The sequence below is a fragment of the Capsicum annuum genome, chromosome 8, assembly GCF_002878395.1.
Source record: "Capsicum annuum cultivar UCD-10X-F1 chromosome 8, UCD10Xv1.1, whole genome shotgun sequence".
Taxonomy (NCBI): domain Eukaryota; kingdom Viridiplantae; phylum Streptophyta; class Magnoliopsida; order Solanales; family Solanaceae; genus Capsicum; species Capsicum annuum.
Genome location: NC_061118.1, coordinates 162,036,566 through 162,172,456, shown reverse-complemented (window position 1 = coordinate 162,172,456; position 135,891 = coordinate 162,036,566). Strand labels below are relative to the sequence as shown.

Here is a 135,891-nt window from a genome sequence, read left to right as displayed (position 1 = left end):
TTACATACTTATTACGTACTTAAAACTTGTAAAAATCTGGTACTTTTTAAATTTTTTTATTCTAACAGTTTTGCATTTATTTTTAGATTTTTTAAATTTTCTTAAAATCAAATTTAGTTAATTTAGAATTTTTATACTAATGAAAAAAGTATTAATGTTCATTAATTTTGATGATTTCTAATAAGAAAAGGCTTTATCATAAATATATTTAATTAATTTTCAAATCTTAAATTAGAAAAAAATAGTGAAATTCTAATGATTTCTAATAAGGAAAGGTCTCACCATAAATATATTTAATTAATTTTTAACTCTTAAATATTAGGAAAATAGTGAAAAGACGATTTTGTCTAAAACAAACTTTTAATGAAGGGCAAAAAGTTCAAATAACATTTGTAAGGCCTTCACATTTTTAATATATTATATATAGAGAAAGACTATAGATTATTACCAATAGTTTTGTTGGATTGATATGAAATTTTTCGCCAAATAAAGTTGGTTAAAATTGAAGAAAGAAAAGAAATTAATTTAAACATAATTATTTATGTTACGCGTGGTTTGATAAATATTTGAAACTTATGGTAAGTAGTAACTTGAAAAATTAGTATAAATAATCATCAATGTACATAGCTTGAATTTTTATGGTAAATTATTTTACTTGGTAAAAATCTTACCGACCGAGAGCAATCAGTTACTTGCCATCTTTTTTTCAGACTACTATGCACATTCATTGTATAACCAACATTTATTGCACAAATTACTCCAAAAATATGTTGGCATTAATGAGAATATTCTCTCATAACTTATTGACAAGCTTGTTTTGGGGTTGCATCCAAACTTAGCGAAAGTTTAACAATAAGGCAAGGAAATTTTTTTTGTTTTTTAAATTTTTCATCCGGTGTCCGGTACCACGGTATCCACATTAGAGCACCCAGGGCTTCAACTCGAGGGTGAAGTAGTCTCACCACTACACCAAAACCATGTTGGTAAGAAAAAAACTTACTAGTAGTACTCTTTATTTGCACCAAACCAATTAATTCGAAACATGTGTCGTATGAACTTTAATTGCTTAACCATGGTTAGGCTAAGGGGAATGTGTTTTCATTTTAATTTGTTACTCATTAGGTTGAATTGATTGTTTCCATATAAACACAAAGGGCAAAAACAGACTTGTTATGAAGGGTTTTATTTTTATTTTGGCAGATGTGAATCCAACTCACAAGCTAATTTACCTAAGATTCTTAAATATTTATCAAGTTTCTTAATTAGAAATATGTTAATATGGATAATAATTGTGTGATTTGCGTTTAGTATAAATCTAGACGTGTTTGTTTAATCAGCAGTTCACTTTACGCAGTAATCCGGCATACTTTCACTAATGAAATCAACGCAAGAGAAAGAAAGAAAAAATCTATTATTTGTATTTGATAGAAATAGATGTTGAGACAAGTCATGGGAGAATGGCTCAAGGTTGAACAAGATAACATTGAACCCACTTATTAAACAAAGACATCTTGAACACCCTTGATCAAATTTCTGACTTTGCCTCCGCCACAGGAAACATTATGATGTTATGAAGAAATCTATATAGTAGTAGTAGTAGTAGTCTCCACATTTGGTTTGCCATTCGTTGTGGTGATGTTGGTTGTCGGGCGAATAAGGTTCAAGCCGTACATATGGCCCATTTTAGCGCGTTTTGTTTCCAGATATCTCTTGTTATCTTTCGTAATGGGAGTCAAAAGGGGGACTCTACCAGAAATGGCCAAACCATAACCCTTGAGCCCGCTGTACTTTGCAGGATTGTTTGTCATCAGCTTCATTGTTCGAACACCAAGATCCCTTAACATCTGCAGACGGATACAAATTCAGTTTTGCTTTAGCCTTTAAGACAACTAGATTTACACAAAAATCACAGCATGATATATGCAGTAGAATTTTTTGTACAAGACGTGAGTGGGTGTGAGTACCTGTGCACCAACCCCATACTCTCTTGAATCAATGGGCAAACCAAGCTCTTCATTGGCTTCAACAGTATCACGTCCAGCATCTTGTAAATTATAAGCACGAAGTTTGTGACCCAAACCAATTCCTCTACCCTCATGACCACGGAGGTAAACCAAAACCCCCTTGCCAGCAGCCTCAATCTGTTGCATTGCAAGTGCCAGCTGGCTTCCACAGTCGCATCTGGCTGAATGGAATATATCTCCTGTGAGGCATTCCGAGTGTACCCGGACAAGGATATCTTGTCCGTCCCCTATATCTCCCTGATCATTCAACAAACTCATTCCAAATCAGTACCAAATACGAAATGATTGCATTAATAAAATTCAATACAAGGATGCCAAACTTTCAAGTGATCTAAGATACTTAAGAAAACGATGGAACCTCGTGTTTCAAATAGATAATACATCTAGTTTTTGTGATAAGTGAAACACAACAAACTGAAACATAAGTACAACGTCAACTAGCAACGTGCTCAATTCCGCTGATGGAACGCATATGCAAGAATATCCACAAAATTTCTCACCTTAACATCACTGGTGAAGGTATGTATGCAAGAATATCCACAAAGTTTCTCACCTTAACCATAGCAATGTGCTCAATTCCATCTATAACTGACTTGAAGCAATGGGCAGTAAATGGGCCCCACATAGTAGGTATTCTTGCAGCAGAAGCATGCTCTACCAGCTGATCTCTTTTCCTCCTATATCTGTAAAAAGGAAGTTCTAGTCAGATGATGTACCTAAAGCTAATGTAGTAGAAATAAGTCGACTAGCGCTAAAAGAATGCACTTAGTTTCAAGAGACTGCTGCATCTCCAATCTCTGGTAGTTTGGTTGTTCAATAACTGAAAAGATTCGTATCACCATTGATTCCATGATGCCCAAAGACACAAGCTTAAGTCTATCTTCTTCCTTGGATATGGGAGCGAAGCTTATAGTTTTCTGGATGAGTAAGCTTACATAACATAAGGACACATTGACTTAAATGGGAACTGTCAGATGTATATTGGCGGGGAAAACCCATACTTAGAAGTGGTTTAGCCAAAAAGGGAATGTGGAAATCAGAACTAGGAAGCTATTACAGTTTGGTGCCCCTGACTATCAAATCAGTACTTTGACACATTTCTTGGTTTCTGTTGAGGGTTAAGGAGCATGGACTTTTCAACAATCTACCAAATTAACTGCCTAGTATGCAATAGAGATTTTTTTTTTTAAAAAGACGAAGCTAAAAAGAAAAACAGATCTGGAGAGAAAAGGAAGCCTCACTTTAGAACCATCAAAAGTATTTATCACCATGTTAAAAAATGACAAAACAATAAACCTCGAAAGAATTATTCAGCAACACCAACTCTTAAAGAAATCAGAAGCAGATCTATTAACCACCTGATTAAGTCAGCAACTGATATGATCTTCAAGTTATGTTCCTTTGCAAATTGACGAAGCCTAGGCAATCTAGCCATGGAACCATCCTCATCCACGACCTCACATATTACTCCAACAGGGTCTAAGCCAGCTAACACAGCAAGATCCACAGAAGCTTCAGTATGTCCAGCTCGTTTTAAAACCCCGCCTGGCCTGTATTTCAGAGGAAAAATATGTCCAGGTCGATTGAAATCCTCAGGCTTTGAATCTTTGGACGCAAGTGTCAATACTGTTGTTGCTCTATCATGAGCAGATACACCTGTAGTCGTTCCATGTTTTGCATCCTGCGCGATTATTTTACCATTAATGCTTCATAAGCATCCGACTAACAAGACACCAAACTAGGATGCTGAAAGGACAACTAGCAGCAGGAGGTATCACATAGGACAGATAAACTTCAAGAAGTCTTTTGGGACAGAAACCCAGTAAAAGATTAAATGTTAGAACGTCTTTCAACAACGAGCCTTAGGTATGTTCATTTATGTTTTCGCCCTTAACAAATGTAGAAGTAAAACACAGAAGATAAATGCAGTCGTATTCCATGCAATAGCAAGAATAGCATACACTAGATCCTTAAGACATTCCCTGGAGAACTCAGTTTTCCAGCATTGGCCGGGAGTAACCCTCCAATTGGGGGCGTGGTAAGGCAAGCAGCTGTGCTAGCATACACAAGTTAAGCATAATAACTATACACAAGTTAAATGTATCATGCAGATGTTAAATTCTCATATTCTAAAAGGAGAACTGGTTTGCCATTCCCCCCTACAAAAAGAGATGCAAAGGTGAGTAATCAAGTTAAACATACCACGGAGACTGTAAATGCTGTACAAAGTTTCTCCTCATTCTTTTTATCGTTTACCATCAATGGAAGCTGTAACCTCTCCAAGTCTTCCTCTACCATGCTCACGCAAACTATACCTGTTCCATGCTTCACGAAGAAAGCCATTGCTTCTGGTGTAGCTTTGGATGCAGCCATAACTAAATCCCCTTCATTTTCTCTGTCTTCATCATCTGTAACTAGCACCATCTGCAATAAGGATTGACTTAAAATATTTTTCCACAACATAAGAGATAAGAGAAACTCTTGTTGACTACCTACCTTTCCTTGGCGAATGTCTTCGATGGCCTCAGGAATAGATGAAAAACCTTCAGTGGGATGATCCAAATCGAATTCATCATCATCTAAAGGGAAGCCACTTGTTGTAGGAACAATGTCTGCTGCTAACGTTCCAAAGGATACAGCATCAGTTTGAGTCTCAGTTCCAGTAGAGAGGCTACTAAACAGAGAACTTTCTCCCCTGGATTGAGAGCGAACGTCTCCTTCACCAGATAAGAATGCAGAATTGATCTTAAAATCATTCTTGATGGCTAAGTGTGCTCTAGCATTATGCCGTATGAATGACTCTGAAGAGACCCCATTAGCAGTATATAGATCTCCGGAGTGCAATCCATTGAACAACTTGAAGTTCTTTAATGCTCTACAAGAAAAGTTAGCAGATCAGGGAGAACTCATAATACTACAAATATTTAGGAAATGAAAAGGTGAAAAATCAATATTTAGACAAAAGAATGTAGAATGTCCAATCACATTATAGATTTGAAGATTATAACTAAGCTGATGCTACTGACAGATCTTTGCAAGTTTTTACATGACTAAATATGCTACATGAATGAATTCACATATTCATTAACCTGCTCATTGCTCATTATCCTCTCTGTTCTATCCAAAATCCGTAATAAAGTCAGATCAGAATCAACAAACTCAACTAAAAACTAATTAATATGTATACACCACCTCCATATGTCTGTACAAAATTTCATAATACCAGTACGCGCTAAACCTCCCAAAATCTAACCATCATTGATACAAGTAGTATTTCCTGTATTACACCAAATATACAATGTATACAAGAGCGAAACTCCTAGCGCGCACAACCATGGACTCTTGCCACCTCATTCGCATACAACATACGACATAAAAACATAATAAACTCTTCTCTTGCAGGGAAAAAAAATATTAAAACTTGGTTCATGTACATGGAACTACTACAACTACTACCCCTCAATTCTAAATAATCCATCACCAGGGCACATAATGAGTTTTGAAAAGCAGTAAATTTGAAAAACTAAAGGGGACTCTTTAACAAGAACAACTCCAATAAACCATTTCCCACAAACATGATAACCTTGTACAAATCCAAGTTACATAAAGCTCTTCTTTTTTCAAGAAGTGCAAACACACCCATAAAACAGGACACTATAAAACCCATAAATCTAAACCCAAATTCCCAAAATCAATTCTTGAAAATTTTAAACAATTCAATTGCAAACAAGATTCTTGAAAAAATAAAAAGTAATAATAACTTACTGTGGTCGAGAAAGAGATGTTGAAGGGAAAGAAATGTTGATGGAAGCCATGAATGAATGTTGCAAAAAGAAAAAAGATTGTGTTTTTGAACGGTTAGTTGAAATCTGAAGGGAGATTAATGGAGGGGTTTGGTGTTTCTCTCCCCCTTTTATAGAAAGGGAGAAGAAAAAAGGGGAAATCCAACTTGTTATTTAAAGTAAAATATTGAATTGAATGAAAGATTAGAGAAAGGTCTAGGAAAATGGTAGGTTGGCGGAAATAAATGCTACGCTAACTTGAAGGTGACTTTTCCTATTTTCACTGACCAATAGGAATATATTGCTGCGTCCAACTGGAATACGTACGATGTACCCGTCCATCTCTATTCCTCCATGTTTAAAAAAAAAAATTGTCTGTATAGTAAATTAAGAAAAAAAAAAATTAGAACATAAATTGTAAGTTATTTTTCTAAAAGTACTCTTTTAAAAAAAGTGAAGGAATTAAAAAAGAAAAATATAAAGTACTTAAAAATCTCATTATATGAAAAGATAAAACTAAAAGAAATTTTCATCAAGTCTCTTAAAAAATGAATAATTTATTTATTTTCAGTATTTAAAATTAGTTCAACAATTTATTTATTTTGAAATAGAGGAAGTATTTATTTACATACATTTTATATTTGCTAGTATCAAATAGTAGTAAATTATTCATTGGTCAATACATTTCTCAAAATATTAAATTTAGAAAAAACAACAAAGCTAAGTTTGAAATAGTTACAACTTACAATTAGCAGATAATGTTTAAACTAATAGCAAATGTGTAAATAGTTTTGCCTAATGAATTTGTGGAGCCAAATATATTTGCTCCGTAAAATATATTTTGATGTCTTATGTTATATGTATTATACATTTCATATGTATTCAGTTATATAAATGCACTGTTTTTTCAGCTCTATTCAGCGGTCATATTTATATGTATTTGATGTCATGCGTATTTATATATGTATTTACAAGCTGCTTAAAATGTAGTTACACCTTGTAATTAGCCAAACATGAGCTATGGCGTATGATTTTTTGCCTAAAAGTTATTTGTTTCTGAAAAATTATCTTAAATTTATTATATTTAAAGGGTAATATAGTAAATTACATCTATTATTTTTGTTCTTAGAATGTATGTCAAGTAAATAATATAGAGGATAAATGAAGTACTATATATGTCCCCGTTGTTTAAAAATAAATTAATAAATAAACTATTTTTTTTTCACAACAAAAAATATATGTAAGAAACAAATGTTTATGTTGGTGAAAACTGAAAATTACAATTACAATTTTAAAAAATCAAGATGATGCGTGTATCTTTGATTTATCCCCTTCAAAATACAACAATAAACCTAATTAAGATGTACACCTCAATAAACTCTGAATGAAAATCGAGTTCAAAGTTCAAAAAAACACATTCCTTCAAATAAATAAAATTCTCGAGGAATGCATGCACATTGCCATTCCAACATGAGCCACTAACTAACGTTGGCTGATAAATGCTGCATGATGAGCAAGGTAAATGCAACATACTTGGCAACTATTATATCTTATATTAAAATGCTCTAAGAAAAAGACCAACAGTTAATATTATTAAAAGGAAAAACAGGGTGTCACGTTGATAACATAAGTAACATATCTGCTGTCATTAATTTAAAAGATATCTGAGATGCATATAGAGATGGTCCTTGGTTCATCCTGTTGTGTAATGATAATTATTTCAATAATATATACATATACACATTGATAGGTATGAATCATACCGTATGATTTTTTAACAAGATAAAGCATAGATCTCCATAATGTATCCAAATTAGGAATAACTATCAACAGTAGTTGTAATATACTACAACAATATAGCAATTTAATTTGCTATTTTTGTTGTATAGCTCATGAATGTAATTCGTTAGAATATATGGTTCTTTTACATTTATTGGGAAAATAATTAAAACAAGATAAAGTTTACTAAGTTACTCCTATTTAACAAAGGTAGATTAAATTTCTTTTTTAAAAAATAATTATCGTACATGCTTGGTTAATGTTAATAATAAATTTATAAATAAAGTATTAACTTTAATTTTAAATTCTTAAAGTGATAATTGTTATACAATAATTTTTTTTAAAATAAAACGATATTCCCTCTTGTCCATATTAAGTGAATTCTTGAAGCTTCTTTTATAATCATTCTAATAAGTGAAGCTTTTCAAAGTTCAAGAGAATTATTGAGATTTATTTTTATATTCATCCTTTCATTTAATGAGTCTTACGTATTTTATATTTTTTAGAAATAGTTTAGAAATAATTTAAAAGATAACAGTAAAAAGCTTAATTTATATTCTTAAATATTTTTCTTAAAATTTTATTATATAATAATAATTTACTTAATATCGATTAAGAGAGCAATTAAAATGGAATAGAGTGAAATAATATTTGGTTGGTTGGGGGGTGGGGGGTTTCTTTACAATATTTTGTGCAAAAGGACAGTAAAACCAAATGGAAGAAGTAAATAGAAGAAACTGAGTATCAACATAGATTGTGGTGCACCCTTAATCAGAGGTCTCGAATTTGAGTTTTGGACATGGAGAAAATTTTGTTGGGAATGTTGCTTTTTTAATGAGCCCTACAATGCGTGATTCAAATTAATCGAAGTTCTAAAGTAGATATTGGATACCGGATGAAAAAAAAAAAAAAAAAACTGAGTAAGAGTTATGGGAGAAGCTATGGTCCAATGATGTTTGTCTGTCATTAATTTTGTGTATGCAAACAACAATTTGTGGCTGTTATCAGAATGATATACCAAACGGTTGGGTGTGGCTGTTATGCTATGCTGGAGTGGACCAATCCAGATTGTGTTACATCACTCAACATGTTATCCCATTTTTTCACTTTTGACCAATTTCCAATATCCAATTTTGGCTGCTGCTGGTCAATTTCTGACCTGCTTGGCTGGTCTTCTCATCATTTTCATTTTGCGATTTGCTCCGTCCCCTTTTACTTTTTATTTTTTATAAATAAACTTCTTCGACTGTCCAGATTCACGGTCTATTTGAAAATAGTTATTTTATTTCGTTTAAAGTAATGGTATAAATTTTAAATAGTTTACTTTTTTAAGATTTTATTTTGTAAAAATACATTAAATATATTATTATTATAAACTTCTTTAATTCTATTCACGAATTGTTTGAGAATATGTTGAAATATATATATATATATATTATTAATATCTTATTTAATATACTTTTTAAATATATTCATTAATTTCACATTCTACTTCATATTATGATATGTGAACAACTAATACATGATAAATTAAAATATTAGTAATGAAAGAATTTTCTTCAGAGGTAGAGGTATGGACTGCGTACATCTTACCCCCCAGACCCCACTAGGTGGGAATACACTGGGTTTGTTGTTGTTGTTGTAATGAAAGAATTTATGAAGCGTTTCCTACAATCCTTTCCATCGTACTTCGTGGAAGATATTTTTATAGATAAGTATTTTATTTTGAAAATTATGTAATGCATTTTGTTTTTAATACATTAAATCAATCTCTTCTTTCGTTTTAATTATTATTTGTCATATTTTGACTTGACGCATCCATTAAGAAAAATAATTAATAACATTACTATTTTACCATAGTATCTTTATTAAATGATGTTTACATTGTGTCTTAAAATTAATTTAAAGAAGAAAAATACTAATGATAAGATAAAATAGAAAAAAAAGAAGTTATTTTCTCTTTATATGTCAGAAATGATAAGTAAAAATAGAAATTCAATTAGAAAATTAGTGGCAAGTAAAAGTGAATGAAAAAAGTAGTGCATAAAAATTACGCATCTCAGTGTATGCAATGTAGTATAATTAATACTTCTTCCATTTCATATTAGTTGACTCATATGAACTTGGCACACTCATTAAGAAAAAAATTATTAGGGATTCATTTTATCAAATTAGCTTTATTAATTATGATTTGAAAATATAAATCTATGTTTATACACTTTGTTTAGTCATTAGTGACAGGGGTAGTATTGTAAAAATATAATAATATTCTCTTGATTTTGTAAAAAGGACAATTAACTTGAAACAAACATTTATAAAAAGAAAATCAACTAAAATAAAACAGAGACAGTACTACCATTACTAATTAATGCCAACACAATTAATACACCTCATTCAATGCTATAACTCTTTCTAAAAAATAAAATTAGATCAGTTAATAATATATTTAAAATATTAATGAAAATATTTCTGACCATTTAAATAGTAATTAAGGCACGTAAAAGGCGGGAGTAATTGGTTTTGATAGCTATTCTTCTACGTTAACTATAAAATGTGTGTAATTGTGTTTGAGGGTAGTTGACCAGATTCATTATACGTTAACCAAATAAAAGTCGTGGACGCCTATTTTTTTTTTTTTCTCGTCCGGTGTTCGATACCCACATTAAAGTCAAATTAAATTGGATTCGTGCCAGATAGAGCCCCATTTGTGGTAGTGCTCCCAACAGAATTTTCTTTATGTTCAGGATCAAACCTCGGCCTCTGATTAAGGACGGAACAATCTCATCCTCTGCGCCACAACCCATTATGGTATGGACGCCTATTTCATAAAAGGACAGATGCGTGATCATCTTTACAACAGAAGAATAAAAGATTGAACTACCTCTAAAATGAAATTTCAATAGAGCATTCATTGGAGAATTAAACTCAAAACTTCCACAAACGGAGAAAAAGAAGAAGAAACTATATTCCCAAGAAAAAGAGAAGTACAACGTCAGACGAGTGAGAATGACGTTCTTCTGTCATTAGTACAAGTTGTTGTAGGGAAAAAAGTTACTAAAGTAAAGTAGTATATAATATTGATGTACAATTAAAATTAATACTCCCTCCGTTTCGAAATAAATAAATTATTGAGGTTTTTATTGGTGTTTCAAAATAAGTGAATCATTGAATTTTTTTTCAAATTTGCCCTTATGATTTGACAACCAATTAACTTTTGAAAAGGTATTACAAGGTCAACTTTTTTTTTTCGGGGTAAAAATGAAAAGTTGTGTTAAATTTATGTCTTTAATATTTTTTCCTTAATATGTATGTCAAAATCCAACAATTCATTTATTATCAAACAGATGGAGTATTAATCATAAATATTGTGCCAAAACAAGTCACTGTTTTGAAAGCTATTTCGGTCTGATTTCAATGTAAATTCTTTTAGTCGGTCATTTGTCAAGGTTCCATATCTACTTTTAAATACGTGCACACGTAGCTAAAAGTTTGAAGATTGCCCAAAAAAATAATTTAAGAGAAAGAAAAAGGAAAAATGTTTTTGTGGGCGATACAATTTTATTAAATTTAAATTCGTATAAAATTCAAATTATATTAAATTCAAAATATATTAGTCCCAAATAAATATTACGGATTAGTATAATTGAATTAATTATTTAAGTCTAAATAGGTATGCATTTAAATAAGGCCCAATATTTATTGGGTTAGTTCATTAATTTGGGTTACAAATGATGAGCCCACTTTAGTGAGCCCAAGATATTTTCATATTCTAGAGGCCCAAATAAGCATCACATGTCAAATGATATGGCATGCTAAGTCAAGTGAAGGAGCCAATAAGACCGTGCCACATATCAAACTAATGCAGTTGGCCCATGAAATAAAAGCCCATAAAAGGCGCTACATCACTTAAATCTGATTGGTCAAAGGAAATCCATATTCGTCATGACTCTCCCTTTCCGACAACTATAAATAGGGGCCTCATAATTCAGAAAAAGCCCTCCCCCCCGGATCTCTAACAAGTAGCAAGAGAAAATTCGTGGATCAAACGCTGCAATTTCTCTAAAAAGCTCAAGCATTTAAATCAAGTTCATCAAGATTCAAGATCCAATATTCAAGAACAAACTCAAAAGTTCTTGAATTCAGGCACAAGTCAAGATCAAATCCCTCAAATCAACAAATCAAGTTCAAATTCAAGATCGAGCTTCAAGCCCTTGAATTTATATTTGAAAAGGCGAATCAGATGATTCATAGTGATTGTAACACTCGCATTTGAATCAATAAATTGATTGTTGCAATATATTTTTTTCTTGTCTCGAATTATTTATTTTTTGGCCTCGAGAATTTTATTGTCCAACAAATTCTGGCACGTCCAGTGGGACAATCTTTACCTCTCATCTCAACTTTTTCAACTGCAAAGTCCAATAACACTGAAATGACTTCCAAAAAGGTCAACTCTCAATCAACTACTTCCAAGGCTGCTGACTCAAAGTTCTCTGCTGAAGTAGAAAGTATTCTTGGTGTTACTTTCGGGAGCTTAGGAGTTGTTACAAGGAGCAAGACTAGGACAATAAACACATCTAGTGTTGTCCGCACCAACTCCAATTGTTAGATCTTCAACCCCAAAAGGAACGAAGTCCAATACAAATACTTCGGGAGGAGGAAACAGTGCCGCAGAATCACTTAAGAAGACTCTAGCTCTACTTGAGCATTCCTGTTCCAAATACTCTAGTGCGAAGAGCGATGGTTGTTCAAACAACTCATCATCTCCGGCTACACCGCATAAGTTGAACACTGCAAAGATCAACTTATGCGATAATCCATGCTACTCTCCAACATCTCCAGTAATTATGTAAGAGATGGTAACTTATGCCTTGTCTATGGAGAAACAGCTTGCGAATCTGGCAAAGGCAATTGATGGCCTAACCAAATATATTCAGAATCAAGATGCTCGAATTGATAAGATAGTAGATAGGGTGGAAGTTCTGATAGACGGAGAGTCTAGCCATGCGCATGGAAAATCTCCAGAGGTTCATGAGACAGAAAATCCCGTGAGACAAACACCACCGATTAAAGAGGTGCAACTTTCTTCTGAGGGAATGATCCCAATTGGGCAATTGAGGGAATTTATTGAAGGGACCCTCAAAGACAAGTATGATGTTGTCTTCAAGTCTTTCCTTACATATGCAAAGCCCTACACTGCAAGGATAGATAGCCTCAAAATGCCTGCCAGCTATCAACCCCCCAAATTTCAACAATTTAAGGGCAAAGAAAACCCAAAATAGCATGTCGCACATTTTGTTGAGACATGTAACAATGCTGAAACTTACGGTAACTATCTTGTCAATCTGTTTATTCGTTCCCTAAAGGGAAATGCCTTTGACTGGTATACGGACCTTGAGCCTAATTCCATCGATAGTTGGGAGCAATTGAAGCACGAGTTCCTAAATCGCTTTCATAGTACAAGGCATACAGTGAGCATGGTAGAGCTCACAAATACTCAACAAAGAAAGGATGAACCAGTTATTGACTTCATCAATCGATGGAGAAATGCTAGCCTAAACTGCAAAGATAAGCTCAGCAAAGCTTCTGTAATAGAGATATGCGTCCAAGAAATGCACTAGGAACTTCTCTACATCTTCCAAGGCATTAAGCCTAAATCCTTTGAAGAGCTATCTACCCATGCTCACGATATGGAGTTGAGCATGTCTTCTGCTGGAAAGGGATTAGCGCTTATCCATGACCCTCGAAGGGGAAAGGATAAGAAGGAATCCAAAAGATGGGGTAAGTTTGTCCCCAAAAATGATAACAAGGAGTCCATGAATGTTGATGTGTCTCCTGTGAAGGTCACCACAAATGTGATCAAGAAGCAAAGCGTGAAGACGACTTCTAGAGCATGTCCAAATCAGAAAACTTTGAAGGAGATGCAAGAAAAAAATATCCCTTCCTCGATTCTGATGTTGCTGAGATTTTTGATAAACTCCTTTAGCATAAGCTCATTGAACTCCTAGAGATGAAGCGTCCCAACAAAGCTGGGAGGAACAATGACCTTAATTATTACAAATATCATAGGCTCATAAGCCACCCTCTGGAAAAGTGTTTTTTCTTTAAAGATAAAGTCATACAACTGGAAAAAAAGAAGAAGATCTTCTTCGACGATGAGATGACCAATTCTCATCAAATATCCATCACGTTTGGCTCGCTCGATCCAATCCAAATATGTGTCGAAGAGCATAATAAAAAAATATTAGAGCCTGACAGGTCTTCAGTTGACGAAGGTAATAATGAAGGTTAGACTCTGGTGACCAGGCGCAGACACAAAAAGATGAGTCTGGAAAAAGAGTCATCCAAGCAGCCAACTAAAAAGAGAATGGTGAAGAAACCAAGGAAACAAAAGCTGGTTAAACTTCTAAAAAGGACGACCGCCATAGAGCTTCACCCCCCAAACCTTCGGCATCCGGTGACTTTAGAGGAATTCTTATCGAGTTGGTTTCATGTAAAGACTGCCCCAAGTCAACCTTGAGGTATCTTGTTTTAATACCGCAAAAGAGGGGGCAAAGGGTGAGAATTTACCCATGGAGGTTCCTTCACCTTCCGAAAAGCTTGTTGAAACTCTTAGTGAAGAGGCACATATGTGTGATACAAAAATCACATTCACAAATAATAATTTTCTGCTTGGTGAAGCCCTACATAACCGTCCCTTATACATGGTGGGTCAAATTCTAGGAAAAAAGATCAATAGAATTTTGATAGATGAGGGATCTGGAGTCAACATCCTACCTATCCACACGATGAAGGAACTTGGCATCGCTACTAGCGAACTGGACGAAAGCCGTATGATGATCCAAGGCTTCAACCAAGGGGGACAGAGGTCCATAGGATGTATCAAGTTGGGGATTCATATGGATGATTTCAATCAAACCCATTGATGCATGTGACCGATGCCAAAACTTCATACAATATATTGCTTGGTAGGCCTTGGGTACATAGAAACAAAATTATCTCGTCCTCTTACTATCAATGCTTGAAGTACTTTGAAGGCGGAGTGGAAAGAAAGATAGTTGCCGATGATAAGCCATTCACTGAAGCTGAGTCATATTTTGTCGAGAAGCATGTTGTGGATGAGAAAAGGGTTGAAGATTTCACCAAGACCAAGTGTGATGATCTTGCATCTAAGAAGGTCACGGTGTCTGTCGAAAAAGTCACCACAAAGAAGCCTCTCTCCACTTCAAATAAAGAAAGTGTCGCTTCTACGGAAAAAAAGGCAACTCTCATTTTTCGCTATGTACCAAAGGTAAGGAAAGAGAAAGATCATCCATCGAATTCTCAAGATAATGTGCTAAAGGGGCTAAATTTACCTATCTATAAGATTAATGCAATAAATCCATCCTTAAGACTTCTTGAAGAGTCTATGGCTCAAAATCTGCCACAAGATATGACACTCCCTACGAAGCGTACGAGAAGGGTTTGACCCAAATGCATATAAGCTATTTGTAAAGGATGGATACAATCCTAATGGTCCATCAAGGTTAGGAAAACTTCCATCGGAGGGTACAACCAGGCAGGCACGTGAAGGGCTAGGATACACGCAGCCACCTCTAATTCGCATCTCCATAAGAAGGGTAGTCAGTAATTATATCACCGTGGAAGAAGAATCCACTGCTGCTAATAAAAAACCCTCTGTATTTGACCAAATTTGAGGGTCAACTACAAGAACTTCTGTGTTTGAAAGGTTGGGAGCTCTAAATAAGAAGAAAAGCAACAAGCGTAAGAGGAGTTGTCAAAGCACGATGATGCACTCTTCACTTAAAATATATAAGGATTTCCAAAGTTTGATTCCTTCTAGAATGAAGTGACAGACGGAACTGGTAGTTTCATACAATGAGGTGCTAAAATCAAAGGCGCATACTGTGGTTCACATCAAGCAACGCAAAGAAGATAAAGAAAGTGTTGGCTCCTCATATTATGTTATGATCCAGAATGAGAAAGATATCTCATCTCAAATTAAGGTTGATGAAGAGATAGAAGATGACTTTTGGTGTTGTCTTATATCTATCAACGATGATGATCCTTAAGAGGAGGAAGATTATGGAGATGCTCCATCGCAACTTGAAGAAAAAGTAAAGGCCACAATAGATCCCTTGAAGAAAGTTAATCTTGGAACCAATGAAGACCCAAGACCAACTTACCTGAGTGCGTTTCTAGAAGTAAAAGAGGAAATTGCTTATATGGACATACTCAAAGAATATATGGATGTCTTCTCCTGGAGCTATAAGGAAATGTTTGGCTTAGATCCAAAAGTAGTAATCCATCAGTTGGCGGTCAAGAATGGTGCCCGTCCTGTTAAGCAAGCCCAAAGACATTTTAGGCTGAAGTTGGTTCCTCTTATTGAAAATGAAGTTAACAAACTCATTGAAGCGGGCTTTATTCATGAAGTCAAATATCCCACATGGATTTCAAGTATTGTTCCAGTACGAAAGAAAAATGGTCAAATTCAAGTTTGTGTCGACTTTCGGGATCTAAAAAAATGCCTGACCTAAGGATGACTTTCCAATCCCCATACCAGAGTTAATGATTGATGCCACCACTGGTTATGAGGAAATGTACTTTATGGATGGTTCATCCGGCTACAATCAAATCCGTATGGCGCCAAAGGATGAAGAACTCACTGTATTTCGTACGCCCAAAGATATTTATTGCTACAAGGTGATGCCTTTTGATTTGAAGAACACTGGTGCCACTTGTCAAAGGGCTATGTAGAACATCTTTAACGGTCTGCTTCATAAAAATATTGAATATTATGTGATGATCTAGTGGTGAAGTCAAGAATGAGAGGCGACCATTTAAAAGACCTAAGAATGGTATTCGAGTTACTTCGAAGATATCAACTTAAGATGAATCCCATAAAGTTTATAATGTCAAAACCAGTCGTTAGTGGCCGACTTGCAAAACGGTACCTTCAATTTCAACAGTTTAAGATTGTGGACGTTCCCAAAAGGCCGGAAAGGGACAAACATTGGTTGACTTCTTGGCAGACCACCCAATACCTTATGATTGGGAATTAAGTGATGAGCTTCCTGATGAAAAGACAATGGTTATTGAAGCCAAACCCCCAGGAAAATATACTTTGATGGGGCCGCACATCAAGATAGAGTTGGTGCCGGGGTGGTGTTCATCACTTCGCAAGAAGAGGTCATCCGATACTCATTTACCCTAACAAACCGTTGCTTTAATAATGTTGCTAAATATCAAACATTAATACTTGGACTTGAGATGACAGTTGACATGAAACAACTGCAATTACAAGTGTTTGGTGGCTCCCAATTAGTGATCAAGCAACTTTTAGAAAGCTATGAAGTCAGAAAGCTTGAGCTACGACCATATTATGATTATGCAAAGAAGATAATAGGGTGGATTGGAGAAGTAACCCTCCAACATGTGCAAAGGAGAGAAAATAAGCAAGTTGATGCCATAGCTTCTTTGGCCTCAACCTTGACTCTTCCAAATCAGATACAAGTTACTATCCGCCAAGAATGGGTAGTACCGCCATCAACCGAGGATGAAGAAAGTAAAGTCGAATACCTCAATGCCATATCTGAAGCTATAAAAGAAGATTGACGACAACCAATTATTGATTACTTATGTTATGGGATACTTCCAAAGGATCCAAGGAGAAGGACTAACATTAGTTGTCGTGCACCTCACTTCCTTTACTACAAAGACACACTATACCAAAGATCATTTAAAGGAGTGATCCTACGGTGTTTAGGAGAGGAAGAAGCAATTCAAGCTTTGCAAGAAGCACACTCGGGAGTTTGTGGATCACATCAGTCTGGACTGAAGCTCCATTTTTACATTAAAAAGATAGGATATTATTGGCCAACGATGGTGAAAGATTGCTTGGACTATGCTATAAGATGAAAAGCTTGCCAATTCCATGCAAATTTCATACATCAACCTCCAGAGTTACTACATCCAACTGTAGCATCTTGTCCATTCAATGCTTGGGGAATGGATGTTGTTGGTCCACTACCAAAGTCTTTTGGTGGACACTTATACATCTTGGCCGCGACAGATTACTTCTTAAAGTGGGTCGAAGCTGTTGATCTTAAGGAAGTAAAGAAAGAAAATATTGCAAACTTCATTCGAGTGAATATCGTCTACCTCTTTGGAATCCCTCAATATATAATAACTGACAATGAAAATTCGTTCGATAATAAACTGATAAATAAGATTTGTGATCTCTTTGACTTCAAGCAGCGCAAGTCTTCTATGTATCATGTTGCCGTCTATGGTCTAGCCGAAACATTCAATAAGACTTTATGCAACTTGTTGAAGAAAGTCATCTCCAAATCCAAATAAGACTGGCATGAGCGAATGAAAGAAGCTTTATGGGCGTATAAGACAACTTACCGTACACCAATGCAATCAACTCTATACTCGTTTGCTGATACGAGAATAATCACGAATATGGACTTAGGAGAGTGCGTGTTGGACTCGAGCCTTGTCATGTGCAATTGAAGTGTAAAAGAGGCCCAAAATGCACCCAAATCAACCCATAAATTACACTAGATGGGTGCCCACTCTTTGAAGGGCCTTTTGGTCATTTTAACTTATATTTTGTAATAGCTATAAAAGGAAAATTGTAGGGTTTTAGACTTAGTTTATGAATGAAATTGTAAATCTTACAAAACAAAGAAACATAAGTCCTCTTTCCTTGAGGCACCCAAAACCGAAATTAGTGCTTAGACAAGTGTAGAATCACTTGTGTTTGCATTTGCTTGAAAACATTGATGCTTGATAGATGGATTCCGATCTTGTGTCTTTATAAGAGATAGGTTTATTATTGTGTGTGGTGTTAAGGGTCCAAAAGTTACCATTATTGGGTTCTTAACTTTATACCTTCATGTGTTCTATCTATCTATCCTTTTTCTTTTATAATCTTGTATCTATTTTGTATCTTGTATTGTGAAGCCATTTTTGTTGTTGTTGTTGTTGTTGTTGTTCTCATTGTTGTTTCATCTTGTGTTGTTAACTTAGTTTGTTTTTGGCTGCAAAAGGTGTCAAACACCTAGTTATATTGTCCTTCTTGTATTTCATTCTTGAATTCGAGAGTGTTCTTCAAGAGGGTCCTCGATTCTTTGAGTTAATGGACTATTTTTGGAGTGTGTTTGGACTGTTTTAAACCAATTCCATGTGTTCCTTGGTTTTCTTGTATCATTTGGTATCAGCGCATGGTTTGATCTTGTTCCTACAAGATCAATCTTGGGCTTGCTTGTTAGAAAATTAGAAAAAAAATTATTGAAAAACTGAAAATTTCAGAAAAATTGCAATCTGTCCATTGTTGTTGTCTTGGCCGAAATTGTGTTCTTGTGGTGTTCTTGGCCGAGATTTGTTCTTGAACCTAGGTCTAGGAGTATTTTACTTGTCTTGTGTGTTTGTAGTGTTAGTTTTGTTCCTCACTAACACTTTGAGTCGATCCAAACTTGAGCTTGAATTGTTAATATTGTTGTTGTGAACAAAGTGTGGCCGATTGGATGTTGTTGTTGTTCTAGCCTTAACCGAGTTGAAGGCCTTGTGTTGTGAAGGTGTTGTAGATCTTGAAAAGTTGTTGTTGTATTCTTGTTGTTCATCACACCCTTCACCTTTTGTAAAATCAAAAACACAACATAGTGGGGACTTAGTCGATTGTTGTTGCTATCCTTGTGGTCTTAGCCGTGAGATTTTTGACCTTATTTTGGTGGACTTGTTATTCTTGGGAGATTGTTGTTGGTTGTTCTTGTTGTGGTTGTTGTGTTCTTGAAGTTCTTCACCATATTCATCACCTTGTTAATATCAAAGTGAACTTAGATCTTAAAAAGGTGAAAGACAAGGTGTAGTACTTGTTAAGTCTTGGAAGACCCCCAACCACCAAAAGACTTTACATTACATCTCCACTACTTTTCCATAAAACAAGGGTCCATGTTTTAAGGAAAAGTACAAGTCTAGTCAAAGACTTTTGATACTTGAAATTTGAATTGCAAAGACTAGTTTGTATTTCCCTTCATTGAACAATTTTCACCAAAGTAAAAAATTATAGAATTGATCAAGACTTCCAAATTTGGAAAATAAAATTGTTGAGAACCGAGGCCAATCATGGACTGCCACATCACCAATTACTATTCACCGATAAATTTTAAGCTCAAATTTTGATCTTTTAGTTTCATTTTGTGTCTTTAGTTTTGTTTGTTGATTCCTGTACTAACTTACAAGCTAGTGACCAATTACTAGATTGTGAGTTAGTTCGAAACCGTATTTTTTTCATGTGTGTGCTTACGTTCCTTTGTGTGTTTCATTCTTTTGAGTCATTGTACACACTTGATTCACCTCTCAACAACTCTCGGAGTACAAGCAAGTTTACAATACTTGTGAGATTGAGTGTGAGGGATCCAAGAGACAAGAAATAAAAGAGAGAGTGAGGATGTTTATGTACAACTAATGTGTTTTCTATTTTGTAGGTAACTTTTTTGCCATAATGGACACCATTTTAGCCTACATTGATGCTATTGCCCAAGAAATAGCTAAGGCGAATGCGGGTCTTGAAAAATTAGGCTCGGATATGTCTACTATACATGAGAGGTTGGATCGAGTAGAGTTCCAAGGAACTCTCATGTTTCTACTCCCAAAGATTTACCTCAAACGATCAACCCTCCAAGACCATCACTAAATGACATAGACATAAGCCAACCCAACAAATATCCTTAAACCCGAGACCTAAATGAGTCACTTCCCCCTTAATTCGATCAAGTCCAACAAGAGGAACTTAGAAGCTAATTTCCTCCCAGCCAAGCTCCACAACCGAAACCCCCCTTACCAAATCATTCCTTACAATTGAAACTCTACTTTACCAAAACCGATATATCCATATAGAGGAGTATGGTAGAAAGGAACATGAAGGATATGGAGACTACTACAATACTTGTATGATGGTAGGAGACTTATTTTGGATGAGATTGAAGACAAGACTCAAGATGGAGAGGAAGCCGAGGTTCAAAATGAAGATGTTGGCCAAGACTTGTTGTTATTGAGCCCTCGGATTCTTCATGATTTTGTGGACTGTTTTGACTTATTTTTGTGAGTTGTTTGCGGATTGTTTTGAGTAGGTTTCCTTTGAAGTGACCAATCGAACGAGGTGAAGTCATCAATTTATGGACAAATTCCTCTCAAGATGGAGAGGATGATACGGGAATAGTCACAAATATGGACTTAGGAGAGTGCGTGTTAGACCTGAGCCTTGGCATGTGCAATTGAGGTGTAAAATAGGCCCAAAATGCACCCAAATCAACCCATAAATTACACTAGATGGGTTCCACTCTTTGAAGGGTCTTTTGGTTATTTTAACTCATATTTTGTAATAGCTATAAAAGGAAAATTGTAGGGTTTTAGACTTAGTTTATGAATGAAATTGTAAGTCTTACAAGACAAAGAAACACAAGTCCTCTTTCCTTGAGGCACCCAAAACCAAAATTAGTGCTTAGACAAGTGTAGAATCATTTGTGTTTGCATTTGCTTGGAAACATTGATGCTTGAGAGGTGGATTCCGATCTTGTCTCTTTGTAAGAGATAGGTTTATTGTTGTGTGTAGTGTTAAGGGTCCAAGAGTTACCATTATTGGGTTCTTAACATTATACCTTCATGTGTTCTATCTATCTATCCTTTTTTTTTTGTAATCTTGTATCCGTTTTGTATCTTGTATTGTGAAGCCATTTTTGTTGTTGTTTTTGTTCTTCTCATTGTTGTTTCATCTTGTGTTGTTAACTTAGTTTGTTTTTGGCTGCAAAAGGTGTCAAACACCTAGTTATATTGTCCTTCTTGTATTTCATTCTTGAATCCGAGAGTGGTCTTCAAAAGGGTCCTCGATTCTTTGAATTAGTGGACTATTTTTGGAGTGTGTTTGGACTATTTTGAGCTAATTCCATGTGTTCCTTGATTTTCTTGTATCACTTTCTTTTGGAGTTAAAGCAGTCCTGCCACTTGAGCGTCAAATACCTTCTTTAAGACTGGCTATTCTAGAAGGGTTCACAGATGAAGAAAATGCTAAGTTGCATCTTACGGAGTTAGAAGCTCTTGATGAGAAGAGAATAGAGGTTCAACAAAATCTTGAATGTTACCAAGCCCGTCTATCTCATTCCTTCAACAAAAGAGTTCGCGTGAGGTGCTTCCAAGTTGGAGATCAAGTTCTTGAGTAAGAAGACCCATTATCACTTCTCATAAGTCTGGGGGCAAATTCACCCCAAAGTGGGGTGGACCATATATCGTACAAGAGGCATATTCAAACGGTGCTTACAAGCTTGTCGATGCAGATGGCGTGAGGGTTGGCCCCATCAACGCCAAGTTCTTGAAGAAGTACTATCCCTGAAGGAAGATGACAATCCTTAAGACACGAGTATAAACTGCATGTACACGCCTTAAGGCACGAGTATAAAATGCATGTACACTCCTTAAGGCACGAGTATAAACTGCATGTATACTCCTTAAGGCATGAGTATAAACTGCATGTACACTCCTTAACGCACGAGTATAAATTGTATGTCTACTCCTGGCCCGCAAGAGTATAAACTATGAATGGTTCAAAAAAAATCAAACAAATGTCCGCTAGGTTGAAAACCTCGAAAGAGGCGGACTAGGAAAAACTTAGGACACAAAAAAAACACTCACCCAGAACTACATTGCGTCTTGATCCTCTTTATTGAGATACGTAGGCGCTTGGAATCTCATTCCGAGTTCAGTTGCATGAATGTCCAAAAAATATATGTTCCTACAGTGTCTTTCATATTTATGCCAAGTATGAAACTATTCTAATCAAATTTTGGACTTACTCCAAATATTTGTGACTCAATAGGGGCAACCCATCAAAAAGAAAAAGAGTTCCTTCAATGGAATTTGGAATGCTAAAGTTCTCCAAGCCTATAACTAAGAGGATACTGAAATTTCCATGCCTTAAGGTGGATAAAAGTTGTCCCTTTGCACCTTAAGCTAGCCTCTAACGGATTTATCATTAAAAGGATATCGAAATTTCCATGCCTTAAGGTGGACAAAATTTGTCCCTTTGCACCTTAAGCTGGCATCTCACGTTTTTATCCTTAAAGGATATCGAAATTTACATGCCTTAAGGTGGACAAAATTTGTCCCTTTGCACCTTAATTTGACCTCTAACGGGTTTATCCTTAAAAGAATCTCAAAATTTCCATACCTTAAGGTGGACAAAATTTGTCTCTTTGCACCTTAAGCTGGGCTCTAACAGATTTATCCTTAAAAGGATATCAAAATTTTCATGCCTTAAGGTGGACAAAATTTGTCCCTTTGCACCTTAAGCCGGCCTCTCGCAGATTTATCCTTAAAAGGATATCAAAATTTTCATGCCTTAAGGTGGACAAGATTTGTCCCTTTGAACCTTAAGTTGAACATTGAAAAGGGTCCATACTTAAAAAAAATCACTGCACCATCTTCAAGTAAAATTGGTCGGACTTAAGGTGACGGAGGCGAAGTTAAACTCTCGCACCTCAAGCCGATGTCCATCGTCTTCAAGTAAAATTGGTCGAACTTAAGGTGACGGAGCCGAAGTTAAACTCTCACACCTTAAGTCGATGTCCACCGTCTTCAAGTAAAATTGGTCGGACTTAAGGTGAGGGAGGCTAAGTTAAACTCTCACACCTTAAGCCGATGTCCACCATCTTCAAGTAAAATTGGTCGACTTAAGGTTACGGAGGTGAAGTTAAACTCTCGCACCTTAAGCCAATGCCCACCGTCTTCAAGTAAAATTGGTCGGACTTAAAGTGACGGAGGCGAAGTTAAACTCTCGCACCTTAAGCCGATGTCCACTATCTTCAAGTAAAATTGATCGGACTTAAAGTGACGGAGGCGAAGTTAAACTCTCGCACCTTAAGCCGATGTCCACCGTCTTCAAGTAAAATTAGTCGGACTTAAGGTGATGGAGGCGAAGTTAAACTCTCGCACCCTAAGCCTATTGTTGCATATTGCTATCTGTTTCAATTCTCCAAAAACAAAAAAAAAATAAGAAAGAAAGCAAAAACACAAATAGAAAGGATGTTACCTATCAAAGCGTTGTGATCTTAAAAGTTGTATATCACCAACTTGGATTGAGACAAGATGCCTTAATGAGAATAAAACTCTCAAAATCTAGTTTGAGGCAATCAAAATGCCCTTTGGTGGTGATGGTCCCACATCAAGAAATTAATTATTTGGTGAGGCAATGCAAATCTGGAATCCTCTGTCAGACAACATATAAGATCGACTTCAAAAAATCATCTAGAACAATAAAAAAAGTATTAAAATTCAAATTTTGGATATGTTATACATGAATGTTTCCAACATCTATAGGATCAAGCGTATCATAATTTTGATACTGTCACATTGAGATATAATTTTTTTTGGTGATGTCGCGTAAATCTGAAATTGTTGATGCATCAAAACTCAATGTTGATTTCAGGATAACACCTGAAAATATTTCGATTGTATTAAATTATAAATTTTGGATATGTTATAGATTGTCTAGTTTCACAAGAATCAAGCGGCTTGTGATTTCATCCTTCCTACTTCAAGATATGAAAGTTTTAGTAAAGACGCGTAGATCTGAAATTTTCAGCATGATAAAATTCAGGGCTAACTTCAAAAAATTATCGAGAATTATATTGAAGGAATTTAAATCTAAATTTTGGAGATGTTATAGATCTCGAAGTCTAATTTCTGGAATATTAAACGGTTCATATGAATTTTCTACCACTAACATATTGTGCTGAAAAAAAGTGACGAAAATAAGAGAAAATTAGGAGGGAAAGAAATTACCTCAATATTGTTGATGACTTGAAAACCCCAAAATTGCTATTTAAAAAGTGGGGAAACTACCTCCTTTTATAAAGTTGTAGGATGAATGTTTTCTTCTCCAATATAAATTCAGATTGGAATAACTTTTATCTCCAAATTCAAATTGGAGATTGTTTCTTTCTCCAATATAAATTCAGATTGGGATAGCTTCTATCTCCAAATTCAAATTAGAGATTGTTTCCTTTTCCCATACAAAATCAAATTGGAGGTTATTTTCTTCTCCCATACAAATTCAAATTGGAGGTTGATTTCCTTCTTCCATACAAATTCAAATTAGAGGTTGTTTCCTTTTCCCATACAAAGTCAAATTGGAGGTTGTTTCCTTCTCCAATCTAAGTTTAAATCGGAAAAGTTTTATTCCTGGTTAAGTAAGACAATGAAAAAGTCTTTCAAAACTGTTTGAAATTGGATATCATGCCTCACCAACGGGTCTTAAGTATAGAGATTCGTGAAAAAAATAAGAGAACTTTGAGAGACAATGTCAATATGGTCAGGCTTTAAAGTTTTTGAATGAGCTGTTCTTATGTATGAAAAATCGTTGAAGCATGAAGGAAACATGTTTAAATAATCATACTTCAAGGCTAGTCTCTAAAATATTAAATGTCTCGACAAGTCTTGAAGTAGGGGGCATTTGTGGGCAATGCAATTTTATTAAATTTAAATCTGTACAAAATTTGGATTATATTAAATTCAAACTACATTAATCCCAAATAAATATTGCGGATTAATATAATTGAATTAATTATTTAAGTCCAAATAGGTATGAATTTAAATAAAACCCAATATTTATTGGGTTAGTCCATTAATTTGGGCTACAAATGATGAGTCCACTTTACTAAGCCTAAGATATTGTCATATTCTAGAAGTCCAAATAAGCATCACGTATTAAATGACGTGGCTTGCCAAGTCAAGTGAAGGAGTCAATAAGACCATGCCACATGTCAAACTGATGCAGCAAACCCATGAAATAAAAGTCCATAAAAGGCGTCATATCACTTAAATTTGATTGGTCAAAGGAAATCCATATTCATCATGACTCTCCTTTTCCTACAACTATAAATAGGACCCTCATAATTCAGAAAAAGGACCCCCAGATCTCTAACAAGTAGCAAGAGAAAACTAGTGGATCAAACGCTGCAATTTCTCTAAAAAGCTCAAGCATTCAAGTTCATCAAGGTTCAAGATCAAGACCTCAATATTTAAGAATAAGCCCAAAAACCCATGAATTCATGCACAAGTCAAGATCAAATACCTCAAATCAACTAATCAAGTTCAAATTCAAGATCGAGCTTTAAGCCCTTGAATTTATATTTGAAAAGGCGAATCAGAGGATTCATAGAGATTGTAACACTCGCATTTGAATCAATAAATTGATTATGGCAATATATTTTTTTCTTGTCTCGAATTATTTATTTTTCGACCTTGAGAATTTTACTATCCAACAATTTTCTTTTCTTTTTCTGGTGTAGTATTTCTTCTTTTTGATGTGTCTTGTGTTCACCAAAGACATAATTTATATATGGATGCAAAAAGTTGTTGCAAGAATATAGTTAATGGTATTAAAGTATCATTAAATCAAATGTTACATGTACTTGATTTTTCACTTGAAATGGATATATAGTTCATCTTATTTGAAACATATTTTTTTATTTTTTCTTCATACATTGCATTACATAAAATGCTTTGAAGAAGAATTAACTCCATAGTAGTGTTGTTTGAATCGTCGAATTAAATAATTTTAAGATTATAATATTTAGATTAATTTATTCCATCTGAGATGTGGAATAAAATACTCTCCAGTTTGATGGGATAAGATGTGATATTCCATGATTAAAGTTAGGATAAAATTTATATTGTATTTGAAATAGAATATAAAATTATTCTGTTAACCAATCACATTGTCAACCAAACTTTTCTAAGATATCTCATTTTATTCCTGGCACAAAACAGCTTCTTACTCCCTAATCCCTATATTCCCGAGAAAGAACGATTAGGGGACAAAGGACAAGATTTTAAACTATAAGTGTTAAAAATCTTGATGTCGTATGAACATTTGAAGCAGATTATAAAGTACTATAATGAAGTTGTTTACTAAAAATCTTACAGTACAAATGGTATGAGATCTTTTGTATCATATACTGTATTCCTTAAGAAGTTTTTATATTTTTCTTAAATTTCACACCCATTCAAATCATACCATTTAAATTAAAATAAAGGAGATTTATACATTGTTCTCAATTAATACCTTACTTTTGGGGTCTACTGGAAATAATATTCCCTTCGTTTTATTTTATTTGTCATAATTTGATTTGATATATTGATTAAGAAAAATAATTAATAACATGACTACTTTATCTTAGTACCCCTATTAAATGATGTTTACATTTTAATTTGAAAAAAAAAAATTAATACTAAGAATTAAAAAAAAAAATTATTTTTTCTTGATATGTCAAAAATGATAAGTAAAAGTAGAAATAAAATTAGAAAATTTGTGACAAGTATAAAATGAAACTAAGGAAGTAGTAATTTGGTTCAACTCATGGGTCCTAAACATTGGCAACCATATACACATCCTTGCGTAAAGAGGTTGAAAGGCCAAAAATAGTTGGTGGCCTACTTTCCTCTTTGGCATTTGGGCAAATGAAAGGTCAACAATACTCACTTCACATGACACAAATTTCTCCATTGTTTGATTCATCTTGCACAATTCTAGAATTGTTGGTGAAGTTTATTTTATGAAGCCTATCCATATGATGTTCATAAATTTGGAGTATCTATGTTTTGTGGTTAAATTTCACAAATGTTCACATAATTATTATTTGTTAACTGAAGTCGTATAATTATGTTTGTTTTTTAACAGAAAAATTACTAAACCTTCACCCTACCAGTTCACACAAATGTCACAATTGTGGAAAAATACCACCTTCTTATGAGCGATAATTTCTTACTCTACATTTAAATATTTTCAAAAAAATATTTTAGAATTTTTTTTTTAAAAAAAAATTAGTTGTATAAATAAAGACTGAATTACCCAAATATTGAAGAGTATAATCAATATATATTAAAAAGCATTACATTTTGTAGGATAGACGCAAATATCGAATTGATATCAAATTATCTAAGTAACCAAAGTAAAACATACATAATGGAAAGTGTAAATAGTAGTATTTCTCTTTTACTTTGTGTACATAAGCATGGCTATTTATAGCCAATAACAATGAGTGAAATTTATCCACCTCAAAGAGGTGGAAGATTAGTGGGCAACAAGCCAAATTAAAGGCTTGTCACTTGGCATCTACTTTTTACAACACTCTCCCTTGGATGTCATGTGAAAAAAAAATTATTGAATACGCATTTGAGTGCTGTCTTATTAAAAATTTTACCGGAAAATCCTATGGGATAAAAACTTTGGTTAAGGAAAAAAGAGTACAACGCGTATTCTTACTCCCCTAACGAAGAACCCAATTTAACTGGTTCAATCTTCTCATTCCAATCTTGTATACCATCTTTTCAAAAGTTGAAGTTGGTAAAGCTTTGATGAACAAATCTGCTGGATTGTCACTGGAACGTATTTGTTGTACATCAATATCATCATTTTTCTGGAGATCATGTTTGAAGAAGAACTTTGGCGAGATGTTCTTCATTCTATCTCCCTTTATAAAGCCTCCTTTTAATTGAGCTATGCATGCTGCATTATCTTCAAATATGATCATGGGTACCTTGATATCGAGCTTTAGGCAACATCTTTCTTTGATGGAATGTATCACTGATCTCAGCCATATGCATTCTCTACTTGCCTCTGTTTCAATGTCTACATGAAAGAAAAGTATACCTGGTTAGCAAATTAACAGAATGGGCTATATGAAGCCTTGCTCTATTAGCAAAATACATAAGTGTACTAATAGCATTGAGATATAGTACTTCAGGACCAAAAATTTTTTCACCCTCTTCTGGAGGTCGGAATGAATATTTACTCACTTCAAGTGATCGAACAATCATTAGATTATTTAATGAATGTGCTTTGTTCGTGTAAAATTATTTCAAGACATTCTCAGTATAGGCAGATTGGTGGATAAAGATCCCGTCTGCTAAATGTTCAATCTGCAGACCAAGACAAAATTTTGTCTTTCCAAGATCTTTCATTTCGAATTCTTTTTTTAGATATTCAATTGCCTTTTGTACCTCTTCTGGAGTTCCAATGAGATTTATGTCATCCACATAAATAACGAGTATAACAAACTCTGATGCCGTTTTCTTAATGAAAATATAAGGACAAATGACATCATTTATGTAATCCTCATTTATTAAGTACTCACTAAGGTGATTATACTGTAGACGCCCTGATTGTTTTAGATCATATAACGATCTTTATAATCTGATTGAAAATAATTTTCGAGGCTTTGAACTCTATGCTTCAGGCATCTTTAATCCTTCTGGGATTCTCATCTAAATGTCATTATCAAGTGAACTATTCAATATTAAATACATAACATCTTCTAGTGTCAGGACTGCAGCCACAATAAAGCTTATGCTTACCAAGAAGCATATTCCACTTGATAATTATTTTTACGTCAGTATGTTAAAATAAACGTAGAATTTAGATCCTCATAATATTATATAATATTGCGCGTTATTGTACTAAAGATATCATCGACTAGATATCATTTGTATCGATTCACATTATGACATAATTTATTGAAATCTCATTATATTATTATTTTCAGGTACCTGAACCTCTTCTTGAGGTTTCACGAAGCGTTATGTCGTCACTTTTCAAGATCATATTGCCTTTTTATTATGATCATTTGCTTCATTTTCTTTTCAAGAATTACTTTATTTTGAATCGATTGATCTACCATACTTCATGCATGCTATGGACTATATCCTTCAGGGACATATAGTAGGAGCATCTGTAGCTAAATATAAAATCAATTTTGAATTAGCAAATACTTCTGGCATTTGACTAGAATTACCTTTTAAATGAAGATTGTACTAACAATAATTCACAACATATTTCTTAGCTGCTTATTATCTCCCCCTTATGTTAGGAAAACTAACATTAACTCCAATCTACTTTGGAGAATTCATCTTTGTGAATTATGGTATATCTATTAATTACATGCCGCACGTCAAAAAGCTATTAGATGAAAAACATATGGTTCTTGACCCTGAACAAATTAAGAGGAAAAAATTGATCATAATTTATTGGTCTAATGCACACAAGTGCTATTGTATGCAATATATATTTCAGACCAATACTTTTTATCTTTGTTCTCATAAGCTATGATTTAGCTATTTATATGAGGCATTCAATGCTAAACCAACATGACTATAACCAGCAATATCAAGATCGATTGTCTTGACTACGTTATCTGAATATTATGCTCTTAACTCAATTTAATTGAGAAGACAATTTTATGAATCTCAAACTGCAGGTTGACAATAAACGTACATGTGACCATCTTATGGATGCATCATATTAAATGACGGGTGAATGGACCTTTATTCACCTTTTACGTTTTTTTAGAATTTAGAGAATTCAATCCCAACATTAGTAGACTTATCATGAGAACAAGTAATAGTTCTTGAAGAATCTTCTAGTTCTTTATTATATGTCTAAAACTCAATATGCTCATCTTCAGGATGATAAAATCATTCATGTAATAAATAAATTTATTTAAACTAGTAAACTCCAAATTTGTTATGGCATGAGTTTTTTAACTACTTCGATAATACTTTGCAAGATATTACTATTGCAGAATCTTACTACTTCGAGAGTAAATATCAGGTTTACTACTTCAGGAGTAAATATCATATTTACTACTCCAGGAGTAACTTTCAAGGTTCTATTATTTCAGGAGTAAGATATAAGATAAATTTCATACTTACTACTTCGGGAGTAAATTTCAGAATAATTCTTTCTACTCCTTCTGAATGTGATTTTCACAGTCAATTGCACTTTATATACCTTACTAAATATCACATTCACCTCACGAAATGCTTCTGTAATTGTAACATTTATAAAAAATTCTCATTCCTTGAGAATGAAAGATAATTGAGAATTTATCAAAAAATTTATTCTTCGAGAATGAAATATAATTATTACAACATGCCTCAAACATATCAAACTATGATAATACCTTAGGGCTTCTGTCAATATTTTGCTACTTCAGAAGCAAATCGAGGTATATATATAGTTGTAGAGAATTTTCTCTAACATATCTTCAATTTTAGATTTACTACTTCAGGAGTAAATTTCTGATTTTCTACTTCAGGAGTATTCATATATTCTTCAAGATGAAAATATAAACAAAGTAAAAATAATAGCATTACTAGCGGATAACGTATTACACAAACTTTATTTATTTACAAGATTAGTGAGATACTATTAACAGAAATGTAAACTAATACAACTTAACAGGAAAGTAAAATAATTAGACTATTGCATATTCATTACCGATAGGGTGATTAACATGTTCTTCAGGAACGACAAAGAAATCTGAGACTTCTAAGTCCATGGACTCAATATTATTTTCCGAAAGAAAGTTTGTTTAAACATCGTTATCTGTTTTCTTAAGGGATGCCTGGTAGAGCTTCACTAGATGCTTTGGCGTATGACAGGTACGTTATCAGTGCTCCTTTTCTTCACATCGATAACATTTATTTTCAGTGTTCGTCCTTGCCGCTGCTTCAGGAGCTTCACCCTTTTTTTTACATTGCCGGTGTTGAGGGTCATTATTTAGTGCAAGGCGATCACCCTGATTAAAATACCTTCCTTGACCACGGCCACGACTGGGGACAGGGCTTTTTTCACGCCTAATTGGGTGAAAATTCGCAGCATTTACTTCATGAAATGGAACAGTACCAGTAGATAGATTTTTATGATTGCTCATTAAAAAATATTATGTTGTTCAGCAACAAAAAGATGAGAAATTAATTCAGACTATTTTTTAAATTTCATTTCTCGGTATTGCTGCTGTAGGAGCATATTCGGGGCGGAAAAAGTAGAGAATGTTTTCTCTAACATGTCGTGATCAGTGATATTTCCTTCGCATAAATTCAACTGCGATTTAATTTGAAACATCTCAAAATTATAATCAGTTATATTTTTAAAATCTTGCAACCCAGATGGGTCTATTCATAATGTGCTTGTGGAAGGACGACCATCTTCAGGTGATCGTATCTTTCTCATAAACTATTCCACAATATAAAGGGATCATTAATAGTGAGGTATTCCATTTTAAAACCTTCAGGTGATGACAAAGAAATATCATGGCCTTGGCCCGGTCCTAATTTGATGTCTGATTGTCATTTTTGATGGCGTTTGTCAGACCCATCGCATCCAAATGTATTTTAGCATCCAGTGCCTAGGACATGTAAGTTTTGCCCGATATATCAAGGACAATAAATTCACGTTTGGATATATTCGACGCATTATTTAAGAAAAAAAATACTTAATTTTATTACCTGTATTTGCTTAGAATAGTAGAGGTTCATGCTGATAACGTGATACAAAATTATCTAAGTAACCAATGTAAAACATACAGAATGGAAAGTGTAAATAGTAGTATCTCTCTTTTATTTTTTCTACATAAGCATGACTATTTATAACCCATAACAAGGAGTGAAATTTATCCACCTCAAAGAGGTGGAAGATTAGTTGGCAACAAGACAAATTAAAGACTTGCCACTTGGCATCCACTATTTACTACATGAATTTCATGGAGTAATAGTTACCACTACTAATTATCTGTGCATCAGAAGGTTATTAGTATATCAACAACAACATGCTCAGTCAGAGGTGGATCAGGATTTAGAGTCTCCGGGTGCCAAGTAGAATCATCGATCAAATTAACCAGAGACTCCAAATTATAGATGCACATCAACTAATGGCCAAGGGATTCATAACCCCTTTGGTGAAAAACTATACTATTTATACATGATTAAAATTACTTTTATGTCTATTTAGTAGATATTGAATCTCCTTTTACTAGTTCGCGTATTTATTTCTTTCAATTTTGAACCCTATTAGATTTTGGCTGCTTCAATTTTTTTTATCTTCTAAAAGAGAAAGCAAAAAAACTTTCAAAGTCACAAAGATATGTAAGCATTGAGAAAGCAGTGGAGTGACAAGGCTGCGATGGTAATTGACGAAGAAATTTTGCAAAGTCGAGGATGAGAGAAGAAGTGCGATGAAATTGACAGAGCCAACTTAAAAAGAAGAATGGACAAGGTTGTTTTAAAAAGTTGATGAGAGACAAAACGAAAAAAAAAAGTGTTCACCTTTTAGTTTAATAGTAATAAACAAAATACTAATTAATAAGAAATAAAAGAAAAGTCAAAGAAGAATCATAATTGATTCGCATGAATTGTCAAAAATTTAGATTGCCAGTAGGTTTTGAACCCGCGCAATGTGGGCAAAATCAAAGGTGCTTGTCCACTGGTTTCTTTCTTTGAATGGCAAATTTATTATTTATATATAACTTTCTACATACACACACTATGATTGAATAAAAGTTGTCAAAATGGTAGCGGGTTAGATCCCACGCTCCTTCAGCGGAACGAAAGAGCCTTCACCACTGGAACTACAGACCTTTATCATTCTTTGTGTGGCAAGTTTATTATTTATACATAATGTTCTATATATATACACCTATATACGGAGCTTCCGTCGAAGTTTGCGGGTGGCATGACACCCTCATGGGCCTTAATAGATCCGCCCCTGTGCCCAGTATAAGATTATTAGTATATCGAAAGCAATAATTTCGTGATAAGTTCTTTCTAATTCATTAACCATTTTTAGTTGTTCGATAGTTTAATTAGAGTTGTTTTCTTGGAGCATTTCGCATGAGGTTATGCGGGGGTTGTGGGGGTGGGGTGGGGGGAAGGTACGAATGAGTAGATAGATACTTTAGAATCAGAGAGTTCTAGAAATAATTATCTCTATTAATTTTGATGAAAATCTTAAAATTAGGAGAAAATTTGAACGACGATTTTAAAAAGATAGATAGGATATACCATTTGAGTACAAATTGAATCAGGTTGATCTCTCTTAATTTGTACTTATTAAATTAAAAGTTAAAAAGCAATAATATATAGAATACAAAATTATCACTTATCGGAAAAGGTTGGGTTTTTTCGGACTTTTATGTTAGTAGGATAAAAGTTTTGCCATTTTTTTTGTTAGAAAATATAATTATAATATAACTAAAAGTTATCCTATCTTTTATTAACCAATTCACTAGTTGTTTCATTCATATTTTAACACGAGGTAGAGAGGCAAATACGAGGCTTCAGTTTCACTATGCAGTTGATGGACTTTCACACGTGCATCATTGTTCCTTGCGGACATTCCATAAAATTGAAACGATGCAAAAAATATTATATGATTGGTTTCTGTGAAAAATAAAATGCACACTTCAAGAGATAATTCTTATATGTGCATTATTTTTTCTTTTTTCATATATTTAATAAGAAAATAGAAAAAAATGTATGTATAACAGTAGTTTAATATTCGAACTCGTGGCATTAAATTTAATTGTGACCTCATTTGAATTTCTTTTCAAAGTTTCATGTTGAAAATTAATAGGAAAAAGAAACTAAATACAATAGCGTTGACAAATGATCTTAATTAATGATGTAATAAGTGTAATTAATACCAAATAAATAATATCACACATCGTATTAAAAATACTCCATCTTTGTGTTGGCTTAATACGATAATATTATAGTCAATAATTTAATGGGTGCATGGAAGTAATATATAGTGGCTCACATGTTGCAGCCATGAGGAGTTAAAAGAGACACATTCAAAGTGATTTCATGGCCGATATAGTGCCCTTTGCCTGCTTGCGAGGCCAATTTTATGTCCTTGTAATGTTCATAGTTTGAAGGCACACAAATTTGAAAAAACTATTGAACATTACATTTTGCATGAGAAGAAATCTCGGTGAAAGAAACAATACACGAGATACTCAGAATATGCGGAGATTGACTCAAAATCATTATTTTTAAAATATCTTCATCGAAGTAATAAAAAAGGCATTTTATCTAATTTAATGAAATATGTCGATCATATATGGAGTAGTACTATTAGGGAAGTTCTCAACTCTAAGGAACCAGAATTCCCCAAATCCAGAAAAAGATATTAACTAATCTTGAATCCTATTCTTTGAATACCAATCTTGTATGAGAATTTACTGATTTTGTTTCTTCTCATAGAACAATATAGAATAATCGATAAAACTATTACTATATGACTAGGAGATTATGAGTTCAACTCACATAGATAATCTCTTAATGAAATGCAATGTATAACAGAAGTTTTAGTAAACCAAATCCCCCTCTTTTTATTACTTTAGGCCCCAGTAAGTAAGAACAAATAAAGACTTAAAAATAAAGTTACGGGTTCAAATCACAGAAATAATCTCTTACGAAAATGCAAAGTAAGAAGGTACACAATAAATTTTTGTGGTCCAACCCTTCCTTAAATCTTTAAGAGGTCGTTTGGTTGGGAAAAAAGTTATTTCAGAATAATTAATCTTAAAATTAGTTATCTCACCATGTATATGAGATAACTTATTTCATCACTATAGTGTAAATGATTATATAAATAATTTCAATACTAACTATTATCTCACGCTAAATATATCATTCATTTGATTTCAAAACTATTTATAGCTTATATCTTGTACCAAACGAGCACATATAGTATAACGAAAGTCAATACACTGAGTCACTCTTCTTATTACTTTAGGTCCCAATAAGCAAAGACCAAAGAATAAAGAGTTAAAAATAAAAGAAGAAAAAGTAAAAAGTAAAAGAAATGTGGCCCTTAGTTTGTCAAACGAACAAAACGATCACTCTCTATTATGTGGCCATTGGAGTTTCCGCCACCCCAACAACCCTCCATCACCCAAACCCCCTTTTCACTTTCATAAATTCTCCACACACACACACACACTTCATTCTTTACCGGCAAAAAATGGAGAGATTGGCATTTTGCTCTCCATCTTCAGCCACCTCCGCCGCCGCTGCCGCTGCCGCCACCACTTCCTTCTCCCGTCTCTCCTTCCACCACCTCCGATCACGTTCCTCCACCATTTCCAACGCCGTACTCCGCCCAGTGTCGTGTTCAAGATTCAATCTTGACGGTCCAAGGTTCAATCTTTTTCACCCAAAACCATTCCTTTTCAATCCCCTTTCAAAACCCACCTCAAGAAATCCACAATCTCCAAAACCCATCACTGCTTCTTCTTCTTCATCACCTGAATCAGATAAGGTAATAGTTACTACTCAGCCACAACCCCAAGGTGCAAAGCTAATTCCTTTGATCATTTCTGTTTCAATTGGACTTTTAGTTCGTTTCTTTGTTCCAAGGCCGCCTGAAGTTACTCCTCAAGCATGGCAATTGCTTGCCATTTTCCTTTCAACTATTGCTGGTTTGGTACTCAGTCCATTGCCAGTAGGTGCATGGGCTTTTCTTGGACTTACGACTTCAGTTCTGACCAAGACACTAACTTTTGCAAGCGCTTTCAGTGCTTTTACAAATGAAGTTATTTGGTTGATTGTGATTTCTTTCTTTTTCGCCCGTGGGTTTGTTAAGACTGGATTAGGAGATCGAATTGCCACGTATTTTGTTAAGTGGTTGGGGAAGAGTACTCTTGGTTTGTCATATGGATTGGCTCTGAGTGAGGCTTTGATTGCACCTGCAATGCCTAGTACAACTGCAAGAGCTGGTGGGGTATTTTTGCCTATTATTAAGTCTCTCTCACTTTCAGCTGGAAGTAAGCCTGGTGATCCTTCCTCCAGGAAGCTCGGCTCGTACTTGATTCAATCTCAATTTCAGGTTTGCCTTTGCTTTTACCTGCTATAGATGTGTTGTGTGTGTGTCTCACATAACTAGATGAATTTAATGAAATGTAAAATATACTCTGTGGATACATGAATTGGTGACCTCACTTTGTGGGACGTTATGGGTATGTTGTTGTTGTTGGATACATGAATAGTACTGACCAAATGATCCTAATAATGGATGAATTCAATTATATACACCAATGGTGACGTCCAGGCCAGCTTTTGCGCACCTCGACTAAATCCACGACTAAATCCACGGGATAACTTCCACCTCCCACCACCAGGTAATACTGTCCACCAAGGTTGGGACAGACGTGAAGAATCACCTAGTGTTTTTGGTCTCTGCTGGGATTTGAAGCCGAGACCTCAGGTTCTCAACTCACTTCATTGACCTCTAGGTCACACCCTTGGGTGCAATGGTGAAAGTATTGTTTGAGCTATCAGGTTATTTAAAAGCCAAGTAGGTAACTGTCTAAGGTAACATTGAGTTTGCAACCTGGAAAATAAGGTTATTATTATGCTAAAATGGATTAAACTATATCGATAGGTAAAAAAATCTTTGCAATGTATGTGTGTATAATTTCAATCTGTTATGGAAAAAGATAAATTTCCAAGCAGCTCTGCTGGATTGAGATGTGTCTCATTAATTGAGAGTCGATTGTTCTCACTTCTCAAGAATGTTTGTTAACCATGAGGAAATTTGCAATTTCTGATTCTAAGATGGCAACGGGTTTATGTTTGAGAGATCTTTATCTGAAGACTTTGGTACTAATCTTGAATTCGCAACTGAAGACATTATGCATTTGATCAAGTATTACTAAAGTTTCTGGCTGTGCATTGACCTCTTTCAGTAATACATAACATATATGGGGTCAGTATTGCATTTGAGGTGACCCTAGTCCTGCTAGCTTAGACGAGCAGTTTCCTTCTGTTGGATTAGTATATTGGTATGAAATTGTTCATTTTATAATCTATAAGTCTAATAGATCTAGTTGCGTGCTTAGCACCCAAGGGTATGACCTAGTGTCAATAAAAGTGGAAGAGAACCATTAGGTCTCAAGTTCAAACTCTCGTGGAAGTAAAAACACTAGGTGAACTCTTCCCATATGCCTAAGCCTTAGTGAGCAAAGTTATCCGGTACATGTGATGGTGGGAGATAGTATGTAACTGATGAAATAGTCGAGGTGTGCACAAGTTAGTCATAAAAGAATAGTAGTTGTGTGCTTAAAATCACTATAAGTCTGGCCGAGACATTTCATGTACTGTATCAAGCTCATTTAGCAATCGGATGTTAAATTGCTTTATATCACTATATGTCAGTGCTTAGTGTCTGTACCCCCTGTTTATTTGAAGTTATTTTATTTTATAGCCAGTGAAATTTGTATTGATGATACAGATCTTTTTGTGCAAGCATCTCATTTTTAGCAGAAGAATATAATCAGTTATTCCCTCCTCCCTCTCTTTTTTTTTTTTGTCTGATAATCAACTCGGTTAAATATTTTGGTCTGGCACATGTGAATACTATATTTTATGCAGCATTAAAGTTTCTTGCAGATCTGTTTTACTGCATTATTATGCCATCTCTTTAGATTTCCATCCACTTACGGATTGTTTTTTTGGGGTGCGTGGCAGTGTGCAGGTAACTCTAGTGCTCTTTTCCTAACTGCTGCAGCTCAAAATCTACTCTGCCTCAAACTAGCTGAGGAACTTGGGGTAATAATCACAAACCCATGGGTGTCTTGGTTCAAGGCTGCTAGTTTACCTGCATTTATTTCTCTTTTGGCTACTCCATTCATCTTGTACAAACTTTATCCTCCTGAAACCAAAGATACACCAGAAGCCCCTGCTATGGCAGCTCAAAAACTGAATCTTATGGGTCCTGTTACAAAAAATGAATGGGTGATGATTGGCACAATGCTTCTAGCTGTGTCTCTGTGGGTTTTCGGGTATGTGTCATTTCACAATTGATGTTGGTACTTGTAATTTTTATTTAGAACGTTAAAGTATTGTGCTTTGCCTCTTTGTGATGTTGATTTTAGGCAGTAGGAAATTATTACAGGGTAGAAAGTAGTGCATTTCTAGACAAGATGAATGAGGCTGCAGAGAGGCATTTGGGAGTCTGTATGACGGTTACCCCCTCTCTGTTTTGCTGATGATTCTTTTTCCATTTTCACAAACGTGCCGCACTAAAACCACCATTCTTCTTGAAACCTTTCTTCTCAAGGAGCCATTTGGATTTTGTCTGATTCGATACTTTCGAGAATAGTCAGAAGCTTCTGCAGCATGTACACATTACAGGGTAGAAAGTTGAGCAGGGAGATTCTTAAGAGACAGAATAAAGGGATAAGAGTTCTTTTCCGAAGAGACTGCATGAAAGAATTTGTTGAGTGGAATTGCTATTCCGACTTCAAAGCCAACTTCTTGCGCGAGTGCATTTTAAAGAAAGACTTATGTGGAGAGCTGTTTGGGTTCGCAGCGCCGGCAAGCTGGAGCAGCAGCCATGGCAACTGTAATACCATCGTATTTCAAGCTCATTCCTCATTAGAATATTCTTCCAAACCCCTCCTCTTTTCTTGCTAAAGTCTGTTTCACTTTTACAGAAATAATACATTATAAAATAGATTAGTTGTCTCTTGGGTTTCTACATGTTTTTTCATAATATCTTATCATTGGCTACAGTGTGTATTACTTTTGCATGGGATGTGTGTTTGTCATGGTATTAATATGTTTAATTTTTAAAATTTCTTTGTTGTTCTCAGGGATGCTCTTGGTATTGCGAGTGTTGTCGCTGCAATGCTCGGTTTATCAATCCTCTTGCTGTTGGGAGTGCTTGATTGGGATGACTGTTTAAGTGAAAAATCAGCATGGGATACTTTGGCTTGGTTTGCCGTCCTAGTTGGCATGGCTGGCCAGTTGACAAACCTTGGTATTGTTGGTTGGATGTCTAGTTGTGTAGCTAAAACCCTGCAGGCTTTATCATTGAGCTGGCCAGCTGCATTTGGTGTTCTTCAAGCATCATACTTCTGTATCCACTACTTGTTTGCAAGTCAAACAGGCCATGTGGGAGCATTATACTCTGCATTCCTTGCTATGCATTTGGCATCTGGAGTGCCTGGTGTATTATCAGCCCTGGCTTTAGCTTACAACACTAATCTATTTGGTGCTTTAACACATTATAGCAGTGGTCAGGCTGCTGTCTACTTTGGAGGTATGTAGTTCTCTTGTAGGTTCTTTAAATTGGTGCATTCAACTAATTCCGCTTGATCACATCCTCTGTCGGAATTTGTTTTCTTAGAGAAGCTTCCTTAGTTACTTCTTCAGTGATCAGATGAAAGTTGTTTATTCTTCATTTTCTGTTTGCTGAAAAAAGATGAGCTAGTAATATTAATAGATATATGACTAGTTGCATTTCAACCCTGTTGCTTGGGATAGTCTTTTTTTCTTTCTTTAGTTTTATACTTGGACTGATTTTTGTTGTGTTGCTTGTATGACAGCTGGTTATGTAGATCTCCCCGATGTCTTCAAAATGGGATTTGTAATGGCAGTCATCAATGCTATTATATGGGCAGTCGTTGGGACATTTTGGTGGAAGTTCTTGGGTCTATACTGATTATAGTTTCTGGCGTAATTAGATTTTTCCCCATCTATACGTGCCCTTTGTGTTGTGGCATTTTAGCTGCGACCTCGATATTATTAGTGTCGGCATTTCTCCATTGTAATATTCTTAAAACATGCGAATGAAAAAATTGTATTTTTTGCAGACTAGTCATCATTTATGAGCGAAATGTGAATCAAAGTTCTCCGTTCTCTCTCTCTCTCTTTTTATGTGTGTGTGGATGAGCACTGCTGGATCTCTCTGCTACATTTTGGTTCCTCCATCCACCCTGCCATGGATCATTTCACCTTTGCAGTTTGAGTGACGTGAATGTAAAGATTAGATGGCTTCTGCACCTAGTTTTTTTTTTTCCTTGTCAACACTAATGTCTTCAATATGGAAGATGACGAGGATGGCAGAAGAAACTACAAAATGAGATGGAAACATGTAGAAGTACTTCAATTAACACCTAATGGAAGGATCAAAATCTCTTGATCACTGTAACTTGCTTCTCTATGGTCAGAAAAATGTTGTTTATACAAGAATAGCTTATTTCAAAACACGTATATTAATGAGCAGAAATCGTCTATTGCTGAGGACCTTGAGGACTTGGGAAGGCGGCGGTGTTTCTTGAAGTTGAATTGTTAAATAAAGTTCTTATGACAACATCTTTTGAGGGGGGCGGATGGTGGACTATTTTCAGCCAAGTCCTTAATATTACTGTTTGAATGGTTAAGTCTTATTCTAAGCTCTTGACCATAGATGAATGGACATTTTTTCAAGGTAAGGTTTTTATAAGTAGTACAGTGGTACTGCACAGAAAAAACAAAATGGACTTATACAATACAATCTCATAGAATCCAACAAGTCCATCAAATCAGTACAATGTTCCCGTATTCCAATAGTACAAGTTCTAGACACATCTACGCTAACTAGGGAGATGATCTTTTTCATCTTCAAAGCACCTCCTATTTCTTTCTTACCACCAAGCAATATACATTAAGGAATCTTCTGTCTTTTGCCAAATCAAAGATCTTCGGTAGCACAATAATCTCTTAAAACTCTGAGGCACTACTCACCATACTCCAAATATATTTAGAAACATGGACAAAATCTACCAAGTAAAATTCCAATGAATTGATTCTGCTGAGTCCTCACACAAAGCATCTACTTGTGCCTATCAATTTGAATTCCCAGTGCGCCTTGAGAAGTGTATTTCTTTTTCATGAGGGTAATGCCTGAGCCAGCTTGTATGTGCCTCGACTATCTCACCAGACACATGCAACCTTTCACCATCACAGGCACTGGGTAACTTTCTCACCAAGGTTTAAGCAAACGGGAAGAAAGGTGAGTTTCTCAACTTGATTGGCAGCAACGAGAAGCAATTTTGATGACTGAAATCTCATGGAGAAGGATGATTACATAAGTTGGTTAGTGTTTTATGTGTAAGAGTTCGGCAAAGACGTGGCTGGAAAATCTTGTGATCATTTGGGCTACAATGAGTGATGCCACACACTGTCGAGGAAATTCCACCTTTAGAAAACTAAGACAAGACAAAGGTCCTTAGGCATTGTTCCATTATGACTCATGTGGGTTGTGTGAAAAACAAAATAGGAGAGCTTTTAAAGGTATAGAGAATGGAGTATATTTGTTAAATAGCCTCTTACTCCTTATATCCTTTTTGCTGAATCATGAGAGAGCGAGAGGAGGAGAGAGAGAATCAGCATTCAACAGTCATTCTAATTACCTGCTCTTAGGATACAGATTGAACTTTATCCGCATATTGATCTCCGGAGCTGATTACTTCAGAGAATTCGTCTAGGAGAGACAAACTCCCAAGGATCAGTCTTTCTTGTTTGGCATCTATGTCTTGTCAAGAATAACATATGATATACAAAAAGAAAGGAATATTAAGCATCTATACTTACAGGGACAATTGCTTGAATTAATACCCAACTCTACTATAGAGGAAACAGAAAATAAACTTCTTGCTGACTGACACCCAAAACATGACACAAATAAACAAGCAGATTAGAAATAAGATTTACTGAAATACCATCAGGCAGATTATGGCACAAGGGTAACTTAAGAAATAACTAACAACAAGAAAACAAGTTAACATATGCTCACACATACTTTTCAAGCATTTTCTTTGTAGCTTGGATGTTGTGGGTATAGTTCAGAGGCACAAAACTTACTAGATCCTTAACATAGAAATATTGTTCCGCAACTTCTCCAGTAGTGCATGAATAAACTCGCATAGGAACACATACACTTTTGTTAGATGAACTCAATGTCAGAGGTTTCTGCATCACTATTCATGTGCATGCAAATAACAAGATGCCATTAGGATACATTCTTGGTCAGGATTTTCTGCAAAGTTGGAGTGCAATGCGTTCCCCATGCTGTCCACTATAGCCGAGGTAGTCATAGATGATTCAATGCATAAGATGGCAGTGATCGCATCCAATCTAGTGACCTCATTTCTAAACATTAGTCTTGCATGTGCTGTAATATTAGCCATATTGGTTTCGTTAGAATCAGGGACAATATATAGGCCGAGCCAGGAAAAAGCTGGAGTCAATAATTCACCTTGGGCAAGTCTTATCAGGCTCTCCAGCATGCGCACGGTTGTTCTTGCTGTAGATGTTCACCTTGTTAAGTGCATAGCCATGGACCAATTAGAATATTTAGTAACAATTATGATGTTTAGTGGACCTGCATTTTGAGTGGCAGATCTTCTTTGCAGTTGGTAATAGCTTGAGATAACCTTTTCTGCTTCCTTTGTGAGGACTGGTCTAAAGTATTTCTTCACAAATTGGATGTACCTACAAGATGTCATCAGACTGCCATCTCCTCAACAGAATGTGATGGAGTAATTGCTGCCAAAGATTTTCTTTGGCTGGAGTTAATATGGTCATGTTTAAGAATGAAATGGTTTACTTGATCAGAAAAAAAAAGCGTTGTCAAACTAAAAAGCTTTGCAGAATTAAGTAACTCGCAAAGAGAAATGCTGCTTAAGGAGGGTGGTTGAAGAAACCTAAACTGCTACTATTGATTACCAAGGGAACATTGTCAATAATCATTTTTAGGGACTTATCCCATCTTGTACAGTTTCACTGTTATTAATGTGCAAAAGCATGCATAATCAATCCAAAAACCAGTCTAGCTCTTATCCGAGTCTTTACATATAAAAGCAATCTAGCTAAAGTGGCATTCTCTATTTGTGTAGTAGATAATTGAACAATTTTCGCAGATGAGCACATTTCATATATATCGGAATCTGGACGGTTGTCAGGAAGTATTTTACCTTCTGAGCATTGGAAGTGGCCAGATAGCCCCTAGATCCTCTTCACAATTGTGGTTTTTGGTTTCTGCCTGTCAATCACATAAAGAGAATTTCCGTCCCGCTAATTTACCCTTCATGCTAAAAAGATAAGTATTCACATTGTTTCAGATTCATCACCTCGGCAAGAATGTGTGAAGAAACAACAGCATCCCAGTCTGGGTTTTTAGTGTCTAAGAGAACTAGGACTATGTCAAATCTGCTCAGCAGTGGGCCAGAGAGCGTCGTATTAACGGATAAAGCTAGTTTTGTTAAGAACATAGCAAACAAAATGAGATGGACAGCAAATCGTTTAAGACGCCTGATGGAGACTCTAGCTTGCAAGAAGATGAAAGGTAAAAGAAAAAAAGAAATAGGACATCAAAAGCAAAGATACGCTGCTCAGGATCATAATGCCCCTTGGGATTTGTTGCTCCAAAGACAATTGTCCTTGTACTGAGAGTTGTCACAAGACCAGCCTAGAGATAAACCATGTCATCAAGGATAACAAAAGGATTCACTTAATTAAGAACGCTAGAACAGTAGATATTGCGAGGAAGAAAAATATGGCAGGAAAAGAATTTAGAGAACAAGAAGAAGTCATGACCTTGCCAATCATGCGCGTATTGACTATACCAAAAAAAGTTTAGGTTCTTCAGAGAATGATATACCTTTGCAACACTTATCGTCTGCTGCTCCATTGCCTCATGGATGGTTGCTCTGTCATGCTCTCTCATGCTGCCAAACAAACCTTGATGAGTCAAACATCAAATGAATGTTTATGATAACATTATTGGCTATATTTTGCCACAGAAAACATATCATTACATCATTTGAATCAACAACCTCATATAACCCTAATTGAAGTGCAGACTGTACTTTATGCCACATCAGTTTTATCAAAATAAGTAGAAACTGAAAAACAACAACATAAGACTCAAAAGATAGCTATACCTGTCAAACTCATCAATGCAACAGAGACCACCATCTGCTAATACAAGGGCACCAGCTTCTAACATCCACTCTCCTGAAAATATAGCTTGCCTTTACCAATGATGACCAAAGAACTGTACATATAGGGCAAAAGAGTATGCTCTAGGATCCAATTTCTCATGAGAGGTCCCGGTTACATAGACATAACACACACCCCCGAATAGGAGGGGGCAACGCTCTGGATCCTCCCTGCTTGCAGAAATGAATGGAGCCATCTTTTTCTCAACAATGTCTTTGTCATTTGATCCAATAGCGTTCCGTTAGATAGGAACAGATTTGGAGTGGCATACCAATAAAAAGAAAAGCCTTATCGGATTGGAATCGATGACTAATTAAGTGCACGTTTGGCTCGCATTATGGAGAGGCATTCAGATGAATTGTTTCCTCATATTGTTTCTAGATGTAAGTGGTACAAGAGTCTGAGTATCCCACGCCTCAAGTTATTATTTAATTAATGTTAGTGCCACGCTAGTACTAATCTCAAAACCAGGGTCAGCTCATTCGAGTTCAGCAAGACTATTATTCCTTCTGTTGGTTTTTTAAAGAAAAGATGGGCAGCAAAAGCAGGGTAAAAATGACTCTCTTTGGATTGAAATGACTTTTAAGCTTTCAATAGCATTCAATAATTTTATTAAGCATTAAGTGACTTTAAATAGCCAACAAAACATAAAAAACTGTATACTTTAAAATTTAAAACAACCTAAATGATCTCAACTAAACAAACTAACAAATATTTAAAATTCAAATTCATCTTAATCTAAATAACTTATTTTGCTAAAAACTAGTGCAGTAACTTAAAGCAATTTCCAACACTCCTCCTTGCTTTAGTTACTGCGATTTAAAACTACTCCTCTTCAATTTTTGCTCTGGCAGTAGATGCTGAATTTTTCAATTTTTTTTGAACTTGCACATCTTTTTGATGTTCATCTTTCTCTTTTTGCTTATTCTTCTTTTGATTCTTTGATGAAAAACCATCAATAATCTTGTATTGTTTGAAAATACTTTCATAGACTTTGCAAAATATTGTAAGGATTTTTCATTCATCAAAACATCACATAAAGCATAGGTTTCAAGATATGATTTCTTCACAGCACAAATTTGATAATTTTTGCCTGTGAAAATTTTTGGAACATTCAAAGAGAGACTGCTGCTTGACATTTTTTTGGGTTAAAATAGCCCTATGCTTTGAAAATAAACACGGGTTGAAAAAGGTAGCCCTGATGGGTTAAAATGGAGCCCTTACGGGTTAAAAAGGTAGTCCTTACGGGTTAAAAAGATAACCCTTGCGGGTTAAAAATGGTATGGTAGCGCTTTGGAAGAACACACAGATCCCATAAGATCAATGAAGCTCTTGATACCACTGTAGGTTTTTTTAAAAAAAAAGATGGGCAGCGAAAACAGGGTTAAAATGACTCTCTTTGGATTGAAATGACTTTCAAGCTTTCAATAGCATTCAATAATTTTATTAAGCATTAAATGACTTTAAATAGCCAACAAAACATAAAAAGCTGCATCATTTAAAATTTAAAACAACCTAAACTATCTCAACAACTAAACAAACTAACAAATATTTAAAATTCAAATTCATCTTAATCTAAATAACTTATTTTGCTAAAAACTAGTGCAGTAACTTAAATCAATTTCCAACACCTTGTAACTCAGATTAAAAAATGGTAATAATACCTAAACTTCCTTTGCTTTGTAAAATATTTATTGATGTAAATATTGTGGATAAATTTTTTTTACAATATTTAGGTGGTTATATGCAAGTATCAAGAATTTTGTTCACATTATTGTCGGAGCTGGCACAGGTCTCTGCGCCAGAGGGCCCTTGCACATGTTTATATGAGTATCATCTGACACTGCCTCTGAGTGTTGCAACAGACACACAGTTCCTCACTTCAATGTGACCAAAACAACTATATAGATACAGGTCCAAACTTCAACAGCGGATATTAGCAAGTAACAAGATAAGGGAACAGTCTACCTCCATCTTTAACTGCGGTAACAGTCAATCCAGCGCTAGTGCTTCCCAACCCAGTCGTAATGACGGATCTATTGCTCAATTTAGCAGCAAACTTCAGAAACTGTGACTTCCCAGTGCCTGACAGGATAAGCAAGCAACCATATTTTTTCATTTGTCACAACTTTCCAAAATTCAAATGGATATCACTCCCCAAAAATTGTCACCACAACCTTGCAAGAAGGTGAAATCAAGTATAACAGCTGTTACCAGCCCATTAGCGCTAAACACAATTAATTGAGAGCTGGAAGTACTGAAAAATCTCTAAAGATAACCATTTGCCTACCAAGAAGCTATTCTAATCTTGATTGAAAACATTTTAACATTACAATTCATTACCAGGATCACCAACAAGAAGCAAATGAGACTCTCCTCTAACTTTTGTTCCAGAAGCATCAACATGTTGGACACCTCCAATAAGCGTCAATGCCACTACATTGAACTCAAAGTTGGTCATTGGCCAAATGGTAAGGAAATTATCCATACCGTTTGGACCGATGGAACTCAAAGGGGTTACTTTTCATGAGACAGCTGCTGACAGAAAACGAAAAGTAACACATTCTTTCTAATATAATTAACAATTAGATAGGTGACATCAACTGATAAGGAGACACTTGCAGGGGAAAATACCTGCCAGCTTAACAGTGAAAAGCCCAAAGACCTGCGGGCAAATACCTTGTAGCACTGCATTCCTACCTGTGTTTACGAATGAAGAGAATAGAAAGAAAAGCAGGTTTGAATCCCAAGTTTAGCAAGTAATCTAAAATTAGTACTTGTCGACAGAATTTTTACCCTTTAAAGGAATATCTTTGAATTCAGTCCAAAACTGCTTGAATTTCAGAACAGCATCATCGGGGATATCTATTTCTGACTTCAGCTCATTCATTCTTCTGAAGATACATTATAGGAAATATGTGAATAGAAAGGCAGTTAACTTTATGAGGAAGTCGTAGAAATGTATAAGCTCCACCAAGCAGTGGGGGAGACAAAAGGTGGTAGGTCAACAAAGCCTCTCCCCCCCAAGCTTGGGTAGGTATATCTTGCTTCTTGTAAGTGTTTGGAATATTTAGAAAGATAAAGTGTATGTCTGCACCGGTTACCTTTTAACAAAAAACAATTTTACTTTTGTTGTACATCTCTTCGGAGTTTAATTCCTTATTTGGCAATACCTCTTTAGATATAAGATTCAGTAAGTTCAACAGACATCACCATGCTATTTTAGCTTTGGAAGATAACAAATTGAATCAGTAATATTGTATATTTATTTAGTTATCAAAAGGAAAAGAAACACTATAACAAAATCCTGGAGGATGATCACTTTTCCGGAAACAAAAGAAGTGGAAAAATCAAAGGCAATTCTGTATACCCTGAGCCCTTCATAGGGACTCCTACATATTATAAATACCAAGGCCAACTACATACTCTCACTCACAGTCTTCACCCCATCAATGTTAAGAGTATGAAATAGCTGTATATACTGATCGATGAGAAAAAATCTACATCACAGGAACAAATATTAAATAGAGGAAACAAAAGAAAAAGGTGATCTGCTTCTGTTTAACCCAATTATAAACCAGCCCAATTGATGAGACATCAAACAGTATCTAACATTTTAAGTGACACTTTCTGCTCTGCAGTCATTCTCTAATTAAACTGACAAAGATAAAAGGCAAAAAGAAAAAAGAGTGATGTTGATCAAGCCATGGGTATAGCGGGCCGGGTTGCTCTAATACACTAAACAACCTAATACTTCAGGACAAATCAAAGATGTGCACTTCACCTCGACAACAACAATTTTTTTTTTTGAATCTGAACCTCAACAACAACAAAAATTAGTACTATAAAATACCAATAATTCAGTCACAGATTCTGCACAGATAATTATATAAATTCCTTGCACTGTTTGGGTTTAACATGTGGTCACATGAAATATATTGAATTCATTCTTAAAATGAACTCACTGAAGTACTCCTCTATTACCTTACACGGTTGGCAATTAGTACCGGATCAAGGTCACAGCGAACGTCTTTTAAATCAGTGGACCATTTGGCAGTTAAGATACCAGTGACAATCACATCATCTGACAACATTAAAGATGGAAGTAACTTAAGGATAGGAAAGAAAATGTCTATCAGGCCTACCAGTGAAAAAGAGAAAGAAAAGAGAGAATTGTGTCTCAATAAGGTAGAAGGTGAATTTACATACTATAAAGCATAATAAGACAAAAATAAACAAATTGACACAAAACTACTACACTTAATAAAAGTTTGACCTATTACAGTTTCAAAATTCAAAACAATTTTAACTTTGACCATGATGATCTCAAACAAATGTTTAGAAACTTTCAGTTCTATAATTTGTGGCAAAGAGGGTGCTTGACATGGTTTTTAATATTAATAAGTTTTGTTTTATATAATGTGACTTATAAATGTCCTAAATGAGACTAAAGTTCTATTCAGTGTTCCTTTTGAACCATGTGGATGAGATCAGGTCAAGCTTTCTAGGGTGGAGGGGCTTATATCTTTGTGGAGTCACTGTTCAGAGCATAAGATATTTCAGTACACTCCATAGTAAAGCTAGCAAGAGACAGCTAGTTAGCAAACTTCAAACAAGTTAATTTTAAGAATGTAGTACCTCCGGCGTTAACCATGTCAACAAGATCATCCTTCAGAATGACAGGAACAGAGCGAGGAATAGCCCCAACACCCAATAACTGGGTACTTTCTTGGATTTTAATCTCCTGATAATCATGACAGATCTTATTGTCTTCTACAAGCTGAAAACTTGTGCTTTCACAAATTTGATACCTCTGTAAAAGAACTTTAAGAGATCATTGATCTTCTTAGAAGCAACTAGTTTTACAAATCATAAATCAAACCAGATGAGAGTTAATGCAAACCAACATGGTAGAATGGGAGGCAATTAAAAGAAAGAAATAGAAATTCAAGATTGCCTAGTAAAGTAAGACAAGACAGCATATATAATTTATGAGGCAGTTTGGATTTTACTGTTACCACTTAACCAGCAGTGTTACTAGAGGTGAAGAGCACAGAAAAATGTCAAGTGCCTATTGGGGCTTTAAACAACGAAGCATAATTAAAGTGCATACTATAGCAAAGAAAAATGTAAGGGGAAGATAACAGTCATTTTTGTTGTGTTTCCTCTATTTTTAATGCATGAGGATGCTCTAATAGTTTCAAATATTGGGGGATACCATATAAACACAATTTATGGATATATTTAGTTTCTTAATTTTATCTTTATTTTAATTATCACATTTGTATATTTACTTAAATTAAACCAGTTCTTTTTTCTTAAAAAAAAGATAAAGCAGTTCCAAAAATTTAATGCATAAAGAAAACCTGATTATACATAAGTTAGTATCATGCAGCTTATGTTAACATCACCTTGTCGACTTTTTCCCTCAAATAATTATTCTATTTTTAGAGGCTAGCCCACATTAAGATCCCATTGTACACAGGATCCGGAAAACGGCAGGACCAGCTCCGTTCACCTAGAATAATCCACTGGGAGTTCTGCTGCAGCCCAAAATTACACTCCAAATTTCATACTTGGCCAAATTTGTTGTCAGTCATGTTTCTAACAATAAAATGTGGTAGAAATTCATCTCTATTCTCGATGAGTACTTTGTATCGGACAAAAGCCTCAATCAAATCATGGACATGATTGAATATGTAAAGTTCCTATTTAGTAGGCATATTTAGTTCATAAGAATGCAATATGCCTATAATTTGTTAGTATCAAGCAAGGAATAAATGCAATTTTATTCCATTCTAAATTAGATTGAAATGCTTTGCAGTATTTGCTAACTTACATTCAAATAGGTTCTCAAAATTTTGGCATGTGCGATGTTCATAACCAGGAAACTAACAACAACAACAAACCCAGTGTATTCCCACATAGTGGGGTCTGGGGGGTAAGATGTACACAGTCCATACCACTACTTCACGAGAAGTAGAAAGGTTATTGCCGATAGACCCCCGGCTCAAGACAAGGAGTAATAAACAAATACTTAATAAAGCATGGAACAAGATGTCAAGACATAAATACGCACCCACAAGGAATAATAAACAAAGAATAGTAAACACATTCGTAATAAAGCATGCAACAAAGTGTCCTAGCAAGAATAATACATCTACCAAGTAATGCCCTACCCCAACGACTCAAACTGGCACTAGCCTTCTACCCTAATCCGTGTCCTCCAAATTTTCCTATCTAGGGTCATGTCCTCAGTGAGCTATAACTACTCCATGTCCCGCCTGATCACCTCTCTCCAGTATTTCTTTGGCCTACCCCTACCCCGCCTGAAAGCATCCAAAGCAAGCTTCTCACACCTACGAACTGGGGCATCCGGGCCCCTCCTCATCACATGCCCGAACCATCTCAATCGGACTTCCCGCATCTTGTCCTCCACCGAAGCCACTCCAACATTTTCCCGAATAGTCTCATTTCGAACTCTATCACCCCTATTAAGCCCACACATCCAACGCAACATCCGCATTTCCGCCACCTTCAATTTTTGAATGTGAGAGTTCTTGACTGGCCAACATTCCGCTCCATACAACATGGCCGGACGGACTGCCACCCTGTAGAATTTGCCTTTAAGCTTGGGCGGCACCTTCCTATCACACGACACCCCCGAGGCGAGTTTTCACTCCATCCATCCCGCCCCAATACGGTGGGAGACATCCTCGTCAATCTCACCATTCCCCTGGATCATGAACCCCAGATACTTGAAACTATCTCTCTTACCCACCGTCTGGGAATCCAACCTTACTACCACTTTGTCTTCCTGCCTCACGTCATTAAACTTGCATTTCAAATATTCTGTCTTGCTCCTGCTCAACCTGAACCCTTTAGACTCAAGGGTTTGTCTCCACACCTCTAATTCATCATTCACACACCCCGCGTCTCATCAATCAAAACTACATCATCTGCAAAAAGCATACACCAAGGCACCTCTCCTTGAATACGCCGCATCAACACATCCATCACCAAAGCAAATAAAAACAGGCTAAGAGTGGAACCCTAGTGCAACCCCGTCAAGACAAGAAAATGCTCTGAGTCTCCTCCCGCCGTCCTCACCTGAGTCTTAGCTCCATTATACAAGTCCTTGATTACTCTAATATACGCCACCGGTACCCCACTCACCTCCAAGCATCTCCAAAGCACCTCCCTAGGGACTTTGTCGTATGCCTTCTCCAAGTCGATAAACACCATGTGCAGATCCCTCTTCCTTTCCCTATATTGTTCCACCAGTCTCCACACCAAGTGAATTGCCTCTATCGTCGAGCGCCGGGCATATATCCAAACTGATTCTCCAAGATAGACACTATCCTCCTCAACCTCAACTCGACCACTTTCTCCCAAATCTTCATAGTATGGCTCAATAACTTAATACCTCTATAGTTATTGCAACTCTGAAAACCAGGAAACTAACAAAATAAAAAAAAAACACAATTGTTAAACAAGCTGCCAGAAAAAGCTGTTCAAGTGCAGCTTCATTACATCATTTGGAAAATGCCAAAGGGACATCAACTTTTCGCAAAGCTAAAAGTTACTAGAAAACCAGAAACAAGAATCTAGCTGGAATCCACATAGACACAAATCTTGTGCAATAAGGTTTACATGAAATGTTAGCGCATACTGATGTGCAGAAAAAACAAGAGAAGATTAGAAAGACTCTTTCTTCCATGAGCAACCAAATGGAGATAAGAAAAATCAGAGTATTTTTTTTTTTGGTCAAAACAAACAACTAAGGATGAGTTGGAAACAAACCTGTGAGGGACAAAAAATTGGTTTTGGGATTGAATTCCTCGTTTCCACCTCTGGGTAAACCTTGAACCTACATAAATTTTCCTTCTTAGCCAATAATCTGTTAGGGTAGATAGGTAACAGCTTGACCATGTAATCATGCCATACGACTACATAGAATTTTTTTTATACGGACAGTTCAAAGAAAAGCAGAAAACATGTGGGGGCATGTTGACCACAGAACCATAAGAGTTGTCTAAGAACATTATGGTATAAGCAAGTGTAATCACCTTTCTAGCAATTGTTTCAGGCATAAAAGATTCAGATGTAAGCTCCAATTTGTGATGTAGAAGTCTGTTTTTAACATATAAGAAACCAAAATATGGGTAAACTGGTGGTTTTAACCTAACTCATGAATAAGGATTGGAGCAAAGTTGCATGCCTTTGGATTACTGTTTAACATGATTAATCCAGTTGCAAGTTAGACACATATCACAGTATGGAAAGGAACAGGTCGGTAACTATAGACACGTTGCTTGCCAAAGTCACTCTGCCTATTGAAGAAACATGATGTCTAACAAGTAATAGTTTACTACAAATCGTTCATCCAAAACACATTCATGACTTAACAAGGGCTTTCATCTTTCAAACTTAGTTATGTAAAGCAATATCTTACACAACTCACTTAGCCAAGGGAAGTTGTTTACCTATTATGGATTCTTAACCAAAGACACCTACATGATTATAGAATTCAGAACAAGGAAAACCAACAGAATCAGTTCGCTGGGGTAATGTAAAGACTTTACTAATAGATCAAGTATGTATGTACTGAGTTCTGCCTGAAGAAGGATTACTTAAAGCTGGGCTCAACCTTTTAATGATTCTAACAGCCCACATAACATAACAATGGGATTATATTATAGTTACCATATGTCCTCAAGAAAAGATAGAAAATGGAGATCTGTTGCTAACATAATACTATTGCTCATTCTGTCGATGTCCCTTGGTTTGAGGTATTCCACACCATGCTACTTATTACGTTGCAGATGGACAGTGTAAATTGAATCCTAGTGCCATAGAGAACAAGTAAGGATCAATTTATGCCATGCCAGTTTGCAGGTTTGGCGACCCAAAATTGATGAAAAACCAGATGAGCACCCTTAACTCTGCCTCCATGTCCATCAAATATCACGTGCAACTACGTGTTTTGTTGGTGAGAGATGTCACTGGCAAAAAGTGAAAAATATCTGCCTAAGGAAATTAAGGTTGAGGAATAGTTGTGGTATGTGCAAGCTACAGCAACCCGAGTCTAGTAGAAAATTGTTATGGCAAATTGGACTTACGATTGGAAATGTGGTATTTTTCAGCTGAATTCTCCCATGCTAATTCCCAGCCGTGACAGAGTAGAACCAATTAACTAGATTATTTTGTAAAAGATTTGAAATAATCAATGATTCCACCAATGCTATGTGAAAATATCTCAATGATCTTCAATGCAGAACATAGCTGGAAGAATTTGAAATTAGAAGAATGACTAGGTGTGAGGCACAGAAGAACAACCTGTGTTTACATCGCCGACACTCATATATCCTCTCCCCTTCAATCATCTTCACTGCTCCAGACCTGATCACAGTCCCTTTGATAGTAAGAAGAATCCCACGATGCTTCACCCTGACACGGCCAATGCTGGGAAAAGTCTCTGAAACATAATAAACAGTCAAAAGTAACCAAGTTTAATAATACAGGATATGGATAAAAAGATATGTAACCTCTGCAGCAGCTTAAATTACACTACTAGAGTATAAGAGAATATTTCAGCTATATAATGCGAAGAAACATAAAGGGATAAAGAAACTAACCGGGGCATTCAAGAGGAGAACCACTGATATTAATACGAACATGTATGTTGTCCTTAGCGCTTGCGTTTTCACATTGTTTAAGATCAGCCAAAATAACTTTCTACACAAAGCCAAATAACCACTGATCATGCCAATTACTAATCTATGAACCGTTACTTTACATATTTTAAAAGAAGAACAATAGCGCAATACCTGAGCCCAGACGGCAGCTTCATCAAAGAGCGGTAAATACTCCGTAGGTTTAGCGAAAATGAACTGAGAAAGAGCTGGATTGTCATCCATTATCTCCGCAAAACTGTTTAACCAAAAAAATAGTTGGAATGAAAGGAGAATTTTGCGCTTATGGAGCGAAAGAGTAGTGTTTACTTACTCGACACAGAGGGAATAGTGAAGTCGAGGATCAGCAGCCAGAATGATGGACCTAAGCTGCTCCGAGTGGTGCTTTAGCAAATACGCCGCCAGTTCTTTGCTGTGAACGTTGCCCTCCATCTGATTTTTCCGGCGTCGGAAGGGTTTTGCTTTGTCACCGGCGGCGCCGGCGCGTGAATTGGGGACGAAGAGTTTTTGGCGGGAAAAATTGGGGTTAAAAGAATCTCTGGTGAATTAATTCCTTTTTTTTAATGAGAGAAATGAATTATATTTGGTTCGCGTCATCAAAAGCAAAAAAAATACTTTCACCTTTTGGCATAATATTTTTAAAATTCTTTTTTTTCCTCTTTTTTCAAGAAAAATTTCAAAAACAACCAATAATTTTTTTTCACTCCAAATTACTCATAAAAATTTAAAAATAACTTTAATTTATTTTATGATCACAGACAACTCTAATTTTCAAATATCATTATTTACTTTGAAACCAAGAACGTTTTTTCTTTTTTTTTTTATTTTCACAGTAGCCAAACGCGTATTAATAAAAAGTCCAAAATTGTTTGTTGATTTGATAATTCTATAACTTACTTGCCCTCGAGCATTTTGTCATTTTGTGATGGGGTCAGCTAATTATATAGAGAGTAGCAAAAGAGATCTCGTCTTTTGGACTAAAAAGTAGGAACAGCATCGAGAAAGAGATAATGAAAATGAAGAGGGTCATGACAAAATACTATAAATAGCCTGACAATCATCTTAAACAGTAGTCAGTTTCTAATGCTAAAGCAGCAGTACAGTAAGCAAAGCAAAATCATATGAAAAGACATAGGGTACATGACATAACCGATGCGTCGATACAGCGACAATAAATTTACTATTAATATCAATCCATTACAGAAACTCTCGAGTTTCCTACTCTTCCGAAGTATCCAAGCTGAGGGTCATATGCTTTTCTGTATCTATATATGTATGGTTGAGAAATGACTATGCTACAACCTGTTACAATGAAACAGACGCCAAAAACATCTGCAGTGCAGAAACCTACTACTAGGAGAAAGAATATTGAACAAACTTTACAACCAATACCCTGATTCTCGCGCAAAATTGGTAGGCTGCTCTCTGACAATTCCTTTTTTCCATATATTATCTACTTGGCTTTGAATTTTTCAAACCTTCATACAAATCATCATCACTGTCATAGTTTCTGGACTCTGAACCTGGTCTTTTTATCCTATCAAATATTTCATCCAGGGAGTCAGTTGAGGAAGCACGACTGTGGCCTGCATCTTGAAATTGATGTAAAGGGATGAATCCCTTCGATTCCATGTTAGACTTGAAGTTGCGAAAACCTGTTTGCATTGATCTCCAAGTCGAGGATAAGTCTCTAGAAGGTTGAGCTTGAATACCCATCATGGAGTTTTCATCCCGTGAAGACAAGGGTCGGTCCTTGCTCCTCCCATTTGAACTTATGCTATTCTCTCTCTTCATCTGTCTTGCTCTTTTTGCTTTGTGCTTTGCACTAATCTCTTCTTTGCTGCTCTCATGTTGTGCCTCTCCTTTGATAGGTTTTGAATGGCTAACATCATCTTCTTCCCTTAGTCTTGTCGGTGGTTTTGTTTCATGGAGCTTTTACAAATACAAACCCAGTCACATGAAATATGGAAGAATAATCATTCACGGGGTACAATTCAGACATGCACTGTAAAACCAAATAAACCTAGCACATTTAAAGCACCATGCCACACTGTTTCAATGGATAACCGATAGTAATGTGTCAAATTGCCACAGGAAACTAATTGAACTTTAATTGGACAACATATAGTTGCAACGACCATATCCCTAATGCACATTAGCTGTTTGGATTGGCTTATTTTAAAGTCTTAGTTGAAGTCTCTCACAACAAATATTTCAAATAATTAATATATTTAACTGTTAATCGTAAAGTGAATCTTTAGATATCATTTTCATTATTTAGACTTCCAAAAACACTTCTGGAAAGAATAGTCAAATATAAACTGCTTCTATAGTACCAACAAAAGCTCTTCTCAAATGATTTGGCCAATCACAAATTGCACCATCTAAAGTGTGTCTTCTTAAAATCCATTTGATACAAAGTACTTCTCAAATTAAGTGAATTTTGGAAGTTCCGGCAAACAGGCTCTAAATGTAACAAACCAGCCTTGCGATGTAGTTTCCAGTTAAGTAACATTTGGAAGGAAGGTGAAAATTGTAAAACATTGGACGCCAAAGTGAAAGACACCAAGGATTTATGTGAGTAATAAGACGACATCTACAAAATTAATATTTTCCAGAAAATTAATGGAAAGAATATGTTATGTTCCGAGAATTGCATACCACATTATTGCTGCCAGATTCAAGATCCAAACTTGCATTTTGGAAATTCCTTGCCAATGGAACAACAAGTTCACCTACTTTATGTCCTTGCTCAAGCCAAGAACGTTCTGAGAAGTGAAATCAAAGTCATTTTGTGTTTTACCTTGGTTGACAGAAAGTTTTAAACTAGTTTTAAACTGTCTTCTTTTAGACCACCATTCTCCAAAAGAAGACAATACCCAAGCTACAAAGTTATTTTGGCATAATGATTCCAATTCCATGTTTTACGTAAGGATAAATGCCACTACTAACCTTTTTGCAGAATAATGAGTCCTGAGGGATCAAATCCGTCCAAATCATCAGCCTCTTCACTCAGGAATTTGAAAATTTTCCAGTTCCCAAAATAGCTAATGACCCGATCAAAAAAGTTGCTCGCAATCAATAAGGTGTAGACGACCATAATAAGTGGATAAATTTTATTGAAACTTCTTCCAAAGAATGGGACTGCATCATCAATATTCCCCATTCTCTGCATTAGTAGAATTAAAAAATCATCAACTTGCAGGGTCAACTAGAAAGACAAATGTCTTATGAAAGTTCATTATCGGTTCTCCCTCCTTTCTAGTTACTTCCCAGTGTGGTGACTTCTTGTTTATATGCATCCAATTACCAATGCAATGCACTATGGAAAACTGAATTAGTGTATTATTAGGATTAGACAAGAAATCTTAAATAAACCAACCACTAAACTATGATTGATGAGTTAGCATTAGTATTAGACAAGAAATGCTAAACAAACTGACCAGCTAACTATGATTGGTTAGTTAAATTCTAAATTTTAATGGATTTATATCATCGTGAAAGACAAAAAGGATGTTACTCGCAAGACAGAACCTCTTCAGCTATAGTTAAAGTACTATGAACAACCCAGTTTTTTTGTCGGACATATTATGAACTTCACTATATCACCCCAAATTCCCAAATTTAAGCTGAAATTTAAATGTTTCAGAATAGTTTCCAGAACAAGATAATAGTAATCCCTTCATCCCAATTTATCCAATGGTATTTCTTTTTAGTCCCCAGAAAGAATGACATTTTTATATATTTCAAAAACAACTTAACTTGACATTTTTCTATATTTCAAAAACAATTGAACTTTAAACTTCTCATTTTCCACCTTAATGAGATGATCTATAACCACACAAATATCTATGGGTTTTGTTAGACTACAACTTTCAAAGATCTTTCTTTAACTTCATGCGCAGTCAAACACTATCACATAAACTGGAACAATGGAGGGTAATAATAAGGAACGAATAGGCCGTGATCTCTCAGCAAAATATGCGTATCAACACATTGCAGGACTGGGACCACGTACATATTTCAACTTTCTGAAATCTATTTCTTTGATGCAGCTTCTCCTACCCCCCACCCACCACCCCATTGCAATCCTATAATCGTCCCTAGAAATGAAAGCCAAATATTTCAGTGTGGTTGTATCCACTTATTCGTCCCATTTTCTTTGAATTGTTTTTACTTACATACCATTTTCGAAAAAGTCAATTTACAATATATGATTACTATGGGAAGCCTGGTGCACTAGACTCCCGCTATGTGTTTGGTTCAGCGAAGGTTGGACCACATTGGATTTCTTGTACATTGTCTTACTTACCTTGCAAATTTGCAAGAAGTTGTTTCCACGGCTTGAACCCATGATCCTATATAGTATCTAATTTACATCATTTTAATTTTATTAGACATCTTTACAACTCCTTCACATCATCCAATCATTATTTTAAAATATGCAGTACAAATATAAAATAAGATCTTTAAAAAACTTCATGATAGTCAATCAAAGACATGCAAATGAGAAAAAAGGAGTTCTCTTTGTACCTCACAAGAAAATTCAATATGTAATAATATTTTGACATAGATCGCAGAATTAAACTTTCGAGCTAACAAAAAGACATTGATCAGTTACTTACCTTTTCAAAGATAGTCTTTGCATTGTTGTCAAGATGGATAAGGTTGAGAAAGTTGTATGAAATAGGAGGAGCATAGCGTGCAACCATCCTAATATGATTTACATTGTCATTTTAAGCAGTATTAGGCAGAGAATGATTGCAAAGGCCCCTAAGAAAGAAAAAGGAAGAACAAAGAGACATACGAGCATATCATAAGCAAACTGACTGAACTTGTTTGTCGTGGAGTCAATGAATAAAATGTCAACATTCCTATTTTGAACAAGGAATAGTATGTGCACATACACATATACATTAAAGGAACAAACGAAGCAACCTGCACAAGAAACAAGGGAAAAAAAAAAAAAGACAAAGAAACATAACTATGGATGTACAAGCTAGAAAATAACTTCAAGACACTACCAGTTTAGCTCATTCAACTCAATGTCAAAATGAAAGTTAGTGATCTAACTCGCACATACTAACATAAGTTATTGATCGAATAGATCTAAACAATGAAAACACCTGTAATGTGAGAGCAGCTATGTGGAATAGGAAACAATATTTATAGAAGTACATATATGGTAATACTAACTCTTTCCACCACATTTTTACCTCGATTTCAAAAGTGCAGAAGAACATGATCCAAGCAAGGAACAAAAGAAAGAAAGCTACAGAAAATAGAATAAAAAACACATGTTTTGTCCATCTTTTAGCAAGTAGCATGTTTCCTCCATCTTATTTGAAATCATATATGGAATCCAAACAACTAGTGAAAGAGAAGTACCTTCTCAGTTCAATCATTGTTAAGAAGAGCTATGGACAGGATAAATAATGCAAACAGTATCACAAGTTGTGTTGATTATTGCTAAATAATCATTTCGAAAGTTTTATCTTAAACCTTGTCAAGTTATTCAGGCAGAAGGTTCCATTCATTTCAAAGTCAAAAGACTTTATTCCATAAAACTATGAGAAGATAGAAGAAAAAGAGAAAACGCAAGAGAAAATGTTACCTGTACAAGCATCTCGTCCTTTTTTGTGGCATTAATCAGAATAGAGAAGAGAGATAAATCAACTCCACTTGGTAGAATTGTTGCCTCGGCGAGAAGTATAGAAGCTGACATACAGCCTAAAAGGATCGCCAAAACTTTCTGAAGTTTTTTTTCCAATACACAACGCCAAATCAACTCTGCAGGGGTGCAACTTAATAATCACATTGTATTTGGTAACTTAATAATCACATTATGTTTGGTTCTTTTAAGAAAAAAAAATTCTTTTTGTTTTGTCCTTCTTAATTGGTCATTTATTATGAGGCGTTTTCTTAGATTACTTTATACAGAAAAATAGAAAACAAGTTTTTTTCCTGCACCAACTACCATGGCTACATTTTATAGTATGAACAAGAAACTACGTAATTCCACAAATATAGTAGATTTTGAAGGTAGGATTATGTATCTCGAACCAATAAGAACAACAACAACAAGCCAATGTAATCCCACAAGTGGGGTCTGGGTGGGTGATGTGTACGCAGCCTTACCCCTACCTTGTAAAGGGTAGAGAGTCTGTTTCCAATAAGAATTACCAATATTCTCCTTTAGATCAACATAAAAGATTGAATATCAGAACTTTAATTGTTTACACAATGCTCGGTTTTCTTAGCATCTAAGTAGGAAGTGTTTCAAGAAATGCCAGAATTTGAGGGTACCCATTTTCCAGAATGAATAAAAGAATTTGAAGATCACCTGTCATGTCCAGCATAGATCCTAATCTTCCACTTCTTTCAGGCCGGAAGCTTGATATGTATTTCCTGTCAAGTTAAGAAGAAATAGATTCCTAGAGTCAATCGAGATATCAACACAAACAACTTATCCTGTAACACCGATTGTGTATATCTTATACCATTAGCATGACTAGTACACGTCAAAGAAAAGCAAACTATACTGTCTTGCTACTGCACATGTCTCGGCTCAAGCTGTACCTCTGCTATAGAATCAAGCAAACGACGTGAAAGTGAGCAGAATAATTCTCTAGCGAAAGCGAAAGCTTAGTTTCCTTCCCTGCCCTTCACTTTCTTTTGAGATTGAATCCCAAAGTCTCATTCTATCAATTTCTTGTCATATCAAGATTTGAACTACAGGTCTTAAATTAAAGTACTTAATCATTATGATGCTCAAGTCAAAACCTGTTGGAGTCCCACATCGGTGGGTTAAAGGGTTCTTAGTCTCCTTATATGATCTTGGTCAATCCCCCCCTCATGAGCTAGCTTTTGAGGTTGAGTTAGGCTCAAGGTCCATTTCTTTATCATGACATCAGAGCTAGGCCCACCCAGTTCATTGTTTCCGATGTTGGGCCCCTCCGTCTTATATTGTCCACGCTCCAGATGTCCAGTCATGGGCGTGCGGGGAGGTGTTGGAGTCCCACATCGATGGGTTAAAGGGTCCTTAGTCTCCTTATATGGTCTGGGGCAATCCTCCCCTTATGAGCTAGCTTTTGAGGTTGAGTTAGGCCCAAGGTCCATTTCTTTATCAAAACCGACGCAACAGAATTAGCAAGCAGGTCTAAGCACATGATTAGGGGAAGTAAAGGAGAGAACTACTCTTTGATTTTTCCGTTTCACTGCATCATCTATCAATTTTAAGTCCTGAACCATGAATATTCGTACAGAAAAAAACTATTTTCCCTAGAAAGTTAGTATAGTTAACTCACTAGATATTTTTGAACAATTACCAACTAATTACTGCGATACACATAGGACTATAGCTATAAAAGACTGCTACAAGAAGAACAACTACGTCAATCCCAAGCTCATTTCCATTGAATATATGCATCCTCAACATATCAATTTGAACACCTGTTACATGCCAATACTCAGCAACCTGTCTGTTAATATAAATTAGGGGATAATGCTTCTAAGAATTTCCCAAAAATGTCTAGACTTCTACAGTTAATGGAAAATGAAGTAGCGAGAAAGAAAGGAAATAGACAAACCATCCAGTGCCATTACGGTGCTCAAAGTTCTTTATGGTATCTTCCAGTTCAAGCGCTTGAGTTACAAAATTCATATACTCGCTGTATTAGAGAAGAGGCATAGAGTTAATTATACGCTATAGTGCATCAATGAAATGTTAAATAAAATCTCAAACTGCATGATTTGAATGTATGAAGTTGGGTGTTTCACCCATAAATCACATGGTTCTTTGAGTAGATAATTGTCAGATAGCACACACCAGTAGGCAAATGTATTACTACTTTATTGATTTACTCTCATGCGTATTAAACATATAGTAATGGTTCAGTATTTCCCTCTTAAGCCAAAAACCATCTTCATAATCGCTGAGAGCTTAAGTGGGTTCAACTTCAACACAAGGGGCCAGAAAAAACATAGCTCTTAAATAGAATCCATGCTCTCCAGAACTTTTAAGGAAAATGTTGTTAAATATCTTATTTTCATCCCAATTACTGAAAATGTTCAAGATTAAGCCACTAACCTACAGCAGTGTAGTTGTCATAAATGGAAAGACTTTCCTTTAAGACCATTGCAGCAGAGTTACACGTGACGTGATGAAATTATTAACATTCAAACATGGAGTTAGATAAGAGAAAAGAAGAAGATTTCAGGGATACCACGACCCTAACATGGCCCTCACATCCATAAAGCTATAGGAAAACTTTCTTGGGCAAGTCTTTCACCACTGTAGAATGGACGCCTAAGCAATTAAAATACTTCTTAAACTCAAAATAAACGTCTCAAAGCCTTGGAGCGATCCAGGTTATAACATTTGTGGATAGCCAATTATATGGCATGACAAATCACTTATGATACAAAACATTAACCATGGACCACATGTACTCAAACTTTTGAGTCAGCGATGAACATGTACCTTTTGTACCGGTAGTATTTCTCTCGAGCTATCTCGAGTGTACGTCTAAGTGCAGCCATTGTTTTTGCATCAGTGTCATAATCCATATCATTTTCTCCTAAATTTCCACCTTGTGGTTTAAAAGAGGGGTCTTCGCTAAGCTGCAGTTGATGTAATACGGGCATTAATGCATATGAGAAAAGAAGCTTTTAAACAAGATTAGAAGTCCCTAAATTGTTGATATGAAGCTTTGAGGCATAATCATCAGCAAACAAAAGCATGATTACCATCTGACTCAGCATCTTGTCTATGACATTCATGTAAGGTCTCAAAGGATCACGCTTTGACATCTGTTTTGACGTGGCTTGGGCTACCTGAAAGGGTGAAAGCACATCTTTACTGGTGGAAGAGAAATTTTGAATTCTTCATCTTCAACAAGATTAATCTTTGCTCCAACTGCATCATTTTATAGGTCAAGAAAATGAACAGTCAAAGCAAAGATAGACAAGGATGGAGAAATGCATGCACATATCTATCAAACCACCACACCAAATGTCTCAAAAGCAGCTACATGTAATGCTAGCCTATTCTTGATTATAAATGAGGTACTGGAAAATTATGGAACTGCGCTCAATATATGAACATCACTTCAACAACTGAAACTGAAATTTGTGGAGAATTTCAGAAATGAACCTAGTTCTTCTCTGAGCTCACCCTTTTCTTCTAGTGATTTATATGTGGAGATCCCCAATTTACATTTTGCTTGGTTTGACTTTGACGGAAGTGGCAGACAATGGGATTCAGTTAAAAAGAACGTGTTTCGTTCTAAATCAAAATGGTAAATATGGGACAAGACAGCCAATTGCAAATGCTTTAGCGAGTCTTAGAACAGATTATCTTGTTTACAACATACTACTACAAATCAAATCTCTCAGTATCCTCTTTTGTTGTTGTTGACAAGAGAACTCACAGCCGCTACCCTTCAGGTGCAGACAGGATAAACCTTGATCCAGTGTAATGGCCGAAAACCACACAGGAGAGATAAACTGAACTAGGCAAGCCCCCCGCGTGACCTAGACCGAGAAAGCATGCAGGGGTTTTGAACTTGAGACCCTCATTTGGGATATCACCTGCTCAACCAACTCAACCACCCTTGCGGGTTAAAAATCTCAGAGTATCTTCTCAACGTTTCCATCTTAAACATACTTCATCCCAAAGTTAGAAGTTGAAGTCTAGTTGTTACAGCATTATAATTTCTTTTAAAGATTAAGAAAACAAAATATTTGTCAAGAAAATATTTTAGAAATAAATGTTAACAAGCTCAGAAGATGTATTGACAATTAGACATTCTGATGAACAATGATAGAAGAAAAGTCACGTGTCAAGAAAAGAACTTACTACTATAATATTTGAAAATTCCTGATGAGCATCATCAAGTTTGACGGCCATTTTGGCCACCTTGTGTGAGAGAATCTTTTGGTGAGGTGTCCAATCTGCACACCTCCAGATGCCTTTTGGAATTTCACTTAGACCAAAGCCAAGAAGAAATGCACCAGTGACGAGACCAAATGTATTGGAGCAAGCCATGGCAAAACCAGGAATGTTTCCTATCCTGCATGTGTATATTCACAGTTTGAGAATGCAAAAAAGGGATCAATAGTTGGAATTGAAGCTTGGAGTGGTAAAAAGTGGAAATAATTTTGCAGGAAAAAAGGAATAGACTAAACTATGTATCTTTAATTCATAAGCATCTTGCAGGATCAAATAGATCTAAGCTCTTCTTAATAATAAAATTTAAAGAATTGCATCAACTTTTATCTACTATCATATAGAGACTAATTGGTCATCTAATTGATCCCAAAATAGAGGTGGTCTTCTTAACCAAGATGCTTCCACGGGCACAGTTAGAAAAGAGTGCCTTGCAGCCTTTTTATTGCACTTGGCAAGCAGAGTTATCTCGATGTAAAACCAGTATGCTTCTTTTCGTCAAAGCAAATATAACATAATCCAATGGCAAACAATCAAATATGATTTGTAACCATAAAGCACAAACTCGAGAGAAGAGAAACCTAAGGCTGCAGTCTACACAAACTATTGAGAGAGTTAAGAGATAAACCGGTATTCTTGAACAACAATGAGCAAGACAAGTCCAAAAAGCCCGATGGCTCCAACGCATAAGTAGAAAATTAAGTTTGCATGTGCACTAGTCTTCAGTCTTTCAGTTATAGTGAAATCCCCTGCATCTTCATAACCCTGAAGTATAGGCACCGCTACCCTGAAAATAGCCATAATGTATGATAAAATGCGCCCAAACCAGTGTCATTCAAATTTTAGTAAAGCAACAAAACTTGAAACTACAGAAAACCAATTTATATCAAGTAATAACAGTCATTGGCTACAATTAGCAGTTTGAACATACTATGTTTTCTTCATTTTTCGTAAACGGAAATCATGAAGACGGGAAATATCCAATTGAATATCAATAAAATCATGAAAGGCGACGCTAATTAGCATAAGTAACCACATTTTCACCAGCACTTTAATTTCTTAAAGAATAAGAGAGATGTTAAGGGACGCACCAAGTGAGTAAGAAAGTACTCCAATACGACCAGCTCCAAAAGAAAGATATTTGTCCCGTATCATGATTCGATAGCGTCTTCACAAAACACAAATAATACTTAAACCCTTGTCTATTACAAACGAAGAAAAAATGCATAAAGCTAATCAAATTTTCTGAAGAATTAATGACAATATTGAGAATACATATAAGTGACTCCAATAAAAGCAAATTGAGATGCAGAAAACGTACAGCCCAGATATCGGCGGGAACAAGGATGATGATAGAGAGAGAGCAGAACCAGGTGTAACCGACGGTGAAACGAACGTAACGAGGTACGTCAGGTCCGGCGAAGTACCAAAGCGTTAGAGCAACCATTCCCATGGTGAAGGGTAACGATATCAGGTAAAACACCCACATTATTTTCTGAATGATCCAACGTGCTACGCCCGATGTCGTTAAGAGGAAAGCGATCGGAAGAAATGTTGGGTACGTGCCTTTGCGTGGACAGAGAAATACGTCGAGACCGATTCATGCTACCACCTCACTTCACCCAACCTTCCTATTTACCCGAATGACAAATTGCTCTATTTTACAGTAATACCCATATTATAAATAAGAAAATTAACAAATTCAGCGAAAATGACTTTTTTCTCTTTTTTCTTAAAAGATAATACCAATTACCCTTCAACTATACCTAAAAAAGTCCATAGTACACCTCAACTTAAAAGTCATATTACCTCTGAGCCATTTAAAGGTATAATTTTGATACTTTTAATACTTACGTGGCACAACATACTGAAGTATACATGTAAACACACATGTGTGACACATATGCGTCATATAGGCACTAAAGGTATCAAAATTACACTTTTAAATAGTTCAGAGGGATAATAGAACCTCTTTAAGTGAAGATGTGTATAAACTTTTTAGATATAGTTCAGATAATTGAGTATTTTCTTTTTTTCAATCAAACACCAAAATTTAAATTGTGTAACTGACATTTCAGTTTAATTAACCCCCTTTTCATCCATTGCCCCAACTCTTCCCTCTTCTCACTCTCGAATCTCAATTTCAGCCTATCTCACACGAATAATATTTTACTAAATTATACTCCCTCCGTTTCACAAAAAATGATTTATTTATTTTTTTAGTTTGTTTCAAAATGAATGATATGATTTTATTTTTTGATAATACTTTAATTTCAACTTTACACATGGCATACTTAAAATCACAAGATTGAAGAAAATTTTAATATATTTGACATAACTTTAATTTAAAACCACAAAAATCAAAAGTTTCTTTAATTAAGAAATCAAACTTTTTTCTAAGAAACATTTTTCTTCCTCCGAACACGGCCTATGTTCACACATATATTATCCATTTCAATTTGTATGAACTTATTCTTCTTATTTTTTAAAAAAGTGATTTATTTTGAAGATTAAACTAATTTTTAAATATTTTATTTATCCCTAATTAGAAGTCTTTTATATCACACACAAATGATATAACACATCAAAGTTTACACGGTTCTAAAGTATTATAGTATTCAAATATTGTGACATTTTACAAAGATAAATTTCAATCGTATTCAATTTTTCTCCAAATAAATCACATAAATTACAGTAAAGAAAATATATGTAAATACATTCACTAATAATTTTTACTAATCTGGTTGGTGTAAACAGTTTTGCTCTCCTAATGTTAATTAAATGAAAAAGGCTCAAAAATACCCCTGAACTATTCGAAATAGCTCAAAAATGTCTTTCGATTTTTGGCTCAAAAATACCCCTCCATTAAATATTTGGCTCAAAAATACCCCTCCCTCTAACGGAATTCGGAAAAGGATCAAAAATACCCCTCTGTTAAATATTTGGCTCAAAAATACCCCTCCCTTAACCAAATTAAATTATTTCGATTATTTCGTTAATTTATATAAAGTTCATCATTTAATTTATATTTCGGTAATTTCTTTAAGTGAAAATTTATATTTCGTTAATTTCTTTAAAGATTAAAAAGATGTAAAGTGAAAATACCTTTTTAGAATAAATGTATGTTTATTTTCCAAATCAAATTTAATCAATTTATATTATAATTCAAATAATTTTTTTCATTATCTTATTTTTAAAATTAAAAAAATACTTTTATGTAAAAAAAAATTAAAGTATTAGGATTAAAAAGTTAAAGTTAGGGTTTAATTCAATCGAAATAATTTAATTTCGTTAAGGGGAGGGGTATTTTTGAGTCAAATATTTAACAGAGGGATATTTAACGAAATTAAATTATTTTGATTATTTCGTTAATTTATATAAAATTCATCATTTAATTTATATTTCATTAATTTCTTTAAAAATTAAAAAAATGTAAAGTGAAAATACCTTTTTAGAATAAATGTATGTTTAGTTTTCAAATCAAATTCAATCAATTTATATTATAATTCAAATACTTTTTTTCATTATCTTATTTTAAAAATTTTAAAAATACTTTTATGTAAAAAAAATAAAGTATTAGGGTTAAAAAGTTAAAATTAGGGTCTAATTCAATCAAAATAATTTAATTTCGTTAAGGGGAGGGGTATTTTTTAGCCAAATATTTAACAGAGAGGTATTTTTGATCTATTTCAGATAGTTCGGGGGTATTTTTGATCATTTTTCGAATTTCGTTAGAAGGAGAGGTATTTTTAAGTCAAATATTTAATGAAAGGGTATTTTTGAGCCAAAAATCTAATGAAGGGTATTTTTTAATTATTTTAAATAGTTTAAGAATATTTTGGAGCCTTTTCGATTAATTAAATGTGTTTCCCTATTTAATTTCCTTGCCCCGTCTTTTTTGACTTTAACCGTGGAAGACTTAAAATTTTAAGAGAGAGAATAAACATGACAATTGGAAGAGAAAAACGTCTAAAGTATTGACATCTATATTAGAATTGAAATTATATAATGCCCGTGATAGGCTCTAATACGCATGGATTCATCGTTTGCTCGACACAGCTTTTATTGAATGGGTACACGACGTACTTACGGGTTGTTTGGATGGTGGTTTTATGTGGTATGGTATGTTATGGTTATAAAGCTAATTATGTTTGTTTTAATTATTTTTTAAAAGGCATGGTATGGTATGGAATGATAATCTTTCATGGTTTGGGAACCATGAAATTGTCCAATTTTTAGAATCACCGATTTGGTGGTTTTCCATGATTTTCTTATTTATTTTTTCAATTATGCCCTCATATAATATTTTCTAATCTTATTTTACCCTTTACTCCATATCACTTACAACCCTAATATCTTATAATTTTTACGCACAACTCCTTTATTATTCTACGTTCTCCTCTGGATACTCCTGTTCCTCCTCCGGTCGATAACATAACTTTGATTCCTATGAATTGACAAGATTTTACGTCAGAACTTACGTTAACACATCCATCTGGAGTGTATGGATCACAATGGTCTGCTGGATTGAGCATCGCGTTTCGACCACTGCCAAATGTTGAAAGGAATGTTACGTGCACGAAGTCATAGTTCCCTGTAGCACAAGTGTCGACTAGTGTCCCTTCATTGCCATTTTGTCTCCAATAGATAGCAATTCCCCCTGCTTCAGACCTTGCTGCTAATGCTAAAATCAATAATATTAGAACATAATACAGAAAAAATGAAGTCTTGATTGTCATGTTCTAATTGGTTTTCAATATGATCTTTGATTTTGTTCTTGTTGGAATAATGTAGCAAAGCTACATGCTTTTTATAGGGAAAGATTGAATCTGAATGGTTGTGAAAAGTTGTCCTTAATACCACTTGTAGACAAAGTTAGAACTTAGAAGCCATGTTACTGTTAGTTTGTGTTTCTGCCTGGCGTAGTAGTTGTTAATAATTCAATATTGACCGCAAATACATAGAAAACTTGAAAGCAAATAATCAAATGTTGCCTATGTACCTAATAATTCAATTAGGGGCATTTTAGTAAATTTATTTGTTTTGATACAGTATCATATCATCAAATCAAACAAAAAACTGTTATTAAGCCGCAGTGAATGATACAGTCTATCCAAACATTGTATTATACCATACTGTACTGTACCTTACCATACTATACTGTATCATACATTATGAAATCACGACAAACCACCATCCAAATAAAGGCATAGTAGGAGGGCGGGCATGATATGATATATATCAAATTATCATATCGAATTAAAATTTTTGATACTGTGATTTTGGTGTTATATATTTGGTATGATATATGGTATACATTTTAAATTTTCTTGCTATATGATACGGTATTCGATATTTATAAATGACATACCAAAATATCAAATATGAAGTATATAGTTACATAAATAACATTATTTATATATATATATATATTAACAAATGTACAACTTAATAATTGACTAACAAAAGGAGTTGTTTGTACTTCTTTTTGAATATTTCTACATGTGTAATTACGATACAATTGAGACGTGCTTTTGAAAAATCGAAGTAATAATACTCTACTATACGAATATGTATATATATATTGTCGAAGTTGAACAAACTATTGTTATTGATTAAAATACAGAAACTGAATATCAAAATATCCAACCATACCAAATTAATATGATATGATAATGATATATTATTTTTAAAAATCGAATATCAAAATTGCCGTACCGAAGTTTCAATTACCTACCATACCATAAGATGCCCACCCCCGCTTAGTAGGTACTTTGTACGTATCACTCAACAAAAAAGTTGGTAGTGTGTCCGTTCAATTCCCACTGTGGCCTAACTATGTTGGAGCGGCAGTTAGACAAATAAAAAAGTTTGATTTATTTTTTCTTTTTTAAGGAAATTACGGTGATTCAGTATACAAAATTGAGGAAATTACTGTTAGAAAACATGCATTATCTTATAGGCAGTATCCACATATTTTCTTCTCAATACTTACACGTGATAGAGAAATGATATGTCTAAAGATAAAAAAAACATCAACATAACCACATATAGTATTTGTGCTGCTTATTTTCTTACAACAATTCTTCAGTGGCATATTGTGGAAGATGAATTCACAGACTAATCGAAACATCGAGTTTTTCAGACTTGTCATCATAGACCTTCACTTTCTTTGTGACATTGGCACCTGTATCTGGATTGTAAACTGTGACATCATAGTCCCCATGGAAAACCTTAACCTCAAAAGCACCTGCATTGTCTGTAACACCCCTTAAGTTTGTTGTCTTCCATTCAGCAAGTAACTTGTCAACCACATCACCTGATGGCGAATTTTGCAATTTGTAATTTAACAGACACATCTCATTGCATCTCTCTGGCTTCCATCCTATCCATATCATCATCCCTTTCACAGCTGGATGCGCAAACGCTTCCCTCATGATTTCTTCCAAATAATAAGCCTGTACGTAATGATAGTGTCAGAGACCGTCAGTGTATGAAACTTAAACTTACACGACAAGTAAATGAGACGTGATAAGAGTATACCTGTTTGGAACAGGACACAACGTTTAGCTCGGTGAGCCAAATGGGCATTTTAGTTTCACCTAACAAATCGAAGACAGCACGAACATATGGTATATTAGGATGTCCATCAAAGTGTCCTTGAAGTCCAATTCCAATCACCAACTCCTCATTCCCTGGAAATGCCTTAATCTCCTGAAGCTTTTCGACATATTTGGAAGGTATAGAAGCCATATCACCAGGGTGCTCTAATGTGTTATACTCATTCAAGAACATAGTGGCTCTGCTGTCTAGTGAACTTGCAATCTTGTAAAAGATAGCTGAAGCATTTTTCCCGAGTCTTTCCTCAAATAGTGGGTGATGTAAATTCTCATTTACAACATCCCAAGCAACCAATTTACCTGCACAACCAAACGGATCAGAGGTTATTAGCTACGGGTTCAACTGAACTCAATATTTTCAAAAGGACAATGAGTTTGGTAGTATAAGTTAAAAGTCGAACTCATCAAGTTTAAATTTCGAATCTGCCTTTGTTTACCTGCATATCTTGACATAACGCTACCCATTCGTCGTACAGATTCGCTTAAAAGTTGTCTTGGTGGTAAATCTTTTAACCAACGTTGGATATTATCTGCTCCCCATAAGATATTATGTCCTCTGACATCAATTCCATGGTCTTCAAAGAATTTGACCATGGCATCTGGGGTACTATAATTTTCGCGGCCTTGTAATGCTTCGACATAGTACCATTTCATCTCATTGTCGAAAACTGCTGTTGTGAACCTGGACACGAACCATTTTTGATACGATTCAGACATTAAAATGGACGATGGTGTCGCGCATCCAATTACGAATTGAAGTTTTCTCTGTTGAATGTTGATTTTTGCTCCTCCAATTTTCTTGCCATCCTTATTTGCTACATTTACTCTCAATGTTCTCTTCCGGACCTATCAAAATATATAGCATAGAAAAAGTAAATTAAGAGGGAGAAAGAAAAGAAGATATTTTCGTTTGGAACAAATTAAATAGTACTTAGGTTAGAAACAACCTTCTCTATATTTTTCAATCGATTTTCCTGCCATTCATATTTGGTAAATTCTTTCAGAGAAACACTATCAACCATCAACTCGGACCTGGTGTTATTGCTCTGTGAGATTAAAATAAGACAGATTACTTGCTATAACATGTCAAAATATGTCGTTAATATAAAAATTCTTTACACTGACAATTGTAAATGCGAGTTACTTTTACAATCTTCTTGCTCAGGTACGAGATGATACCTGAAAATGGAGTACTGCATTTGCATTATGATCAACAGTGAGACCACCTTTGATCATAGACCAACAACCAGATTTAGCTATTACTGATCCCACAGTACTAACAGTTTTTTTGACTGAGTTATAAATCGTGGCAACCACAATATCTGATCCTTCACTTAACTGAACCCAAGCTGCAACATATTATTTTCAATGAACTACATGCAATCGTTCTTCAAAATCAAATGTAGGAATATGAAATTTTTTCGTTTATGACTATAGTAACCTTTTACCTGAAAACGCGTAAAATAGGCCGTCCTTCAAGTGAAAAGACTGTGAGACAGTAAAAGGCGTGGTTCTATTGTAAGCCACAATAAATTTGTTTCCACCAGACTCCCTTGTTTCAATTTCTACATGACCATCTACTTTCCATGCTTCTATGCCTTTGTCAAAACCAGGATTTGCAATTAAGCCTCCTCCATATTGAGGATCCAATGGCTGCTTGAGGCACTGAAATCAACATATGTGAGAAGAGTTTAACTACTATACGCTGATACTGTAAAAGAACATATACAATGTTTTCAATACCTCTATTGTTGCTGAATAGTCGTAAGGTGTACCGGCATGAACCAAATATCCTAGAGAAGTGAAATTGTTGTTAATTAATACTTCATATAAGAATAACTAAGGGACAATTCGACTAAAGGACATGAAATTAAACATTTTGATTTTATATAAGATCAGGTTAATTAATTTAATTAAAATGCTTGTAGGACCAACTGATTTTAAAACTTGTTCATCTTCACAAATATATCTATTTCACCGAGCCGGTTGCGAACCTGCCAAAAACAAGGAGAAAATGAATCCATTGTTTCCAAGTGTAGCCATGTAACAGTTTCTTCCTTGTTCAATGTTGATTGTGAAAGATAAAAGAATAGATACAAACAAGCCTTACTTAAAATTAATCATGCTATTGAGATATTTGAGATGTGTTTTATAATCTTCAGAGAAAGTATATAGTGTATATTAATAATGACTTTTGCTAATTGTGCATTGCCAAAAGAAGGAAGTTATATACTTTAATGCAGTCAAGTCAAGTAGAATGAAGCCATATTACATCACACACTGGCAAAAGATGAAAGTACAGTACATCATATTGGTAACTTTTGCAAAAACATATAGCCAAAAAAGGAGATAAATTTTTGCAATTAAAGCTATGGCCTACCATGAGCCTGTTCGTCCTATATAAATACAATGTCAATGAACTTCCAACTTTCGGCACAATCAATATATAGAGACAAATGTGTGAAGTAATTAGGAGTTGGTGGTTCATGAATCCAATTTTCGTCACGATCAATAGAGACAAACTATGATCACATGATTAATGTAAGGATTATAATGCGGTGAGAAATGACGTGAATAAAGTTATTATTATGCAATGAATAATAATATATGCTATTGTTATTCATATAGTTAAAATCCAACCTAAAAACTCTTTTCCGGATAACAGTCTATCTCGAGATCCTTTAAACAACAAAACTATTTAAACAAAAGTGAACGAAAAAAAAATAATCAGAAGTGAGATGTTATCATTTGGGACAAATCCATAGCCAAATTTAGCATCTCAGGTGTGAGTTTAATTGAGATGGTTGAACCATTGAAAATTAGAACAAGTGTTCTAATGATGTAATTAATGGTTACCAGACAGGTAAAGGAGGTGAAATCTCTATTCTTGTTCATTCTGTTTAAATTAAAAAGAATGGTATATAAATATATTTGCATTTTACGATGAGCATAGTATCGAATTCTTTTATGTTCATTAAATGAACTACGTATTTATATTTTACATAAAAAATGCAAATATCATGGATTAAGATTTGTTATTTTAATTATATTAAAAAGTTAAGTTGATGACCTATTTTAGTTTTATTCTTCAAACTTCTATTTGTACAAATTCGTAGTGGTTACCAACTACCACATGTCTTTTTTTTTTTTTTTTGGTTCCAATCTCAAAGTGAATCATCATACAATACTATAAAACTTGTGGATTCAAAATGTAAGATTTGGATCAATCATGCAATTAAAGATTCAATTGCGTGAAGCACGTAATAATCACAAAATTATACAAATTTTAATCAGGAAATTACCTCTAGTGTTTTCTAAAATAACCAGTCTTAAATTTTTTTTTTCCCACTACATAAATTTTAATATTTGTCTATAAGATAGAATTTCTGATCAATTGTACTGATTCGTTATCTTGAAATATCGTGATGAGCACGTGTCTTATGAGAAAGAGTTAGAACATCTCACTTATGAGCATCAATATATCTAATAAAGTTCTAGCTTTTGCTTATAAAAACTTCTGATCAATTGTGCATGTTCATTGTCTTGAAATGTCCTTAAAATTTGTTTTATAAGCAAGAGTTAGAATGTCTGACTTATGGATAAAATTTATTAAGCGAGGCCAAAAAAAAAAAATCAGCTCTTATAGAAGCATTTTTTGTAAGACTTTTTTATGGGAAACAAGAGAAAATGGTCAAAAGCACCCCCAACCTTTACTTCAAATTCCAACTAAACAACTATACTTTAAGGGTCCTATGACCCCCTGAACTATTTAAAAATGAAATATATACCTCCCTAGATGCAGAGGTGGCACGAAAGGTGCAGCACACTCTCTTCGAGAGAGTGAAGACGTTTTAACCTCTTAATTTTCTAATTTTTTATTTTTAATTTATTTTCTCAATTGTGTATTGTTTCACTTCTCTCTTTTTTCTTTCCTCTTCAACAAAACACCATGGATGCTTCTTCTATTCTCTCTTCTTTCTTTCTTTCTTTCTTTCTTTCTTTCTTTCTTTCTTTCTTCTCTTCAACAAAATACCATGATTGCTCCACACCCACACACCAAATTCCGCAATTTCATAAAAAATAACTCAATTAATTATTATTTCAACATACACGCCCCAAATGAGCCACATTCAATTTCATCAAAATAGCAAAATTAACAATTACTTCAATCTTCTTACTTCTTTCTTTCTTTCTTCTCTTCAACAAAACATCATGACTGCTCCACACACACACACACCAAATTCTGCAATTCCATAAAAAAGAACTCAATTAACTGTTATTTCAACACACACATATTAAATGGATCATCTTCAATTTCATCAAAATAGCAAAATTAATAATTACGTCGACATTCCATCATTCTACTTGCAATGCAGCAACAACAGAGCTTTGTACGAGCCACTGATTTTTTTTTATGTCAACAAGCACCAAGCTTTTTCAACAAATTCTGATAATTGTCTCAAAATTTTCAATAAAATTCCTACCACAATTTGATGGGAGCGGCAAAAACAACTAAAAGTAGATATAAAGGGGCAACAAACAACAAAATTAAAGTTTTCATCCTCGTCAACATGACTCAATAAAAGAAACCAAGAACCTTTCCACCAACATTTTTACTCCTAGCCTCTTCATGGTCCATGATACCAGCTGGGGTAGTCAGCACAATGTACCCGAACTGTTGGGATATACATACGAGCCTTTGGAATGTTTAGTTTATGCTCTTGTGGAGTTGAATTGTTTGATTTGATGATTATAGAAATGAAATTGAGTTGAATAAAAAAATGAAACAAAATGGGGAATGAGAAAGAGAGAGAAATTTTCTTAAGGAGAAATAATATATAAAGAGAAAAGTAAAATATATAAAGTTAAATAATTAATTTTTTAGAGTAAAAAAAGAAAAAAAATGACGTGGCATAATATGGTAGCGAGTGCAGCTCACTGCCTGAAATAAAGTCTGAACATGAACTTTTAGGAATATAAATATTTCACTTTAAAATAGTTCAGGAGAGTCATAGGACCCACAAAGTATAAGTGTGTAGTTAAGATTTAAAATAAAGGTTGGAAGGCCTTTAGCCATTTTCTGTGAAAACAATATAATTATAATGTAACTAACATAAGTTACACTACTGTGAGACCAAATTACCCCCTATCCTATATCTTTTGATATTACACAAAATAAGGAAAAAACTGAATCTCGATACATTATCTTTTCCCGATACATTGTGCTGCTCGAAAAAATGATATTTCAGATAGATTATAACGATACATTGTGTTGCTCATACATAACGAATAATATCAGATTTTGGATATATAAGTTACTCTCTCCGTTTCGTTTTAGTTGGTTCTCTTTCTAAAAATATTTGTTTAAATTTAGTTGTCCCTTTTGATGAAATCAAGAGTATTTTGTTATGTTCTTTCAATACTACCCTCAATGTTAAATAACTAAACAAAGTATATTTACTCAAATTTATATTTTCAAAGCATAATTAATAAGACTAATTTGATAAAATAAATCTCTAATAAATATTTTCTTAAAGAGAGTGCCAAGTAAAAAATGACCAACAATTTTGAAACGAAGAGAGTAGCTCATGATACATACTATCTTAGAATACATTATTTAACTTTTCGGACACATGTCGTCTCGGACACATTACTTAAAATATGTATTGAGATGTAATTAATAGATGATATGGGATATTATGTAGATATGCTAAGATGTGATGCAATTTTTCCAATATATAAATCAATATCAGCCATTTTAGGGCCATTTCTGAACTTAACCCAATTCTAACATTTTTATGTTAAGGCCATTTAGGGTATTTTAATGGGCTGCAAAGTAGTCCAACAACTGAGAAACAGAGAGTCCATGACCCGGAAATTTTCCCAAATCAACTTTGTCAAAACCCTAGGAGACCGTTGCCCCTGGCGGGTCGGGTCGCAATCTATGTCGGAACACTCGCCGTTGTATCCATCCGGGTCGGATACATTCCTCGGACCCATTCTTCAATTCTAAGTATTGCAAGTTTGGGAGTAAAATAAATTTTGTATGTGAATCAAGAATGTCGAAATGTTTACAAAGATTTCAATTTTGGAAATCTCTTATTGCAATATTCTACATTGTATATAGACAGCCAGAAAATATTGCATTGATATCTCTTTTTTTGCTGCTTTTCTTCAAGAAACTATCCATTTACTTTCTTTTGTTTCATCCCATCTTTTCATTATTAAATTTTTTGCTTTTTGTCTAAATAGAATGTATGGATTTATTATTTAACTGATTATATTGATTTATAGGGTGCGGAGCTTAAAAAGGAAATGGAGACTATGCGGTGTAAAGGGACATGGAGATATTGGTTGGCAGTTGCTAATGACCCTAAACAACGAATAGACTTGTCTCGTCTTGAAGAAAATGTTGTGGTCTTAGCAATTGGTTAGGAAAACCAATTCTAAAGGTTCAAATTCTACAGGTGATTCCACATTTTCAAGTGTCCGTTTGAACGATTAGGATTAGCTTTGGGATCGCTTACAATGGGCCACAGTATTCACTTTAATGCAAGATTAGTCGTTCACTGGTTTAGCGCGAATAATGCTTCTTGTATATGATGGCATGCAATTACAGAGAAGATGAGGTAGTTTGAAGTAGTACTTTGCTATGGGCCCTCTAACATTCATGGTGTTATCTGTCCTGAGTGGTGGTAGTGGTTTGCAAGGTTTGAAGTATGTAATTGCATTGTCAAATGTAAAGATCATAAAGGTCTTTCAGTTTGTTACATAAATGCCTCTTCAATTGCTATATGTGTGTGTGTGTACATGCGTAATCTCTGTGTGTATATGTGTAGATTCGTAATTTATATGTGTGTGTGTGTCTTTTTGTGTATAAAATATTATATATCCTTATAATGGGAAATGTAAGCCTTCTGCAACAGAAGATACAAGAAGAAAAAATATTTCAGCAAATAATATTACATTGTTATCTTCTGGCTAATGAAGGGGAGCCCTAGAGTACCTGGTAAAGTTGTTGCAATGAGACCAGGAGATCACGGGTTCAAGACGTGGAAACAACTTCTGACTCTTGTAGTCGGGCCCTTCTCCCGACTTTGCGCATAGAAGGGGCTTTAGTGCATCGGGCTGCCCTTTTTTTATATTTTGACTGATACTCTTTTATTTCTTGTTTCATGCCTTTTCTTGTCTTCCTCTGTTTTTGATTTCATAGTATTTCTTTTCATGGCATTTGTTAGTAAAGCGATAATTGTTGTTTCTTGATATACGGTAATAGCTAATTAGATGCTCATTTGGCCTTTTGTCAGGCTCTTGCTTTGGTGAAAAATTAAGAATCATTAAATACACTAAGGTGTCTTGATAAAGGAGATTATACAGGCAAATTTGGACGTCCAGTTTCCTGGTTGAGCACTTTGCAAAACAGGAGGTTAATAGAGTTCAAAATAAGGTATATCTGATTCAGTGCTGTCCAAATTTTTTTAGAGAATATATAGTCAAGGTTTTTTGGGTTGGCTGCATAAGAAATTATCATCGCAACGGTGTTATCAAAGGTGCGCTAAGCCCTAAAGCGAGGCTCAAAACGTGTTGAGCGCTTCGCCTCGCTTGTGCGCTTCACTGTCGTCATCAAGTTTCTAAGACTTACTTTCCTTGCCAATGAGTCTCTTCTGAAGAGGCGACACTAAACAATTGATATTTCACTTTATTGTAATTGTTTTTCAATTTCTTTGTTCATATTTGTCATTCAAGCTTATAATTATTAGTCTTCGGCTAAACATAAAGATTTGTAATTTTCTCCCTTTGCGCCTTTTTTGCATTGAAGCCCATGCTTTTATTTGCGCTTTGCGCTTTAAGCCCCAACAACTTTTAAGAGTTTTTTGCACTTTTTGCTTTTGATAACACTGCTGATCGCACACAAAATTCTGCATGTCTAATATACTATGTTTAGTTTGCAACATAAAACTCTGTATTGCTAATTTGATTTCCGATGTAAAAATATGCATAACAAATATCCCTTCGTCCCAATTTAAGTGCCTTAGTTTGTCTGGGCTCAAAGTTTAAGAAATGAACGGAGAATTTTGAATCTCGTGGTCTTAAATTTCCTTTAAATTTTGTGGTTTTAAACTTGCCGTGCAAAATGTTGGAATTTGAACACTTACTAGATATAGAAAGATGCAATCTCTTTGGGACAAGCCAAAAAGGAAAGTAAGACACTTAAATTGGGACAAAAGGGAGTACATCTTTTGTTGTGGTACTAAACGTGATTCAGTGTATTATCTTATGCGGGATAGGATAAAAGGGCAGCTCGGTGCACTAAAGCTACCGCTATGCACGGTGTCCGGGGAAGGGCCCCACCACAAGGGTGTATCGTACGCAGCCTTACCTTGCATTTATGCGGGATAGGATACAGAATTAAAATAGTAATTAGCGATACTTGGATAAGAGTGTATCTAGAAGCATAAATATTGCTTTTAAAGTAGACAATTATTCAGCTCACAACAATCCCTAGATTATTATTCGTTGCATAACAATCCTTTATCATGATCCATGCGTAAGAGTCTGTGGACCAAAGGGCCCCTCAAAGTATGAATTGTGTATGCTTATTTCCTATATGAAGACCTTGAGGACGTGAAGCAAGTGGGCAGTAAGGCTGGCATGTCTCTTTGTCAGATGTCTCTCCAACTCTTTTAAACCAAACATTATCATATTCATGTTAGGAATAACTCTTTTCATGAGAATTGCTGTGTATGCCAAATATACTTCTCAAATTATTTGATCACTGCAGCGGTAGTTCACAGGTCATAAAAAAGATATTCCATTAATGCAGAATACTTTACTTGTTGCTAAAGATAATTTTTTAACGGGATAATAGTTGGATTTTGTCATGGTCTTTATCTCTATCACAAACCATGTGCAATGATTGGCTATTTCTTTAGGAGATATCGGCATATTGCAGTGTCTAGCTGGTCGTACTCTTTGGTGTTCTGTTCTGTCTGATCCTATTGATGGTGATCTGTCGTATAATTTGCATTAGGGTGTAAAAAGTTACTCTAGTGATCCATGTTCTTGTGAATTTGTACTCCTGATGTATGGCCACTTCTATGATAATGATAGCTGGTAGGTTCCATTCATTACCATTGTAATTCTCAATGATTGTCGACCTAGCTTGTGCAGTTACATTCATTAGGCACTTGTATGAGAGAGATATTAATTCAACCACAATCAATACAGGACGCTGCTATAATTTATCAATCTTAAACAAGGATCAGGAGAATCGCCTTTCTAGAGATCACACACACACTTTATATTGTGATTTTGGTATCAAAAGTAGTAAAGGAAAGATGCAGTTCTAAATGTAGAAACGGTAGTTTATTAATTCAGCAGTGTATATGCAGTTATAAAGAAGGAATGCATGACAGAATTTGCATGCGATTTTGTCCCACATCGTCTCAAACACAAAATACTACTCTTCTGTTAATCTATTTAGCGGTCTCTAGTTATGAACTTCAACACAGCTTCTGGGCCTGCCTAAGTGCGGGCCCTTGATGGCTCACATGACCTTGTAAGAAGGTCCTTCTGGTTGCAGTATAATGCAAATCTTGTCTGCACGATTGCTGGCACTGAGGGATCCGGGTAATGTATTTTATCCCTCAAGCCCTTGTTCAATTAATTCATTTGTCCCTTTTTTGGTTTTTCTTTTCTTTGATTTTTGTGATTATTGTTCATCTTTAACTTTATATCCTTGGCGTTTGCGTATTAGTTTCTTTTCTTTCTGTCTCTTACCTTTGGGCGTTATGTTTTTCCCCGTTTCTCGGTTTTTCTTTGTTTTGTTGAAATACATCTGGATGGAAAAAAGGAGAAATTAAATTAAATATTATCTCTTAACACATATGAAGCTCTCATTCTTCTTTTCCCTTCTTGTACATCTATCTTAAAGTTTTCATTCTTTTATCTTTCTAATCCTAAACTCGGTTAAAATCTTCATCCAAACAAGGACAGAAAAGACATGTGCTGACTAATTGAATGGTTATGTTCACCCAAATATTGGAAGTTTTCACTCGCTCCGCTTTCAATGTGGACGTCTCCTGAGTGATTTGATAGTCAGTGAATTTTGGATGGTATGTGGATCTGTTTCTTCGCTGATTTGTAATGATTGGTTTCTTGTTTCTGCACTCTCTCAACAGCGGTGTTGCCAATTCTAAACTTAGCATGTGCACATCTTCAGCTAACGCGCGTGGTCCTTTGCTTTCTCAGGTTCTCGGCTATTGCAACCCATTTACCTGTGTTTCAAGCAAGTCAGATACACCTTTCTAGGTGCACAAGGTATCTAAACTAATAAATAGTCGATCACACATTCAAATTGATATAGAATTGTCTTCTGTATGATGCATTCAAAGGGTGGAACTTGGAAGCAGAAGTTTGGCTAAGTGAACTGTAGCAAATTCTTTTTAATTTATAGCCATACTATTGTTCAGAATTTCATAACATTTTTGGGAGGAGTATATGACATTTCATTACATTTCGTTTTTAATTTAGACTAAATATGTTCTTGCTTACTCCCCAGGCCTAGCTGTGTGTAACATTCTTCATTATGGCTGGCATCGTCCACTGTATTCCGAACCAATTCAGCACACTCACCACATTATTGCCACTTTGCAGTGTACAGGAAGTAACCATGTGACAGCTGACATATGTAATCCTTCGCGTTCTCATGTTCTCGGCGGTCAGCACTGGACCCAAGCTAAGAAACACACCTTTCTTGGTGCTCAAGGTATTTGAACCAATAAATGTGGGATCGCATATTCATATCAAAATAGAATTTTCCGTATCATGCATTCAAGGCAACGATGGAGCTTGGAAGCAGAAGTTTGGCTATGTGAAAACCGCATGAGCAAATTCTTTTGTTTTTTATAGCCATACAATTATTTGGGATTTCTTAACATTTCTGGGAGGAGTATGTGACATTTCATGCAATTATTTTTAATTTATAACCCTACAGCCCTTCTTCCCTAGGCCTAAGCTGTGTAGCTTTCTTCATTGTGCCTGGCATTGTCCACTATATTCTGAACTAATTCTGCTCTCTCAATAGCCGTGTTGCCACTTCTCAGCTTAGCATGTGAACATCTTCAGCTGACATGTGTGGTCCTTTGCTTTCTCAGGTTCTTGGCTGTTAGCACCCATTCCACCTGCAATTCAAGCAAATCAGAAGACGCACCTTTCTTGGTGCCCAAGGTATTTAAACCAGTGAATAGTCGATCACACATTCAAATTGATATTGTCTTCTGTATCATGTATTCACAGGTTGGAACTTGGAAGCAGAAGTTTGGCTAAGTGAACTGTAGCAATTTAGTTTATAGCCATACTATTGTTGGAATTTCTTAACATATTTGGGAGGAGTATATGACATTTCATTACATTTCGTTTTTATTTCTTTTTACTTTATAGCCTTATCTGTTCTTCCTTGCAGCCCCCCCCCCCCCCCAACCCAATGGCCTAGCTGTGTAACATTCTTCATTGTGTCTGGCATTGCCCGCTATATTCCAAACCAATTCAACACTCACCTCAGTTTTATTGCCACTTTGCAGTGTTACAGGAAGTAACCCACATTCTCAACTGTGCATTTGCACATGAAGCACCAGGTGACAGCTGACATATGTGAGCCTTACTATTCTCATGTTCTCAGCTGTCAGCACTGGATACGAGCTGCAACCCAAGCTGATAAACGCACCATTCGTGGTGCAAGCACCAGGTGACAGCTGACCTATGTGATCCTTCGTGTTCTCAGCTGTCAGCAGTGAATACGAGCTGCAACCCAAGCTGATAATAAAAACACCTTTTGTGTTGCTCAATTGGATCAGACTACTCGTGGCATAATTAAGCGGACTTATTCCTGGAGCCTGGAGGAATATAGACCAACTGTTCAGTAATACTAGATATCCCTGATTCCAGCTGGCAGCAGCAACATAAAACCGACCCAGTATTAGCCTTAATGGTCAATTATCCAGACTCTGGTGCAAACTGGCTTTCTGGCAGCAAGATTCCAGTGGATGAAGTTACTGATAGCCCAGCATTTGTAGAAGCTATTGAATTTAAGATGACTCTATACTTTGGGTCAGATTTTTTTCTTATTTGGATATTGAAGTAAGAATTAAATTGGATAATGGCTCATTATGGTTGCATATTATTATATGGTTCTTTTTCTGGTGTGGCATATCTGTTGTTGTCGTCTTATAATGATGTCCAATTTGATCGAAAACCTGAGATTGGCGGAGTCTCCTATCAATGGTATCTCAAGGCCTGCTTAGAGCCAAGAAGTCCCATGAACTTTAGACTTTGATTTTACAAATAAACAACTATGCCCCTTTTCTGACTAAGTTGGGTTAGTTATATGAATCTTCTTCACCCACGTTGCTCAATTTAAACTCCTTTGGGTCTAATATTAAACATTAGCTTCGATTTGATCAGCCACTGTGAAAACTTCAGTCCATAGAAAAAACTATGAAGAACTAAAACCTAGAAGTTTTGTGTATTTTTTATTGACATAAATCTCTAATATCAATTTTACAAGTAGAAATTTAGTAAAATCAGTCACCACTAGGCACTGTAGGTAAGACATAAGGCAAAACATGGAGGAATAATTATTAGCAATTAATAACTAATTGTCAACAAGTACATTAGGAAACACTACATCACATTCATGCATTTACGAATCATGTGACGGTATTGATTGACATGTCTTCTCAGTGCTCAAGTCTAATATGGAAATTTATTAAACTAAGGGCAGTTCAAGTAATTCAATGTCCAATGGATCGAGACACAGTGCTGGCTATTGCCAAGAGCTTTGCATCTTTTTTCCATTTCCTTCCATATATAGTTACTCTTGTAATTTGCACAGAGAGAGCCTAAGTTTGAAAAAATTGCTCCTTGATGCTTTCAGAGCCTCAGTGACAATGTGTATTCATTCGTGTTAGGTAGTTCCTGAGATCTGATGCAGCCACTAAATCAGGAAAAAGGCGTTCTCACGAAATGCTAAACTCATACTTCACTCTGCTAAATGGTAAGTATATTCTCGAAGATAACAACGAAAAGCCTACTCACCTGATGAATCCTGTGATTTCAGAATATTGGTTTTGGAACAGGATATCTAGCAATCATTTTAGCTGCTACCAAGCCAGCAGTCAAAGCCACTCCAAATAGAACATGAAATCTCACACAGTAATACTTTGCCATAAAGATCTGTGCTTTGTCCTATATAGTTAAAGTTCAAAATCATGACACAAATGAACATTGATTGCCCAAAAAGAGAACGAACAGTAATGATATTTTTGTGGAAGAACAAAACAAAATCTTCACTCACCTTATGGTTCTTCTCCACATAGCTAACTACCAGTTTTCCCACTGGTATAGTTAAAGCACAAAGAATCTGGAAGAAAATTATACTGGATTAGATAGTGGAACATATCGAAGCATCCAGAAATTTCAAGGTTGCAAAAGTAACATTAAAATTGCCAAGACAAAATCCATAACAGCTCTCTCACAACTTAGTAGACTTCTTTGGTGACTACAGGGTTCAGGAAAATGTTTCTGGTTAAAACTAAATGAACAAAGCTTCCGAAAACATGTCACAGCCGAACAGAAAATGAAATTTATCATTAGTAATTATTGTAACCACATTAAGAAACCAGATGAAGACTTACAATGCATGTAAATGGAAGTGTTTGAGTGAAACCAAGAAGAAGCATCCCTGAATAGAGTGTTGCCACAGCCACTTTTACAATTCTGGAACCAGCTTGAGTACCAAGCCTAACCTGAACTCAGAGGCAAAAATACAAGTGACGACTGGTTCTTCCATTTCTACTCGAACTTTTGCTGTCTGACCTAGGTGTACTTACCAGTGGAGAAAATTTTCCCACGGCCTTATCCCCTTCTACCTGAAATTTGTATCACATGAATGAGTTGCAAGTAAACACCAACAGTTAAACAAATTATTTCCCAAAATGGCGGAGTCATGGAAGGTAAGGAGACCTTATTACCTGGTGGAAATGACTACAAAACAGGATAAGTGATGTTGTGAAACCAACAAGTGCTGATGCTGAAAGTGTTGTATATGTGATTGGGAGCTCACTGAAATGCACGTTAGACCAGCTTTAGTTAGGTGTAAACACCTTCATTATATGGGCATTAATAATAAAACAAACCTGGTGCTGCTTTGAAGTAAGTAAAAGGCAGTCGTAGTAAAAGGACCAAATGCAGCAAAGCACAAGGGTTCCCCCAGACCTTGGTAACTTAACCGAAATGGCGGGCACTACAAGACAATTTATTAGAAGCAACGGAATCCAATTATTTACATATTGCGAGGAAAGCGAGACGATAAAAAACTGAAATTACTCATGAAGCTTCTGCATGGCATAGAGAAGAGAGAGATTAGTACAGAAGCTCACTACATTAATATTCAAACAATTAAGATAAGATCTTTGTTGTTTAGCATGGAGAACAAGAGGACAAGGCAGGTGCTGGAATAGAAACTGCTGTAATTCTTTTTTCTTTACTTAAAGAAAACTAGTTGGTATTGAGCAAGCTCCATCGATGGAAACTATGAACAGATACAGCTGAGAGAAAAAGAGGCAGGGAAGAGAGAAATTGAAGTCCAAAAAGTCGCAATTGAAGAAAATCAAAATAATTTCATTACATCATTTAACACTGACCACAATCAATATGTAGTCAACTCCACTAGCTAACCACTAACACAACTGAGTGTACTTAGGTAAGTTCAACATGCATTATTCTACAGCTCTATCTTGACCTGTCACCCTACATTCTCTTCTTCCAAATCTCATTATAGTTGGATTAATCAAAATCTGTCTCCTTTATCTCAATGGGGATTTGTAATCGAGGCATGATAGATTGATCGATTGCACTTGGATTAGAGATTTTTTGATCAGAAAATTCGATTTCCAAGAGTTGTAGCAATTATCGGTGTTATAAGAAAGAACCATTTGAAATCCAAGTATTCTTCGTAAAGAGGATCTTTGCCACTTCGATTAAGATGTTGGATTTTCTATGCTAACCGGAATAACAAATGTTGCTTATGGAGCAATCTCTGCAAGATAAAAAATATAGAAGATTCCACTGAACTAAATTATTTGAATTACCTGGTATATGTAGCCACAAGTGATTGAAGAAGCTAATAGTAATATAGCACGTAGATTTGAAGCCTCCACAGATGTATAAGTAAGCCCCAAGAAACCAAGGGCAAGAAACAAGTAAGCAGCGATGAATGTTCCTGTGCGGCTTACACCAAAATTATAAAGCAAAGTGAGTCAAACTTATAACTGTAATTCCCAAACTAAATATAAGTCTGTCACTTGACCGCATAGTAAAGGCAGCCTTATATGGGAAAAGTACAGGAACTCCGTTCACAAACTGAAATATGGAAGCAGTCTATAAAAGATTGACTTTAGTTGATACATCCTTGTCTTTTAGAAAGGTAATATTTAGTTGATACATCCTTTTAGTCAGGAAAAGAGACTCCAGGACATAATAGAGACAGGTTATTGACTTATAGATTGTACCTATAATCTAGTAATTATGACACAGTTAGACAAGTAGCAGTCTGACTCAAGGTTAGTCAATATGCAGGTTAACCTGTTCCCTTCATGTATTAAATGACACTGACTTCAATGATAAAAGCTCAATATACACATCCTTGTACTTACTTTCAGAAAATTAAAGTACATCATCCTATTCAATTAAAGAAAGACCAAAAAAAAAGGGAAAAGGAAACAAAACAAAATAGTAATGTGATTGCCATGGCAGCGGTAGAAACTTTTACCTGCCAACAATGTTCACAACTGATTCTTTCTTGTCCTTATCAGCTCCCGTGTCAAAATCATAAACGTCGTTGCTGCCCATATTACAAAGATATTGATATAGAGTGCAAGATGTTTAGCAAGGACGTTATAGTCCGTAAGTGTAACATAACCATAAAAATAACATTATAATGAAGTACAATATTTTTAACACAAGTCAGAATTATTCCTATTATAGTGCACCAAGACAATGTCAATGGTGTGGCTAGTAGTCAATGAAGCGGGTGAGAATAAGGTCTCATGTTCAAATCTCATTAGGCAAATACTAGTTGATTTTTTTTCAATTTGTCAAAGCCTTGGTAGATAGAGTTAACCTGTACTTGAGTTGGTGGGAGATAGTAGGTACCTAGTGAAATAAGTGGAGGTGTGCGCGAGCTAGCCAGACACGCAGTTTTTTAAAAGAAGTGGTTTGTCGCTTAACCACTGTCATCTATCAAGTTAGCCCAAATATCTTTATTGAAATGAAGATACACCTTACATCTCTCTCATATGTTCAGAAACAATCTCCAATTATAAAATTCTTGCCAACGAAACATGGAATTACACTTAAAGGTAAAAGAGGAAAAAATCGTAATGAAAGTAAATGAAATGAAAGGGGGAAAGAAGAAGAGGACTAGAGAAAAAAAAAAACAAGATTTCAAGAACTAACCCCTCTAATCTAGAAGTCCTACCCCTACCCTTCTTCGTTAATCATTGCAGCACAAGGAACCTAAAGGACATCATGAGCTCTCTTGTTAACTTTCTGATTGAAGAGGATTTAATCATATCAGATTTTCATTCAATCAAGAGCTTCTTGAGCTAGACAACGTTGACTAGATGGTGAAAGCACATCAAAGTATTCCCACCTTGCCACCAAGATCAAGTAGTAAATAGAATTTCCAAAGACAGTACAACACAAACCTTAAGTTAAGCCAAGTGATGATAAAAATTGAAGATGCCAATAGCATAAAATAACGCCTAGCAGAAAAGAGGCCAGTCTGCAAATAAGCAGCTGCACTCCCCACCTATTCATGAGCAGCAAAAGAACAATGAGATTTTAGTGGAACGATATGGCAAAAACTGTTCATTATAAGCATAGACAGTTCTACTATAATTATTCACCAAAATAACAATACTGAAGGTATCAATTTGGAAATTTTTTTTGGATAGATCAAGTAAAAACCAATAACACCAAACCAAGATGGATCCAAGAAAATTAAGAACAACATGGATTTTTTGCTCAACCAAACTCACAATCAAACTTCTACGATATCTATATAAAAGAGAATTCTCTGTTTACACTAAAGATAAATGAATAGAAGTGAACTTTTTATAAGTCTTACATCACTCTCGCTTTTATAGAACAATCTCCTAATTCTCTTTTCCAAATAAAGCCCAAAAGGACCTAACTGTGACATTCTCCAAGTTGCCTTCTTTTTCTTGCCAATCTTTTGAGCAATCATGCTCTTTCAATGGAATACATAATTTCTCGCACATCTAGTAATCATCATCACTTTCACGCGTTAAAAGTTTACCTGATCCTGACAACAGCCCAGGCTGTTCAATATATTATGTTATTATACTGTTTACAGCAGCTGTCTAGTTGCAGTTATAGGTCTAGCAACTTATTTAGTTTATTCACTATGGAGATTCTGCCTCATATCCAATCTGTAAATGAAACTTCTCAACAAATTTTATAAAAATTCATCACATTTTTCTGGCTAGGCAATTTAAGCTAACATATTAACAAGTAGCCACAGGCAGCCTTTGTATCGTTTGGTTTCACAAGACTAGCACTGAACAATTATTGCTTGCATGCATTTGGAACCTCAATAAACATAAGAAACTAGCTGTGTTTTACCTTCACATTATTCAATTCACATAGGCTTACATCCAAAATTCAAACAACATATCTGGTTGAAAATGTTAAAACTCAAAAGGAGCCTCTACAATTGATAACTTCCAAACTTACAGTTAGAGGAACTAAGGCTACAGAGTATATTGGTAATTTGATTGCCCTCCATATCAAAGTAGCTTGTGAGATATTTTCTTCTTTTTCCTCAGAGATAGCATCATGTTGCTGCACTTTACACATAAAGAAACCTCTCAGGCTTGAGTGCCGTTGCTCGACTTCTTTCCATCTTAAATTAATAACACTGCCAGATCTTCCAGAGCATCGGAAGCAACAGATTGATCTTTGTATGGCGTGTGATGGTAGTGAACAAGTTGTGAAGATAAAATTCCTGCCAAACCGCATAACGTCAAGGACAGAAAAGTTTCAACTGCTGATCAGGGATTGAACTTAAATTGTTTTCCATACATTGTGTTAAATATTCAAAAATCAAGCCCAAAAATGATCAACATCTTTGGGAGGTTCAGCAATCAAATGACAAGCAAACATTTTCTAGCATTCGCATATTCAATTATCCAAACAGCTAAATATTAATGAGCTACAGAAGGAAAGGAAATGGAAGGACGCGTCCATTCTTTCCATCACTACGAAGAGCACAACCTGAAGACATCAACAAATTCATTTTTTTTTAAATGAGTTCCCTATTGGGAATTTGAGAGGTTGTATTTGACTAATAAGATAACAAACATTTTGTAATGGCTTACTTCTCAGAGGTTTACAGTCATTAGGTAGCATTGTGTAAAATGCAATGCATTCACGCATTTAATGTATAAAACATACTAACATATAGAAGCCACACATAAGAAAATTTAACTACAGAACAGATTCATTTCATGAATTTTGATATTTACTAAGGTTAAATGCCTTGCATTCATGTGTAGCAATGTGGATGGACACGACAACATTTCTGTTTAAACATTTCCACGTCATGCATTTTGATAAACAGTATTCTTTCATTTATGCTTATGCAATGATACTGACCACATATTAGTCTAAAAGTTACTCGCTTTTTCCGCCTCACTCGTTTCAATGACCGATTAAAAATTCTTTGCAGGTGTACCTAATATGGATATATACTCCGCACTCTATAAACTTTTAAGCATGCTCGTTACAGGTAAACAAGTAGCATCTCCAACTCTGGAAGTTAATTATGTAGAAAATGGCAATCATATTCATAGTCAAACCTTCTTGATTCAACTCGAAGGGTGTGGACTAGCGGTTAATCAAACGATTTCTAAACAATGAGGCCTAAAACTGACTAGGTGATTTCTTCCCATTTGACAAACCTTGTTGGACAAAGTTACTTGGTACTTGCACTAACCGGTGAAATTAGTCTAAGTGCGAGCAAGCTGACATGGACACCGGAAGTATTAAAAAGAACCACTAACATATAAAGCGTCACATATATCTCTCAAATGAATGTACAATTAAAAACTCATCCCAAACCTACTCTTTTCTATAATTTAAAAAAAAAAAAAAACTAAATTAAGTCCAAAATCACACCTGTTCAGTCAAAACTTCTAACTTAGAGGTTAGATAAAACTAAGGTAAACGAACTTGCCTGGAAGAAGTTGGAGCATGGCTGTTTATACAGTGCTTAGTGAAGTCAGAAGCAAGAATTGGACCATTGAAAGTGGCTGACAATGCCATCAGTAACTCACTCTCAAATACCAGTTAAAGTATCAGTCAGGGGAAGTTGGTATTTTGGAAACATGAACACTGAAATTGGGATGCCCAAAGAACTAAAATGTAATATCAAGAATCAGTTTTAACTGTCTTATGTTAATAATGAGTTAAAGAGAGTGCAAAAGATAAGCCTTTAGGATATCAGTTGCTTAAGGGTCAATAAGAAAAAGACATCTAACTGAACCTCCGTCAATTGGGAGAAAATTGACAAAAATGCTCCCTTATATTCGAAGGTCAGTTCAAAATAACCCCTTGAGTATTCATTGAATAATTTTAGTCATTTAAGTTTTTCAAAAAATAACATTCTCACAGAAGTTACACACTAAGTGATATTTTTACCAAAACTTACACATTATTTGTGTGGAAAAAATAGCTCAGTTTCCCATCTATTTTGCATTAGTGTAAAATGAGATGGATGGTCCTACTAGAGTCCTACGTCAATTGCGTTTAAATAGATGAAATTTTTTTCATTTTGAATAATCTTCACTTCATCAACTAATTTTTTAAAAATTAAATTAGGATTAATATTAATTTCTTATCATCATTAGAGACTGATATAACAACTTCACTCTGAAAAAAATGTAAATTGTGATAGTTTTTAAAAAATTTCACCAATTATGACTAGTGGTGTGTTTGGTATGAAAGAAAACATTTTCTGGAAAATGTTTTCCAATTTTCTCATGTTTGGTTAGATTAAAGGTTTTGGAAAATATTTTCCAAATCAACTTACAACAACAACAACAAACCCAGTGTATTCCCACTTAGTGGGGTCTGGGGGGGGTAAGATGTACGCAGTCCATACCTCTACCTCTGATGAAGTAGAAAGGTTGTTTCCGAAAGACCCCCGGCTCAAGTCACGAGATATCACACAAACACATAGTACAGCACAGAAGCAGATGACATAACATAGATACGGCACCCATAAGGAATATAAAACAGAGTAAAGCAGGAATGCAGGAATATAAAGCAGAGGAAAGCACACAGATTCGTAATAAGCATGGAACACGGAACACGGAACACTGAATACGGAATCATAACAGGAATACACCCCCACCAATTAATTCCCTACACTAGCGACCCGAACTGGCCCTAATCCTCTGCCGTAATTCGCATCTTCCAGACCTTCCTATCTAGGGTCATGTCCTCGGTGAGCTGTAACTGTTCCATGTCCCGCCTAATCACCTCACCCCAGTACTTCTTCGGTCTACCCCTACCCCGTCTAAAGCCATCCAACGCTAGCCTCTCACACCTACGGACCGGGGCATCCATGCCCCTCCTCTTCACGTGTCCGAACCATCTCAATCGTGCTTCCCGCATCTTACACTCCACTGAAGTCACACCAACCTTCTCCCGGATAGTCTCATTCCGAACTCTATCCCCTCGGGTTAGTCCACACATCCAGCGCAACATCCGCATTTCTGCCACCTTCATTTTTATTTTCCAAATCAACTTATTTTCCTCAAATCTAAGGAAAATGACTTTCCTTCAAAAGTTAATGAAAATATTTTTTAAAACTCTCTTTTAACCTCACTCTTTAAGATGAAATATTCATACAACTCTCAAAATCACTCATCCCTACTCCGACCCCCAATCTCCTACCCCACCCCACCCTCTACTACCCCATCAAAAGAAAATATTTTAAATTTTTTTCGTACCTCATCCCCCCTACCCAAAACCCAAAACCTTACTCCCCATCTCTCCCACCCCTTCCAAAAAAAATATTTATTTAAAAAAAAAAAAATCAAACTTTTTCTTACCCCCTACCCGACTCCCCACCCTACCAACCCTCTCCCCCTAAAAAAAAAATTAAATTTTTAAAATTTATTTTTTGAAAATTTTTAAAAATTTTTCTAACCCCACCCTTGCTCTCCTACCTCGACCCCCTATCCCCCCCTCCCCCACCCAACCAAAAACCACTATTTCAAATTTTTTCTTACCTCATCCTATGGGTGTCAAGTGGGCTGGACCGGGTCAACCCGAAACAGGCCCATTAATTTTAATCGGTTTGTGGGCTGGGTTGGTTTCGGGCCTGGTTAAGTGGGCTGGGCTAATTTCGGGTCCAATAGTAATTTTTTAAAAAACAACCCGGTCTAACCCACCTAAACTCGTTAAAAATTCGGTCAAAATACAAAAAAAAAAAAAAAAATTCTAATATACACTATATATACCCACTTATATACATTTTAAATACATTAAACAATATACATACACTATATATATAGTATATATACTACATTAGAATTTTAAAAATATATACACAATTACACATATATACATAACATTCAATATATACGACTATACGTACTATTTTAAATAAAACATATACTACAATATATATATATATATATATATATATATATATAGTTATATACTGATTTATAAAACATATACACATGTGACATGTATACGTTAAATATATATGTCTATAGAAGATATATACACACATATATATACCATTCAATATAGAGAAAAAACATCTTTCCCCCCCTAAACTTGTCCTCCAAACTCACTTTAGCACTTAAACTTAACTTCCGTTTATTTACCCCCTTAACATCTTTAAAGTGAATTATTTTCACCCCTCAAGATTGAATACCACTCTCACAACAGAGAGTGTGTTACACTCGCTTACACATCAACGCCACATCGGAGCCATGCCATTGCCACGTAAGAAGTTCAATTTTTTTAAAAAAAAAAATTAATCCCCCGCACTTTATTTTTATATAATTTTTTTTAAAAAATAAAAAAGTATATATTTACTATTTTATTTAAAAAAGGCACCCCCACCCCCCATTTTCTTTCTTCTTCACACACACCACCTACCCCGTCCACCCCGCCCCCAACCCTGCAACGCAGCCCCCTCCCCCTTTTTTCTATCTTCTTCAAACCACTCATCTCCCTTTTCTATCTTCTTCAAACTTCAAGCATATTACCAATTCAAGAAACAACCAATTCAAGAAACAACAATTCAAGAAACACCAATTATTCCTTCATCAAACCACCAACTCAAGAAACTCAAATTTCAGGCACAACTTTACAACATCATCAGAAAAATCCAATAATCAATTTAGACATCAATCATGAATTCAACAAACTCATTTTTTTTTTTGTTTTCATGTTTTTTTCAAGCTTCAACAATGGCAGATACAAAATTAAACTAGAAAAATTCATACCAATCAAACTCAAAATTCAAGTACAACTTTACGTCATCATCAGAAACCCCAATAATCAACTTGAACATCAACCACAAATTTGACAATAAACTCATTTTTCTTGTCTTCAAACTTTTTCAACGTTCAATAATGGTGGATACAAAGGGCAATCTCATAAATCCAACAATAGTTTTCTTGAAAAATCACATAAGTAATTTAGTTCAACAATCATGTATTGAAAGAATTTTTTTTCCAAAATTATTTTCTAACACATTAAAATTCATAACTTTTCATACATTTTTTTTTCTTTCTTGAAGAAATTAATGAAGATGATAGAAGTGGAGATGGAGAGTTAGAAGAAGGAGAAAAGGAATTGAGGTGGGTTGTAAGAAGAAATAAAAAAAATGGGGGTGGGGGGCGAGGAGGGGCTGGGGGTATGAAGAAGATGAAGATAGGGTATGAAGAAGATGAAGATAGGGTGGGCTGAGAGGTAAGGGGTGGGTTTATATATATATATATATATATATATATATATATATATATGAACCATATCAATTTTAAAATTAAAAAACACATTTTTTTTATTTTTTATTTTTAAAAATCCACGTCGGCTTTAGAGGTGAAAATAATTCACTTTAAAGATGTTAAGGGGGATAAATAAACGAAAGTTAAGTTTAAGTGCTAAAATAAGCTTGGAGAACAAGTTCAGGGGGGAAAGATGTCTTTTCTCTTCAATATATGTACTACTTTAAATAAAACATATACTACAATATTTATATATATAGTTATATACTAATTTATAAAACACATACACATGTATACATTAAATATATACGTCTATAGAATATATACACACATATATATATACCATTCAATATATTTACTACTTTAAATAAAACATATACTAATAACAATATTTATATATATAGTTATATACTAATTTATAAAACATATACACATGTATACATTAAATATATACGTCTATAGAATATATATATACACATATATATATACCATTCAATATAAGTACTACTTTAAATAAAATATACTACAATATATACACACTACAATATTTATATATATAGCTATATATTATTTTATAAAATATATACACATGTATACATTAAATATATACGTCTATAAAAGATATATACACATATATACGCACCATTCAATATATATGTACTACTTTAAATAAAATATACTTCAATATATATATATATATATATATATATATATATATATATTTATATACCAACTTATAAAACATATACACATGTATACGTTAAATATAAACGTCTATAGAAAATATATACACATATATACATATCATTCAATATATACGTACTACTTTAAATAAAATATAGTACAATATATACACACTACAATATTTATACATATAGTTATATACTAATTTATAAAACATATACACATGTATACATTAAATATATACGTCTATAGAAGATATATACACATATATATGCACCATTCAATATATATCTACTACTTTAAATAAAATATACTACAATATATATATACTATAATATACATACATACATACATACATATATATATATAGTTATATACTAATTTATAAAACATGTACACATGTATACGTTAAATATATACGTCTATAGAAGATATATACGTATCATTCAATATACGTACTACTTTAAATAAAATATACTACAATATATACACACATTATATATATATAGTTATATACTAATTTATAAAATATATACACATGTATACGTTAAATATATACTATTTTACAAAATATATACACATATACACTATTTTAAATAATATATATGCTACTTAATATAATAAATTAATAATAGTATAATACTTAATAGTAAATCAATAATATATTAAAACTAAGTTTTTAATTTAAACAAGAAATTCAATTTAAATAATTAAATGGAAAAAATTACAAAGTAAGGACTAAGGAATGAATGAATGTTGAATTTTATTTATTGCAAAATGATCCAAAATTTATAATTTACATGAATGAAAAATCTACAAATTTTGCATCATTTTCTCCAACTCATTCATGTTAATATTAACGGGAACTTGCATAGGATAGTCAAAGTCAACGGGGGAAAAACCATGCATTGGACTTGATTCTGCTGAGTTCTCCCGTGAAGTCATAATTTCTTCAAATCTCTGCTCATCGTTCGGCTCCACTTACACTCCTTGATTTCTTCGTTCGGCTCTAATTCAATATCTGAGGCAAACGAGAACATTCATTGCATTGCTTCCCAATGAATGTCGGTTGTCTCCGAGTTGCTTCGTTCTTGACTAAAAGCGCTCTCCAATGCAACGGTTGACATTGAAACATTCAAGATATCTCTAGCTAATCTTGAAAGCACAGGATATTGTGTTTCATTACTCCTCCACCAATCCAACACGTTGATCCGTCGTCTGCGATCCTCTAGCGGCGACCGAAGATACTACTTAAGCTCTTCCCGATAAGTTAATGTGTAAGGTCCCTCCTCGACATTGTTGCAACAATTTAAATCATAAAAGTGATCAGGAAAACCACTATATGCCGACCTTTTAGAAGATGATGGCTTATCGGGAGGATGAGGAGTGACAGTTGGAGTGATATTTGTAGGTATGACCAAATCAACTAAATCAGCATAGTGATTATATAATTTATCTATGTATTCATTCGCATCACCCATAGCCGTTCACAAATCAAGTTGTACTTGTTGAGAATCATTGTTAGTATTTATCTCTAAATTAGAATAAATAAGAGTACTAAAGTGGCACATAGTATTATATTTCATACAAGAATTTAACATAACACCAACCAAGTAAATAGGGGGAATAAGATTTTTTTTTAAATTTAGCAAACATGGCACCAATAACATCTTTGTAACTTTCTTTATTTTTATATTCTTTGAGCAAACCAGAAATATCGGCTATATATGCCAAAATATTACAAACAGTAGGATAATAAGCACTGAAAAATTCAACCATAGCTATATAATTTTTTTTCCAAAACTTAACAAAATCATTAATTACAACCCATAGCAGAATCAGCAAACGAACCACAATATTGGTTAAAAGATAATGTAATAGAAACTCTATATTTATAACAAGTTTTAAAAAAATCATACGTAGCATTCCATCTAGTATCTCATTCTTCGGGCATCAATATCCATACAAGTCCATTTTGTTCATGTTTAAGTTTAAAGTCTCTAATTCTATTTCTACGACTATTTTCTTGAATAAAACCAACAGCAAGCCGAATTTTTTCAATATAAATCTCAAAAAACTCAAGACCATCTCTTACAATTAAATTATATATATGGCATGCACACTTAATATTAAAAATTTCAAGTAATGGCGGAGATGGCTTAGATTTTAATTTTGTTATAACAGTCTTGTTGTTAGAAGTATTATCAAAAGCAATACATAAGATTTTAATGTCGATACCATAAAATTCTAAATCAGCAATAAAATCTCCAGTATGTTTACGATCTTCATCATATAAAAAAGCAAGAATACGTTTTTGCATAACAAAACTATTATCTATCCAGTGACAAGTAATAGTTAAATAATTATTTTTATTTACAGCACGCCCAAGATCAGAAGTTAGAGACATTCTACATTGAATATTTTTTAACAGTGTTGATAAATAAAAATAATATTATGAATGAAGTCTAAAAATATTAGCCTGACAAGTACTTATATAATACCATTAAACATAAGATTATAAATTGTTTGAATATAATGGATAAAGGCATCAGAAGAAGGAAAACTAAAAGGCAAACAACCCACAACTGTCATTTTAGTTATTTCTTCCCGATCCCTCAGTTTATTATATTTCTTCATTACATGATTGGTTGTTGGGTCCATTCTAGTTTGTGTGGGGCCACCAACAGCCTCACCAACTTATGCAATTTTTAACTCTATTTCATGAACATCACCGATATATCTCATTAACGTACCCGTACCTCCTTGCTTGCCTCCGTTTTTATGCTTATATATTTGTTGACAAATATTGCATTGCACCTCAATATCTGATATACGTTCAAAAAATTGTCATGCAATACTAGTTGTTTTATGAGCTCTTGGGGCACGAAGAGGGAGATTAACCGATTCAGATCTAACGTTAGCATTTTCTACTGAGGGTGTCTCACCAATATTTTCATCATCTTCGTCTAAATTAACCGCATCTACTTCATTTTCTATTTTATACCATAATTTTTCTGAGCTTCTACATAATCCATATCGTAGGCACCTACACTTAAAGGTACACCTACTTCTTCCTCAAAAGGTTTACTAAGCAGTGTCGGAGGCACACGGGTATATCTACTACTTGAAGTACCTCTACCGCTAGTAATTCACTTTTTACTACCACTATCGTTTTCGGGACAAAAAATTTTAACACCTTTGGTGGCGAGGTTTGTTAATTTATCCATAATATAAATTAAACTAAAAAAAAATCAAAATACACAAATATAATAAAATTAAATATTCAACAATTAATACTCAAATTAAAAATTGAACGTAAGAGATGGAAAGACAATACCAAATTTTGGAAGTATCCAAAGGTTGCGACTTTAGAAACTTCCACTCGTACTTTATAAACACAAAATTAAAAAATTAAAGTGAGCACTTTCGAAATTAAATATATAAAATGTTTGAGAATTGAAATTTGAGAGAGAATGAGAATTGAGAGGATGAAAAATTGTGTGGAAAATGATTTGAAAGTGTAGGGTATTTATAGGATTCTTTTTTGGGGTTAAAAAATAATTTTAAATGTAATTTTTTTTTTCTTTTAATAAAAAGGCCAAACTAGCCGTTTGGATCAAAAAAGGACTATATAGCCGTTCGGCCAACAGCTAGTTTGGCGCAATCTTTAAATTATTTTTTTAAAAAAAAAATAATAAAAAAATTTAACCTGGCCGGTTAACCGATGGGCCCTGACCGGGCTTGATTCGGGTCGAGTTAATCGGGCCCAACCAAAAAATAAACTGGCTCAGGATCCGATAGCCTACAGCCCGTGGGCTGACCGGACTGGATCAAACCTTATAAATGGGCCGGGTTGGATCGGGTCGGGTCAGCCCGACCCATTTGATGGGTATATCTCATCCCCCAACCCGAAACTCAAACCCCTACTCCCTTCAACTTTTTTTTTTAAAAAAATTCAAACTTTTTTCTTTTCCTCCGTTACTCGAACCCCACCTAAAAAAGTTAGTTTTTTCTTACCCCGCCCTACACCTACTCCCTACTACCCCCCTCCCTCGAAAAAAATAATTTATTTTAAAAAAAAATCTTACCCCGCCCTTATTATCTATTTGGACAACCTCATCCCCCACCTACCAACCTCCTCCCTCCCAAAAAAATTATTTTTTAATTTATTTAAAAAAAATCAATTGTTTTTTTCTTATCCCACCCTTGTTATCTTATTCGTTCTTATTGTTTTTGTTAAATATATACTAATACTTTTGTAAAATATATATATATACTTACCCAATTTGCATAACGAACACAAGACTATGCGTAATAAATAACTTATTTTTCTAAAAAACTTTTTCTCTTCTTCATATCAAACACATCCTAAAAAAAATATTCTTCAGGGTCAAAAATAATTTTCTAAAACGTATTTTTACGATTTAGCTAAACATTAAAATGTATTTTCTGAAAAATATTTTTTCATTCATCAACTAAATACTAGAAAATATTTTCCAAAAAATATTTTTCATCCACCAATCAAACATAAAAAAACAAGTGAGAAATCAACTTATTTTTCAAGAAAACATTTTCTAAGGAAAATATTTTCCATAGAAAACATTTTCCTTCATACCAAACACATAAACTAACCACGTTCAAATCAAGTTGACTAATGACAGTAAAATCTCAAACAAATCTGACTGAAAAGAAAATGAATTAGTGGTAGGAAAAATCTTGTTTTTCTTTTCCCTCAAATTAAAACCACAAATTATAAATACAGTACTACATCAATCGTCTTTTTGTGGCGGCTAATTTAAGTCTATTCAGTGTTTCTTCCGTTCATTTATTCACATTATTTTCTTGCAAGTAAGTTTTAAATAAAGTGACATGTTTTGATTATGAAATATAATTTTAATTTTTTAATTTATCCTTGAAGAGATAATCTATAATCACACAGAAGAGATAATTTATAATCACAGAGACATTTAAAATTTATTCTAGATCACACATTTTCTTATTAGATTATATGTCTAATCAATATCATATCACCTCTAATTAATTATTATATGTCATTTACATATTAAGAAATTAATAATATTTAATAAAACATATAAAATAGATATTTATGACATGTCCGCTTCAGCTGCTTCAATCGTAACTTTACTATTTCATCTCTAATTAATTATTATAGGTCATTTAAGTATTAAAAAAATTAATAATATTTAATAAAAAGATAAAATAAACCAAAAATGATAAACTAACTATTGATGTTTTAAATTATGTTGACATCTTTTTATAAGACCCGTCTAAATTGTTTTCACAACTATTTTTATATTAATTTTGTTATATCACTTCTAATAAGTTATTTCCTAATTAATTATTATATGTCATTTACGTATTAAGAAATTAATAATATTTAATAAACATTTATGGCATGTCTGTTTCAGCTGTTTCAATTGTAATTTTATTATTTCATTTCTAATTAATTATTATGAGTCATCTAAGTATTAAAAAATAATATTTAATAAAAAGGATGAAACAAACAAAAAAATGATAAATTGATATTTTAAATTAACTTGACATCTTATATGAGGCCCGCTTATATTTTTTTCACAACTATTTTTCGTAGTAATTTTATTGTATCATTTCTAATAAGTTATTATGAGTCATTTAAGACATGCCTGCTTCGCGACTTCAACCGTGATATTTGATTGACTTTCAAAATTATATAAATGTCACTTAAATTGAAATAGAAGAACACAACATTCAGAAACTTAAATTATTTTTAAAATAAAATTGACTATCAACACTACAAAAGCTTGGATAAGGAGAGTATTATAAATTATAAATGGCTAACAACTTAAAATAATAAATTAAAATGTAAAAAAATTATTATAAATTACAATAGCTAGCAACTTAAAATATTTTAAAAAAATATTTAAAATCTAATTGATTGATTATCAAAATTTTATTCATGTCACATAAATTGAGACTAAAAAATAACATATATTGGATCCGTACTAATACACGCCTTTGATATCTAGTATTTAAAGGAAATCGGAATTGAATTTGAATGGTGAAATAAGGATGAAAGCAACGTATGAATCATCAAACACCAGCAGTTGCTAATCTATTGACTGTTATGTTGCGTACGATGATTAATATCTTAGAGGCCATGTCTTCTCCGAGGTACAGTAGAGGCGGCATGTTTTTAATGATCCAAGACTTTTATTTCCTATGTGAAAATTGCCTCACTAAACATGTGTTTACCCTTTTCAACATTAATGTATTGCGTCCACGTTAATAAAATTGTTGCCGGACTTAATTAATTGGTGATTTAATTGAAAGACGAAAATACCCTCACTTTTTATTTAATTAACGGTAGAAAAAGCTATTAGCTCTAATAGTGTTGGGGTCCCACATCGGTGGGTTAAAGGGTCCTTGATCTCCTTATATGGTCCAGAACAATCCTTCCCTCATGAGCTAATTTTTGAGGTTGAGTTAGGCCCAAGATCTATTTTTTTATCAAATAGCTCAGTGGTGAAGCCCGCTCCTGTTTTAGACCAATATATGAGCCTTGGAAAACATAATTGATGTGTCATAGATTAACAACTAACATTAATCTCGAATTATCCTGAATCTTCTAAATACACTAAAACATAGAGTGGGATGAACCCAAAGAGTGGGATGAACCCAAAGGTTTCATATGACCGAACCGAATTAGTTTGGAGAAACAAGAAATTTATTAACGGTGTTCAAGATGTAATATATAAGTACAAAGGTAATCTTTGATCTATATACGTTGTATAACTTTCTTCACACAAAGCATAATCTTTCGATTGATGAAGGGTGTTTAACTGACCACTCTTTGCGACATGATAATGATAGATATAGAGTATCATATCAAAACTGAAATTTTTGATACGACGTGTTTGGTATTAATTTTTTTTTTTTAAAAGCATGTTTAGCATTATGGTATTTGATACGTATTTTAAAAAATTTTGGTATTCGTATTATAAGAAGATCACTGAATTATCTAATACCATAACGAGGTGCAATAGTTACATAAATAATTCATTATTATCATTATTATTATTATGGAAAACATATAAAATACTATTACTATAAACTAATTACTAATTATTTAGATGTTGAAACTTTTGGCCACCGATCTATCTTGATTGAAATGTTCATTATGTGTCATTGACTATGGAAGGAAGTATAGCATGCTTGGATGATATAATTAAGATATTTCTTGAAAAGTCAAAGCCATAATTCTATATTAGAAAAGTATATACAAGTCAAGTCGAATAAACCATAATTAATTGAAAAAATGACACTCTATAACACTTTTTAAAATAAATAGCCCCTCTGATATCTTTCCAAAAAGTGACCAGTCGGTTATACTGTTTTCACTTTATAGTCATTTCCTAATTTGGGTCACTTTGGCCCACATAATTCAGATACAGTCCATATACAATACTGATACAATTCATGTACAATATTGATACAATTTTCAACTTGGGTCATTCGGTCCTTTTAAAAATATTTCAGTTTTTTTTTTGTTATAAATTTTTAAACTGAAAAAATATTCTATTTTTTTTATTGTTTAGAGATAATAATTAAATATAATTATATAAAAACCATATAATTGTTATATAGAATATGTTTCTATATAAGATATATGTATAAAAATATATATAAAAAATATATAGAAAGTGCATAAAAATTATATAATTATTGTATAAAATGTGTCCAAAAAAAAAAGTACAATTAGTATATAAATTGTGTATCAAAACTATATAATTTTCGTATGAAATATTTATATGTATAAGATATGCATAAAAACTGTATAGAAGGTGTGTAGAAATGGTATAAAATAGGCCATCAAATTGAAATGGCTAGAAAGTGAAATTTAAACTCCATGACCATTTTCGTGGAAATACTTCAATTTGAGTGTCGTTTCTGTTCTTTCCCCTAATTAATTTACCACAGTTAGTAAAAAAAGTAGTCCGGTGCATTAAAGCTACTGCTATGCGTAGTGTTCGAGGAAGAAGCCACCACAAGGGTGTATTGTACACGACCTTACCTTGAAACAGTATTTTAAAATATCGAACCTAAGGTTTTTAATGCGTAATAACATGCCCATCCCTACTCTTTCTTCTATGTAACTTCGCCAGAGCATACAATTATTTATTGTTCTGTTCAATATATATAGTAAAGTACAACAGTGTGAAGTGATACTATTAAAGAAGAAGACAACACAAGGAAATAAGAGTATCATATGACAATGAAAGGACTGAATTGCATATTCTACGTGTCTTTATATACTGATCAGCGTCTCACTACCACAACATAACTCACTAGTTTATAATTTCCCTCGATCTCTTTTGATCATCCAGAAACCATGACGACAGAGTTGAATGCTACTTATAACATGCAAAATCAAAGATCAAAATCTGTCGAGTTAACTAAAATTGTATCACAAAATGGAGAGGTTTTCTTGACATGGAAAGATTTATGGGTGACAGCTTCAAGCTTGAAAAATGGAAACAAAGCAATTCTTAAAGGTTTAACAGGCTATGCAAGGCCTGGTGAGCTCTTGGCTATCATGGGTCCTTCTGGCTGTGGCAAATCTACACTTCTCGATACAATAGCAGGTACATCGTACATATATATATATATATATTTCACCACCGAAATTTAATACTTATATAGTAATGACACCATGCATAAAGAAATTTTACACTGTAGTTATCATTTAGTTGACTTGATAGTCAAAAATTCTTTTACTATTGTCGGTGAGTAGAAGTTAAAACTCCAGCAAACACTCCCACCAGGAAAACTAGTGTTACTATTTAATTTTGTACACAGTACTGACAACGTAAAGGATTTCTACACAGGAGTTTATTTCAACATGTTGTTGTAGTAGGTAACCTGGCTTATAATCTAGATTCTACTTTATGGATATAGCAGTGTTGACCTGATCAGTACTTTAAAAGGCGGGTGTGTGAGGCGAGATATTTTACATATTATGGGGTGAGGGATAAGCCTAAAACATGGGGCATAAGCCCCATGGATCTTTAATTTTAATTTATAATATAATAAAAATGAGTATAATAAACACAAAAATAAAAAATATACATTAATAATTTTAAAAAATTTAAAACATCTTTCTTAGAAATCAAAACTCCTAACATCATTTTACAAGTAGAAACAATGAAATAAAAGTTGTTATAGGATGACAAAAATCAACTCAAAAATCTTAATTTTCAAATAATAAACGAATAACAATTTCTTAAAACATATGACTATCATACTTGGCAATTTACCTCCCTAAAAGAAATAATCAGTAAACTATTACTATTAGAATTAATATATCACTTCTCCCTGAAAAAAATAAAATAGTTTCAAATACTAAACTAATAAAATATGATAATTTTGAGATATCAAACAAAAACATGGATAAATTTCATCTATGATCACTTAACTTTGTATTTATTATCCAAAAGTCATTTTTCTTTCATTCATTTCATCCATTGTCACTTAACTTTGTATCTATTACGCAAAAGTCACTTTCCTTTCATTCATTTCATCCATTGTCACTTAACTTTGTATCTATTACGCAAAAGTCACTTTCCTTTCATTCATTTCATCCATGACCATTTAACTTTACTTCGATCATCACGAAAGTCACTATGACCAGATTTTACAATAATTTCCTCGGAAAAATGACGTGACAATCTTAATTAGTTCTTAATTTTTAATTTAAGTGAATATATAATATATTACTCATATCTTGACCTTGATATGACCTTTTTTTATATATGCACAACCGAAAAATTTTACAATTGGGAGAGTCACAACCAACAAAAGTTGTGTGACCCTCCATTTATTTTTTGACAAATAAATTGTGGGTCCCTATTTTTTAATTTTATAATAAAAGTAATGAATAAGAGAGAGAAAATATATTTATATAATTCATATGGATCTTAATTGGTAAAATAAATTGTATTAAGTAAATATAAAAAATAAAAAAGAGGAGAATTATATAGCTCTTGTATGAAAAACATGAACGGTAAAAATATAATTTTTTTCTTTATGATTTCATAAAAATTCACGTAAACTTTTGATCATTATTTGAGATAAAAATTACACCAAATTTATGTATAGATCCTATTTTTAGTAATAGATATTTCATTCATTTAAATTTATGATTTTTTTTAAAAAGACATATTTTTGTATTTAATACAATAATATTTCTCATGGAATATCACAAATGAGATTTGAGAAAGATAAAGTGTATGCAGACTTTATCAGATAGAGTGCTTCATCTTTTTTATTTTATTAATGATTTAATTACAAAATAATATATAATTTTTACTCCCAATTAATAATTTATAACAATATAAATTTTCGGGTTATAAAATACTATATTTTATCTCAATTTAAAATTATTTATTTATTTAAATATATACCGAGTCAAAACTTTCACATAAACTAAAATATATAAAATATGTGTAAAATTGACACATAGACAATATGCCTTGTTTATTCAATTTTATAATTAAAATGCAATGAAACTCAATCTATCAATATTTATAAGGATCTTCTTGGTTATAAAATATTAAAATGTGAGTATCTTTTTTTTTTTCAGAATAATTTTTTTCATTTATGTTTAAAATTCAATGTCTGACTTTAAAAACAATTTTGAGTTTGTTTTTCAATATAATTTACATTTTTATGCGTAAAATGTCAAATAAAAATTTTTGGATTGAGATAAAATATAGTATTTTATAACCCAAAAATTTGTGTTGTTATAAATTATTAATTGGTAGTAAAAATTATATGTTATTTTATAATTAAATTATTAATAAAATAAAAAAAATGAAGCACCCCCTCTGATAAAGTTTGCAGATACTCTACTTTTCTCCAATCTCATTTGTGATATTTCATAGAAAATGTTATTGTTCTAAATACAAAAATATGTCTTTTTAAAATTTTTTAAAAAAATCATAAATTTAAACGAATGAAATATCTATTAATAAAAATAGGATCGATACATAAATTTGATGTAATTTTTATCTCAAATAATGATCAAAATTTTACATGAACTTTATTGAAATCATAAAGAAAAAAAATTATATTTTTACCGTACATGTTTTTGCATACAAGAGCCATATAATTCTCCTTTTTTTATTTTTTTATATTTATTTAACACAAATTATTTTACCAATTAAGACCCATATGAATTATATAAATATATTTTCCTTCTCTTATTCATTGCTTTCATTACAAAATTAGAAAGATAGGGGCCCACAATTTATGTGTCAAAAAATTAATGGAGGGTCACACAACTTTTGCTTGTTGTTACTCTTCCATTGTAAAATTTTCCATGCACAACCCAATTTTCCTTATGAATTATTTAATGAAAAAATACCAATTTCTTAATAGATTAGATTACCTAATGAAAACTATTTTCATAAAAAAAAATTTGGTTGATATTTTTATGAAATAAAATTATACTTACATATTCTTAAAATCCTCTAAAGTTGAGACATGTGTTGGTAAATTATTTTTTCCACTAATATATTATGACATCTAGTTGATAAAAATATTTTTTTTCTCCCTATAAAATTGTGGCATGTAGTTGATAATTTTTTTTTTCATACATTTTTTTCTTGTCACTTGAGTCTTTGCATTCGGTATATCATTGTAATATGATAAACTACTCTATTTATTAAGTTTGACTTTGTATTTTTAATTGTTTGACTAATCGATTAATTCTCTTAAAAGTTTTTATTATAATATTCAATTTCTGATAAATTACATATTGTTTAATTAATTTAATTGATAAATATAAAAATTAGATATCCTATAATTTCTTTATCTATTAAAGTACTTATATTTTATAACTTTTATTAACAAAACTGTATGTTAATATAACATTATTTGTATAAATTTTGACAATACATATTCAATGATACAATTAAGAAGATTTTATTTTAAAACTATCTTTGGCATGTTGATTTATCTTCAAAGAATTAAGATAATTTTTTTAAAAAAACTAATATCATACATGTATTTTGAAGAATTTATCTTGTTTATCACTCTTTTTTTATGCACCTTTTTGGCAGATAAATCCAATATTGTGAAATATTTAATAAAATATGAACCAATTTTTTTTATGTAAAGAGTCTTCATTAGGTAATCTAATCTATCTATTAACAAATTGGTATTCTTTCACTAAATAATTCATAAGGAAAATTGGGTTGTGCATATATGAAAAAGGTCAAGATATAAGTAATATATTATATATTCACTTAAATTAAAATTAAGAACTAATTAAGGTTGCCACATTATTTTTCTGATGAAATTATTGTAAAATCAGGTCATAGTGACTTTTTGTGATGATCGGAGTAAGGTTAAATGACCATAAATGAAAGGAAAGTGTTTTTTTGCATAATATATACAAAGTTAAGTGACCATGAATGAAATGAATGAAAGAAAAATGACTTTTGCGTAATAAATACAAAGTTATGGAAGAAATTTACCCACAAAAACATAAAGACCAATTACATGTAAGATGTAGAAATTTAGATATCCATTTTTTAAAAAAAAAACAAAAATGGTAAGTGATATTTAACCTCACACCATTCTCAAATAGTAATAAATAGGCAATAATACGACTTGTTATTTGAGTTATTCTCTGTTTTCTTACTTTTATTAATAAGAAAAACTGTCAAACATCATTTATTTATCAAAAACATTATGAGGATTAATAGTGTTGACTAAGAACTATTAGGCGAGCTCCGAGCGTTGGGCGAGTTTAAGGCGTACAATCGGATGCTTGAGGCATATGCCTCACAGAACTAAGCCCCACGCTTGAGTGCTGGGGCGTTTTGGCAGTGCCTCACCCTGGGGCGAGTCCCTGAACTACCTTTCAAAACACTGGATTTGAAAGTCAAAAGTTCTTTTAATAGTGTCAGTACGTAGAAGTTAAACTCCCGCAACAACCCCACCCACGCGAACTAGTGTTATTGTTTTGATAGCTACTTATGCCATATGTATGTATATTTGAATGTGTTATTCAGGGAGGTTGGGATTGAGCACAAGACAGAGTGGAGATATTCTAATCAATGGCCGTAAACAGACACTGGCATATGGAACCTCTGTAAGTAAAATTTAAGAATCAATTACTGTTTGTGGAACATTCTACCAGCAGTGTATTATCTGTTGGAGATCTTCAACGAAAAATGTGCAAGTGACAAAGAAGAGTGACAGCTTTCTCCTAAGTTGAGTTTACTAGCCTTTGTTTGCCCCATATGATGATATTTGATTGGACACGTAACATTGATTATATCAGTGGTAGGGGTAAAGATAATAGAGTAACTAAAGGATAAAAAATTAGTTTGATTAAGAAAACATCACACGAAACTTTAAAATCCTAACACATAAACAAATTCAATTCTTCAAGTTGTGGAAATTAGAATGATATTTATGATTAGTGGAAGGGTTTCAAATATAACGTTATTAAAATCTGATGCAATCAGGCCTATGTGACTCAAGAAGATACTTTAATGGCAACACTCACAGTAAAAGAAGCCGTATACTACTCTGCTGAACTACAACTTCCAAATTCCATGCCAAAATCGGAGAAAAAACAAATAGCGGACATGACTATGAAGGAAATGGGGTTGCAGGATGCAATGGAAACAAGAATTGGAGGATGGAGCGGGAAAGGAATAAGCGGAGGACAGAAAAGGAGAGTCAGCATATGTCTGGAGATTTTGACGCGTCCAAAACTTCTTTTTCTTGACGAGCCAACTAGTGGACTTGATAGCGCTGCGTCTTATCATGTCATGAAAACAGTTGCAAGCCAATGCCATGGGAGAACCATTATTGCCTCAATTCATCAACCTAGTGCTGAAGTTTTCAGTCTATTTCATTCTTTGTGTCTTTTGTCTGCCGGAAGAACTGTGTACTTTGGCCCTGCTAGTGCAGCAATAGAGGTGAGCGTACAATTTGAATTCTTGAAATGACTGAATTAATCAACCAAATTAAATACTTAATACTTTATAAATGAGTACTGCAGTTTTTTGCATTGAGCGGTTATCCTTGCCCGACGCTCCAGAATCCATCTGATCATTTTCTCAAAACAATAAACAGCGATTTTGATCAGGTATGGAAGTTTTGAACTTATTACAATACTTGTAATGTGTCTCAATTGCTTAAATGAAACTTTTGACTATGAATAATAGGACATGGAAGAAGGTTCAACTCGGAGGAAATCAACAGAAGAGGTGATTAATATCCTGATAAAGTCGTACAATGCTTCTGATAAGTACAGAGCAGTTCAAAGTCAAGTTGCTGAAATCTGCAAACAGGTGCAAAATATGAAATTCTATTATGATTGATGAGCACCTAATGTTTTCCTGCTGTTAATAGGTGAAGCTACATGTACTGATGTAACTTTATACATATTTACATCGTTGAATCCCTTTGACATAAGAAAAATTCTGGTGTAGTGGCATAAGTTGTTTGGATCTGAATCCCCTTGTTTAAATTCCTAGCTCTATCACTGCTGACTCAACGACTTTCTAAATCATGTACAGGAAGGTGAAGTTCTGGAGAAAAGAAGCCATGCCAGCTTCGCAACTCAAAGCCTTGTTTTGACAAGAAGGTCATTTGTGAACATGTCTCGTGATCTTGGCTACTACTGGCTGCGCTTAGCTGTTTATATTGTAATAGCTGTAGGTCTTGGAACTATCTACTATGATGTTGGCTTTTCTATTGCGTCAATTCAGGTAAATGAGACACATATATTGAAATTTCCTGTTCTGCCTGCTGTTTTAAACTGCACAATTATTTACTCTTCAATTACATGGTGAAATAGGCAAGAGGTTCCATGCTTATGTTTGTGGCGACGTTCATCACTTTTATGGCAATTGGTGGATTTTCCTCTTTTGTGGAAGAACTTAAGGTAAAATACATTGATATTTCACTTTTTCTTTCTTCTTCTTGTTTCTTGATCTCATGTGAATATATGCAGGTATTTCAACGAGAGAAACTAAACGGTCATTATGGATCTGGTTCATTTGTCATTGCCAATACACTTTCTGCTCTGCCATACTTACTACTGATATCCTTGATCCCGGGAGCTATAGCTTATTTCCTCACCGGACTACAATATGGATTCGAGCATTTCATCTGCTTTGCACTAGTCCTCTTCACCTGTATGATGTTAGTTGAGAGCCTAATGATGATCGTAGCAAGCATTGTGCCTAATTTCCTCATGGGATTAATAGCTGGAGCAGGAATACAAGGACTTATGTGCCTAAGTGGCGGATTCTTTCGGTCACCAAATGATTTGCCTAGGATATTCTGGAAGTACCCTTTACACTATGTCGCGTTTCATAAGTATGCTTACCAAGGGCTGTTCAAGAACGAGTTTGAAGGGCTAAAAATTCATGACGAGCATAATGGTAAAATTCAATTGATCAACGGGGAAGATATTCTGGGAGATACATGGCAAATGAATATGGATTACTCAAAGTGGGTGGATATTGCCATTTTACTGGGGATGGTAATTTTGTACAGGCTATTGTTCCTGCTGTTTGTCAAGACTGGTGAAACAGTAAAACCAGCTATAAGATCAGTCATGTCTACCTCGCCTAAACAAATCAATTCAGCAGAAGCACCTTTGCATGAATTAGCTGCCTAAATTACACTGAGAGGGTAAAATATAGTACTGAACGTCGATGTATTATAAGTTAAAACTGGTCTATTTCCTACAGTTGCATGTGTTCTTTGTATTTAAAGCTCATGCGCGTGGACTGTAAGAATAATTTGCTAATACTATTGAAGCTTCTCTACTTTTGAATAGTTTTGGACTCAACATGGGATAATCTTTATTTGTTAAGGCTAAGGCTAGCAAATTCATTCATAGAGAATTGATCATGGTGCTGATTACTGAGTATATGTATTTGTGAGCAAGTCAAATATGGTCACATAAATTGAAATAGAGCGAATAGTAGTACAAAAGTATTGGATTGTGTTTGCAAAATGAAAATCTTATAACTTGACACGAGAGGAAAAAACTCCACACATAAGCAGAGAGGCGGCAGATATTCAATATTTGTCGGGATTGAGAAATTAACAAATGGTGAAATATAAAGGAAAGCAACATATGTAAAGGAAATTAACAAATGGTGAAATATAAAGGAAAGCAACATATGTATGATTCAACAAAGATAGAATATGTGCTAATAAGTTGACACAACATTTTACCAGAATATCCTGTTCGAGGTACAGTAGAATATTCACCCTCTCTATATAGTAAGAGTGTAAGCTGATAATCAACACAAACTCACGACAAAAAAGATTAGCTAGTGCTTTGTCTCGCTGTACAGAACAAATCAGCGACGCAACTAGAGTGTCGATTATGGATTTGGTCAAACCAAGTAGATATGGTTCAAACTCTGTATTTATTTTAAAAATCCGTTGAGTATATATAGATCATTAATTTAGAACTTGATAACTTAAAAAAAAAAATTGGTACTCAAAATTCATAAGTTTCAAATCCTCAATCAACGTTACCACTAGTTCTCTCCTCCTTCATTTGTTTAGTGCGTGCTTCTCTATGCATATCCATGCAAACTCTCATAGTATATGTTAGTGACAAACGACAATAAGCTCACTCTTAAAACTTCCTTAAATCAAATAAACCAGGATTATAGAGTTGAATGGATCAAACGTGAAACCGACGATAACATTAATAAAGTTTCAACGACTTAATTTTGTCTCACTATAAACTTCTCGTATGGTTGACGTGAAAAACAAAGTGCAAATAAACTTCTTCTGCTTTGAGAATTATTGACATATATATATATATATATATATGCAAGTGATGTGATAGTTCTTTCAATTTTCATGACCAAATTAAATTAACCACATTTAAACCATCTCGAGTGATGACAATAGCATTAACTACGTACATATTACATGACACGCCGAGTAGAAAAACTGTTGCCTTTTTTCTTCAAAATGAAAAAGCAGTACGTGTCCTTTTGTGGCGGCTAAGTTCATTTAGTGCTCTCTCCATTCCTATAATTTACAAAAAATAACATAAAAAATGAACACATTTTTAAACTTGAAAATATTTTAATTTTTAATTTTTAATTTTGTCTTAATGAGATATATTATTTATAACCACACAAATATTTATTGGAGTATTTGTCTTAAGTCCCACATTCCAAAGAAAATTTCATATCTTATGGAGGAATTAATTCCATTGGAATTACAATCATTCGCAGTGTTTTCGATGGATTTCTGACATAAACATCTGCTTAATAACTTAAATGATCATTTAATTTTGAATTTTTATCTTAAAAAGTTATTTAATTTTGGACTTTGCTTAGAAAGACACTCAACTTTAGATATGTCACTTAGAAAGTCATTCAATCCATCTTATTATTTTTTAAACTAATTTTTACTTATTGTGAAATTTTCTTTAATAATAAAATTTTAAAAAATATAAAAAAATCATTTAATGACTCTTTTACCCTTTTATCCTTCATTTCTCTTAAGTTAGATTTCTGGCTTCTCCTTCCTGCTTTTCCTCTTTCCTCTTTTTCTAATTAGGAATTTCTCCTCTCCCTCTTATCTCGATTTAGGGCTATGTCTCAAAAATTTACTTTTAAAAATGGAACCGAGAACAACAAATGAACCTCAAATAGAGGGTTAGAACTTGTCTTTGTTTCATGAGTAAAAGGACTATTACGTTACTAACTCCCAAGAAAATTTCTCAAAAAAATTTGTAAGTACATACAACTACGCTATTAAGTGAAAAACAAACTTAAATTTCCGCGACTAATCAAAATAGAATAACTTTTTAGAAATCAAAAGTTAAGTGGAAAGCGTACAAAATCATAATGCAAATGAAGAGGGGTGCTTGAAAAGTCAATGGGATATAAGAGAAAGAATATTGACCCCTTAAATTATGAGGTTAGGTAATTCATAGATCAATCGGCCAATTTAAAATTTTCAATTAATATATGAACCTAATTTAATAAGAAAAAATATATTATGTGTGAACATAATCTAAGAACAAAAATGTAATTAAAGAATTACAAACACAATAACTTAAAATTCTCGATCAAGAAAATGACTTTAATTTAAATCATATGAACTAAAGATGAACTATTGAAATACTATAGGCTCTCAAGCTTAAATGTAGGTAGGTTATCAAATGAAAGAAAGGGAAATGAAAAAAAGGATAAAAGGATCATTAAATAGATATTTTGTATTTTTCAGAATTTTATTATTCAAAAAAATTTTACATGAGCAAAAATTAGTTTAAAAAATAATAAAATGGATTGGTTGACTTTCTGAATAAAACATCTAAAGTTGAGTGATTTTCTGAGTAAAGTTCAAAATTAAGTGACTTTCTAGAATAAAAATTCAAAGTTGAGTGATCATTTAAGTTATTAACTCCTAAAAATTCTCATTTTCTTTTAATAGTACTTAAACTATGTATCTACTCAAATACCTGTCTTAATATAAAATTTAAATTAGTGGATCACCTGTCTTTTTGTACGTGCGGCTAACTTGCATCCCTTCATTTAAGTTTATGTGACATTATATTATCTCTTTAATAACCAGTTAAAGAAAATGATAAATTTTAAATTTGAAAATATTTAACTTGAAAATTTTTATTTTATTTTTAATGAAATCTTTAATTTATAATCACATATATTTTCACGTTTAAAATTATAAATTTCGCATAGTTTAAACTTTGTATCGAGTGCACATCAATATATGTATATATATATATATATATAAAGGAGATCAATTGTGAATCCTATGTGGCATGCCTTAGAGGCCGTCAAAGCTATTTATCTTTTTTTGTAATTCTTTTGAACATTAATTAAGTTTTCTTCTATTTTAAATATTTATGAGTATAAAGAAAACTAAACCACTCTATCATTTATTCTATAAATGTTATCATTCATTGCTTCATTAAAAAGAAAATACATTTAAAAGTATTAAAGCTTATTGAGGAATTTCAAAAATTTCTAACAATTCTAAATTGATTTCATGATACAAAATTTATGGAAGAAGTCTAAAAGTTTTTTCTCTTTATTGTTAGTAATAAAAGAAATTATCTTTCACAACTCATACATTTTATGTATTGTTAGGCTTGTAATTTTTGTTTGTTTTTCGTATTTTTTTTTCATCATTTATGTTTTCTTCATCAAACGAACATGACTTGCTTGCAAAAGAAGATTCATAAGAGCATTAGCAATAATTTGGTATGAAGAGTGCTACAACAAAGTACAAGATTATTCTGATAGAAATTGAAAAAGGTATAGTTCTTCAGTGTTTCAATTTGTATGATATTTTTCATTTCTCGATATTTAAGTTATGTAAACTTTAGTTAATATTGAGAAGAATTGCAACTTGTAATAGTTTTCATATAATTTTTTGTCTATCTTTCAATTTTTTAACATTGAGTTACTTTAATCCGACTTAACTTTACAAAATTAATTAATATGACTCTCAATAAGTCAAAACATCACCTAATTTGAAATTAAAGGTGTCCTTTTTAATCCAACATGTTAAATTATAACATGGAAGAAATTTCATATAAGGGATATAAAAGTTTGATTATATATGTAGCTAAATTCCTTTTTGCGGCATTGCTTACATATTTTTTGCTTTTACGCATTGTTTTAATATATTTTTAAAATTTTAAAAATCAAAAAGCCATTGATAAGTTACAAACAAATGTTAGTTGAGAAGTGTAAGAATAAAAGTCTAATTATCAATAGCGGTAAGTTAAATTTATACTACACATTTAATTTTTTGTTTGAGATTCATCTTCTTCTTTTAAATTCACTCATTCTCTAATATTTTCACTTATTTGTAATATAGGAGAAGTACATATTATTTTTTTTGTTGATACTCTTTTACTTGATCAGTCTCTATGATATGTATGTTATATCTTTGACAAACATCAAAATTTAGATATTTTTATATTAATTCTATTTCTATTAGACGAGATATATTCTATATGATTCGAAAAAAAATGATGAACAAATTCTACTACGATCTAAAAAAAGCTCCCAAGTAATTTTTATTTCTACCGATCTATTTTCTTTTTTGGTACCTTGACATGTGAGTTTGTTTTTTGACTTAGAATCACTATCTAAAAAATATTGATATTTTATTACGTACTATATAATAGTTGTAGTTATTCGGGGTATTCAATCTTATAAATATTCTTTATTCACTGAGTTTTTGTGATTTCATTTCTTTTTTGTTTCAGGTTGAAGCGCTTAGAGAAAAATTCCCGCCTAACAAGATTCTAATCTATTCACGTCTAACAAGATACTAATCTATTTTAATTTTTCTTCTCAAGTCCATGCATTCATATTTCATGAACATCATATTCAATACCAATGTATTAAAGATATCATGAGAACTATAAAAAAAAAAAAAAAGCAAGCTTTAAACTAAATGTGGAAATTATTTATATTTTATTCTTTTATTTGAAATTTTTTATTTTTCTTTAGTAAAATCTAAATATGGAATACGATTTTTTAAATTTATTTTATGTGTAAAAAATTTTTTTTATTCAATTATACAAAGCGCGATCAAGTATATTAGTTGATACATAAATTGAAAAGGAGAGAATAGAAAGTCTAACATGCTGACAAGAGAGGGAAAATAACAAAAAGAAGTAAAGGCTGATATTTTGTTGAATTTGGAAATGAAAATATGGATTGTGGATGAAAGCAGCGTATGACTCACCAAACACCACACGTTATGCATGCTTTTGTATAGGAGTCGTTTGGCAGAGTGTATTGAAAAGCTAATATATATATTAGTTTAGTGTGTATTACTAGTATCTTATTTGATATATTTTTTAGGTTATGTATTATTAATACATTTTATTGTGTATTGAGGTGTGTATTAGTAATACACACTATTTTTCAAGTATTAGTAATACACAGCCTTTGAATACATGCATTAACTTGTTAAATGATCAATTTATCTCTCTTTTTCAGCCTTTTTGACTCAGATTTGCACTGCTCCAGTTAAATATTCCAACACTGCCACTGATCAAAAACATTATTTTTGAGCAATCAAATATTGTAAATTCCTTTTAGTATTTGTCGATCTTGGAAGATGGCATGAACATCACTCATCATCCTGTAGCAGCAATGAGTTATCCATTAATTTAGAAAGATGGCATGATGCAACATCAATTAATAGATCTTATGCGTTAGGGTTAATGGATAACCCCCCGATCATCATCCCAAAAGCACTGCGAGCATTCTTTAGGTTTTCCATTTCTACAATAGTAGGCGTTGCTACTTCTACAAGAGAGGGTATAAAAAGGGTGATTTGGTAAATAAATATTTTTTTATAAAAATTATGTAAATATGTATTATTTTTAATACATCAAATCAAACACTGTGTAAGAAATAATGACTGCATAACTAATACCAGCATTACTAATATTTGCATTAAGAATGCAGGCATTACTAATACATCTTATTCAACATTATTTACTAAGGGGTCGTTTGGTCGAGTGTATTGGTAAAACTAAAGCATGTATTAGCTTTGTGTATTACTAATACCTTGTTTGACACATCTTTTCATTCTATGTATAACCAATGCTTGTATTAGTTATACATGCTATTGTGTATTGAAGTGTGTATTAGTAATATCATCCATTTTTCGTATATTAGTTATACAAAGGTTTCAACACATGCATTAACTTGGTGAATTATAAAATTACCCCTCTAATCATTTTTCCTCTCTTCTCTTCTCTGCACTTTGCTATGAAAAAACAATATTGATTTCTCCGCCTCTCTTCTTCCTGCCATTTAGCAAAACAATTGTTGCTTTTAAAATTTTTAACTCCGAAACCTCTCATAATAGTCTGTCCCCTCTCTTCAATAACATCACTTCCTAAACTTCTCCTATTCGCACCAAAATTTGAGAATTTTTTTCGGAGAGGAGGAGGAGCTTTGGAGAATAAAGATGCAGAATTAAAGATGCGGTTCATCTACGAAAAGTGAATTTGTAAGTGGATGTTGTCATTTCTAATTGCCAAGAGATTTATGCGAAAGCTTTTAATAAAAGAAGGATATTTTGATAAACAAACATCCTTTTATAAAAATTATCTAAGTAAATATTAATTTTAATACATCAAATCAAACAGTGTATAGAAACAGAAAACTAATTCCAGCATTACTAATACTTGCTTTAGTAATGCAAACATTATTAATGACCTTATTTATTATTCCTATACACTCTACCAAATGATCTGTAAGAGTGTACTAAATAGGGGTGGGAATGGTATGGTATATACCAAATTACCATACTGAACCAAAATTTTGATACCGTGGTTTTGATATTATGGTATTTGATATGGTATATGGTATACATTTTTTTTTGGTATATGGTATGGTATTCGGTATTTACAAATGACATACCGAAATACCGAATACCATACCGAAGTATATATAGTTACATAAGTAACTTTTATACACACACACAAAAAAAAAAATATATATATATATATATATATATATATATATATATATATATATATAATACTTAGTATTAGTATCAAAATGTTTAGACATTGAAACTTTCGCTACTTTATCTTGATTGAAATGTCTTTTTTTGTGTAATTGACTAACAAAAAGAATTGTTTGTACTTCTGTTTCAATATTTCTACATGTGTAATGTATATTTGTGATATAATTAAGATATGTTTTTGAAAAGTCGAAGTAATAATACTTTAGTATACGAGTATATATTATCGAAGTTGTACAAACTATGATTACCGATTACCATACCACAAAATATCGAAACTAAACGTCAAAATATCGAATCATACCGAATTAATATGGTATGATAATGGTATAATGTTTTTAAAAACCGAATACCCAAATTATCGTATTAAAGTTTCAAATACCGTACCATATCATACCATGCCCACTCCTAATACTAAAGATGTATACGAGTAATACTAAGATAATCAACGTTTCCTCCATGGTCCAAGACTTTTATTTCCCATGTGAAAATTGCCTTACTAACATGTTTTTAGCCTTCTCAATATTGTTTCGAATTTTTCTTTGGCCAAATATATCGGCGGGCTCTTAAAGTGTTGGTACAAATTAAATTTTCAGTTTGACATCTTAATTATTTCTTGTTTATTTTAAATATCCAAACTAGGCGTCCTCTTGACAATTTGACATCTTTTTTTATATTCTCAGAATCAAGTTAAAGAGCGTGTCCATATACAGATCAAATCGATAATTAATCTGTCGGATTGATAATCGATCTGTCTATGTATAGATTGGATCAATAATTGATCTATCCATATATAGGTCGGATCAATAATTAATTTGTTCATATATAGGTCGGATCGATAATAGATCTGTCCATCACAAATTAATTTTGGACTAATTTGTAAAATGCGTAAAAGATTTGGTGAAAGGAGTTTTATTTATATTTAAAAAATTGATGATTTGTGGACTAATTTATAACATTTAAAACTTGTAAATAATTTTTAAATTAAAAAAAATAAATATTTTTTAAAAGCGGGTCATCCTCTCTAACAAACAATTCCACGTATGACATTAAAACCGAGTATTGTTTCTTCCATCCATTTATTGCTTCTACCCTACTAAATTAGGTTGCTGTACTAAAGTTGGTCGATTTTCAATTGCAGATTCAACAACCCCAGTTGATTTGGAAGAAGAAGCACATCCCGAAAGACGACAATGCCCTAACTCTTTATTTAATATTACAACAAATCAGCTTTTGTTGCGTAATGTACAATACTTTTAGTTGAGATGGTCGTCCGGTTCTTCACCTTTCTACATAGTAGAAAATTAAATTATATATATACAGAAAAGGCTCAAAAATATCTCTGAATTATCTGAAATAGCTCAAAAATGCCCCTCGTTAGATCTTTAACTCAAAAATACCCCTCCCTCTAATGAAATTCGGAAAAGGATCAAAAATACCCCTGAACTATTTGAAATGACTCAAAAATACCCCTCTATTAAATATTTGGCTAAAAAATACCCCTCCCCTGAACGAAATTCCACCAAACACGCCACCTAGATAAAAAAAAAAACTACGTGACTATGCCACATTACCATCCACATGTAAAATGTTAGTATTTTTTAATTATATGACATTCCTTTCTTTTTTATTTTTATTTAAAAACGTCAGTGAAACGGATAAAATTTACACGGCTTTTTTATTTTTAATCAAAGTAGACAAACGGTGGTTACATAATATTTTTTTTGAAAATTTTTATTAAATGTAACATCGCTATTATCAAATTCCTTTGATCATCTAAAAAACAAGTTTTTTTTCTGTTAATAAGTTTAAAAATGTGAAACCCAACAAAAAAGTCTTATTAAACTGATAAACCCATTAATTATTAGGCCAGTATAAAAGTTAAAATTAAGATTTACTCGTAAAAGTAACAAATTTCAAACTAAACTTCAAATTAGTTACTCAAAAGATGTATTTGGTTTTGCTGGCTTTTACTCAAAATGCTTATGTTAAAATGATTTAATAAATACCTCCTCTAATCTAAAATTAATGAATCTTTGAATGTGACACACATCTTCAAAAAGTTAATGAATGACACAGTTAAATAATAATTTATCAATATTAAGTATCATTTTACTTCTTTTCAAACTTGTTCTAAAAATAATAAGATTATTCATCAAAACTGAATTTAGAAAAATGAATTCATTTCGAATGATTAAACAAGTGTTAAAAAGAATCCATTTATTTTGAAAAAGAATTTGCATGTAGTAAATTCAACTCAATTATTAGTACATCAGCATTTGGTCGTTTAAAAGTTAAAATTCTAGCTCCTCCTCCGAGTCAACATCAGATCAAGATCAAACTGTCCCTCATACCAAGCGACAATAACAAGATGAAATTTAGAACTTCTAAAACACTAATGAAAAGGTGAAATCTAGAACTTTTAAAACACTAATGAAGTAATTAACAAAAGATTGTTTTTTTGGTTTTTCCGTTTCACTGCTTTGCAAAGAAATAAAAATAAAAATAAAGAAGAAAGGAATGTCATGTAATTAAAAAATACTAACATTTTACATGTGGATGGTAATCTGGCATAGTCACGTGGTTTTTTTTTATCTAGGTGGCATGCTTGGTGGAATTTCGTTAAAGGGAGGGGTATTTTTGAGTCAAATATTTAACAGATGGGTATTTTTGAGTCATTTCAGATAGTTCAGGGGTATTTTTGATCCTTTTTCGAATTTCGTTAGAGGGAGGGGTATTTTTGAGTCAAATATTTAACGGAAGGATATTTTTGAGCCAAAAATCTCACGTGGGGCATTTTTGAGCTATTTCAGATAGTTTAGGAGTATTTTTAAACCTTTTTCGATAGTTCAGGTCTAATATATACATTTAGGGTTATACCTTACCTAATGTATTTGATCTTGATTATAAAAATGATGTAATCATATTACCAGGAGCTACCTTAGCTCTTGCTCGAATGACATCAAGAGAGGTTTAACCTATTTCATAATTTCTCAATTGGGTGAAAGAAGGAAAGAGTGGCTCCTAATAGATTTCTCTTGCTTTGGGAATAGTGGCTCCTAGAAGGGCTCGCACGACGGGCTATTAATTAGTCAAGTAATGTTAAGAGTTTTATATCGAAAAATGGATGAATAATTAATTTTTTTTTTTTTATATGGACTTGAATAGTCTTAGCTTCTCTCATAAGCTAAATTTTGAGATTGAGTTAAACTCAAGATTCATTTTTTACAAGTGATAGAGCAGGATATGAGGGCTCTTAGCAGGATATTAGATCAGGCAAAGCCATTGTGATTTGATTTTATATATTGAAAAGATTCATTTTGTTATTAATAGAAGTGTGCGTTGGGTGTAGGCACAAAATACCAACGAAAAGTAAAGAAATCTTAAGATGCAGAATATTAGGGGAAATGAGTTATTATAGGATTAGTTATTCCATTTTCAAAGATGAATAAAAATAATATTATAATATTGAGAGATAACTAATTTCGGAATGAGTTATCCCATGAAATTTATCACAATTGAACATGGAATAAGTTCATCTGAAAATTAATTTCGAGATTAGTTATCCCTTATCCCTCCTATTAAATGACTCCTTAGTAAGTGTATCTCATCTGAAAATTAATCTCGAAATTAATTAACCCTCGTCCCTCCGACCAAATGACCCCTTAGTGAGTGTACCTCACCTTCTTGGGAAAATCATATTAGTCCGAAGCATGGACAATATCACATCACGCCGAGAGTAACTTTAGGCTATTTTTAGACCAACAATATGAGTCTTGCAAAACATAGTTGGTTCCAAATCCAGATGAAGATGCAACATCGCAAACTTGTGATAGATTGACAACTAGCGTAAATCTTAAATTCAAGGCAGAATACATCGCTAGGTCCTTCAACTTGACGTCATCTTTCACTTATACATCTTAAATAGACGTTGTTCACTTTTGACACCTAAATCGGCCTTCAAGTGTGTCACATTGGCACGTTTTGCTGAATCAGCAAAATAATATTATGTGCATGTGCTACATTCTCCAATGAGATGGAAAGTGACAAATAATATGCAGACATGTGTCATTTTTATCCAAATAATTTATAAATAATTAATTTAAATTAAAAAATTTAAATAATTTATAAATAATTAATTTAAATAAAAAAGTACCCCTTCCCCCTAATTAACCTACCCACTCTACCAGCCTTCTTCTTCAAACAACCCACCCAACCGCCACCCCCACCCCACCCACCCCACCAGTCTTCTTCTTTAAACACCCCATCCACCCGCCACCCCCACCCCCCACCCCACCAGTCATTTTTTCAAACACTCCACCCACCCTGCTACCCCCATCCCGCTAGTCTTCTTCCCCTCTTTATCTTCTTCAAAGACCCCGCACCCCTTCCCCACCTCTGCATCCCAGTCATCTTCTTCCTCCCCCTCTCCCCTCTAAAAACACACCCCCTCCACCAAATAATCTTCACCATGAACAACAATCGATCATGCTTCACGGATTTAACTTTATTTTTTAATTTTTTCCGGCGATTTTGCTTCGATTTTTAATTTTCCTTCACTAACTTTGCTTGGTTTTTAGATTTTTTCCGTGAATTTAGCTTCATTTTTCAGATTTGCTTCATTGATTTTTAGTTTTTTTTTATTGACTATGTTTGATTTCAATTTTTCTTCACGAATTTAGCTTTATTTTTTTTATTTTTCTTCATCAATTTCGTTCGATTTTTAGCTTTTCTTCATCGATATTGCTTGATTTTTATTTTTTCGTCATCAATTTTGCCCTTAATGATTAAAAAAAATGGTGTTTATTATCTAATCTTCACAAACCCCTAAATGCGAATATAAATTTCTCTCAACAATTTCTATCGTTAAATAAATTTAAGATTGACAAAAATGATGAAAAAAATGTGAAAGAAATATAAATTAATGGGGTGAGTTAATATACTGTTTTTGGCAAGATGAACTCGTAAATGTGTATCTAATTTTTAAATCTCTCTTAATAATTTTCACCATTAAATAAGCATAAGATTGACAAAAATAATGAATAAAAATGAAGAAAAAGGTATAAATTAATAGAGGTGAGTTAATATATTGTTGGTGGGTCAACTTAAGCACCACATCAGCCAAAAAAGAGCTTTAAAGTGCCTTTATGGGGGTGTAATACACGAACCTTGCCAACTCAGCAAAATGTGCCAAAATGACACACTTGTACGCTACTTGAGGTGCCTAAAATGAACAATGTCCACTTGAGGTGTCAAAGTGAAAGATGACGTCAAGTTGAGAGGTCTGACGATGTATTCTGCCTAAATTCAATAGAATTTCATATGATCGATGCAAACTAGTTTTAGTATTATATAACTCACGAGTCAATACGTACAATTATTAATTATTCTTTCCGTATCATTTTATTTGGATTTTGTTGACTTGATACATCCTTTAAGAAAATTTTAATTAAAAGTGTATTTTACTAAATTAATCTTATTAATGATACTTTGAAACTCCAAATTTGACTATTACTACTTCATATAATTATTTAATATTAAGGGTATGATGAAAAAGAAGCAACAAAATAAATTGAAACAACAAGTTTTAGGAAGAGGGTCAAATATAATGAAACAAAAGACTTACAATTTTATTCAAATACGTATATGTAGTATTAGCGGTAATTACTCTCCCGTCCAAAATTACCCGTTTCAAATTTCCTAATTTAATTTCTCATTTTACTTGTCTTTTTTCATTAATCAAGAAGAGACACATATATTTTTCATGTTTACTCTTTGCATTAATTACTTTTTCTTCAAATTAAAATGTAAATATCATTTAATAGGGGTATTATGGTAAACTAGTCGTGTCATTAATTATTTTTTTTAATCAATGTGTCATCTCAATTTGAAACGAGTAATTTAAAATGGAGGGAATAATATTTAACAAGACGACACACTCACAACAACCATGTACAAGGAAATTAGAGTCAATATGAAAATGAAAGCATTTAATTGCTTATACTTTGTGTCTTTATATAATGATGAATTGGTCTCACTACCATAACATAACTCGCTAGTTTATAGGTTCCCACTTTTTCTCATTTGTTTAGTGCTTCTCTTAGCATATAAAAATTCATGCTTGTAACTAAACAAACTAACAACTCAAACTTCCTAATTAAATCATATAAACCAAGATGCCAAATGAAAGATCAAAAAACGTGGAAATTGCACCACTAAATGGAGAGGTTTTCTTGACATGGGAAGATTTGTGGGTAACAGCTTCAAGCATGAAAAATGGAGACAAAGCAATTCTTAAAGGTTTAACAGGCTATGCAAGGCCTAGTGAACTCATGGCTATTATGGGCCCTTCTGGCTGTGGCAAATCAACACTTCTCGACACAATAGCAGGTATACATGCATTTCACCATGCATTGAGATTTTATATACAGTATTATTGTATTTCATCATGTTGTATAGCAATTAACATCAACATGCCCTATTTTCCAAGTTATAGATTCTACATTTAGTTGACTAAGAGGTGAAGTCACGATTTAAAGCGTACACGAGTTCTGAATTTTAAGACGTGATCTCAATGTCAAGATAAATATATATGCTATGACAAGAAGACTAAGTGACGAGTATAGCTACTTTTAAAAGATATTTTAAACGTAGATTAGACGGATATTCAAAAATTTATCTTCTCTCATTAGGATCGGATTTAAAAAAATTCAAATCCAACACTCTATGATTGTCATTATCATGAACACTTAACGAAGGAAAGCTAGAAGTAAAAAATGAAGGGGTTTGAACCTTGTAAAATCTCGTCATATTGACCATCACAATAAGTCATTATAGAAAACACAATAATAGTAGCTAGATAAAAATATACAAAGGATAGTAGATATGCAATAAGTTACTACACAAATACACAATGATAGATACTATGCTTTTGAAATGTATACTACAATTTTCTTAAGCAAAATTCATAGCATCTGTTAATACATTTTAATGTATGATGTTGATAGTTCTTTTGTTATGCAATATTTTTTTTTTTCAATATTCAAAAGCATTTTTTATAAATGAATATATAATTCAAAGAAGACCTAATTGCAATATGCCTGGCTTAATTTTTTTTTTTGGTTTTGTGTGTGTGTGTGTTTTCTAATATATGAAGCAAGTTGTCGGATGATGTTTAGTATTTATCCATGAAACTTGTGAAACGATATACAAGAGAGTTATTAAATTTATAAAGCTAGAAAAAAAAAAAGAATAGGAATAAAATATATCTCCCTAGACCCTGCTCCAATTAATAAACAAATGATATTCACATCGCAGTGATGAAAAGAGGTTAAGATGTAGGTCTAAAATTGTAGGAAATAAAAAAAAAGAGAAATTCAATTTCTGGAATGAAAAATTTTAAAATCAAAATAACATTTACTTCAAAAATTAAAGGACAAAAGAAAGGTAAATAAAAAGGTATATCGAAGGAACTTTTGTAATTTTTTCTTTATTTTAATTAGTTTGTGGTTTTACTCTTTTTTGTTTTTTGAAAAACAAAGAAAAACGTTATAACACATGAAAATCAAGCACTGAATTTTTTAATACAAACACATAGTGAGAATAGAAGTTAGTGGGTTCCCCCCAAACCCAGCACTATAGCAAACTAGTATTATTATTTGGATTAGCTACTTATGCTATGTATGTATATTTTAATGTTATCAGGGAGATTGGGATCGAGCACAAGGCAGAGTGGAGAAATTCTAATCAATGGCCGGAAACAGACACTGGCATATGGAACCTCTGTAAGTGAAAAAGAAGAGGGACATCTTTGTCCAATGTTGATAATATATACTGCTTTTTGTTTATCCCATACGACGATATTTGATTGGACACGCATAAGTGATAGGGAATTTTACTAGCACGACAAAAACAAATTGCAGGACCGAATTTAGCTTTAAGAAGGATATGGTGTAACTTATCTTAAAGCGCAAAAGTGTTATTTCCTTAACTCATTATGTACAGTGTCTGCATCTGTTTGTACTAACAATATTAAGATTTGATGCAATCAGGCCTATGTGACTCAAGAAGATACTCTAATGGCAACCCTAACGGTAGAAGAAACCGTATACTACTCTGCTGAACTACAACTCCCAAATTCCATGCCAAAATCGGAGAAAAAACAGATAGCGGACATGACTATGAAGGAAATGGGACTGCAGGATGCAATGGAAACAAGAATTGGAGGATGGAGCGGGAAAGGAATAAGCGGAGGACAGAAGAGGAGAGTCAGCATATGTCTGGAGATTTTGACGCGTCCAAAACTTCTTTTTCTTGATGAGCCAACTAGTGGACTTGATAGCGCTGCGTCTTATCATGTCATGAAAACAATTGCAAGCCAATGCCAGGGGAGAACCATTATTGCCTCAATTCATCAACCTAGTGCTGAAGTTTTCAGTCTATTTCATTCTTTGTGTCTTTTGTCTTCTGGAAGAACTGTGTACTTTGGCCCCGCTAGTACAGCAATTGAGGTGAGCATATTATTTGAACACGTTCAACTTATATACATGTAAAAAAGAAAAATTATAACTGTTGGTGTAACTGTTTGTAAAAAAAGGAATAAGTAATAAGAGAGATTACTTGTTCCAACAAGTCAAGTACTCTAGGAGCGTAAAAATTCCTTACACTGTCAGTGTGTATACTTGAACTCTTGAAATGATAAATTTCACATGCTCAAAGTTCACCAGTTGCCTTGACAATACTTTGTAATTGACTGCAGTTTTTTGCATCGAGTGGTTATCCTTGCCCGACACTCCAGAATCCATCTGATCATTTTCTCAAAACAATTAACAGTGATTTTGATCAGGTAGGAAAGTTTGATCTTTTAGTATTGTAATAGAATGTTTTCAATTGCTTTAAATGATTTTTTGGGCTTTGAATTATAGGACATTGAAGAAGGTCCAACTGGTAAGAAATCAACTGAAGAGGTGATTAATATCCTGATAGAGTCATACATATCTTCCGATAAGTACAAAGACGTTCAAAGTCGAGTTGCTCAAATCTGCAAACAGGTGCAAAATCTGAAACTCTGTACGATTGATGAGTACCTGATATAGCTGTTAGAGAGGAGAACTTCATAGCATTAAGGGCAGGGGTGATTCAGTTCGCCAGAAAATTATACTGTGCAAATAGGGTAAAAGCAATTTGTCATATATATAAATCGTCGAATCCCCTTTACATAAGAAAACTTCTAGTGTAGCGGCATAACTTGTTCAACAACTGTATTAGTCGCAGGTTTGAATCTCCGGTGTGACATTCTTAAATTTTCTAGAATCCCCTTAGTTAAATTCCAGACTCCGTTCCTACTTGTTTAACGACTTCTAAATTCATGTGCAGGAAAGTGAAGTACTGGAGAAAAGAAGCCATGCCAGTTTCACGACTCAATGTCTTGTTTTGACAAGAAGGTCATTCGTGAACATGTCCCGTGATCTTGGCTACTACTGGCTGCGGTTAGCCGTTTATATTGTAATAGCTGTAGGTCTTGGAACTATCTACTATGATGTTGGCTTTTCTTTTGCTTCAATACAGGTAATGAGACGGCACAAATCGACATTTCCTGTTCTGCCTGATGTTTTAAACTGCTCAATTATTTACTCTTTTATTATTACATGGTGAAAATAGGCAAGAGGTTCCATGCTTATGTTTGTGGCTTCATTCATCACTTTTATGGCCATTGGTGGATTCCCCTCTTTTGTGGAAGAACTTAAGGTAGAACACATTAGTATTTCATCTTTCTTCTTCTTTCTTGATCTCATGTGCGAATATATGCAGGTATTTCAACGAGAGAAACTAAATGGTCACTATGGCTCTGGTTCATTTGCCATTGCCAATACACTTTCTGCTATGCCATACTTGCTCTTGGTATCTTTCATCCCTGGAGCTATTGCATATTTCCTCACCGGACTACAGCGTGGTTATGAGCAATTCATCTTCTTTGCACTAGTCCTCTTTACATGTATGATGTTAGTTGAGAGCCTAATGATGATTATTGCAAGCATTATGCCAAATTTCCTCATGGGATTAATAACTGGAGCAGGAATACAAGCAATTATGATACTAAGCGGGGGATTCTTTCGATCACCAGATGATTTGCCTAGGCCATTCTGGAAGTACCCCGTGCACTATGTCGCATTTCATAGATATGCTTATGAAGGGCTGTTCAAGAACGAGTTTGAAGGACTAAAAATTCACATCGGGCACAAGGGTAAAACTCATTTGATGAGTGGGGAAGATATTCTGAAAAATACATGGAAAATGGATATGGATTACTCAAAGTGGGTGGATCTTGCCATTTTACTTGGAATGCTAGTTTCTTACAGGCTATTGTTCTTGCTGCTCGTCAAAGCTGGTGAAAAGGTTAAGCCAGCTATAAGAGCAGTCATGTCTACCTCGCCTCAGCAAATCAGTTCGGCTGAAACACCTTTGCATGTATTAGCTACGTAAATTACACCAATATGGTAAACTACATTCACTATGTCACTGTATACAAGTTAAATCCTTTTCATGCTATTATAGTCTATTTCCTGTAGTTGCTTTCTTTGCACATAGAGTGTAAGACTAATTAGCTAATTTCACCATGTAATCATTAGGAAAAGAGTCTCTTATTGCTGTTCTGTTATCTCCCTGCTTCAACTATCTATCATTAAAGGATTAAATAGGAAGTTCAGTTCTTCTTTATTTGTCAAGTCTGAGGCTAGCAAATTGATTTTGGTGTGGAATGCTGAGTATATGAATTGTGACCTATAGCTAGCAAAGTTGTGCAAGAATACCAGTAGCTGATGACAAACAGACAGATCACTTGCTAACAGGATTTCAGATATATGTATAAAGATTATGTGATAATCTTTATGTTTATATACTCTAATTTCAGGTTTGCATACTCATTAATTTTAAAGAATAAATGTCATATCAAAACTTTATTAGTAACTCAAAAAATATAAACTACTAACATAATGTAAGATGCATGAAATTAGTTGCGGAAGAACAAAGGCATTATAAGATGGAATATGGTTTGTGAAAACTAATATTAAAGGTAGATATATAAAACGGACTGCCAAAACTATTAAAATAGAGAACAAAAATAGCAACTACGTATAATTTTTATTTGAGGACATCACATAGTTTTGCAACCATTTGGAACCATTTGGTTTTGCAACCATTTGGTTGTTCACGGTGGTGCCCCATCAGCAGGGGTGGTTGTCCACGATGCCCTAGTAGTGGTGGTTGTTCATGGTGGTGTCCCATTAGCATTGGCGGTGGTTCACGACGATGGTCTCTCACTGAAGGAGGCTGCAATTCTGTGCAACGCCGTCGAGTATGATCCTCGTAGGGGCACCAAAATTCATCCTATACCCCATCTCAAGGCTCTTCATCCTATGCCATCTCGAGAACCGGTTCACGTCATCATTCCAGTAGGTTTGTGGTGGGAATGGATATCCGCGAAAATAACAGCATTCATGTTGACATGGTTCTATAACGTGTTCACCATGTGGTGATGGTGGTGGTTCCTCTTTTTTAGGTGATGGAGGTGCCGGAGGCGGTGATGGTGGTGGTGGTGGAGGACAAGGCTTGCATCTCCGAGGACGAATCATGTCAGGATCCATAGAAGTACAACTAAATCACAAAGAAGGAATACCTAATACTTGCTTGTAATGAAAAGGATGTTGAAGAGGGCGAATGAATATTACACAAGGCTATCCATGAAACCAAACCCTAATATGCATGAAATATAAAAAAATTGAGATGTTATAAACCCTCTTTAATAGAGTACCAACTAATAAGTTTCCTACTTTAGTTTTTTTTTTTTACCTGATAACTATAAACGAGAGAAAAATCTTGATTTTCTAGAGGAGATCATCTCCTTCCTTATATGTAGGGGTCTACATAGGTCGGGTTGGTTTGATTTTTCATTAAAATATAACCAAATCAACAATATCGGTTTTCTAAATCTATAAACCAAATCAAACCAATATACAATCGGTTTTTATATTTCGGTTTTAATCGATTTTTTCGGTTTTTCGGTTTTTTTCTCGATTTTTTTACAATTATAATGTGATTGAAGAAAAAATTAAATGTTTTCACTAAAAAGATTAAAAAAAAAAAACAATGGTCATAGAGTAGTTCCAATTAAAATTAAGTTGGCAAATTATTAAGACGTTTAAACTACTATCTCTCAAAGTAATATTATGTGGATACTCAGTGGTTCAATTTGTAAGTCACTAGTCACAATAGCTTGTCTGAAAGTTTCCTTCACATAAAATGTGAGCATAAAGAAGAATCAAGAATTGGAGACAACTTAATAAAAATTTAACTCCATAAAATAATTAACTATAACATAATTCCACAAGAAAAAAAGAGAAAGAAGAGAAACAAACCTAAATCAAAACTTGACGAATGAGGAGAATGGGAAAAGTAAGATGAAAGTAAGATGAGAAAATAATGAGAACTCTCTGAAAATTTGTAAAGTAAAATGTAAAATGAAGCAATTGAAGAGTTATAGGTTTTTATATTAATATTGGGTTTTGTATTAATCTGTTGCTAATGGATAAATATTAGGGAAAAGGACAGCAATAACACCTAAAACTAAAATAATATCATAAAAATAGCACTCAAAATTAAATACCCTATAAATAGTCACAAACTAATTTCACTAGCTAACCTTCACTGTCATACGCTTAAACATAATCGAAAATGTCGTTAAATTAACTTTCTCTTTCTTTCTTTCCTTTTCATTCACAATTTTCTTTCCATTCAAACTCTCAAACCTCCATTCTTTTACCTTTTTCGATACTTCAATTAATCTTTCTTATTTCATAAATTTTGTATAAAATCTCCAAAAATCTGCATTCAATTATCTTCCTATAATTTTTTCCCACTGTAAATTTGCTCAAAATTAATACAAAATAATGGCTTCAACTTCAGTTTTAGTTTCAATAATGATAAAATACGGAGGTCAGTGGATATCTGACGTTGAATTTAAGTGTATCAATGTGGTATAAAAGAGTATCAACTGAGTATAGGGATTGCATGTGCATGCAAAAAATTCCCTCTCCCTTTTTTAAAAAGTATATCAATGTAGTATAAAAGTGTATCAATGTGACATAAAAATGTATTAAATGGGTATAAAGACTGTATATGCATCCATAGGTTCCCCTTTTTTTTTTTTTAAAAAAAAGTGTATCAATGTGGTATAAAAGTATATCAAACTAGTATAAAAGAGTATCAATCGGGTATAGAGACTGTATGTGCATGCAAAGGTTCCCCTTCTCTCTTTTAGAAAATGTGTATCAATTTGGTATAAAAGAGTATCTATTGACATATTCTTTTTTTTTTATCTTTACATGCATCAAAACATCTTCGACTCATCGTGATTGAGTCAGCCTCTAAGAAGAACATCTCCGACTCACCGTGATTGAATCAGCCTCTGAGAAGAATATGGACCAAGACATGGCTTTTCTCTTACCTTGAGACCTCATTATTTTATTTTTTTCTTCTTCAAGTTTAAAGAACTATGACATTGCTTCAAGTACAAACCTGTATGTAATGATTCTGTAAAATAATCATCATTAACAATAAATTTGAGGTCAAAATTGACCGCTTTACCCGTTAATTTTAACTTTTCTTTATTTCCTATTTTTTGCTTCATGTCCATAGTTTTCAATGCTCCAATGCAAGAAACAACAAATCAATTTTGGATATTGATCATAAAATACAGTAGATTGATCGATGCATAATAGAGGAGAAAAAAAAAGATTTGAGAAAGTATATTTAGAAAAGAAAAGTGATTTAAAAGCAACAACTATAAAGAACATTTAATTTCCTTAATTGTGTAAGGAGAGTGGTTTTGAGCCAAGTGGCTAAAAAAAGGAAATAAATTGGGCTGCCTGACTCCAATTGTCCATATTTTCATAGTGTGGGCCATTTCTTTTTAAAATGGTCAGTTCATGTCATTTTTCCTAAATATTATAACTAAAGGCCCAAGAATATATATTTATTTTCAGAATATAAAAAAGTTATAAAAGTAATTAGAAAGTAGATTATAAGTAATAATTTTTTACGTATAAAAAATTAAAATTATATGTGTATTATGTCGGTTCGGTTTAGGTTCTGTTTGATTTTATTTTTGCTAATATCAAATCAAACCAAGAATTATCGTTTTTTTTGAACACCAAACCAATCAAACCAAACCATAAGTCGATTTTTTTCCTCGGTTTGATTTGATTCATCAATTTGATTTGACTTAACGGTTCGCTTTGTACACCCCTACTTATATGATTACAAAGAAAGTTATACATGGTAAATGCTATATATGATAAGTACAATACATGGTAAATACAATTAAAGCATATTCTAGGCTAATTAAATATACCTATTAGTCAGTCAAATATTATTAAAACTATATTTATGGCATGTAAAGATTGTAATTGATGTCGATTAATTAACAAGACAAGAGAAGAAAAATACTCCACACATAAGTAGAGGCGGTACTCAGCCTGATCTTTTACCCAAACACGTCCATATAATAATGGCGTGAGTTGATGATAAACATATTAAGACAAATTCACATTTGTTATAAATGTACTATAGATGACTACTTTACCATATATAGTAAACGCCCACTTTATCATATATTATATATGTGTATTTATGAAAAAGTTACAAAATCAAGGTTAATTTTTTTCTTATAAATAAAGAGGTTTTCTTTCATTGTAATTTATCCTTCAATAATTCCTCAAGAGAAATAAAGAACTCTCTCTCTTCTCTCTACTCTTCTTCTTTGACTCTACCAAACAAGGTAAGATTATAAATTTAAAGGTAACTTCATGGTTATTTGTCTTTTGTTACTAAAACAATTGGTTTGGAACCATTTATGTTTTAATTTATTGCTCAAGAACAATATTATCAAAAGGGGTGATAATATGTTTGTAACGATCCTCCCGGTCGTTTATGAAATTTTCACATCTTCCCTATTTTAACGCTCTCCATCGTTTGTATACGTGAATTATGACTCATGAGATGGATAGTATCAACCCTCGAGGTGTTTAGAAGTGATTTAATAAGTCATTCAATTATTGAGCTTTAATAAAATTAAGTCCAGTCATGGCCAAGCTTCGATCGAGACGGTCTCAAATAAGTTTCGTAATATTTTTAATAGGTTTAGAATATATTTTTTAGTCAATGCACATATTTAACTTATTTTCTCGAGGTTATGAATAATATCTGAGGATCTATTAAATATTTTAAATATCATTTTAAATAGAGATTTAATGGGACAAAGTTATAATTTAACTATTTATTTATGTGGCGAATACAAAAATAAAATTATATGAGAAGACTTTACCATATATAATAATAATAATAATAATAATAATAATAATAATAAATAGATAGATAGAAATAGTCAAAAGAGGTGGTGAGCGTTCAGATTAACTATTTTGATGTCTACTGTTATTATAATAATGTGAAAGTGAGAAATTGTAGCCAGTGGCCACTTGAGTGTAAGCTTCTGATACGAAGACACTTCTTGAATTGAGTTTTAATTAGTAAAATACTAATAGGTGATATAGTAATGATTACATTGGCACATGGTAGAATAATGATAATATAATAATGTTGTTCATTAGAATAATGATAGAATAGTAGCATGTTAAGAATTTATTACTTTATACAAATATTAAGGTACTGCTTCTCGTAGTATGCAATGTTAATATGAGAAGTTTTTCATTCTTTTACTGTTAGTTAGAATTAGGGTTAAAATAGTGAATAAATGTAATAATTTGTGATGATAATATAGCCATTGGTTAAATGGAATAATAATTAATCATTAGGGAATAATGATAAATGTTAAGAGGTTAAATTTGCAGCAATCAGTACAGGTGAAGTATTGTTACTTTAGCTTCAGACTTTCAACATGTGAATATGAGGTTATCATTCTGTAATTATAAATATGATTGGATTGCAGTTTAGTTCTAGAATTTTTAAAGTATGAATTTATAAAATGCGGTCATTAGATTTGTATTTTTATATGAATTATATATTTGAACATATTTGGACCTTTTGGAAGTTTTACGGAAGGGAAAAACCTTGGCAAAATAGCTTGCGTTTGAATTCTTGGATTGAGGTAGGTTACGGTTTAATTGAAGTTTAGACTCGACTTAATTGTGTGTACGCTCCTAAATTGGATACTTGTTGATTGGTATTCGAACATGCTTGAAATTGTTGGTGTTTGGATTATTGATGTGTGGATAAATGATTATTGAAAATTTACTTAATAGAATTGTCTTATAACTTTAAGTATACTTGTAAATTTGATACATTGTATTGTATGCTGTGTGGTTGTGTAAATTTGATATTGATAATACTTGTTTATGTTGGATCGGTACCACGCCGGTACAGATATGCATATATATGTTGGATCGGGTACCACGCCGGTATGAATATATTTATGTTGGATCGGGTATCACGCCGGTACGGATATGTATATGTTGGATCGGGTACCACACCGATACGGATATGTATATGTTGGATCGAGTACCACGTTGGTACGAATATAATTATGTTGGATCGGGTACCACACCGGTACGGATATGTATATATTGGATCGGGTACCACGCCGGTACGGATATATTTATGTTGGATCGAGTACTACTCCGGTACGGATATATTTATATTAGATCGGGTACCACGCCGGTACGGATATATATATGTTGGATCGGGTACCACGCCGGTAAGGTACATGAACATAGATTGTTCCCTGTAGGTCACAACTATTTGGACAAAAATAAGTCCCCATAGTATGTGTGTACATATTTGTGTTGATTCTGTGGATGTTTACAGTATGGTTGATACTCTTGATGGTTATGTGGCTTGTTTGTGAGTACTATTTGACTTGATATTGCTATATTGTTGATTCATTAAGTATTTGTTATATGATGATGCCTGTCTACTAGTTATTTGATTTATGTTTTGTACATATTTTTAAGTTGAGTTGACCTATGATACCTACCAGTACATAGTGGTTTGTACTGATACTACCTTGTATTCTTCTTTTGTTGAGTGCAGAAAGTTTTCCAGAGGCTTCGACACGGCCTCACCTCTAGAGTTGATAGCATATCTTGATTCAAGGGTGAGCACTTCGTCTCTAGGCTGCCATCATTTAATAGGAGTACTATGATAAACTAGTCATGTTATTAATTATTTTTCTTAATCAATGTGACATCTCAATTTGAGACTTATGTTTCGTTTTTAAAAAAGTTAATTTAACTAATTTATTAATGTTAAATTAGATTAGATTTAACTTATTAAATATTATTGTAAAATTAAAATTTTATATTATTAATTATATAAAAAGAAATAAAATATAATTTTTTAAATATATTTTAAAAAATATATATTAAAATATTAATAAAAAATTTATATACTTAGCTTTGAAAAGGAAACTAGGCAGGTCAAACGGGAGTATGTCACGTGTCTTTTTCTGCGGCTAAACTCTTTTTAGTAATCCCTCTTTCTTGCTTGGTTTGTTTAAAGGCTGGCCCGTTGTTCTAAATTTGGTAACAATTTGATGAGAAATTTTATAGATATATAGATGTCATGCAGATAAAAAATGTACTTTGTTAGTTTTTTTAGTTTAAAAATATCTTTTTATTAAATATTTAATTTAAAAATACCTTTCTTAATAAAATTCTACCAAACATATCCCTTAGGTAAAAAAAATTTCAAATGGTCGCGTGTAAATTTTTATTTTTAATTACACCATTCAATTTATTATACCATACTAATAAAAAAAAGACCCGATGTGACACTTGTCATCAACATTTTTTTCAGAAACTGAAAATTGCAACTGTAACCCGTTTTCTTCATCTTTCATCTTCTACCTTCCCTACCATGGTTGCTTCCAACAACACCGAAATTCATCCACAACATCTAAACAACTAGACAAAAATCTAGCAAATTATTGGGTTCAACAACCCAAAAATCAACAGGACAGTGAGATATTCAAGTTTTCTCAATACCCTTCAGTGTTGGATTTCCAGATTTTTCACTCAACCTTCAGAACATATAGTGTTAAAGCTTAAATCTGACATAAATAACCGATTTCACAAAATTGAACAACAAATAAACAGCAAACACTTAAAAGTGGTGTATCTTAGGCAAACGCTCATGTACTTAGAATTGTTTGCTCAAAATAATATCCAAGAATTCTTTGGATATCAAACTTTTGGCTATAGGGACACATTAATTTGTTGGTATCCTTTCCTTTTCTTCTTTCCTTCCCGTTGCCCTTGAAAGGGACACTGCTGATCAAATCTTTAATGATGACAGAATGTGCTGGAATGGACATAACTATTATGGGTCGGGTCGGACATAAGCTGTTATATGGATTATGGGTCAGGTCGGATTATAAATTGAATTATATAATTAAAAATAGGAAAAATTATCTAAATAAACAACATAAGTTTCTAAATTTTTAAAAAATTCCCCACTTCTAAAAAATTATTTAAATTCCAACATTTCATACTTTTTTGTAGAGTTGAGATACAAGTTAACTAAGAAGTCGATTCTTTACAAAAAATAACTCATTTTCTCCTCTTTATATGTCTTAATTCAAGCAACAGTTTCTATTCAACTCTTCCAACATTAATGACTACATTAACATCAAAATTTTGGTCACGATTTTATCCCACAATTTTCTCCTCTTCTTCGCATTTTTTAATTAAGGTATTTTTTCTCCAAAATTTATCTTCACTTTCTTCTTATTATGTTCAATGATTTTTCTCAAAAATCAAATTAAACATCATATCCCTTTAGCTCACTCAATTCATAATTTGAAGTTTCGTGTTAAAGATGATGTTTTTGGTGCTCGAGTTATGGGTAAAGTTACTATTTCGATAAAGAAAATTGTCCATGATGAGGTTATTTCCGGCCAATTTTCCGT

General features: G+C 33.5%; 9 protein-coding genes and 1 long non-coding RNA gene across 27 annotated transcripts; 4 read left to right on the top strand and 6 right to left on the bottom strand.

Moving 5' to 3' along the window:
* Positions 1-1,396: 1,396 nt before the first annotated feature.
* Positions 1,397-6,018, bottom strand: LOC107840068 (bifunctional riboflavin biosynthesis protein RIBA 1, chloroplastic). The gene is made up of 7 exons (XM_016683792.2): positions 5,790-6,018; positions 4,521-4,899; positions 4,227-4,448; positions 3,383-3,705; positions 2,578-2,707; positions 1,965-2,261; positions 1,397-1,844 (listed from the first exon to the last, which is right to left on the bottom strand). Exons 1-7 carry the CDS (start codon positions 5,837-5,839, stop codon positions 1,581-1,583), a joined length of 1,665 nt encoding a protein of 554 aa, XP_016539278.2. The 5' UTR covers positions 5,840-6,018; the 3' UTR covers positions 1,397-1,580.
* A 29,271-nt stretch (positions 6,019-35,289) lies between these two features.
* LOC107840067 (dicarboxylate transporter 2.1, chloroplastic) lies at positions 35,290-40,129 on the top strand. Its single transcript, XM_016683791.2, has 4 exons — positions 35,290-36,314; positions 37,955-38,268; positions 39,082-39,530; positions 39,817-40,129. Exons 1-4 carry the CDS (start codon positions 35,292-35,294, stop codon positions 39,930-39,932), a joined length of 1,902 nt encoding a protein of 633 aa, XP_016539277.2. The 5' UTR covers positions 35,290-35,291; the 3' UTR covers positions 39,933-40,129.
* Positions 40,130-40,736: 607 nt separating this feature from the next.
* Positions 40,737-54,565, bottom strand: LOC107840066 (probable DNA helicase MCM9). Of its 7 annotated transcripts, none has more exons than XM_047394934.1 (21): positions 54,263-54,562; positions 54,085-54,187; positions 53,893-53,992; positions 53,594-53,732; positions 52,058-52,124; positions 48,893-49,067; positions 48,239-48,338; positions 47,051-47,148; positions 46,889-46,954; positions 46,598-46,690; positions 46,223-46,339; positions 44,197-44,269; positions 43,914-43,980; positions 43,640-43,721; positions 43,384-43,505; positions 43,228-43,295; positions 42,636-42,745; positions 42,510-42,557; positions 42,273-42,425; positions 41,665-41,780; positions 40,737-41,460 (listed from the first exon to the last, which is right to left on the bottom strand). In XM_047394934.1, the coding sequence occupies exons 1-20, from the start codon at positions 54,379-54,381 to the stop codon at positions 41,671-41,673; spliced, it is 2,010 nt and encodes a 669-aa protein (XP_047250890.1). In that variant the 5' UTR covers positions 54,382-54,562; the 3' UTR covers positions 40,737-41,460; positions 41,665-41,670. The 7 variants fall into 7 exon arrangements, with proteins under 7 accessions (XP_047250890.1, XP_047250891.1, XP_047250892.1 ...); XM_047394935.1 differs by having other exon boundaries at positions 40,737-41,450; XM_047394936.1 differs by having other exon boundaries at positions 40,737-41,432.
* Positions 54,566-55,069: 504 nt separating this feature from the next.
* Positions 55,070-68,689, bottom strand: LOC107840065 (LMBR1 domain-containing protein 2 homolog A). 2 transcript variants are annotated; one of them, XM_047394933.1, is made up of 14 exons: positions 68,380-68,689; positions 64,990-65,066; positions 64,527-64,685; positions 63,809-64,022; positions 62,698-62,784; positions 62,432-62,571; positions 61,539-61,619; positions 60,293-60,357; positions 59,564-59,739; positions 58,757-58,887; positions 58,575-58,662; positions 56,902-57,118; positions 56,611-56,717; positions 55,070-55,881 (listed from the first exon to the last, which is right to left on the bottom strand). In XM_047394933.1, the coding sequence occupies exons 1-14, from the start codon at positions 68,635-68,637 to the stop codon at positions 55,399-55,401; spliced, it is 2,283 nt and encodes a 760-aa protein (XP_047250889.1). In that variant the 5' UTR covers positions 68,638-68,689; the 3' UTR covers positions 55,070-55,398. The 2 variants fall into 2 exon arrangements, with proteins under 2 accessions (XP_047250889.1, XP_016539273.1); XM_016683787.2 differs by lacking the exon at positions 68,380-68,689 and adding an exon at positions 65,220-66,546.
* Positions 68,690-69,820: 1,131 nt separating this feature from the next.
* Positions 69,821-72,725, bottom strand: LOC107840064 (endo-1,4-beta-xylanase 5). Its single transcript, XM_016683785.2, has 8 exons — positions 72,513-72,725; positions 72,262-72,311; positions 71,967-72,183; positions 71,698-71,867; positions 71,466-71,564; positions 70,956-71,364; positions 70,442-70,818; positions 69,821-70,356 (listed from the first exon to the last, which is right to left on the bottom strand). The coding sequence occupies exons 1-8, from the start codon at positions 72,559-72,561 to the stop codon at positions 70,012-70,014; spliced, it is 1,716 nt and encodes a 571-aa protein (XP_016539271.1). The 5' UTR covers positions 72,562-72,725; the 3' UTR covers positions 69,821-70,011.
* Positions 72,726-74,587: 1,862 nt separating this feature from the next.
* LOC124886461 lies at positions 74,588-75,401 on the bottom strand. The gene is made up of 2 exons (XR_007043701.1): positions 74,863-75,401; positions 74,588-74,761 (listed from the first exon to the last, which is right to left on the bottom strand). It is a non-coding gene; the product is annotated as an uncharacterized LOC124886461 (long non-coding RNA).
* Positions 75,402-76,244: 843 nt separating this feature from the next.
* LOC107840063 lies at positions 76,245-82,726 on the top strand. 9 transcript variants are annotated; one of them, XR_001665172.2, is made up of 8 exons: positions 76,245-76,562; positions 76,813-77,147; positions 77,826-77,965; positions 80,510-80,633; positions 80,770-80,838; positions 81,175-81,286; positions 81,675-81,747; positions 82,101-82,726. XR_001665172.2 is itself a non-coding variant. In XM_047394932.1 (5 exons), exons 1-5 carry the CDS (start codon positions 80,106-80,108, stop codon positions 82,144-82,146), a joined length of 438 nt encoding a protein of 145 aa, XP_047250888.1. In that variant the 5' UTR covers positions 77,997-80,105; the 3' UTR covers positions 82,147-82,726. The 9 variants fall into 9 exon arrangements, 1 of the variants encoding a protein (XP_047250888.1); XR_007043697.1 differs by having other exon boundaries at positions 76,253-76,562; positions 76,813-76,985; positions 80,515-80,633; XR_007043699.1 differs by lacking the exons at positions 76,245-76,562; positions 76,813-77,147; positions 77,826-77,965 and adding an exon at positions 77,995-80,148 and having other exon boundaries at positions 81,080-81,286.
* On the bottom strand, positions 81,404-90,151 carry LOC107840062 (2-carboxy-1,4-naphthoquinone phytyltransferase, chloroplastic). 3 transcript variants are annotated; one of them, XM_016683783.2, is made up of 12 exons: positions 89,837-90,151; positions 88,336-88,606; positions 87,285-87,388; positions 86,348-86,419; positions 85,668-85,806; positions 84,714-84,820; positions 84,549-84,639; positions 84,408-84,446; positions 84,213-84,323; positions 83,873-83,938; positions 83,614-83,763; positions 81,404-81,701 (listed from the first exon to the last, which is right to left on the bottom strand). In XM_016683783.2, exons 1-11 carry the CDS (start codon positions 89,923-89,925, stop codon positions 83,632-83,634), a joined length of 1,221 nt encoding a protein of 406 aa, XP_016539269.1. In that variant the 5' UTR covers positions 89,926-90,151; the 3' UTR covers positions 81,404-81,701; positions 83,614-83,631. The 3 variants fall into 3 exon arrangements, with proteins under 3 accessions (XP_016539269.1, XP_016539267.1, XP_016539268.1); XM_016683781.2 differs by lacking the exon at positions 81,404-81,701 and adding an exon at positions 83,143-83,500; XM_016683782.2 differs by lacking the exon at positions 81,404-81,701 and adding an exon at positions 83,143-83,512 and having other exon boundaries at positions 89,837-90,149.
* A 12,379-nt stretch (positions 90,152-102,530) lies between these two features.
* On the top strand, positions 102,531-110,186 carry LOC107840060 (ABC transporter G family member 1). Its single transcript, XM_016683778.2, has 8 exons — positions 102,531-102,961; positions 107,396-107,475; positions 107,855-108,313; positions 108,397-108,483; positions 108,563-108,688; positions 108,917-109,108; positions 109,198-109,284; positions 109,354-110,186. Exons 1-8 carry the CDS (start codon positions 102,709-102,711, stop codon positions 110,023-110,025), a joined length of 1,956 nt encoding a protein of 651 aa, XP_016539264.1. The 5' UTR covers positions 102,531-102,708; the 3' UTR covers positions 110,026-110,186.
* Positions 110,187-122,957: 12,771 nt separating this feature from the next.
* LOC107840061 (ABC transporter G family member 1) lies at positions 122,958-127,631 on the top strand. The gene is made up of 8 exons (XM_016683779.2): positions 122,958-123,305; positions 124,620-124,699; positions 124,967-125,425; positions 125,674-125,760; positions 125,840-125,965; positions 126,291-126,482; positions 126,576-126,662; positions 126,726-127,631. Exons 1-8 carry the CDS (start codon positions 123,092-123,094, stop codon positions 127,395-127,397), a joined length of 1,917 nt encoding a protein of 638 aa, XP_016539265.2. The 5' UTR covers positions 122,958-123,091; the 3' UTR covers positions 127,398-127,631.
* The last annotated feature ends 8,260 nt before the right edge of the window (positions 127,632-135,891 follow it).

What these genes read in the sequence shown, in the direction of transcription:
- LOC107840063 (XM_047394932.1), top strand. Translation starts at nt 80,106, where the DNA reads ATGCAAATCTTGTCTGCACGATTGCTGGCACTGAGGGATCCGG. An exon ending in CACCTTTCTTGGTGCTCAAG is followed by an intron (nt 81,287 to 81,674) that starts GTATTTGAACCA and finishes TTGCTTTCTCAG; the next exon opens with GTTCTTGGCTGTTAGCACCC. An exon ending in CACCTTTCTTGGTGCCCAAG is followed by an intron (nt 81,748 to 82,100) that starts GTATTTAAACCA and finishes GCCACTTTGCAG; the next exon opens with TGTTACAGGAAGTAACCCAC.
- LOC107840067 (XM_016683791.2), top strand. Translation starts at nt 35,292, where the DNA reads ATGTGGCCCTTAGTTTGTCAAACGAACAAAACGATCACTCTCTATTAT. An exon ending in TGATTCAATCTCAATTTCAG is followed by an intron (nt 36,315 to 37,954) that starts GTTTGCCTTTGC and finishes GGTGCGTGGCAG; the next exon opens with TGTGCAGGTAACTCTAGTGC. An exon ending in GGCTGCTGTCTACTTTGGAG is followed by an intron (nt 39,531 to 39,816) that starts GTATGTAGTTCT and finishes CTTGTATGACAG; the next exon opens with CTGGTTATGTAGATCTCCCC.
- LOC107840062 (XM_016683783.2), bottom strand. Translation starts at nt 89,925, where the DNA reads ATGGCATTGTCAGCCACTTTCAATGGTCCAATTCTTGCTTCTGACTTC. An exon ending in TAGCCTTAGTTCCTCTAACT is followed by an intron (nt 87,389 to 88,335) that starts GTAAGTTTGGAA and finishes GCTCATGAATAG; the next exon opens with GTGGGGAGTGCAGCTGCTTA. An exon ending in CACTTCCATTTACATGCATT is followed by an intron (nt 83,939 to 84,212) that starts GTAAGTCTTCAT and finishes ATTTTCTTCCAG; the next exon opens with ATTCTTTGTGCTTTAACTAT.
- LOC107840068 (XM_016683792.2), bottom strand. Translation starts at nt 5,839, where the DNA reads ATGGCTTCCATCAACATTTCTTTCCCTTCAACATCTCTTTCTCGACCA. An exon ending in ACATCTCTTTCTCGACCACA is followed by an intron (nt 4,900 to 5,789) that starts GTAAGTTATTAT and finishes CTTTTCTTGTAG; the next exon opens with AGCATTAAAGAACTTCAAGT. An exon ending in TCAGTTGCTGACTTAATCAG is followed by an intron (nt 2,708 to 3,382) that starts GTGGTTAATAGA and finishes TCCTTTTTACAG; the next exon opens with ATATAGGAGGAAAAGAGATC.
- LOC107840060 (XM_016683778.2), top strand. Translation starts at nt 102,709, where the DNA reads ATGACGACAGAGTTGAATGCTACTTATAACATGCAAAATCAAAGATCA. An exon ending in ACTTCTCGATACAATAGCAG is followed by an intron (nt 102,962 to 107,395) that starts GTACATCGTACA and finishes TGTGTTATTCAG; the next exon opens with GGAGGTTGGGATTGAGCACA. An exon ending in CTTTTGTGGAAGAACTTAAG is followed by an intron (nt 109,285 to 109,353) that starts GTAAAATACATT and finishes GAATATATGCAG; the next exon opens with GTATTTCAACGAGAGAAACT.
- LOC107840064 (XM_016683785.2), bottom strand. Translation starts at nt 72,561, where the DNA reads ATGGCTACACTTGGAAACAATGGATTCATTTTCTCCTTGTTTTTGGCA. An exon ending in ATGCAGTACTCCATTTTCAG is followed by an intron (nt 71,565 to 71,697) that starts GTATCATCTCGT and finishes TTAATCTCACAG; the next exon opens with AGCAATAACACCAGGTCCGA. An exon ending in CGTTATGTCAAGATATGCAG is followed by an intron (nt 70,819 to 70,955) that starts GTAAACAAAGGC and finishes TTGGTTGTGCAG; the next exon opens with GTAAATTGGTTGCTTGGGAT.
- LOC107840066 (XM_016683788.2), bottom strand. Translation starts at nt 54,381, where the DNA reads ATGGAGGGCAACGTTCACAGCAAAGAACTGGCGGCGTATTTGCTAAAG. An exon ending in TTTCACTGTTAAGCTGGCAG is followed by an intron (nt 46,691 to 46,888) that starts GTATTTTCCCCT and finishes AGTTCAATGTAG; the next exon opens with TGGCATTGACGCTTATTGGA. An exon ending in CTTCACACATTCTTGCCGAG is followed by an intron (nt 43,296 to 43,383) that starts GTGATGAATCTG and finishes TGTGATTGACAG; the next exon opens with GCAGAAACCAAAAACCACAA.
- LOC107840061 (XM_016683779.2), top strand. Translation starts at nt 123,092, where the DNA reads ATGCCAAATGAAAGATCAAAAAACGTGGAAATTGCACCACTAAATGGA. An exon ending in CACTGGCATATGGAACCTCT is followed by an intron (nt 124,700 to 124,966) that starts GTAAGTGAAAAA and finishes TGATGCAATCAG; the next exon opens with GCCTATGTGACTCAAGAAGA. An exon ending in CTTTTGTGGAAGAACTTAAG is followed by an intron (nt 126,663 to 126,725) that starts GTAGAACACATT and finishes GAATATATGCAG; the next exon opens with GTATTTCAACGAGAGAAACT.
- LOC107840065 (XM_047394933.1), bottom strand. Translation starts at nt 68,637, where the DNA reads ATGACAATCAAGACTTCATTTTTTCTGTATTATGTTCTAATATTATTG. An exon ending in AAATACTACCGGTACAAAAG is followed by an intron (nt 61,620 to 62,431) that starts GTACATGTTCAT and finishes TCTCTAATACAG; the next exon opens with CGAGTATATGAATTTTGTAA. An exon ending in AGGACGAGATGCTTGTACAG is followed by an intron (nt 58,888 to 59,563) that starts GTAACATTTTCT and finishes TTTCTTGTGCAG; the next exon opens with GTTGCTTCGTTTGTTCCTTT.